This window comes from Myotis yumanensis, unplaced genomic scaffold, assembly GCF_028538775.1.
Source record: "Myotis yumanensis isolate MYYU_CA2020_CCGP unplaced genomic scaffold, mMyoYum1.0.hap1 SCAF_1, whole genome shotgun sequence".
In the NCBI taxonomy this organism is placed as follows: domain Eukaryota; kingdom Metazoa; phylum Chordata; class Mammalia; order Chiroptera; family Vespertilionidae; genus Myotis; species Myotis yumanensis.
Genome location: NW_027223752.1, coordinates 207,109,023 through 207,253,201, shown reverse-complemented (window position 1 = coordinate 207,253,201; position 144,179 = coordinate 207,109,023). Strand labels below are relative to the sequence as shown.

General features: G+C 41.0%; 1 protein-coding gene and 1 non-coding gene across 5 annotated transcripts; both read right to left on the bottom strand.

The window, feature by feature from the left end:
* Positions 1 to 16,692: 16,692 nt before the first annotated feature.
* LOC139000373 (U6 spliceosomal RNA) lies at positions 16,693 to 16,794 on the bottom strand. Its single transcript, XR_011469570.1, has one exon. It is a non-coding gene; the product is annotated as a U6 spliceosomal RNA (small nuclear RNA).
* Positions 16,795 to 54,662: 37,868 nt separating this feature from the next.
* On the bottom strand, positions 54,663 to 96,959 carry KDR (kinase insert domain receptor). 4 transcript variants are annotated; one of them, XM_070396487.1, is made up of 30 exons: positions 96,735 to 96,957; positions 93,115 to 93,208; positions 90,757 to 90,953; positions 87,775 to 87,905; positions 87,369 to 87,537; positions 86,629 to 86,768; positions 85,830 to 86,007; positions 84,106 to 84,220; positions 83,852 to 84,015; positions 82,329 to 82,485; positions 81,287 to 81,410; positions 80,675 to 80,783; positions 79,672 to 79,992; positions 77,420 to 77,566; positions 76,805 to 76,936; positions 74,411 to 74,517; positions 73,851 to 73,986; positions 73,377 to 73,481; positions 71,888 to 72,001; positions 71,236 to 71,324; positions 70,484 to 70,637; positions 68,484 to 68,581; positions 66,126 to 66,248; positions 65,859 to 65,970; positions 65,511 to 65,610; positions 64,997 to 65,102; positions 63,777 to 63,928; positions 58,826 to 58,925; positions 58,237 to 58,322; positions 54,663 to 56,561 (listed from the first exon to the last, which is right to left on the bottom strand). In XM_070396487.1, the coding sequence occupies exons 1-30, from the start codon at positions 96,799 to 96,801 to the stop codon at positions 56,321 to 56,323; spliced, it is 4,068 nt and encodes a 1,355-aa protein (XP_070252588.1). In that variant the 5' UTR covers positions 96,802 to 96,957; the 3' UTR covers positions 54,663 to 56,320. The 4 variants fall into 4 exon arrangements, with proteins under 4 accessions (XP_070252588.1, XP_070252604.1, XP_070252596.1 ...); XM_070396495.1 differs by having other exon boundaries at positions 54,664 to 56,543; positions 96,735 to 96,956; XM_070396503.1 differs by lacking the exon at positions 66,126 to 66,248 and having other exon boundaries at positions 96,735 to 96,959.
* Positions 96,960 to 144,179: the final 47,220 nt, after the last annotated feature.

The following is a 144,179-nucleotide window of genomic DNA, read 5'->3' as shown; positions in this document are numbered from 1 at the left end:
TTAGAATATCACACTCACTTTGTTTTCTTCCTACCTCACTGGCCATGCCTTTTGGATTCTTTTGCTGGTTCTCCTCATCCCTGAAATTTCTGAATGTTCAGTGATCAGTACTTGACCTTTTTCTTTGCTGTCTAGCTTACTCCCTAGGTGATCTCATCCAGTTTATGGCTTTAATCCACCCATGTGCTATGGTTCCAACTTGTTTGTGTCTAGCATTTGCTAAACCCCAGATCTTATGTTCCTACTTGAGTATTTAATAGACATCTCCAAACTATCCTTCTAAAACTGAACCCTTGATAGCTCTTCTTCCACTACTACCAAAAAGGAAGTTCCCCCAGAGATCCAGTCACTCCAGCAAAAATCCATAATTTTGTTCTTGATTTCTCTCTCTTATACTCCACATCTTGTCCATCAGAAAATTCTATAGGCTCTTTATTTAAAAAATATTCAATATTCAATACCATCTCCACCGCTACCCCCCTACTCTAAACAGGTCTCCCTGCTTCTGCCTCTGCCTCCTATCCATTCTCATCCTCATGGCCCATTCTCAACATGCTGGCCACACTAACCCAAGTAAGACATTAGCCAGATCATGTCACTCTGTTCCAAAACCACAGTGGCCTCATTATTATGATTTATGCAGGCCTGCATAATCTGTCCCTCACTTACCCCACTCACACTATCTCCTACGAATCACACCTTTGTTCCCTGTACTCCAGTCACGGGAACTCCTTCAGGTATCCCAGGCATGCTTCCACCTGAGGGCCTTTGTACCTGAACTTCCCTCTTACTGGAAAGCTCTTCCTCCAAATTTCCACAGGGTTCCCTCTTCAGCTTCCTTAAGTATTGACTCAAAAGTCACCTTCTTAGAGAGGTTTACCCTGAAACCCAACACCACTCACTGCTCTTGCTCCCCTTCCTTTTTTCTTTTTTCTTTTGTCATTATCTTTTAAAAAGAATTTATTCTTTTAAAGAGAATTTATTATTATTATTTTTACTTATGTCAGTTAAGGTCTCTTAATGGAACATTCTTACTAAGAATTCTTACTAAGATTCTTAAAAGCCTGTGCCATTGTCAATAAAATTAGTTCATAAATATGAGAATATATATATACTTCATTCCTTTTTTAAATCGAAGTATTAAAATGTTAAATACTTTTAGGTGTACAACATAATTTTATAGTATTTTTTTCTTACCTTTTCCCAGCTTGTTTCACAATACTGTAGTGAGATAATTAAGCAAGCATTCACAACACAGAGTTTAGACTAGAACCTAAATGCATTGATTCAAATCCAGGTTCTTCCTCTAACTGTTTGTATGACTTTGAGCAAGTAATGTAACCTCTCCATGCCTCAGTTTTTTATCTCTGTGAAATGAGGACAATGATCTTCTCTTGTAGGTTTTTCTGAGGATTCAATGCATTACTGTGTAAAATACCTGGGAGTGTTTCTCCTGTATTTGCTATTACTGTTGTGGTCGTGGCAGTGGTCAGCAATCCATTTTCAGTTCACTTGATTTTGGGAGGTAAAACTTAACATCTGGATTTCTTTCCAGTTCCTTAAAACATATACCTTAATTTTATTAATTAATGAGTGTATCATATTTTCCTTTTTTCTCTCTTTGAAGGTACAAGTGAATTAAATTCATTATAGGGAATTTGTGGTACTATCAATAATTTCTTTAACTTTTTTCCTGCACAACCACAATATACAATCACAATGCAGGTGCAACATTGAGCTGAGTGCAATTCAACTCCCAGTTACTGAACTGACCCCATGTGAGGAACAGAAGATGAAGACAAGGTCCTTCCCAGAACCACTATCTATATAAGATCAACATATGCACGATTAACTTCTCAATATCTGCTATGTGCTCTATGATTCTTTTATTTATATCTTGAGATTTCAGTTTTTCTCCATCTCCCAATTATCTCTTTTTTTATAATTTTGAATCCAGGATGCATTAGTTCATTTGAACCCATTTCTTGTTTGAATGTGGGAACACATGACGTTAGTTGTTGACTACTACTGACTACTTAATGAAATTGTTTTTGAAATCCTGCGTATTAACCTTCCACCTTGAGGCCCATGCATAGTTTCTGTATTCATTAAAGATTAACTCACTTCCAGAGTTATTTATGAGTTCTTACCTCAGTCTGAACCTGCTTGGCCTAGTCAAGAGACCTGGGAGATTCCAGAATGATGTCCTCAGCCTTCTGAGACACTGGCTGTCCCGCTTTTCTTCCCTCTCCTAGTCTTCCCCACATGCTATTCTCCCACCTCTCTTTACTCTCTTCTCCAGGAGGTGCAATTGTAGCTGGTCCTTGACCATTTGACTTTGCAGTTACTTTTATAGATGTTTAATCAGGTGTGCAGATCAAGAGATGAAAAATAAAGTGTGGATGTTTTAAAATATTTATTCAGAAAACAAATTCAGCAATATTCAGTTCGGCCTCCTGTCCTTCCCGGGGGCATTGACATCAACATCCTCTGGCCCTACAGCTTAATACCCATGAAATTAATTGTTTTCTTCATGCCTAAAAGTGTCCTCACCCTCTACTCTGGATAAACAGACTCAGAAGTGGTTTATATACTAGGTTGTTTTCCTTCTGAAAGAAGATCCTTAAAGTAACTTCAAAAAACAAACGGCAACTCTAGGGATTTAAAAATAAAAGGAGGCAATGATTATGTTAAAAAGCCTTTCAGTAAGCTACAATGCTATTCATGAGAATCATAAAATAATCTTCCACCGTTTACTAATATTAAAGTGTTTAATAGGAGTTATGAGGAAAGATGCCGATGAGGGTAGTTCCTTGGATCATTTTCCTGAAGGCAATCAAGATAAAGCAAAGTATCTATAGTCTGATATGGGCCACTTTGGGATATAAAGCCCAGGATATTTAACTCTTGTAAGGGACACAAAGATATGAGAAAAGTGTCTCAATGGTTCCTTTCCCTAAAAAATCAACAAGGCTGGCCAAGAGGGAATGGTCCTTCCATGTTGTTTTTTAAATACACTAATACATAAGCTTTACCTTTAGGTGTATTTGTAGTCCAAGGTCAGGGATTGTGGGTCAGCTTTCCAAAATGTACTCAAGGCCTTTGGTCCCAGACCAATAATGATAAAAGGAAGGATCTACACACTTTAAGAATCTGGCTTGGATAAGCTGGTTGACAAATTATAAGAAGCACTAAAACTCATCTCAGGAAGTTTGGAAGACTACTTTTCCCATTAGGGCCATAACCAAGCTATGACCACAAAATTTTTGGTAGACAGAGCCTGATTTTTATCAGACATTTGAATACCCCAATAAAATGGCTACATCATTTAGAAAAGATTAAAGGAATTCACATGATTCTCCAGGCCAAGGACTACTGGTGGGATATGAAGTTCAATCAGTAACCACAATAAGTAAACAAAATAGGAATTTGAGAACACAAACCTTAAAGAGATGAATGAGCTAGAGGAGACCTTCATGGGCAGGAAGAAAAACAGAAGCAATAGTGATCTCCATCCATGGTGCTCAGAAAAACAAAGTTGTGTCAGACAAGATTGAACTATCAGAGGATTTGACTGCATTGTCCAAGGACTGCTTACAAAGGAAGAAAATCATTTGTTTTGTTGAAAAATTGTTTTCTGGGATTTCATCAAAGTGAAAAAGCCCATCACATGCATACCTGAAAAGAAGCTTTAACCAACATTCATTGAAAGGAGGGTCAGGTTTTTGGACTTCAGTGAGGGCTACTGAAACCTTTGCCGAAAGGTGGCACAAAGCTGCTCTGTTTTGGGGGAAAAATGTCTCTGGGTGAGATTCTGACATTAAAGCACAAAAGTACTAATCAATTAAAATAAAGAAAGAAGGAAAACCAGCTGTGTCAAATATTTTTATTCCTTATTTAACCTTTTCAATGACATGTGAGGTTACAAAAAAAAAAAGGAAACTGAAGCTCAGAGAAGCAAAGTAGTTTTATCCATTTTACCTAGCCAGTAAGTTTCTACCCAGGGTTTAGTTCTAGAATGGAGAGTGTCCAGAGTCCCTCCTATTTCCACAACATGCTACCTCCATTTGCGACAATGATCTCTGTGTGGATTACATAGGGAAAGGGCCAAGATAATGCTTTAAAGAGGTAAGCATGAGGCCTTTGTCCTATCTGTGGCTCCTTTAAGATGCAAAATGTATATTGCATTAAGTTACCCCATTAGTTGCAATGCAAAGTCCTAAGTTTGGCATATAAGGCCCTCCATGATTCTCCCCCACTCATTTTCCCACCACATTGTCCTGTTTATACTTCGACTAACTCTAAAACAGCATGGAGAGATGATATACACTGGGGTTCGGGATGTAGACAGTGAATAATAGAGTTATATTTTCCCAAAATAAGAAAGCTAGATCGTGCATACATGATATATCAAAGAAGAAACAAAAGATGGCTTGCTATTTGAAAGGAGTAACAATTTGCGGGGAGGAGAATACAGAACTTCAGCAACTCTTTTAATCGCATCTGTTTTTCTGTGTTCCATGTTCCAACTAGTGAAAGAGTAATCAAAGCAAACAGCTTAGGAATGAAAATAACTTTATTGGGAATGTGTGGACTAAGTGTAACCTGCGTGAAAGGCATGAATAAGCAAATGCCAGTGGAGGCCTGAAATAAGACTGACGGTTTGATAAAGAATCAATGGAGACTTGGAAAAGATGAAAATGACTAACCCTGAAAGACAAAAACAGCCTACTGCAGAACTGGGGAGAGATTTCTATTAACTGAAAGGTGAATGGAAGTATACTGAAAAACAAAACAAAATGATAGTCTTCCTGTGCTTTTCCTCATGAAATAGAGCAGCCCCAGCAACCTGAGAGAAGGTAGCAATGCACATAGATTTCATTCTCTTGCTCAGAGTCACAGACTGACTCTGTCTAAGCAGAATTTAATATGTGGGTGGCTATCTTTTGAGATGGAGAGAGAACTGTTCCTTATCCCACCCCACCTCCAAGTTTCTAATCTATTTAGAGACTATTAATATTCCTAAAACAACATCATGATGATGATGATGATGATGTATGTGTGTGTGTGTGTGTGTGTGTGTGTGTGTGTTGTATAGTAAATGCATTCTTATGAGGACAGTTCTTCATAAATAGAGTAATGAGTAGAATGATAAAGGTGTGAGTCCAAGGTAAGAATTATGGTCCTTTAAATAATAATAAGAAGAGTAAGGGAGAAAAACATTTTTTACAGCACTTTGTATGCTAGTTATGAATCCAAGTATTCTTTACGCATTAATTAGTGTTTAGAACAACCCTGTATGAATTAGAATAGCAAGAGCTACATTGTGGTAAAGATAAAATAACTCAACAATTTATATAGTTAACACAACACAAGTTTATTTCTTGCTCATGCAAAGTTTGATTTAGATAAGCAGAGACTCTCCTCCATCTAGTAACTCAGGGATTCAGGCTCCCTCCATCTTTTTTTAAAAAATATATTTTATTGATTTTTTTAGAGAGGACGGGAGAGGACTAGAGAGTCAGAAACATCGATGAGAGAGAAACATCGATCAGCTGCCTCCTGCACACTCCCCACTGGGGACATGTCTGCAACCAAGGTACATGCCCTTGACCGGAATCAAACCCGGGATCCTTCAGTCGGCAGGCCGATGCTCTATCCACTGAGCCAAACCGGTTAGGCGGCTCCCTCCATCTTATGATACCACCCTAAGGCACTGTGGTAGAGGACAGGGATGCAGAAGGCAAACCAGCTACTAACTGCATTAGCCTTCCACTCCCAATCATCTGGTCACATGGCCCCAGTTACAGCAAGGAAGGCTGGGAAATGTTGAGGAGCTCATGGGTATCCCAGTGAACACTGTCTCTTTCAGTGCTCATGAGGAAGGCCATAGCATAATCTCTGTGATTTTTACAGATGATAAGAAACTGACATAAAGCAAAAATAACTTACCCAAATTCACACTGTTAGTAAGTTGCATATCTGCTATTTTAACCAGATGAAATTATACTATTTTATCTTTCCAAAGTAATAGCAATACCAATGATTTTATGAATGATTTCCACCAGAGAAACAAACGGTGGGTGGAGATAGCAGATCTCTCATGGGACCCCAGAGCCAGGTTACATGAGTACCAGCTGGACACTGGAAAGTAGGCAGTAAAATGTGTAATCACAGTTCTGTAGACCTGAGAAGGGACTCGACCAGCAGGCCAGTGCTCAACAAAAACAGTTGAGGGAAATCCCCACATCCTGCAAACGTAGCATCTAGATATACCGCTCTTACTGAGGATAAGTAGCATGAAAAAATCAACTCGAGACATATGTGGAAAGTATTGAAAATCCAAGGTAAAGGGGATGGGATATTCACAATACAGGAGTCTATGCTCAAGAGCAGGGGTGGGTAAACTTTGTTGTCTGGTCCAGATGGTAAATACTGAAGGCTTTGCAGGCTATACTGCTTCTGTTGCAACTACCCAGTTCTGCCGAGAGGCACGAAAGCAGCCACAGACAAGACATAGATGACAGGGAGTGGCTGTGTCCCAATAAAATTCTATTTACAAAGACAGACTGTGGTCCAGACTTGACCCATGGGCTGCAGTTTGCCAACTCCTGCTTTAAAGAGTAGAAAATTAGGAAATATAAATGATTAATAAACATTTGTTGAAGAATACTCAATTTGGTAGGAATCCAAGAATTATAAATCTAAACAGTGAAGTGATTATTTATCAACAAACTGACAAATATTTTTGAAGGATTTATTGTTAGAAGAGTTTCAGTAGGATGATTTTATATTTCTGATAAGAATGTGAATAGCTTGAATATGACTTAGCTTGAAATTAATTTCTTGTAGAAAATTACATATAGAAAACATATATATGCGTATTATGTTAAGTGAAATAAGTCAGACAGAGAAAGACAAATACTGAATGATATCACTTATATGTGGAATTTAAAAAGCCAAACTCACAGAAACAGCAAGTAGAATGGTGGCTACCCAGTGCTAGGGTTGGGAAGGGGGGATGGGGTATCTGTTGGTCAAAGAATATAAATTTCCAGTTATAAGATAAGTAAGTTCTGGAGATTGGATGTGCATAATAGAGACTATAGCTAACAGTGCTATATTATATACTTGAAAGTTGCTAAGAGAGTAGGACTTAAATATTTTCACCCCAAGAAAAGGTAATTATGTGAGGTGATGAAGATATTAACTAACCTTATTGTGGTAATCGCTTATTTAGCAATATATAGGGCATCAGATAATCATATTATACACCTTAAACTTACACAATGTTATATGACAATTACATCTAAATGAAGCTGTAAAAATATATACATGCATATATGTATGCCAATTTTATGAATATATTTAAAACTGCATAAACTCTCATAATTAGGAAAAATTTACAAAATACAAAAGGAGACTCATGGGCTTTGAATCAGACCTGATTTGAATTCTTTGCTATACACTACCTGGTGATCTTGACCAAATTACTTCATACATCTGATCCTCAATTTCCTTATTTAAAAAAATAACAGATATAATCATATCTACTTCACATGATTTTTAGAGGATTAAATAAGTTCATGTATACATAAAGCATCTATTTCTAGTGTATATTAGGTTCTCAATAAGTATTGGTTACACTTTGAAAAAGGGATACAAACTTGAGATTTCACAGAAAAGGCAGAGAGTTTAAAAAACTGGGAAACGATCATTATAAAAGCTTTGAAAGTTGAAGAGAGGGACAACAGATTTTTTTTTTTTGCATGTGGTGGTGGAGATGGTGGTTAGGGAGAAGAGGTGAGTGGGAGAAGAGAGAGAAGAGACAGAGTGAGAGAGGAGTGGGTGGAGAGACAGAGAAAGAAGAAGGGAGATTGACTCTTGTTTTAGATATTTTGGTGACTGGTGGATTGTGGAAGTTTTTTTTTTAGTCAGGATTCAGGTGGCTGCAAAACAGGTGGTCTAGGGTTGAAAGAACTAGGATGGAGGAAGAAAGTACTATGGCTCCTTTTCTGAACACAGGGACTGAAAGCAAAACTTTCTCTTAGAGGGAAACCAGCAAAGAGGCCCTCAGGGACTAGGGTCCAGGGCCAAATGAGGGCTTAACAACATGAAGCTCAGCCAGCAAGTGCTTGTGCCTGATGAACAGGTGGACCTTACGAGGAAGGTCATGGATCAAATCCCAGACCCTACCTTTGTGAGTTTGTTCCCTGAGTCTCACACTGCAGCAAATCTCCTTGACAAAGCACAGGGGATGCAGAGAAACATTGAGGGAGGTGACGGAGGAGAAAGGGAGATCAGATTAAAGGATTTGGCTCTCACAGTGGGGTCTTCAGGGCAGAATTATCTGCATCCTAGTGCAGGTCACCAAATAGTCTTCCTTAGATGACAAAGCCCCTTACAAGACACCAAAGAGGCACCAATAGCAGTTGGACAACAGTTCCTCAAATATCTCTCATTCTCACCTCCAAGAACAGCACGAAGAGTGCTTTGCAAAATTTCCCTTCTCTTGTTTCTTCCTCGCATTTCCACCACCACCCTACATCCCATGTGTCTGCTCTTTTGGCTGACTCCTTATGTACATCTTTATTTCTCAGCATTGGTGCTCCTTTCTCTGACCTCCCAGAAGGATCAGCTATGGCTTCTAGAATCTTACACTGAGATCTAAGTGACACTCACTGGTCTGCAATGGCATTGTCTGTGTGCCTGTCTGTCTCACCCACTATATTGTGGTGAGCAATTTGAGAACAGAGACGCTATCTCATGGCCATCATTGTCTAGCTCCTAGAACAGTATCCAGCACACTAATGTAGCTGGGCTCTTCTTTTCGTCACTTTTCAGCATGTCTCCTTCACTACCACACTCAACACAGTTCCCTTGGTGCTTTAGGACCCAACTTCTGACACACAGGACAGAGTGATCTCATGAATCATGGCGTGGAAAGCAAAGAGGAGCTGCAAGAAGTGAAGACATGGTACACAGTGGGGACTGATGGACTCAGCTGTGGCCACAGAGACGACCACGACTGCGAAACAGTTGCATGCTTTCCACCTGCTCATCTGCAAGTGACCCTTTGGTTTCACATTCCTGACAATATTGTAAATGTTTGGCCAACTACTGGGCAAATCTGAGTGTAGGAAATCAGTCTATTAACCTCCAACTTGACTTGTTCTCCCTAGAATTTTGAACCTAATTCTGTAGTCTGTACTTGGCAATCAGTCAGCAAATCACTTCGGTAGAACTGAGGCCGTGATACCTTTGTCAGTAAGGCAATCGGAACTGCAACCGCTGTTTATTGAGCATGAACTCTAAGCCATGTCCCAGGTGAAGTGCTTTATATGCATTATTTCACTTAGTCCTCACAATAAACCTCTGAGATGAACATTGTTGGAAACATTATTGCCCCAACTTTAAAAACGAAGAAACTAATGGAGTTTGAGTAACTTGCCCAAAGTCACACATTTAAAAAGTGTTATAAAAAGGATTTGAAACAAGTCTTTTTGCCCTGTCCAAACTGTACTGCCAAGAATCGTGGATATAAGAGACTCACTAGAAATCACTCAACAGAAGTTTAGTTTGGCAAGACCCCAATCTCAAACTATATATTCCATCATGATACAAAGTGACTTATCTGAGAGACCAGGGGTTGGGTTGGACTACTGATAATTATGCTGCCTTTAAGAGACTTAGGTCGTAGTGGTAGCAATCACAGACCTCAAAAGCATGTTGGAAGTTGACCCCAATTAACACCACTGAGCATACTCAGTTTAGCTCTAATATCATGTAACTGCTACAACATCCTTAAAGCTCCGGACTCTGTTTTCCAGGGTCATTGATGACAGCTTTGTTTTCAGAACAAACAACTGGAGTGGGATAAGGATTCCCAGGGGATATTTAGTCGCAGTGTCTATGACCCACACTGTAATCCCTAGAAATAAACACAGTCCACTTGCCAAAAGGTCTGCCCATCATGTTGGTTCAGACAAAGGTACAAGGAACAAAGTGAAGAAGGTTACTGAGTAGAGGAAAATCTCACACCACTAACAAGGCAGCAAGACAGACCTACTTTTCTAAGGGTTTAAGAGTGCCTGAGGTAACTGGATTAGCTCTGACATAGATTCAAACCTTTGGTAGAAGAAAAGCTTATAGCTTAATTTTGCAAGACCCAGCATAGAAACTGGTTGGGCCATAGAGAGATGGGGTCTGAGAAAATTGAATTAGAACTCTTGATATAAGGACTTGAGCAATCCGGGAGGAAAATGCAATGATAAGTAACTGTAGCAGTCGAGTCCCTCCCCTGTGCAGTGTTTCCATTCCAGAGATCAGGAGCTGGAAAAGCAAACCATCACTGATCTGTTCCCTCCAGTAAGTGAACTGACCCTGCACTGCAACAGCTTTGGCTCCTGGTAACTGAAAATAATAAATCCTCTTTATAGACAGTAGTTTTGAGCTGCTACTTTCTTCTTTTTAGAATAATAATAATAAAAAAGGAATGATTGGCTCCTGAAAGGTAAGCTTCAGGAAGAAAGACTGCTCCATCTTCTCTTGTTATTGGTAATTCTACGTTTATCTCACCATCCGTTTTGGTCAGTAGCCACCTTCCCTTTTTTGACCCCAAAGCTATACATGAGCTTGTTTCAATGAGCTCTTCCCAAATATTCTCATTACCCCTATCATTGAACTTACCCTACTAGATTATAATTGTCTATGTGTCTTCACATATGAGAATTCAAGCTTTTGGTCTTATTCATTTTTTTAATGTCAATGTTTAGCACAGTGTCTTACACATGTCAAGTTTTAAGAAAGGTATCTTGAATGAATTCACAAATGGATGAATGGATGGATGAGTAGCCACAGGTCCTCTGAAGATGCTCTGGAAGATACTAGTACATCTGGATTATCTCTCAGAACATTCCAGCTCCTTCTGTGTTCTTCAGATGAATCACTTAACATCACTAGGTTCACTTTTCTTATTTATAAGATGAAAGTAATGCTGCCCATTTCATTAGGTTGTTGTGAAGCTCAAAATAAGTACTTCATGCTGGGTGCCTATCCATGAACCAGACACTGTTCCTTTTTCACTCTCTCTACATTCAGTCTGTCTTTTACTAGAAGACGTTGGCCAGGATTGCACTGGGGCAGCAGCTATGCTGTTTGTAATGTGGTAAAACGATAACTTGCTCCCAATAGCTCACTTGTTTGAGTCTGATGTGTTCAAAAGGTTTTCCCTCGAGATCGGGGAGGAGGAAGGACTATATCAGTTCCTCAATTCAGTTTACCTTACAATATAAATTTTGTATATTAGAATATTTAAGAATAGGACCAAAACTTCCACTTCCCACAATATTGAAGAAAAAGTACTACAAGAACCTCCCTAGCTCACAAAACCTAAAAATTCTTAATAAAAGGTGTTACAATGCTTATCTGAGTTGTCAGGAAAATAAAGAAAATCACAAGAGGCTAAAAAAAAGTACAATAAAGCACAAGTTTTCAGAAGTAACCTTTCTGAAGTAATGGGTCCCATTAATTATCCCTAGTGGTGTAGAGTCATCATTTTAATAGGCATCAAGCAGGGCTCAGCATACAATACCTAGGACCTGAACAAGGTGAGGACAGAAAAAGATCCCTAAATAAGCCAGGACCTAGGAGTTGACATCTTTAATGCAAGAGTAAACCAAAAGAAGAAAATGTATCCCACAAAGGAAAATAGTAAAAAAAAAATCTTTCTTATCTCAACCTTGGCTCTAGGTAGAGTCTACCCTGAAAATTCTTATCCATAAGAGGTCCTCATGAGCATTTAGAGCCAAAATCTAGAATTTACACTACCTATGTGGTCCCAAAATATCTACCTTTAAAATTTAATTTAAAGTGACCCATTATTATCAATGCCTTCCTAGATAAATATAAATTAAACCAAGGTCTCAAATAGTTTCCTTGGGTATTTATAAACTCACTAAAATATGAAAATAAATAACAGAAGAGGAAACAAGTCATTTGATGGAGAATAAGTAGAAATAACAAACAAAATATTATAGCTACAAAAATGGTTGATATTGCCCTAACTGGTTTGGCTCAGTGGATAGAGCGTCAGCCTGTGGACTCAAGGGTCCCGGGTTCGATTCCGGTCAAGGGCATGTACATTGGTTGTGGCCACATCCCCAGTGGGGAGTGTGCAGGAGGCAGCTGGTTGATGTTTCTCTCATCGATGTTTCTAACTCTCTGTCTCTCTCCCTTCCTCTCTGTAAGAAATCAATAAAAAAATATATTTTAAAAAAAATGGTTGATATTGGAATTAGTAATTATAGAATACTAGAGGCACAGTGCATAAAATTCATGCACAGGAGATGGGGGGGTCCCTCAGCTCAGCCTGCACCCTCTCTCAATGCAGGACCACTGGCTCCTAACCACTCACCTTCCTGCCTACCTGATCGCCCCTAGCTTCTCTCCCCTGCTGGCCTGATTGCCTGCCCCCTAACTGCTCTCCCCTGCCAGCCTGATCACCCCTAACTGCCTCTGCCTCAGCCCCTGCCACCATGGCTTTGTTCAGAAGGATGTCCGGAAGACATCTAGTCTAATTAGCATATTACCCTTTTATTAGTATAGATAAAATAAGTAGGTTTGATATACTTAATAAAAAATAGAATATCTGGCCAAAACCGGTTTGGCTCAGTGGATAGAGCGTCGGCCTGCAGACTGAAGGGTCCCGGGTTCGATTCCGGTCAAGGGCATGTACCTGGGTTGCGGGCACATCCCCAGTAAGAGATGTGCAGGAGGCAGCTGATCGATGTTTCTAACTCTCTATCTCTCTCTCTTCCTCTCTGTAAAAAACAATAAAATATATTTAAAAAAAATAGAATATCTGAAGTATAATAAGGTACCAGAAACTATGAAATACGATCAGGTGAGATCAATCAAAGGACTTGTATGCAAGCATATAAGCATAACAAATAGATGCAAGACACTGGGAGTGGGGTGAGGGCATGTGCTGGGGGGGGGGGGTAGGGGAGGCTGGGGGGGTGAAAAAAAGGAGACATATATACTACTATTTGTAATACTTTAAACAATAAAAAAATATGATCAGATGGATTTGAAAAAAAAAAAAATTCCAAGTAAAAAACAAGTAACAAATGAGACTATTGACCCAGAGAATTGATATGGCATTAGATACAATGGAAGAGAGAATTAGTGAACTGGAAGGAAAAAGTTGAGATTTTTGGTCTTTGTTCACTTAAAAAAACACACAAATTAAAAGTAATTTATTATGTAATATTCTGTGCCTATAATGGAATATATGAATTATATATTATCCACTGACCAACTGAAGAATCCAATATTAAGAATGTAACTGAAACTAGCTGGATCCTCCCTAATCCCATTCTACTTTCCTTTCAAACATAACCACTTTCCTGAATTTTTTGTTTATCATATTCTTGCTTTCCAAAAATAGTTAACTACAATGTAGGTATAACCAAATAATATTTGTTCAGCTTTGCTTGTGTTTGTGCTAATATTTATAGTGCTTTTATTAACTGTCTTATACATTTCACCTAATGCACATGTGCAAGAATTTATCTAGAGTACACACACCTAGGAGTGGAACTGTAGGGCCATAGAAATGTAATCTTTACCTGTGCTAGGCACGGCCAAGTTGTTTTCCAAAGAAAGTGTACTATTTTCCAGTCCTAACAGTAATGTATGAGATTGTTTTCTACATTCTCAACATCTGTCATTGTCAAACTTTATAATTTTTTTTGTCCAGTTAGTGCAGGGGTGGGGAACCTTTTATCTGCCAATGGCCTTTTAGATATTTATCACATCATTCTCAGCCCATACAAAATTATCAACTTAAAAATTAGCCTGCTATGTTTGGTCAAACATCTAATTAACTCACCCCTAATGCCTTGGCAGCACCAGACCAAATGATTCCAAGGGCCTTATACAGCCTATGGGCTGGACATTCCCCACCCCTGCTTTAGTGTCTATAAAATGTTCTCATTATGATTTTCATTTGCATTTTCCTGATTACTAACAAAGTTGAGAATCTTTTCATATTGTGTATAGTCATCCACATTTCTTTTTGTGAATTACCTTATCATGTCTTTTGTATATTTTTAAACAGGTTGTATGCATTCTTTATACATTCTGGGTCCTGGTCCTTTGACTTATGTGGTGTCAAGAGTTTCTCCCAGTTTGTGGCTGATATTTTACTCTCTTTATGATATTTTCAGTAAGCATAAATTATTAATTTTAATGAAGTAAATTTTATTTCCTTTTTTATTTATTTGTGTGTGTGTGTGTATCTTTCAGTCTCAGAGAAAGAGTCATTCATTGTAAAAGGAAAATCTTTAAAGTTTTAGAAGAAAATACAGAATATCTTTATGATTTTTAGGTAAGGAAGGATTTCTTAAACAAGACCCAAAAGGGGTTAATCACAAAACGTTGCTATGTTCACGAACTTGTTAAAAGATTTTTAAGATAAGTTCAGCAGCATAAGCTGAGCCATTGTTTTCATTATTTTTTCCTGGAGAAATACACTGCTCTGTGCTGCTGAAGCGGTGGTACCAGAACAAAGGGCTGCTCGCACAGCCTCACAACTGCCTGTGTCCTAATTCTCATCCTTCTCACCCCCAAGGCCACCACCTTCCCAGAAGGGAGGCCCAGGCACCCACAGCAATTTCTTCACCTTTAGTTGTTCTTTGTTATTAGCACTGATGGGGGTCTGTTTCCGCTAATCTTAACTGTAGCAAAATGCTCCAGGATGTCTATTCTTCTGGTTACATATGGAATTTCCTGGACTTCAGTTGATTGCTTGGGATGGGGGCTGATTAGATGCAGCTATTTCTAGGCATCCTTGCCTTTTCTTTCCTGAAAAACCATTGTGTTAGCAACATATTTTTAGGTGGGGCTGCAATATTCACATACATTTTCTTCTCCTTTTCACCATACAATTTCAGATCCTGTTTGCTTCCAGAAAAACAAAACAAAACAAAACAAAAAAAACATTAGCATCGAATGCTACTTTCCACAGTCCTATTCTTTGTAATAAAATTTATGTAGTCCTTTAACTATACTGTTATCACTTTTTAGCATTTTGAGGCCATTTTCCCCCTGTGTGATTTCATGAGACTTCCCTCACACTCCCCATCACCCTCCCCTTTCCCATATATCTATTTGTGGATCATTATTCCCTTCTCCATCAACATCTTCTCAGCATAGCTGAATGCTCCAGGGAGATGGGGCTGGTTGGAGGCTCTGCCATGATAAATGGGTCTCTTTTCACTCCCAGTAATGGGCTGGCTTCCACTCAGAGGAGCTAATTTCTTTGTAGCTACTTGGATAACCTAAGTAGATTAGGTTACCAGTATTGCTGCTTATCTCATTCTAGAATCAATGATCCGATTCACATGATTACTACCTATAAATCTGGGGAAACGATTAAACGGAAGCCCTACTAATTGATTTGTGGGTATTTCCTGAAATGAGTCATTTACAAAACTCTGCCTTAGTACCTAGCCTATTTCTGAGGCAATTATAAGCTAGTGAGTTGCTCATTTGCTGACTGTTTGATGGTAGCAGTTTATTCCTGGTGTAATGTCTGAATCACACCCCAGTTTCTCAGGGCTCTGGCCACTGGTTCTTTCTCATTTCTTTGTCCCGTCCTTCTTTCTGAACACCTCTGAGGTAGATGCCCAATTTGTGACACAGCAGATCCTGAGTTTCCAGCTGTCTGTTGATTTTGATGGCACTGAAGTGTCATGGTCTTTTTTATCCTGGAAGGAAATTGTAAACAGAATCTGCTTCCTTCTGCCTTGCCTACCCACGTCCAACTGACAATGTCAGAGGAAAAGGCCAAAAGAGACGTGTAGGTAGGGGATATACAGAGTGCCCTGCCTCTCCTCCCAAGACCTGTATGCTAATGGGACGCTCCAAAAGATAGTGGCCGCTCTCCAGCTGAGTGTCTCCTGGAGGCTGGAATCCCTATTTTTCCAATCAGATAAGAATGAGGTATTTATAATTTTGTATGTGCCAGGCACTAAATTACAAAATGTTCCTTAAAATCTGAATGGGACAGGAAGTCAGATAATAACTGCTGTCATACACTTGCGCACTTTCTATGAACAAGGTGATTTGTGCTAAGATTTTTGCCTACAGCATCTTATTTAATCTTATAACCATCATGTGTCCTGGGTGTTACCACCTACATGAGAAAACCACAGCTGAGAGAGGTTGGATATATTTCCTAGGTCATTTAACTAATAAGTGAAGAAATTAAATTTAAACATAGACTTAGCTAACTTAATAGGGTGCTTTTAACCATACACCATTCTGCCTCCCTCATCTATATATATAAAAGGTTAATATGCAAAGTGTCTGCACTGACCACTAGGTGGCATGGAATGAAGGAAGGCCCTGGCCAGCAGCTGGCAGCTGGAAGGCCCCTGATCACCGGCCAGGCCTAGGGACTCTACCCATGCACAAATTTTGTGCACCGGGCCTCTAGTTAAAAAAATAAATGATAGGGCAGAATTACATGGTACTAACTAAAAGGAGGTCAGAAAGAGGAGAGTTCATGATGGCCTGGAGTAGTCATGGGCTACAGAGTAGAAGGAGGGGGTCCATGGAGAGAACCTAACCCCATGTTCCTCAAACTTTTTAAAAAATTTGTGGTAAAAAACACATGATAATTTTTAAAATATGGAATGCTTCATGAGTTTGTTATCTTGCACCGAGGCCATGCTAATCTTCTCTGAATCATTCCAATTTTAGTATATGTACTGCACAGGAGATCACTCTCAAACTTTTTAACTTACATGAAGTGAATTTTACATCATGAGCAAGTACTAGTAAACACACACATATATAACTGAAACAAATTTTTACTTTGTAATACTGGCCCTATTCCATGCAGAGCTCTCCATTTTTCTACTATGCTTTATGTCTGTTTTTAAAATAATTCTAGTCATAGTTTATTAAATAGACTTTCTGACCTACAATACTGATCTAGAAACCTCGACAGATGGGGAAATCAAGGCCCAGAGATGAGTTAAGTCCCTAGCCCAGTGTCTTGAAAAGAGTCATCCTAAGTGTCTTTGCTTTATCTCCTATGTGGCCCAGCACACCCATATGGCACCTCAGTGTGGAGCTGGGATAGAATCCAGATTTCCTGACTCCCAGTCCAGGCTTTTTCAGTCAAGGGAAGTTTGTCAAAGAGGAGGGACTCTCCCACGGCAGTTTCTTCAATGGTGTGGGTAGAAGTGGGAGGAAACAGTGAAGCTATGGGAGACTCACACCACACCCAGTGGCCCTTGTTCAAGGTCACAAGGTCACAAAGCTGTCTCATTCCAAAGCCACCCTCTTTCTCTGGTTGTCTAGCCTGGTTGCTCAGTCAAATCACCTGAGAGCGCTCCAACAATACTAATGCCCAGCGGCACTCAGATTGATTTAATCCAATTATTTAAGGCTGGGGTGTTTTCTAAAAGCTGCCCAGTTGGTTTCAGTATGGAGCTATCACCTCAATGCAGTGCAGAAGATGTCCTTTAACACCACTCTTGCTTACTCTTCCAGCCCCAGAAAAAAATGCCCCCTTCCCAATCTCATGGAGCCCTGACTCAAATCACAGCCAAAAGGAACTGCCTTTTCATTATTGTATTCATCCAGCACTCAGATCCTTTCACCCTGTGTTTGACTTCCTGCTCCATGACTTACTCATCTTTGTATCCAAGCATGCAATAAAATTTACAGAATACCCTCTGCTCAGATGGCTCTTCTTCCTCATACCACCCAGACCTCTGAAATCCACTGTGATTCACCTACAACTCCTAATGAGGGTGCTGAAAATTCTCCCCAGGGTCAATGTTACTATCGGACAAGAGGGACACTCTCTCTAGGGGCTGCAGAATCCGAATGGCAATGAGACTGCAGTATCCCTTCTGGTGTGGCTGGGCTTTCTCTCCAATCTTTCCGCTCCAGTTGTCTCCTCCTGGTTTTCAGATTTCAGACAAGGCAGTGTGGCCTGGTGTGCAGTACCCTAGACAGGAAATGGGGAGGACACACTTCCTGACCTGATCACGCTGTCTGCCTGTCATGCCATAGGGCCTCCCTTTTTTGTTTTGTGAGCTAGGAATGACAACATTCCTAACTCAACTGTCACCCTCCGCTCCGTTTCCTCCTGGGGATTATATAAGAACTCTTGTATATGAAAACAAACCTCGTTCAGGTCCTTGAGCTTTTCTGAGGACAGCTTTGTATAAATATAAGATACCTTTTGTTTTTGTTTGTAGCCCAGGGGATTTGCGGAAAGAAGTTGAGAGCCAGTGATGCTCATTTTTATGGGCAGAAAATAGCTGCTGGAAAAACAACGCGATGTGTAGAGCACAATGTTCTGATGGAGCAGGCAGAATTATCTTTCCCAGGCAGCCAGGAACACAAAACACCTGGTGCACACGTTTCCTGCCCCTTCACATATTTTGAAAGAAAGAGACCTTTACCCTGACCTGTCAAGCAATGATCTTCATGAACTTCTGTCCACAGACTGTGACTGTTATCTTGGCTTGCTGCTGTGGATTTAAGTGGTAAACACAGCTGATTCTCACTCATGGGACGTCTTCTCCAGATATCCCTCAGACCTTATCAGATCCACACATGCATCTCTTCTTCCTTAAAATGCAACCATTGGATGTGCTAACAGTCAGGGGCTTCCTGCCAAATTCGTTCAACACCGTGTTGGGTGCCATTGAGATGACCGGGATCTTGATGAGTTGATCCTGACCCTGTAATTGCTTTACATCTTTGAGGGAGAGAAAACAAAATAAATTCACTGAGAACATTTAGAGAATAATGCAAATCTATTCATAATAAGATTCACTTCCTACCTTAAGGGCTCAAAGGTGTTTAAAGGCTCAAGGGTGTTTAAAGAAGGAAATTGATTCAATTTCACTGTTGCACTGGCACATCTTGAGGGAAGATTTTGATAACTAGCAAAGAACTTGTCCTTAAATTCATGAAAACTCCGCAGAAAACTCTGAAAGCACACAGAAAAACACTCTGGAGGAAAATAAAAGTTAAGAGAGGGAAGTAATCTATCGTTCAACTTTTCATAGCATATAGGAAAGCATAACAATGTTGATTTAACTAAATGTTGACCTAACTAAAAATTATGAGATAACTATATTCCGAGGATAAGTTGAAGGAAGAGGAAGGATGCATATGAGGGCTAAGTACAGAAATGCAAAAGAAAGCTAAAGCCTCACATTCCATGCTGGGAAGACAATATATGATGACTAACTCTGAAAAAAAAATCAAGAAGGAGCAATATCAGCATTATTTAGAGACACGAATAAGTACCAACTAGCTAAAAGAGATGAACACGATTGCTCTGATAAACAGGAAATGATGGAGGGCTCTGCTGCTTTCAGTAATAAACCTGATGAAACTATTCAACTCTGAACTATGTGTGTATATACAACTTCAGTGAAACAAAAAGCAAGAAAGTAGAAACAATAAGGAAAGAAATCAGTGTGGGAAAGTTTCATGGAGGAAGAGGAAGACGCAACACAGGGGGAAGGTGGTCAATAATATCGATGAAGTGAACAAAGGAAACGTGAAATGGCCTTTGAAGGACAAAAGCATTGAGGAGGTGGAGGAAGGAGCAAATAGCTATTGCTGAGAAAACCAGATAGCACAGTAGTTTAAGTCCTGACTTTGGAGTAAGGCAGATTGAGCTGGGTATGCCACGCATAGGCAGTGTGATTCTGAGCAAGTTAAGTGACCTCTCTAAGCTTTACTTTCCTCTTATATGATAAGTACTAACAATACCTCCATCATAGATTTGGTGGAGAAGTAACCAAATAAGCATAAACTGGCAAACTCTTAGCACAATGCCAGGAATATAGTAGCTCCTCAATGTTTATTTATTGTTGTTATTATTGGTATCATTATTATCGTCATTATTGAAAACAGGCAGGAATTACTTAGTCTATGTTTGGGGAAAATATATTCTCCCTATAATAAAATAATCCAAAACTTGATATTAAACATTATTTAAGTAAACTTGAGTAGAAAGAACCTGCCCACTATAGCATTATTGTTTTCCTCAAGCTGGGATTTCTTGCTTCTTCCCTTTCTTTCAGTGTCCTTCCCAGCCCCACTAATTCATATCCCCCTGTGCCATAGTGAGCCCCCAATCCCTCTTCTCTCTCCCATTCTTCTTCTGCCTTCTCTTCTCCCGATGACAGCCTGGTGAGTCGTAAGGGGTGGATCTGTGATGGTGGCCTCTCAGGCAATGATGACAGAGTGTGGGGCCTGGGGACGGGGATTCTCTCGGATGCTTCCCAATCCTACCCAGTCATGTATAAACAGCTAATGACCTCTAACACAAGGAGCACCCAGCAGCAGAATTCTGAGTTCCTTTACAATCAGAGTTTTAGTAGTAAGAGTTTAAGGAATTCTTTATTTTTCTTCTGGTGGAGACAGGGATTCACCATAGAGGCCATAACATAGCTAAGCCGTGATGTCACACGTCAATAGGGCTGCCATACACATACCACTGGGTAGTTTGAGCACTGCACACAAATGCCACAGGTAGGCATTTGCTTATCAAGTTATGAGATCCTACTCCTTTCCATAATCCACCCTATGGATGACAGTCATGTTCTCACTGAAATGTCCTTAGTCACATTCTTAGCTTCAGAGGGCTCTCTTGGCTTCAAATTACCTACAGGATAAAACCCAAGATTCTTAGCCTGGCAGATAAAGCTTTTCACATCCATCCCTGCCTTTTTCTCCTCATCTCCTACCATAATAAACTTCTCCCCAGTCCCCACAAACACCATGCCCTTTTAGGACATGACCCTTTCATCCCAATACCTTTCTTACACTTCTTCACTTGGTAAACTCCTGCTCGTTCTACACAAACCAGCTCCGGTGTCATTTCCGAAGTAAAAGCTATCTCCAGCCTTTGGAATCTACAATCCTTTGCTCTAAGATGTTTAGAGCCCAAAAGGCAAGCGCATAGTACATGCATAAGAAATATTTCTTGAATGAACGAATGAGTTCTGACTTTAGTAATAGCACTTATTATGATGTCCTACTTACTTATTAGTTTCCTCTTCAGACTGAGCTTCTCAAAAGGGTAAGGTCAAGGGAGATTGTGTCTTTTAAATCTGTATTCTGAGATCTTAGCACAGTGAGTCATATAGAAGGCTTTATGGCAAAGTTAGACAAATGAATGAATTTTCCAATATATATTTTGGAAAAATTATTTTTTTTCTCACTGTGCATTATTTCTTACATGATTAGATTGCCCTTCTCTGTTAATGTTGGGTTGGGAGGAAGGGGAGTGAAGAGAACAGGGGTCTTTTGTTAGCTTCCCTCTCTAGAATATACCTGGGAGTATGAAGTGGGGTGCTGTCTTAATTTAGAGTCCCTGGAGTCAGAGGCTGGGATGGGGAGTCCTATTCAAGTGCTCACAGGGAGACCTTGTAAGGGAGTGAGGGAAGCAAGACAGGACATGGGAGAAGCAAAGTGAGGATATGGGCTAAACTGAATGCAGGCCTTAGCCCAATCCAATAGAAAGTTCTGGGACAGGATAGTCTCACAGAATTGTCCCATTTTGAGGCAAAGGAATAGGTTTTTATACTCCTGTATTAGTATCATGTTGCAAACCACACACAGAAGTAGGGGACAACCTCCCAGGCATTTCTGAGTGGAGCAGCTCTGGTGGCCAAGAGAAGCCTTAGTCACCAATACACACAGCAGCTGAGTAAGAAGATAACAGACTAGTAAAAGGATCCGAGTAGCACAGCAAAAGCTCCTACCACACCCCTAAACACAAGGATAGAAAGTGTTTACTCCTAGAAGGATTATCCAAGACTTTACTTAAAACCTATCTACTCCTGTTTGATCAACAAGTCTAATCAACATGGCTATCTGGGCTGGTTTCTCACTCTTTAACAGACTCTTAAAGGTAAGCACATCACTTAAGCAAAAAAGAAAAAGGGACTCCAAAAAGCAGAGCATTCTGGAAGCTTGTAGTGTAGATCCCTAGAGGGCAGCAAATTAAGGAAAAGTCTAGAAAAACTGAGGTTTGCAATAAGAAAAAGTTAAATAAGCTATGTCTGGCATTCTATATTTAAGAACACAGGGTGATATGCAACATAATTTTAAAAGATGTCATTCGAAATTTGGAACTCAAGCTATGCAAACAACTACATAGACATCTTATTTTTGCAGAATATCTGCTTCCCCGCCAGCCCTCAATGAGTGAGGTGTTACTGAACTATACCTTGGAGAACATCTGACCTCAGGAGCCTGTTGAAACTGCTTGGACAGTAGCATAACTTCAGACTTGTTTAAACATTCTGACACTTCTGATTATATCACATATAGTATATACACAGTCTGGCATAGAGAGAGCTCTAGCCTGGCATCAGACATATGGAGTTCAAGCTCCTCTACTATCATTAACATCTGGGTAGCCCTAAGCAAGTCATTTATCTTCCCTGAGTCTCAATGTCTTCATCTGTAAAGGGGAAATAATCATATTTATCATGTTATTAATAATATTTATTATAGAATATTACATATTATACCAATGTGATATATTATTATATTAACAATATTATTGTTGTTGTTGTTATTATGATGCTTCATCAGCCTGCTGTGAGGAGCAAATGAGATAACGTTTGTGAAGTTGCTTTGTAAAGGTCAGAAATTAATTAAAATGAAGGTATTGTATTTGGCAAAGCGACCACCCTTTCATCCCTTTCTTCTTTCCGATGAACATTTTGACAGTTTTTCTAAACCCATAAAACTGGTGAGATACACACGGATGCCATTTCCTAAAGGTTTACTCTGCCCCAGCTCACCACCATCTGGCCTCTGAGCTGCCCTCCCGGAGGCTGCCTGCACCATTTCTAGCTCCTATTTCAGATGACTGCCTTTGGAGCCTGGGCTCCTCAGGAAGGACATTGCACAATCAGAAACCCCTGATTGGCGAGGCTGTAACTTTTTTTTCCTGGAGTCCTTTCAGGAATGTGTCACAGGAGGTGGGAGAGATGGCCCATGGAACAGGGAGTACTAGGCACCAGCAACCTGGTAATAAAATGTCTGAGCATTCCTTTTCAAAATCTGATGAAGACATCAATCTTCATTTAAGCCGAAGGGCCAGGGGTCCACAGCACAGGGATTGACTGAGCTGCATCTAAAAGCTGGAGAAACAATGACCAAAATACAGGCCATAGAGCAAGAGGGAGTGTTTTCTAGAACTCGATGACGTCTATTTTCAACAAGTGGTGAATTTGCCAATAGCAATTATCTCTAAGCGCGAGCCAGCCTCAAGCTATGTGCTGTCAGAGGCAGCTTGCTCTGAATGAAGAGCTACTTGACTCTTCATGGCTTTTCCAGTGCCATCCTCAGTGATGTCATCTCGGTAGCTTATAATCAGCCAGGGTGGCAGTATTTACATCATGAAACTCGGCAGGTGCCACAAATAGGGATTTTTTTTCCCACCAGAGAACCAGCTTACCAGCTCTGCCAAGCTTGTATCCAAAGGTCAACAAGATGGGTGGAACCCTAAAATAGCTTTCAGAAGAACAGTTGCTCTTGAATTTCCATGTAAACCACTGGGGGAAAAGAGGTTTATTTGTATATAAATATTAAAAAACCCGTGCTTTCCTATTCCAAATTCACCTTCCTCGTGTAGCCTCTCCTTTCCTTTTGCCTGAATGCTGTGAAGGGCGCTACCGTACTGAGAAAAACCTGAGTCACTGTTACATCCTTGGCATTGTCAACTTGATTGTGTGTTTTTTTCTGGTTGTTTTTTTCCACGAGTGTTTCCCAGACTCCACCAGTACAGAGGATGCCTAAAGAAAGTAATTTCCTGTGGGGAGTATACCCTCAGAGCTTGAGGTTTCATGGGGAAAAGTAGCGGCAAGATGCTGCTCTCTGATTGAAGGAGTTTTGCCAAACAAATTGGATCCAGCTGAAAGTAGCCAACCTTAGTAGGAGAACGTGAATTTCTTCTTCCTTTGCATACCAAACTGTAAGATTAATGAAAAATAAAGGAGAATAAAAATGCAAACATGCACAATTTTCACTTCCATGGACATGTTTTTCTTCTTTTTCTAGTGATGTAATTCCTGCTACATTTATTAGTTAAAATTCTTTTCTATATTTATTTTATTTTATTTTCATCACCATTGATCCCCTCTTCCAAACCCGTCTCCTCCCACAATCACCACCACAGACCTTTATTTTACTAATATTTGTGGCTATCGCTGATGGTTTTCACGACTCTTCATTGGGAAAAAAAAAAAAAAAATCCCCCCAAGCAAATTTTAGTCACATTCTTTATCTTCAGTCTGGATTAAAAACAAGAAACTGCAAACCAAACAATGTCTGTCCCTTGGAAGAAATCTTATTTTAAAAAAATAATAAAAAGAGGGAAACCCCCAGTTCCTGAAATATGGTAGATGCTTTTTAGAGGCCCCTGGAAGCTTGCCTAAATCATGCTGGTGAAATGGAATACATGTTGGTGTTGGAATATGGGCACCTCCTTATTTCTTGCTAGTAATGATCTTCATCTGAAGGAAGGATGCTAGCCTAGGCACCATTCAATGCCACTTATGCAATCTGAGGTCTCAGGGTCAAGTAGCCTTAGACCCTTCCACTCCATATCTTCCTTGAATCTCCCACATATACAGTCTCTTGTCACTGGATGATGAGAGAATGATGGGCTCACTGGAATGAAAAGCCACTTCATTGATGGAGTCAGCATAGCCAGGCAGCTCCTACAAAATCTTCCTGCGTGTGATATCCTACACATACACAAACCTGCTACGTTACTTCCATCAGATGACCAAGACCATCTCAGATTTTTTCAAAGTTTTGCATATTCTCTTGAAATATCATTTACATTATCACCCCAAAATTGAAATACTTATAAATCTAGCAAAATATATACAAAATCTATATAAGAAAAACTATAAAATTCTGATGAACAAAATCAAAGAAAAACTAAATATATATGCCATGTTCATGGATAGGAAGCCTCAATGTTGTTAAGATGTAAGTTCTTCCCAACATGATCTATAGATTCAATGCAATACCAATCAAAATCCCAGCAAGTTATTTTATATATATTAACAAACTAATAATAAAGTTTACATGGTAAGGCAGAAGCCCCAGAAGAGCCAACACAGTATTAAAGGAGAAGAACACAGTTGAAGGACGGATACTACACTTTAAGACTTTAAGACTTTCTATAAAGCAACAGCAATCAAAAGAGTATGGTACTGACAAAAGAAGAGACAAGATCAATGGTACAGAATATAGAACCCAGAAATAGGCCCCAATAAATATAGTGAACTAATCTTTAACAAAGGAGCAAAGCAATATAATGGAGCAAATATAGTCTCTTCAACAACTGGTGCAGGAAAACCAAGACATCCATATGCAAAAAAATTAACCTAGACACAGATCCCACACACTTCACAAAAATTAACTCCAAATGGATCACAGACCTAAATGTAAAATGCAAAACTATAGAACTCCTATATGACAAGGAGAAAACCTCGATGGCCTAAGAAATAGCAATAACTTTTTAGATACAAAACCAAAGGCAAAATTCATGAAAGAAATTGACAAGTTGGACTTCATTAAAATTAAAAACTTCTGCTTTGTGAAGGACAATGTCAAGAGAATGAGAAGACAAGTCACTGATTGGGAGGAAATATTTGCAACAAACACATCTGATAAAAGACTGTTATCCAAAATATATGAAGAACTCTTAAAACTTAACAGTAAGAAAACAAACAACCTAATTAAAAAGTGGGCCAAAGACCTTAACAGATACCTCACCAAAGAATATGTACAGATAGCAAATAAGCATATGAAAGGATGCTATACATTATATGTTTTCGAGGAAATGCAAATTAACATATCAATGATATACCACTACATACCTATTAGAATGTCCAAAATTCAGAACACTGTCAACACCAAGTACTGGCAAGACTGTGGAGTAACAGAAACTCACATGCATTGCTGGTAGGAATTCAAAATGATATGGTAACCTTGGGAAATAGTTTGGCAATTTCGTACGAAATGAAACCTACTCTTGCATTATAATCCAGCAATCATTTACCCAAAGGAGTTGAGATTTTTGTCCACCAAGAAACTTTCTCACAGATATTTATAGTAACTTTATTCATAATTGCCAAAGCTTGGAAGCAAGCAAGATGTCCTTTAGCAGATGAATGAACAAATAAACTGTGGTATATTCTAATAATGAAATATTATTTAGCGCTAAAAAGAAATGAACTATCAGCCATGAAAAGACATGGAGGAAACTTAAATGCGTATTACTAAATGAAAGAAGCCAATCTTAAAAGATTACATATTGTATGACTCCAAGTACATGACATTCTGGAAATGGCAAACCTACAGAGACAGTATAAAGATCAGTGGTTGCGGGGTAAGGGATCAACCGAAGGACTTGTATGCATGCATATTAAGCATAACCAATGGACACAAGACACTGGGGGGTAGGGGAGGCCAGGGGAAGGCCAAGGGGAGAAAAAAAAGGAGACATATGTAATACTCTTTGTAATACTTTAAGCAATAAAACAAAATTTAAAAAAAAAAGATCAGTGGTTGCCTGAGGGACTGGGATTTTTAGGTCAGTGAAAATACTCTAGATGAGACCATAATGATGGATACATGTCATCATGCATTTTCCCAAACCCATAGAATGTACAAGACCAAGAGTGAACCCTAAAGTAAACAATGGACTTTGAGTGATTATGATGTATTCATGTAGGTTTGTCCTTGGTAACAAATGTACCATTTGTGGGTAGGGGCAGAATGTGTATGGGAAATCTCTATATTTTCTTCTCAATTATCATGTAAACTTAAAATGTCTCTAAAATATTATTTATAAGAATTATAAAAATAAGAGAGACATGCAAAACTTTTACTGATGGTGTGCAACAGTTTAATTATTTTGAAGTTGTTTGTTTTAGAACTCTTGAGAAGAGAGCATGTTAGTAACCTAGGCTCCTGTTATCTATTATGCAGTAGCACACTAATCCAAAACCTAGTGGCTTAAAATAATTTATCTCTCACAGTCTGTCAATTGACTGGGCTCATCAGCAGGGTGGTTCTTTTTGGGGTCCCTTATGGGATTGCAGTTAGATAATGACTGGGCTAGTCTGGAATCATCTGAAGGCCAGACTGAACAAGACTCCAAGTTGACCTCTTCCCACTCATGTCTGATTCCACCCAGAATTCCTGTGGTCTCTGTCTCTGGTAGAGTCGCCTGGACATCCTAAAAAAAATGGCAAAAGACTGATTAGACACCTCATAAAATGTATCATTAGTCGTCAGAGAAATGAAATGCAAATTAAAACCACAAGAGATACCATTTCACACTAACTAGAATGGCTGAAATTTAAACGACTGACACCAACACTGGCAAAGACAGAGGTAAATTGGCAAACTACTGCCGGCAGGCCAAAGCCAGCTCACCACCTGTTTTTGTAAATAAAGTTTTATTGGAACACAACCACACTCTCATGTTGTCTATGGCTTTCACAAAACAATAGCAGAGTTGCATAGTTGCAACAGAGACCATATAGCTTGCACAAATCTAAAATATTTATCCTCTGGCCTGTAACAGAAAAAGTTTACCAACCCACAATGTAAAACAACTCTGATGCCTTTATTTAAGAAGTGTAAAATGGTACATCCATTTTGGAAAAACAGTTTGGCAATATCTTATAAAGTTAAAAATATACTTATCTTTGACCCAGCAGTTCCATTCCTAGGTATTTACCCCAAAGAAATAAAAACACATTCACTAGAGGCTTGTACAGAATGTTCATAGTGGCTTTATTTATACTATCTAAAAACCAGACACAGTCCAGGTGTTCATCATTCGGAAAACAGATAAACTGTCATATTCATAAAATGATACTGCTCAGTAATATAAAGGTATGAACTATTGGTGCATGCACCAATATGACTGAATCTTAAAAAATTATGCTGAGTATAAAAAGCCTAACACAAAGAGTATACACTATAGGACTCCATTTATACAAAATTCGAGAGCAGGGAAAACTAATATGGTGGGGAAAAATAAGAACCATGGTTGACTTTGGTGGGAGTGGGGTTAGCAGAGTTTGATTGGGAAGGGCATAAACCAATTTCCTGTGCCTGATGGTGCTCTCCAATATCCTGAGAGAGGTTTGGGTTACACAGATTCATGAATTGTCAAAATCAACAGATATATACTTCAGATGTATTAAGATTTACTTTTCATTTCTATATTTTACATCAAAAGAAAAAACTGAAAATATTGAACTCTACTTGGTGTTATTCAGCATATATATATGTCTGCAATTCTCTTTGCAATGCAATAAAGAAAAGATGAATTAATGGATGGAGAGAGGGATAAGTAGATGAATAGATACATAATAAAGCAAATATAGTTCTGTGTTAATAGAAGACTCTAGGTGGAGGGTGTACAGGTGTTTGCTGTCAAATTTTCTCAACTATCATGTAGTTTAAAATTTTTCATAGTAAAATGCTGGAAATTTTTTAAAAAGCCAAAAACTTATTTAGAAGAGGAGAAAGGGGCAGGCCAGCAGGAAGTGAATAATTAGGGAGTTGCTCCTTCTTTTCTGTGAATCTTGCTTTATAGACAGAAGAAAATGCTTCTGTAAAAACCAACTATTCCATTCCCAGTCGAATGGAATTTTACAGGATATCTATATTAAGTGGCTTTCAAATCCTTCCAGAATAGATCGGAAATGTCCAGGTTCCTGAAGTTGGAGATTTCCTTGCCTGAATTTGCCATGGCCTGTTCATGGCTGGTGGCCCATTTGGGATTGAGGTAGGGAATCCCAAATGCAGCAAACATTTGCTCCCCAAAACACTAAGCCTGAGAAATCTATTGAGAAGATAAGGCCTATCAATGGACATTTCAGAGGATCTTGTTATTCTAATATAGCCAAAAGAATGTTTCCTAATGGCCCTAAAAAGGACACACAGGGGGAAAATTCCCCTGTACCATAAAACCCCATGGAAGTAGGAACATATTTGTCTTGCTCACCATTTTATTTCCAGTACAGAGTCTAGCACAAAGTAAAGCCCTGTTAAATATTTGGTGAACAAACAAATAAATGAAGTAAGATCCTTCCTATTGGAAATCTTAAGGTAACTTTCAAGATAAATGATCCATACATTTCAACTGCCCTCTCTACTCAGCACCAGTGGAAACAACTTCCCAGCGAGGTCTTGATTAAATATATAATTTTATATCTTTGTCTAAGTGGTTAATATGTTTTCCCAGCAAGAGACCAACCAAAACAATAATTGCTACTGCTACTACCATTTATTGAGCAAATGCTATAAGGCTAGGGATGATGTTCAGCGCCTTACTAATTGTTGCCAAGCTTTGCAATAATCCTGAATGGTAAGAATGAGATGAGAAAATCATTGCTTAGCTAAGATAATTTACCAAAGGATATACTGCTAGGAAGACCCAAAGCATTCAAATATAAGCTGCCTGGCTCCAAAACGTATTAAGTATAACACCTAGCACAGCAGAAGGTAAAAGTGTTCTATGCAACACAACACAAAAGTACATTTAGAAAGGCTAGAATCTAATTAGTTTGCTTTCCCCCGTGTGCATATATGGAGAATTGACTGTCGGCAAACATCTACTGTAGACCACGGTGTGTGTGTGTGTGTGTGTGTGTGTGTGTGTGTGTGTGTGTAGTAACTGCCTAAATAATTAAAAGGAGGAAGGAAACACATCCTCTCTGGCCTCTGGCTTCTCTCTTCCTCACCCTTCCTCACTCTGGCAATACAAGCTTATCCAATCAGAAAACTCCACCTACCTCTAGTAGAAACAGTTGCCCCAGCATAGCTAGCTGTTGATTTTTTTGTTGTTGTTTTTAATATCTGTTCTCAGGAGAGGACCACTCCTGGGGTTTGTAGTTTCTTCAAGTCCTTTATGGACACTACAGAGCCGTGTTTCTCTCCCCTCTGAAGGTCTGTCTGAACACTGGGCATGTATAAATGTCCCTGCCCTCTCATGGCCATCCATGAACAAGCACAAGAATAGTACCCATGTGGGACATAGGAGCCATAGACCTGAGGAAGAAGCTCATCCTGCAGAGAATCAGGAAATACCTAAAATGTGTCTTTCATGCGATCCACCACCACCATAAGTGTTCCCCTTCATGTTGAAAACTTCTCTACCCAGCTGGCCTCGTGTTTAGAAGCATCAAACAGACCATCCAACCTAAAGGGGTGGGAGGGGTGAGAGATCAACCAAAGGACTTGTATGCATGCATATAAGCATAACCTATGGACACAGACAGTAAGGGGGAGAGGGCATGTGCTGGGGGGAGAGGGGAATGACTGGGGAGAGGTCAATAGGGAAAAAGGAGACCCATGGAATACTTTAAACAATAAAAAATTAAATAAAAATAAATAAATTAAAAATAAAAGAAATGAATATATACTAATACATGGACCTGAATTACGACAAGTGATTGAATTCTAGGCCATAGTCCAAACGTTACAAGTAGACTCTCATGCTCATACAGTATTATAAATTACAGTTCCATCCCTGGAAACACATATCATTAGATATAAAAATTTGATCAAAATATAAAATTAAATTCTTATATATTTACTTTTTGATAGGAAATATATCATAATCCACAAAATATATAGTTAAAATAACAATTACAAAGTTAATGCTTATCTTAATACCCAAATCCCAAGAGATCCACTTCTGAGAACAATAACATAATTCAAGAAATTGAATATAGTCAGCATCCCAGAAGACACCACATGACACTCTCCAATCACATAGGTTCCTCTGCTTCTTCATTAGAGGTAATCACTATTTAATCTATAGTGATAAAGAGTTATGGTCTTTGTTTTATATTTATATCCATATCCATCTATCTATATCTATATCTATATTAATATCTATATCTATATCTATCTATTTACACATATATCTCAAAACAATATAAATTGGGTTTGCCTATTTTTGAACTTCATATAAATGAACTTTAACTATAAGAATTCTAACCATGGGTATCCTTTTGTTACTTGCATCTGTCTCTCAACATAATATCTATAGCTGTTGCTCAAGTAGTGCTCTAAAACACTGATTTTGAGCTATTTTATAAAGTTCACTTATGAAAATTTCTTCATATATTAGAATAGATGTACAGAACAATTGATATGAATATAAAATAATACTGATTGTAAACTGTAGTTTAAAATTTTAAAAAATTTAAATTAAAAGTAATTCCTATTTTGCTTGAAAGAAAGCTAAAAAATAGTGATTAATGTTTTACTTTACTCATAACAGGTAGATTTTCTTATATAGCATTGTTTTTAAGTATCCTTTCATATAAAAAGTACTTTTGTTTTCTAATTTTAATAGTAATAATATCATGTAGGCATTGTGTAACTAAGCTCATATAAAATACGTAATTTTTCATTGCTTTAATATCTGATAAGACTTTACATTTGTAAAACTAATTTGTGCAAGAAGATTTCAACTATATTTTGAAAGTTCTATTATCTCCAAAAAAGATTTAGTTAATAGGAATTGAGTATTCATGATGCCAAGGCTGTAATTTTACGAGGTATAAGTTGAACTTTTAGAAGTCACTTGCTACAGCCTGGAATGAGAGTCCTAACACCTCAACTCACTGTGTGATCTAGGAAGTCACTTTAACTCTCTGGATGTTACTTTTCTTCATCTGAAAAATGAAAGTTAGATGATCTCTAAGAACTCTTCCAGTAATGTGTTTCTAAAGCATTCAGATTGTTTCCAAAAGTTTATTGTTTACAAAGGATGCTGCAGTAACATCTATGCAAGGATAGCCTTCTCCTACTTTTGTTTAATTTAGATTAATTCCTTAGTATAAATTCCCAGGAACAGGGTTATTAGGCATAAATATTTTTAAGGCTTTCAATAAAACTGACCAAATACATTCTGTAATTGGCTTTCTTAAGGTGTTGTACCACTCATAACAATTGATAAATTGGCAATAGTTATTAAAGCTTTAAAAATGTTCTTAACCTCAAGTCTTCTATTCCATCTCTATAAATAAGTCTCCAAAAGAAAGAAAAGGATGACACAATGATGTTTATCAGATTACTAATTGTAATAAAGAAAACTTGGAAAAGAAACACATTTCAAACAACAGAGACTATTTGTTATGGAATAGAATCTACACTAATAAAAGAGAAACATGGTAATTGGCGTACAACCGCTACCCTTCTGATTGGCTAATCAGCGTATCCTTATGCAAATTAACTGTCAGCCAAGATGGCGGCCGGCAGCCATGCACTGAAGCGAGCAGGGAGGCTTCCTTGCTCCCGTGACTGCAGACTGCAACGTTCCCCGCCTGACTTGCAGGCCTCTGAGCTGGCAGTTTGAAACATTCTAACAAATATAGCCGGCTGGGATCTCAGAGCTGAAGTTATACATTGTTTCGATTATAGAACGGCAAACAAACCAGCAGTGGAAGCCTCAGAGCTAGAGCCAGAGCTAAAGCTGGCCCAGAAGAAAAGAAAAAAAGGAGTGGTTGGGAGCTTCCCGCCAGCCTGAAAGCAGTCAAAACCGCCAGCCTGAAAGCAGCCCTCAGCCCCTCACCCAGACTGGCCAGGCACCCCAGTGGGGACCCCCATCCTGATCCAGGACACCCTTCAGGGAAAACCAGCCGGCCCTCAGGCCTCTATCCTATATAGTAAAAGGGTAATATGCCTCCCAGCACCGGGATCAGCGGAGCAGTGAGGCCTCCTGGCACCAGATCAGCGTGACAGGGGGCAGCGCCCAAACCCCCTGATCGCCCTGCAGCTCTGTGTGTGACAGTGGTGGCGCCCCAACCCCCTGATTGGCCCTGCTCTGTGTGTGACAGGGTAGAGCCATAACCTCCCCATCGGCCCTGCCCTGAGTGTGACAGTGGTGGCGCCCAAACCCCCTGATCCGCCCTGCTCTGTGCGTGACAGGGAGGAGCTCCCCAACCCCCTGATGGGCCCTGCTCTGTGCGTGACAGGGGGGAGTTCCCCAACCCCCTGATGGGCCCTGCTCTGTGCGTGACAGGGGGGGCGCGGGGGGGGGCAGTGCCCCAACCCCCTGATTGGCCCTGCTCTGTGAGTGACAGGGGGCAGCGCCCCAACCCCCTGATCAGCCCTGCTCTGTGAGTGACAGGGGGCAGCGCCCCAACCTCCTGATTGGCCCTGCTCTGTGCGTGACAGGGGGTGGCACCACAACCTCCCCATCGACCCTGCCTTAAGTGTGACAGGGGGCGGTGCCCCAACCCCCCAATCAGCCCTACCCTGAGCGTGACTGAGGGTGGCATCACAACCTCCCAATCCGCCCTGCTCTGTGCATGACGGGGCGGCGCCCCAACTCCCCAATCAGCCCTGCTCTGAGCCTGACCAGGGGCTGCACTTAGGGATTGGGCCTGCCCTCTGCCACCCAAGAGCAGGCCTAAGCCAGCAGGTCGTTATCTCCCGAGGGGTCCCAGACTGCGAGAGGGCACAGGCCGGGCTGAGGGACCCCCCTTCCCCCCCGAGTGCACAAATTTTTGTGCACCGGGCCTCTAGTATTATATAAACATCAAAAGTCAGAATTTAGAAAACTATTTAATAACACGGGGAAATGTTCATAGTATATTTTCAGTGAAAAAGCAGATCTACAAAACACCATGCATATTATAATCCCATTATATCTTTACATATGTATGGACATATATATATATGTAAAGTATATGTACATATACACACTATATATGTGTGTGTTATCAATATTAATATTTGGCTGCTAACTATGTATATGTATATGTGTATATATGTATATCCTAAATATATATGCATATACATATAAATGCAGTATATGTAGATATTCTAAATACATATGTATGTGTGTATATATAGGAAATAAAATTATATTACTTTCTACATGATAAAATTGTTAATATTTGGTTTTAACTATATATATACAGTGGGGCCTTGACTTATGAGTGTCCCGACTAACGAGTTTTTTGAGACACGAGCCCTCTCTTGGCCGATTTTTTGCTTTGAGTTGCGAGCTAAAATTCGGGTTATGAGCCAGCTTCAGATACCCCACTGCTAGCTGGCGCAGCGAACGTCACAGTGAACACCACAACATCAGCCCAGCATCACGTGTCTCACTCGTTCACTTTTTATTTGACAAACGAGTAATTTGAGTTACGAGCTCTGTCACGGAACAAATTAAACTCGTAAGTCAAGGCCCCACTGTATACTATATACATATATATTTAGAATATATATTTATTTATTACTTTTTACCTGATAACATGGTTGTTATTATATATACTAGAGGCCCAGTGCAAGAAATTTGTGCGTGGGGGGGTGGGGGGTGGGGAGTGTCCCTCAGCCCACCCTGCACCCTCTCCAATCTGGGACCCGTTGGGGGATGTCTGACTGCCCATTTAGGCCTGATCCAGTGGATTGGACATCCTTCTCACAATCCAGGACTGCTGGCTCCCAACCACTCACCTCCCTGCCTGATTGTCCCTAACTGCCCTCCCCTGCAGGCCTGATCCACCTCCAACTGCCCTCCCTTTCAGGCCTGGTTCCTCCCAACTGCCCTCCCCCGCTGGCCTGATCACCCACAACTGCCCTCCCCTGCCAGCCATCTTGTGGCGGCCATCTTGTTTCCACATGGGGGAAGCCATCTTGTGTGTTGGAGTGATGGTCAATTTGCATATTACTCTTTTATTAGATAGGATAAAAATTTTTATGCCAGTATATTTATGAAATTACTGTTAGCAAGGAGGCTGTTAAAAATAGTATCTGATTAATATATGTAATACCTAGAATATATATATATATATACTAGTAGCCCATCATGTGATATTGCATGCAATAGGCCACCCACCGCTTCCGTGGGAACTGCAGTGCGCCGCCGGGAGCCGCGCTGCTTCCACGGGAGCCATGTGGCTTCTGTGGGAGGCAGAAGTGAGCCACTGGTGCCCACGGGAGCCAGGAGGGACCCGCACCAATTCCACAGGAGGCGAGAGGGACCCGAGCTGCTTCCATGGGAGACGGGCCCGCTGTCTCCTCTCTGGGCCTGCGCTCGGCCACGGAGGCTGTGACCCAGCCCCCCCGTCCATGTCTGTGTCCGCTCCAGGCCTGGGGACTGGCCCAAGCTGGGGTGCGGCGGCTCATCGGCACCCCCATCTCTGTCTCTGTCTCTGTTCTGGGCCTTACCTGCGCACGCAACCTCCTCCTGTCCGGTCATGAACCATTATGGTGTCCCAGCTTAATTTGCATATTTCCTCTTTTGATATAGATATAGATATAGATATATAAGTATATAGATATATAGATATATATTGATATATATAGATATATATAGATATATAGATATATATAGTTAAAGCCAAATAATATTATTATTAGGTAGAAAGTAATGAGTGATTTTAACACATTGCATGCAGGAAACATATTTATACATTTTACATATTTTATTACTTTTATTTCAATTTCCAGTGAGTTTTCCAGTATTTGTCTGTTTAAAATTTAAGAAAAATAATTCAGTATACATTTTATAGTAAATCACAAAAAGTTTCATTGAAAAAAATATGTAAAACTAAAGTTATCGTAATTTTACTGAACGTTGCCATTTGTGCAAAAAATTAGCAAAAATGGCCCGTGCCACCTGTTAGCGCCTGATAAAAACTACCCGCAAACAATGTGTTAATTTCCTGAACTTAAAAATTTTTGCATAAATAACATATACTGTTGTGATCTGAAAAGAAAAGCAGTGAAAAGAAAAATAAAACCAAATGTGTCATTGCAGGTTACCTCATCACTCACAGTGACTGATACTCTGGTGAGCAATTGAGTTGCCTGCCTCACCCATACTTCATTTCCTTCCTGTCAAACCTTGGTTTCTTCAGCAACATAGTCGTGTGCTTCGTGGCAAAGCCATGGGCTTGGGCCATCCTACCCGCATTTCCAAGGGGGTTCCTGATTGATCCAAGGATTATCCTGCTGGGGTCCAATCCCAGCGGGTCCAGGGGTCCCCAAAGGTGTGGACGGAGTCGGCGAAGAAGGAATGACACGAAGACAGCCTTCAGTTGATCAGCAGCCTAGTCAGGACCTATAGCCAGGATCTCCAGCCAAAGTTCTGGTCGGAGTTCTGGTTAGGAACTGATGAGGATGTGATGTTTATTGTCTTGTTACATCCGTATTTATACCAGCCGATTTTAATCCTGTCAATTTCTATTACAAAGGTTAGGGCGTTTCTTATCTCCATTCCAGGGAGTAAAGATTATGTAGCTTAACTACCCGCCTGGCACTTAATTAAGGGGTTGTATCCCCTCCCTAACCTCAGGGAAAGATCCCCACCTGGGGAAACAACCTTTCTCGGAGAGGTGACCTTGGTTAAAACACATGGCGCTAAAGGGAGCAAACATATTAAGAACAGTATGCTATATATGCCAGGTCCATTGAAACATATGCTGTGCAGATGTTTCTTTCCTGCAGCGACTGTGTCAAGCAGCAAGGATGGACCGGCTTCCGGCATTATCCTATTCTCCTTTCCAGTGATGGATTCAGAAATGGGCCAACTCTGAGCACTGAGCCATCAGGTGAAGTCTGGGGTATGGGCTTCCGGTGATCAGTTGCTTGCTATTGAGAGGTTTGGCCTTTTCTTTCTTCCATCAGTCATCAAGTCCTCGCCAACTGCGGTATCTTGCTTCCTGCATAAAATACTGAAACTGTCCTGAGGTTGGAAAAGCAGAGAGATGGAAACTACCTGGATGCCCAGTGGCGTCACAGAGCTGCTGAAGCCCACTCTCTCTCTCTCCACTTCCTGTCGTGTGAGGTTATTAACCTTCTTACTGTTTAAATCAGTGGTTCTTAACTTTCACTGTGTATCTGAGTTTCTAAGAAGATTTAAAAAACTGACCCCCATGTTATTTTAAGGTAAAGTCAGGCTCTTCAGGAACATACCCATCTGCACGTGTTTTGGCTGATAGAGACACGTTCGTGGCCATTCCCATTGCTGCTTTCCTTAAACCTCCCAGGCAGGCATTTGCTTTAGGGCTTTCTCACAGAGGTTCCTCTTGAGATGGAAGTTCACCATTAGTGATAGCTGTTTCTTGGGAACCTAACAAAACCCACCCAAAGCCTGTTTCATGTGACTTTGCATATTCATAATACGTTAAGGATTGAGGATGTGAATGAACCTCCTCAATCATTTCATAAAAAGCTTATTTTATTGTTTTCAAAAAGAATTTTGTGAAGCATTACCTTTTAACATGACAGTTTCACTGTAAGTTAGTAACTGTTAAGTTTAGGTATGACTACCAAGTGAATACAATGTTTGAATATCTTATGTGTTTGGTTGGTCAATTGTGGAAAGTACAGGGCTCTAGAATCTTCATATATTCCATTTTCATAAATTGCCAGTGAGCTTCAAAGAGTTTGGTTCATGCAAGTATATTTGTAAAATCACCCTCAGCAAGGAGGCTGTTATAAATAGTACCTGGGAAATGAAATCCTCAACACAGACTTCACAAGCACGGTGTCTGAGCAGTGGGTGGGTACATTAGGGGAGGGGGCTTGACACAGGAATCCCATGGGATAAAAGGTGGGAAAAAAATCAGAGGGCCCCAAAGAAGAATGACAACTCTCAAACTGGCCCACCACTCTGTTTCGCCAGGTGTAGGAAGCGAAGTAGTCTGAGGGGGCCCAGCTCTGCACTCTTCATGGAGATGGCTGTACAATGAGCACAAGCTGCTGGCTGCCAATAAAACAGAACAAGCCAGGCCCGCAGGATGGCAGGATCGCTGTGGGAACCGGTCGGGCCCACCCCACTGCTGATGGTTTCCGTGCTATTAAACAGCAAGTGAGTTCATAATTGCAGTGGTTTATCTCAACACTCCCTGCTGCTTTTAGCCCTTAACTCCAATGTGATGTTCATCAGCTCCTGCCGGTAAGCGAGAGGGAGAGCTTTATCAGAAAATGTAAAGATCGCCTTGTGATTATTATTTTGTCTTAGGGCAAGGCTACCCTAAGTGCCCCCACACAGCTGCTGGTGGGATGTTATCTCCTGGGGACTCTGGAAGTGAGTTACCACAGCATTTAGATTTCTGTCCATGCCTGCCCCACTCCACCCACACACACTTTTTAAAAAATGTCATACTGGGCTGTCTTAAATCACACAAAATGGCTATTGATAAGATATGGAGTAAGCTGTGTTTTTATCTCAACATAGCCTTGCTGACCTGGTTACTCTTGACTTCAGTCCCACCTGGTCCTTGCTGGCCACAAAGCCACTTCCTTTCTTGCCATCCGAAGTCTATTGCACAAACTCTGTCATCCGGTGCACTAAATGCTCATGAGAGTCACACTGTGTTCCCTTCAACACTTTCGAGTGCAGGGCCCCAGGAAGACTGTGGAATGAGGACCCCAGCAGGTTGCCAAAGTCAGTAGTGGCCTGGGACTCACTTTTAATTAAGTGCCTGGTGGGAGAATCTCTTATCATTGAAGAGAAGTCATTAAAGCTTCCACTGAGAGTGATTCAGTCTCTAGAAAGTTCCCATCACAAGTCAGTGGGTCAAAGATCCAACCGGCATCTGAAAGAGAGCAGCTACCTCACTAAGCAGGCACATGGCAATGTGCCTCTGCAGTGAATGCAAACTGGAGTCTCAGATCAGACATTTTCCGACTTCAAGTATTTCTGATTGGAAGATGCATAGAGGAGACAAGAAGAGAAAGAGAATGGCAACTCCCACAAACGTAGTATGCCAGCCACTCGCCCTTAAGCATCTTATCCTGCACACTAACTCCAGAGAGGCACACTAACTCCAGAGAGCCTGATTATTGTATTGCTAGCTGGCCAGTTCTAAGGAAAGAGACTCTAGATTTTGCTTTAAAAACCCAAATTTGAACACAGGAGTGCATATGCCTTCTCAAATTAGTGTTTCGTTGGATAAATACTCAGAAGTGGAATTGCTGGGTCTTATAACATAGTCCTATTTTTAATTTTTTGAGATATCTCCATACTGTTTTCCATAGTGGCGGCACCAATTTGCAATCCCACCAACAATGTGCAAGGGTTCCCTTTTCTCCACATCCTCAGCAACACTTGTTGGTTATTTTATATTATTTTATTTTATTCCATTTTATTTCATTTATCCTCACCTGAGGATATTTTTCCACTGATTTTTAAGGATAGTGAAAGAGAGAGGGAAAAACAGAGAGAAACATCAGTGTGAGAGAAACACATCGATTGGTTGCCTCCTGCAAGAGCCCAAACTAGGGCCCAAGCCAGGGAGGAGCCTGCAACCGAGGTATGTGCCCTTGTCCAGAATCAAACCTGGGATCCTTTGGTCCCCAGACTGATGCTCTATCCACTGAGCCAAACAGGCTAGGGCAGTTAATTTATTGATGATAGCCATTCTGACAGGTGTGAGGTGATATCTCATTGTGTATTTAAATTGCATTTCTCCAATGATTAGTGATGTTGAGCATTTTTTCATATGTCTATTGGCCATCTATCTATATGTCCTCTTTGGAGAAATGTCTATTCAGGTTCTCTGACCATTTTTTAAAATTGGATTGTTTGTTTTTTCTTTTGGTAATAAATTATATGAATTTTTTTCATGTTCATTGCAGCATTATTTATAATAGTCACGATATGGAAGCAACCTAAGTGCCCATCAATAGACAATTGCATAAAGAAGATTATATATATATATATATATATATATATATATATTTACACACACATATGAATATTACTCAGCCATAGAAAGAATAAAATCTTGCCATTTGTGACAACATAGATGGATATAGAGGGTATTATGCTAAGTGAAATAAGTCAGACAGAGGAAGACAAATATCATATAATTTCACTTACATGTGGAATCTAAAGAACAAAATAAACGAACAACCAAGACAGACACAGACTCATAGATACATAGAACAAATTGATGGTTGCCAGATGGTAAGGCGGTTGAGGAAGCTGGGTGAAAAAGTTGAAAGGATTAAGAAGTACAAATTGGGCCCTGGCTGGTGTGCCTCAGTTGGTTGAGCGTACTCCCATGCACTGAAAGGTCACTGGTCAACCGATTGATGCTTCACTCTCTCTCTTCCTCTCCCTTCCTCTCTCTCTAAAGTCAATAAAAACATATTTTTTAAATGAAGTACAAATTGGTAATTACAGAATAATCATGAAGATTTACAGTACAGCATAGGGGATATAGTCAGTAATATTGTAATAACTATGTATGGTGCCAGGTAGGTACTAAACTGATTGGGGGATCACTTCATAAATTATATAAATGTCTAACCATTATGTGGTACACCTGAAACTAATATAAAATAATATTAAATTTTAACTCTAATTAAAAAAATCAAAAAGGAAAAAGAAAAACAGCTTAGGTCTCTAAAAAAACACACCCAAATTTTAATTGCAGCAGTTTCCCCAGCATCGCACCCCAACTGTTGTTTTTTTGCCTGAAAAGCCCTGTCTCTGTAAAATTTGAAGACACTCAAAGGCATGATCACAGATGCTGTTCACCGATTGCTTTGTTCTTTCACCAAAAAAGTTCCCAAACAACATGAAGTCAGCTACGACAGAGAAGCCCAAATGAATTTCTGAAGATCCGGCTAGACCAGGCAGACAATGAGAGAGGATACAAAAGAGCATGTTGTTGTAGGCTCTACCAACATATTCATCTACTACACTTTACTTTTGGTTGATCTTTGGAGTCAGGAATGGAAGATTTCTCCACAAGACTTATGGAGAGATGTTTCTAATGAGCCCTAACGTATTTGTGATGAGTTTAAGCTCTTGAATTAGCTTCTGGGATTAAAATCTGGATCCACTACTCATTAACTATAATTTTGTACAAATAAATTAATCTGCCTAAACTTTAGTTTTCTCATCTGTAAACTGGTGATAATAGTACCTAGCTCATAGACATACATTATGAGACATACATTAGATAATAGATATACTAATATAACTGTAGTAAGTACTCTGCCAAGCAAAGGGTAAGCTCTTAATAATTATTGATTATTAGTGTTGCTATTATTATTATTTATATTAATTCAATGAAAGGAATATGGAGGTGCCACTGGCACATAAGGTGAGGGCCATTTAGCAGTGACTTGGCCAGAAATGAGACTTAGAGTCTCCTTCTTTCTGACAGACTCAGCTTCAATGCCTTGCCAGGCATCCACCTGGCAGTTTGGGAGGGCCACTCGGCCTTCACCAACATCACCTGGCAACTTTCCCCAGTGCCAAACCCTGTGTTAGCAGAGAACACTAAGTGAGCCGGTTGCCATATCAAGCCTTGATGTGACTTCTTCAAAGCCTTTCTCAGAGACCACTCTGTTGCCCCCTCAGATGGAGGGAAACAAAAGGCCCACGGGCCTTTGGTCATTTATGGCTGCGGCTTCCCACAAAGGTCCTTCTTCCTGTGGAGCCCAGAGGCTGCTGAAACTACCATAAGCTCAGCCTCTTGATCCATCATCATGGCCCAGCTAATGATCTGGCAGGAAAAGATACCTGCCCTCAGTTCCCCTGGGGCAAATTCACAGTAATTTATGAGCTGGCAGAGCACCCCTTCCTCACGACTTAATATGTTTAGCAGCTAATTACATCTGTGTAGGGATTACACTTTACATTGTGCAGCTCTACGGAAACAAAATCGGGCTTCCCCGGGTCCCCTTAAACGGCGCCTTATCTCTGAGAGGGAGATCCTTATCAGGCCATATGTTAGAGGGCCTGTGCGTTTCCAGATGACCCCGGGAAAGTCTGGGACCTAATCAGTCTGCAGGCTGAAGCAAGCTCCAACCTGATCCAGCCAAGAGGCCAAAGCCAAGGGAGGAGGTGACCCCTGCCTTCCATCCTCCATAAACCTGCCAAAGGCTGAGCCTGCACAGGACGACCCACGTCATCTCCTCCTCCCAGGTGACCAGGACTTCCTGTGTTGACCTCCATGCAGCGTGGAGCTTGAGTGTGCAAATCCCCGGGCATTATGGGGCCCCTTATCCCAAGTCAAAGGGAAGTTTTTGCTTTTTCCAGGACTCTTTCGGTAGTAACACTTGGCTAGCTACAGCCTCCAACTCTGGAGGAAACAAGTAAATGCAATGGCTTCCTTTTGCTCCGATGGCAAAGTAGGCCCCAGCAGGAGAAACAATTTTCTCAAGGCCAGGGAGATTCCCAGCTTCAGCAGACACTAAACACACTCCTTCCCTTGGGTTCTAACAATTCAGTTAAAGATCTTGTCTTAAGGAACTCCTTGGGAGGGGGTAGGGTGGAGGGGGAGAAGGGGTTGTGGGAGAGAGTGCAAAGAACAGGAAATGTTTCCCGGTGTGAGAAGCCTTAGAGCCAGAGGGCCCTGCTGTAGCTTTGCAGCCTGTGACTCACGAAGGAACTTCCCTGCTTAACCCAGCCTGGACTCCAGCTCCTTGGTCCCTGTGTCTCAGAGCCTCTTCCTGTCTCCATTCCGCCCAGACCCCTGAACAAAGCAGAAGTCTGGAGTCCACAGCAAAGACTGAAATGTTGTGTATACATTTGGGCGTCATCTGTGGAAGCAGCTATGTTGAAAACAAAAAAGTAATTTCCCTGCCCTCAGAAGAACTTGGTGAGCATTTAGAAACACCTACTTTAACCATTTGAGACTGAAACCTTGGTTATCACCTCTTGAAAAAAGAAAAGTAAACATAATACATTCCTTTTAATTGGTTCATAATAATAATAGGTAAGGCATTTGTTGAGCGCACTGTCCCAGGCATTGTACTAAGCAATTTACATCCATTAAAGCAATCCTTCAACAACCTTATGAATGTGGAAACTGAGGCTCAGAGAGGTCAAGTAAGTTGCACATGATCACCCAGCTCCAAACATGGATCCAGACATGGTTATGTCTTACTCAAGAGCCTACTTCTCCATCTCTAATATGCTGGGATGAAAGGGAACTTGGAGACTACCTGGTCCAGCTGGTGCTCTGTTTCCTTAGCTCCTTTCAACTTCTTAACTCCTCTCCTACAACCTGACAGAACAATCTTTGCTTACTCTAGGGAAGGAGGAATCCATGGGTCACAAAGACAAGAGAACCTGATTCAGAATCAGATGATCCAGGGTCTGCCACTCTCATGGTTTCTATCTATTGACCTAATTTGCCCTTTGGGAAGACAAAAGAGAACAGTACTTTCCATGGAAGCCTCTTCATTTATTTGGCATATGCCTTAAATCTTCTCTAGCCTATCCCAGTTTCCCAACCATTCTTTCTGTAAGACCATCTGGTCACCCCCCTCCTGGTATGCTGCAGTTTGTCAAGTTATCTCTTAAATGTGGTTACAAGAATGGAGTGACAGAATTCAAGTGGGTCTGACCAACTTGGAAACAATGGGGCATCTTCCTTTCCCTTGATCTCCACATATTTATCTTGTTACAAAGCTTAAAATTTCCCTCACCTCTTTGGAAAATACCCTGAAAACACAGTCAACAAAAGCCCCTGAGTTTTTGTGCTCTTGCTGGTGCATAGGACAGCAGACTAAAATGCCAAAAATCAACTTGCTAAGAGGCAATTGGCTGAAATTCTATTTGCCAAGTGGCCAATTTTATTGTTGCATTCCAGAAATATTGAGTGCCTACTATTGTCAGGCACTGTCTTAGGCACTGGAAATTAAGGGTGAACAAAATAGACAAAAATTCCTGTCTTGATGGAGCTAACATTCTTAGTATAATGGAATTGCTCCAGACACTTCTGAGTTTATTCTTTTGAATGTGATTTTAACAATGCCTCAAATGGCAAATAAGCCTTAATTTTACATTTCTAGCAATTGGTAAGAAAAAAAATCAACATTTCATATTGATGTGATTGGTGTGGAATTTCCATGTTAATGGCAAATATATAATATAATCTTATGCTGAAATTTATGAATTTGAATGAATCATTGACAGTGGTTAAATATATTCATGAGAGATTTCAATCTTTTGAAAAATGAACATTCCATAAAATTCTGCTTGGAAGACAGATGGAGAATCAGTTCATTATAATTACACAGAAAATTTCAATACAAATTGTTGTAAAGTTTATAAATAATTCTTAACAATCCGGTGAGGTTGAAACGGCCCCAGTGAGGTGGGATGGCCCCGGTGAGGTTGAAACGGCCCCGGTGAGGTGGGACGGCCCCGGTGAGGTTGAAACTGCCCCGGTGAGGTCGGGAGGGCCCCGGTGAGGTTGAAACGGCCCCAGTGAGGTTGGGACAGCCCCGGTGAGGCTGAAACGGCCCCGGTGAGGTTGAAACGGCCCCGGTGAGGTTAAAACGGCCCCGGTGAGGTTGGGACGGCCCTGGTGAGGTTGAAACTGCCCCGGTGAGGTGGGACGGCCCCGGTGAGGTTGAAACTGCCCCGGTGAGGTCGGGACAGCCCCGGTGAGGTTGAAACGGCCCCAGTGAGGTTGGGACAGCCCCGGTGAGGCTGAAACGGCCCCGGTGAGGTTGAAACGGCCCCGGTGAGGTTAAAACGGCCCCGGTGAGGTTGGGACGGCCCTGGTGAGGTTGAAACTGCCCCGGTGAGGTGGGACGGCCCCGGTGAGGTTAAAACGGCCCCAGTGAGGTTGAAACTGCCCCAGTGAGGTAGGGACGGCCCCGGTGAGGTTGAAACAGCCCTAGTGAGGCTGAGATGGCCCCGGCGAGATTGGGACTGCTCCAGTGAGGTTGGGACAGATAATGGGGACCAGTATAGACTGATGAACAGGGGTAGATGCAGAGGCAGAGCAACATTGAACAGACTGTCAAACTACAGTGGGAAGCCTGGGGAGGGTTTGCGGGGTGTGGGGGGGGGGGATTAAGAGATCAACCGAAGGACTTATATGCATCCATATAAGATTAACCAATGGTCACAAGACACTGGGGGGGGGGGGGGGGTTAGGGGCCGAGGGAATGTCAAGGGGGGTAAAAAAGGAGACATGTAATACTCTTTTTAATACTTTAAGAAATAAAAATTATTTAATAAATAAATAAATAATTCTTAACAATTTGGGTTTATTGATGAATTTAATGTTATTCATTGGGCAAACTGATCATTTGACAAACTGATTTTTGGCAAATTGGTCATTTCCTAATTGATCTTGGCAAACTGATATTTGTTAGTTAAAAGCCATTGCTAAAGCCATCATGCCCCATCCCAAAATTTGTGCAAGAAATCAAATTAATTTGAGTCAAACTTTGAATCCTGATCAGTGAGCTCTTTATTTCTTTTATTTATTAAGGCATAGTTGACATACAACATTATATGGGTTTCAGGTGTACAACATTTATGTACCTTGAAAAGTGATTACCATGATAATCTATTAACCATCTGTTGCTGTACAAAGTTATTACAATACTATTGACTATATTCCCTGTGCTATACATTCCAACCCTATGAGTTATTTACTTTATAACTGGAAGTTTGTACTTATTCCCCTCCCCCCATTCTCTCATAACCCATCCTCTCTGGCCACCATCAGTTCATTCTCAGTATCTATGAGTCAGTTTCTGTTTTATTTTATTTGATTGTTTTGTTTTGTAGATTTCACATAGAAGTGAAATAATACAGTATTTATCCTTCTCTGTCTGACTTATCTCACTTAGCATAATAACCTCTAGGTTCATCCATACTGTTCCAAATGGCAACATTTCATTCTTTTTTGTGGCTGAGTAATATTCCTCATGTGTGTGTATCACTTTTTCTTTTAATTCTTTATTGTTTAAAGTACTACATATGTCTCCTCTTTCCCCCATTGACCTCTCCCCAGCCATCCCCACCCCTCAGCACATGCCCTCACCCCCGTAGCGTCTGTGTCCAGTGGTTATGCTTATATGCATGCATACAAGTCCTTTTGGTTGATCTCTTTCCCACCTCCTCCCCCGCTTTCCCTCTGAAGTTTGTCTGTCTGTTCACTGCTTCTCTGTCTCTGGATCTACTTTTGTTAATCAGTTTATGTTGTTCATTATATTCCAAAAATGAGTGAAATCATGTGATATTTTTCTTTCTCTGACTGGCTTATTTCGCTTAGCATAATGCTCTCCAGGTTCATCCATGCTGTTGCAAATGGTAAGAGTTCTTTCTTTTGTACAGCAGCTTAGTATTCCATTGTGTAGATGTACCACTATTTTTTAATCCACTCTTCTGCTGATGGGCACTTAGGCTGTTTCCAAATCTCAGCTATTGCAAATTGTTATGCTATGAAAATAGGTGTGTATATGTCCTTTATGATTGGTGTTTCTGATTTCTTGGGATATATTCCTAGAAGTGGGATCACTGGGTCAAATGGGAGTTCTATTTTTTTTTGGGGGGGGGGGGAGTTCTATTTTTAATTTTTTGAGGAAACTCCATACTGTTTTCCACAGTGGCTGCACCAGTCTGCATTCCCACCAGCAGTACAAGAGGTTTCCTTTGTTTCTCCACATCCTCACCAGCACTTGTCGTTTGTCGATTTGTTGATGATAGCCATTCTAACAGATGTGAGATGGTATCTCATTGTCATTTTGATTTGCATCTCTCACATGATTACTGACTTTGAGCATGTTTTCATATGTCTCTTGGCTTTCTGAATGTCCACTTTTGAAAACTGTCTAACTCCTTTGCCCGTTTTTTGATTGGATTATTTATCTTCCTTTTGTTAAGATGTATGAGTTCCCTATAAATTTTGGAGATTAGGCCCTTATGGGATATAACATTGGCAAATGTGTTCTCCCATGCAGTGGGCTTTCTTGTTGTTTTGTTGGTGGCTTCTTTTGCTGTGAAGAAGCTTTTTATTTTGATGTAGTCCCATTTGTTTATTTTCTCCTTAGTTTCCATTGCCCTAGGAGCTATATTGATAAGGATATCACTATGACATATGTCTGATATTTTGCTGCCTATGGATTCTTCTAAGATTTTTATGGTTTCCTGTCTTCTGTTTAAGTCCTTTATCCATTTTGAGTTTATTTTTGTGTATGGTGTAAATTGGTGGTCTAGTTTCATTTTTTTTGCATGTATCTGTCCAATTTTTTCAACACCATTTATTGAGGAGACTGTCTTGACTCCATTGTATGCTGTTGCCTCTTTTGTCAAATATTAATTGAACATAATGACTTGGGTCAATTTCTGGGTTCTTGTTCTGTTCCATTGGTCTATATGTCTGTTCTTGTGCCAGTACTAGACAGTTTTGAGAACAGTGGCTTTGTAATATAGCTTGATATCTGGTATTGTGATTCCTCCAACTTTGTTCTTCTTTCTCAAGATTGCTGAGGCTATTCGGGTTTTTTTTACTCCATATGAATTTTTGGAGCATTTGTTCTAGGTCTGTGAAATATGCCATTGATATTTTAATGGGGATTGCATTAAATCTATAGATTGCTTTGGGTAGTATGGACATTTTAATGATGTTGATTCTACCAATCCATTAACATGGTATATTCTTCCATTTGTTTATGTCTTCCTCTATCTCTTTTTTCAATGTCCTGTAGTTTTCTGAGTACAGGTCTTTTACCTCCTTAGTTAAGTTTATTCCTAGGTATGTTAATTTTTTTGGTGCAATGGTAAATGGAATTTTTGTTTGTTTGTTTGTTTGTTTGTTTCTCTTTCTGTGAGTTCATTATCTATATATATTATAAAGAGCCAGGGGCCATCACATCTGAAACAACCGAACGGATGACCGAACAGGCTGAGTGGGGTGACAAGGCTGGCAGGGGGGCTAGTGAGGGACAACCAAATGACTGAACAGCAGGCTGCATGGGGCTACCAGGCCGGCAGGGGGGTTAGTGAGGGATGACCAAATGACTGAACAGGAGGCTGTGTGGAGCAACCAGGGCAGCAGGGGGGCAGTGAGGGGTGACCAGGCCAGCAGGTGGGTGCAGTTGGGGGTGAGCAGGCTGGTGGGGGGGGGGGGAAGTTGGGGGCAATCAGGCCAGTAAGGGGGGGCAGTTGGGGATGAGAAGGCTGGTGGGGGGCAGTTGGGGGCGAGCAGGCTGGCAGGTAGAGTGGTTAGGGGCGATCAGGCAGGCAGGAAGGTGAGCGGTTAGGAGCCAGCAGTCCTGGATTGCAGGCCCTATCCGAAACCGGCAGTCAGACATCCCTTGAGGGGTCCCAGATTGGAGAGGGTGCAGGCCAGGCTGAGGGACAACCCCCAACCCATGCATGAATTTCATGCACCGGGCCACTAGTTGTTTAATGACATGCTATTTAGCCGCAAAGTGTTTGAATTTGTATGCTTGTTTTTATTGTAATTTTATTTCTAATATTATGCCATTGTGATCTGAGAAGATGCTTGATATGATTTCTCTCTTCTTGAATTTGGAGAGACTTTGCCTGTGTCTCAATATGTGGTCTATTTTTTAAAATGTCCCATGTGCACTTGAGAAGAATGTATATTCTGTAGCTTTGGGGTAAAATGTTCTGAAGATATTGATTAAGTACAACTGATCTAGTGAGTTGTTAAGAAGTTCTGTTTCTTTGCTGATTTTTTGTCTGGAGGATTTATCCAGTGATGTCAATTAGTATTAAAATCTCCTACTATGATTGTATTGCTGTTGATCTCTTCCTTGATATCTTCCAGAAGTTTTTTGTTTTTTAATGTATTTGGATGCTCCTGCATTGGGTGCATATATGTCTACCAGAGTTATATCCTCCTGTTGTATCAATCCCTTTAGTATTATGAAGTGGCCTTCCTTATCTCATCAGGGCCTTCACTTTGAGGTCTATTTTGTCAGATATAGGTATTGCTACCCCAACTTTTTTTCATTTCTATTAGCCTGAAAAATATTTTTCCATCCCTTCACTTTCAGTCTGTGTGAGTCCTTTGTTCTGAGGTGGGTCTCTTGTAGACAGCATACAGATGGGTCATGTTTTCTTATCCATTCAGCCACTCTATGACTTTTGATTGGAGCATTTAGTCCATTTATGTTTAAGGTTATTATTAATAGGTACTTGTTTGTATCCATTTTTATTCTTTATGCCTGTGTTCCTTTTACCCTTTCTATTTCTTCTTTTTGCAACAGTCACTTTAGCATTTTTTGCATTGCTGGCTCGGTAGGGCTGTCAAGCGGGCCAAGGTGGAGTGGGCACTGGTTGCTCTGGGTCACACAGTCTGTGCTCTCCCAGAATGGGGCATACTCTGGGTTGCTCCAGGTTGCCCTGGCAGCAGGTCCCAGGGCTTGGGGTGGAGTGGGTGCCGGGTGGCTCCGGGTCAGACTAACAGCATGATTCTGGGGTCCGGGGTGGTGGTGGGGCACAGGTTTCCCCCTGGCTTGCACTCACTGCGGGGTCTTGGAGCTGGATCCTAGGATGCTGGGTCCCAGAGGGCTGGTGAGAAGGCCTGGTGCAGAAGCTCACTCTGGCGGTGCATGCTCCCTACAGATGTCTGGGCTGTATCACATATTTTTTTATCTAGTTATTTATCTATGGACACAGGTTGCTTGGCTATTGTGAAGATGCTGCAATGAACATAGGGGTGCATATATCTTCAAATTACTGTTTTTGTTGTCTACTGATGGATACCCAGAATTGAGATTGTTGGGTCATATGTAGTTTTATTTTTAGTTTTTTAGAGAAACTCCATACCATTTTCCATAGTGGCTGCACCAATTTGCGACCCTGTGTCATACCATATTCTTCCCAGTCACATGCCATCCAGCACTTTGTGATGCTGAGAATCCTTACACAAGTCTTTAAGCTTAATGGACTAGGGAGAGCAGTAAGTTTCAGCTTAAACTATGCAGTCTTCATATATTATCTCCAATTTAATGAGATAATATCTGAGGAGTGCATAGCTTAATGCCTGGAATATGGTAGATGATCATTGGTTCTCTGTCCTTCAAGCTGCTCAGGTATCAGTGATTATAGAGCTTCTTGCAATGTCTATCACCATGAAATATAGAAACATAATGAAAGTTAAATTCATAATATATATTTATCGAAAAACTCTATTCTGTTGTGATTAAGCCTGTGCTAATATATGTCATCCAAAATTATTACTCATTGACACCTTTTTAAAATGAAAATTATCAACAAATTCTGTAAGATCTGACTCAGAGATGGTTTCTGGCATGGTATCCTCTGGTCTTGCTACTCAGTTAAAGAAGCAATAAGCTGTCCTCCAGTGCAAAAGACCACAAGAATAAAAGCTGAGCAGAACACTGAAGTTCACCGATGAGTATGGGGATAAGAAAAGAATGAGGATCTTTCTCTCTCTTCATGACAGGTCCTCAAGGCAATTTTCCAACCAAATCAGACAGGGGAGGGAGGGAAAGCAAAGCAATAAATCATGATTTATCCATGATGATTGAACTAAAAGAAAATTCATTTCTATTGATTTGAAGTACAGTCTGCTTAAAAGATCCTCAAGGTGGTTTACAGAGGATCGAACTTTGATTTGTGAAAAGGATGTGTTGGAGAAACGTTGCATGGCACATGGTAACATTTTAAAATGACCAAGGAGAAGTCATTATGCAAACCAATCCCTACTAAAGAACTCCTTGTAAAACTAGTGGCAATGATGGAATTTATTCTTTCTGTGCTTTGGATTTGCAGCCACTGGAAAAGTTTCAAATGTAGACTAGTAAGTCAAGGACGACACTATGTTATTTATGATAAAACCAAAGATTCCTTCTGTGTTGCCATACAACATGTGCCAACTTGGGATTCTTCTGGAGCACTATCAGAATCTCATCTTGCTTTACATCTTGCTTTGCCACATAAGGCAAGCCAGACAAAAAGAAGCTAATTTCCTCAACCTTCTGTGAGATGGCTTCTTACTTGCATCCTGACCCTAAAGTGAGATTAAGTGCCGGCATGGTAGAATCTATGTTTTACAATATCTAGAAGGGTTCTTGAACTCAGATCTTTATTCAAGAATGATTGAATAAAGAATGAGTCAATAATGAGAACTATGCTCAATCATTGATAAGATGATAAGAATATGCAGAGTTCTGAAATAAAATTGGCGTTTTTCTTCTCCAGAGTTATGTTGCTAACCCTTAACCCGTGTAGCTAAGGAAATAGTTTTGACCACTGCTTGCTAAGGTGCCTGGCACATAGTAAATGCCTAACAAACACTTGTGAAAACCATCAGTGAGGATCCTTTTATGTATCCTACTCTGGCTTGGTGCACTGTGCTGCCTACATCTTGCTTTAGGGTGCCTATTTTTTAAAAAATATATTTTATTGATTTTTACAGAAAGGAAGGAAGAGGGATAGAGAGTTAGAAACATCGATGAGAGAAACAAGGATCAGCTGCCTCCTGCACACTCCCTACTGGGTATGTGCCCACAATCAAGGTACATGCCCTTGACCGGAATCGAACCTGGGACCCTTGAGTCCGCAGGCCGACGCTCAAACCAGTTAGAGCTAGGGTGCCTATTAATTAACTGAGTTAATATTAGTAAGTTTTTCAAAAGAGTATTTGGCACATTGTAAGCATTTTGTAAGTAAAATTGAACATAAACAAACAACAAACAAACAAAATATTACTCACTTAAAGTTTGCTATTCAGGGCTGAGTCTTTGGTATTTGGTTCTATGGAAGGCCTTGCTTTTCCCAGTATGTGCTGCAGGGTCCTGTCTGCTAATTTTCTTGTTAACCTGGGGGATGAACGTGGGGCGTTTTCAGTCATTGTATATCCAGCTTGAATTCTCTACTTGGCATCTGGATTTTCATTTCCATTTATGTTCTCTCTGTGGCAATGAGTGGAATGTTTTCGATCCCCTTTGTCAGGATAAGTCATTTCAGCTTAAAGAGATCACCCACACAGCACAGCGCCAGGCTCCCATTAAACCTCTCCTCGGAGCAGCAGTTAAGAGGGCTCTTGGTGAGTCATTCCACACCCATATCCTGTGAGCTGCGCAGGGGCCGAGAGTCCAGCCGTGAGAGTACATTCAATACTAAAGAACTCAACCCACTTTCCTGAATTTATTCCCCCAAAATGTTACTTTCTGAAAAAGGGACAGCACACGTAGAGCAAAAAGAATGGGTCGAAACTAGAGCAAAGTCCAGTTTTCTTATTCCCTGCCATTTTCCTTTTGCAATGTATCTAAAAGCTGAGAGTGTCAAACAATAAAGGTAGGAGGGCTCGCTGTCACCAGCTACAGGTAAGTACACTGAGCACAGGTTCTCAAGTACCTGGACTAACTGATGGGTGGGGCCAAAATAAACAACTAAACCATATATTTCTATTCTTTCATTTTTAAACAAACTAACTAACTAAATGAGTGACACTGTTGAATTTAATGCTGCTGTACAGTTTTCTAGCAGTTATATAAAGGCCTTGTGTTGTATTGTGAAGAACGGTACAATTAGAGGTCTTCTCACTAACATTCACTTGATATTAATCACAGTTTACTGTAACACTTGTCTTATCAGTGGTCTTCCTTTTTCTTAGGGAACTTTTTTCCTAACTCAGCATCCTTATCTCTGAGCCAGACCTCTGCTGGGCTTGTATGTCCTACGACTTTCCCTCCAGAATGTCAGGCCAACTTGGCTGTTAAATTTCTTTCTGGGTTGCTCTTCCCAGATTCCTCTACTTCTCTTCATTCAAAATAAAGTAAATTACTCACCTAAGATCATTTTGTAACACCCCCTCCCCTCCAAAAAAGAAAGGGGGCTTAAAATTGCTTTCACAAAGACTGCCTAGATTTTCACTTATGTCTAAGCCCTGACATGGAAGAGATTCATGTAGCAAATGCAATGTTGTAAGAAGAGATGAGAACCCCCGCTTGAGCCCTGCTCACTACACACCCAGGAGGGCATGGCCATGGCTTCTACTGCCATTAAGGGAGAAGAGCATGCAGATGTGGAGAGATGTATGGAAATCACTATTTCAAGGCTTTAGCTTCCTGGCTTTACCTGCATTTTATCATCTTGGTGAACCTTATCTGAGTAAGAGGCAGAAAGAAAGACAAGCTAAAGGAGACAGGGAAATTGGGTTCCGTTAACTACAAAGTTGTGGCTTTGAGATTTTTACTTTTCTTCTTTCCTTTCACTGAAGAGGACAAAAAAAATGTGCATTAATAGGAAAGCCTAGTCCAGGAGTAATGGACTTAAGTAGAACTCTCATTTTCCCTGTTGATGTGGTTGAGGAGAAGGGCTGTTGGGGGTGGAGGTGAAGGTGGAGGTTGTGGAGGAGTAGAACAGTGCAAAGAGAGAAACAGAAGGTGAAGGGACAGAGGAGTTTGAGAGGAGGGAAAGGAACAGAGCAAGTAAAGGGAGAGAGGAGAGAGTATCTAGGGGAGACAGTCCTGGCCTCATCTAAAACACAATTAAAGCTTTGAAAATAGGACCATGCAGGAAACACATACGAAAGTCACAAAGTTCTCTTAACACATGGGGTGAATGAGGAGAAAAAAGGAGCTAAGAACAAGGGGCGTGGAAGACAGAAGAGAGAGGAAGGAGAAGGCCAACCCTCACCTCCTAATCATTCTGCCCGAGGCGCTGGAAGTACTTCTTTATAAAGTGTGAAGTTTTAACTGAATCCAAATTCCTGGCATTGGAAACAGTGCCAGGGTCCGCTCATGAGAAACAAAATCTCTTTTTCCTAAAATGAAGAAAATTCTGTTTTTCTCGGTGGCCTCCTCTATCATAAATAACCTAGGCTCTTCTCCTATTCGCTTACTGGATGACACTGTAATAACGCAAGAGGAGAGGACAGGCCTGACCTACAGTTTCACAACATCTGTCAGAAGACCCCAATCCACTAACCCCAGACAACAGCCCAATCTGTAAGTGCTGTGCCCAGGAACCACACATCCATAGCCACCCTCTTAACCATAAAGTTGTGCAGAATGTCTCAGGGAGATGATAGGGTTGAAAAGTGCTGCAATGTATATTTTCCCAACCCTGGGGGGGTTGGAGGGGAAAGAGGAATCTATAATTATAAAAGCATAATATGCTAATTAGACCGGACAGCCAAACAACCTTCCAGACTGGGCCTCTAGTATTTAATAAATGGTGCTGCCATTGTTGACAACTGCTTTAAGAAAACAAAGCTAGACCCCTATCTCACTCCATATACAAAAATAAATCCCAAATGATTTAAATGTGTAAAAAAATGAAAATTTAGAATTTGGGGTTATTTTAGAATTAGGAAGACCTTCTTTAATAAGATTAAAAAACCTAGAAACCATTTTAGAAAGATAGGCATATTTGACTATATAAACAAGATCTTGTATAAAATCTTGTATCACAAAGAATAGGGATACTCATTGATGTCAATTACTTATTAGATAATTCCACTTACTGAATTCAGGCAAAATCAATCATTGGAAATGACATTATTGGATCTGATGTTCTGACACCATAAGTCTAGAGTAAAATATTATGGAAGACTATCCATATTCCCCATGCTTCCCTGCACTGCTTGGGTCTGGCCACCTATCTCGGGGCCTCTCACCCTCTGATTTTCATGGTTGGCCACAAATACTGTTAGAGAACTCAGCACATATATCTCCCAGTCCATATTTTCAGATTCCCAAAAGTACTTGGAATACAATGAGAGTGCACATGTGCGTGAGTTATCTGTGTCCTGAAGAAGAAGAGGGAGGGTCAGGAAGAAGTATGTGCCCTGAAAATAGTTAGGATAATATTATAACATTGTATGTTTTTACTAAGAATACATTTATTGGTTTATAAAGTATATAAACATTTTATGAAAATATCCTTTATAAGAAGAATAAGGGAATAAGTAAAAATGAAAAACCACCACATAATAATTAGGTCTGATTCCACTTCTTCATTTCAGAAGTGAGAGAAATGATAGATACAGTCAACCTTGCAAATGGATTCCTTCAAGTTTTTCAGTGTCTTTTTTTTAATATATATAAAATGGCATCAATTGCTGAAAGCATTATGACCTTTGTTATGCTACATACAGATACAAAATGTGAATAGTACAAAGTTCCCTATATATAATATAAGGTTTTAATATATTACATTTGTTTCTACATAAACAGACTATAAATATATGTGCCATAGCATGTTAGAGTCACGGTTCCCAGCATCTCACACTATGGTACCAAATGAAAAATACATTTTGTTTTTTAAGAAGGCAACAACAAGGGCAGAAACCAGTAGAAATAGCTTTACATGTTAAAAGTCTACACAATACAATAGGTGTTATAACTTTGGCTATAAAATAATTTTGAAATCTGACTAATAATTATTCAGAGAGTGAACAAACCAAATTAGCGTTGACTAGAGTGTAGAGGCCAAATTACTGAAACACTGACTAGTCGGGGTGAATGGGAGGGGCGGGGGGAGAGAGGAACAGAAGGGTAAACTCCTTTCTGAGGCCTTGACACCACAGCTTGACACTGAACCTGCTGCATTCAGGCTCGGGCGTATCACGTCGGGACAGTATGTGAGTATTCATCCAGAAGAAACTCGAAGCTGGTCTGTACAGTCAGAATTCTTCAACACGACAGGGGGCCTCTTCTGAATGTCCTTCCTTTGTGGTATCTGAATAAAGGATCAGCCTGGGAGACAAGGAGCCAGAGCTGCATCATTTCCTTCCTGGGGCTTGGCCAAGAGACACGTAAGAGTCCGGAAGGAACTCTCATTAGGAGTCGGAAACAGCACAAGGAACTCTCATTTAGCCCAACTGGGGAGAGCACGCAACCTTCTAAAACCAGTAAGTTCATCTGAAGCCTTTACATTCCCTTGCAGACCCCATGCTCACCTCCACCAGAGCCAACACAATGCATTTGCAGGCTCCAGTAGGCTCTCAAAGCAAGCCGACATCTTCCTTTCTATCAGTCCAAACCCCACATGTAAGACTTGGCTCAGGACCCACATCCTAAACAAAGCTTCTCAGATGGCCTCAACCCTAACGGTCTGTCCCATCTTCAACACCAAAAGCACTTCCACTGCCTGGATCAGCTCTTGTTTTACAGAGGTGTCAACTCCCCAGGTATGGCTACTTCTTGGAGGACGAAGCCATTTCTTGAACTTCTCCTCTGTTATAACCTGGGGGAGACCCACAACACGGAGCATCATACATGTTTTTTAAATGAATGAAAAAGAGAATAGGGTCAACACTGGGAGAAGACACAACACATTCTTGGGTCACAGGCATCTTGTCAGGAAATGCCTAAGGGCTGGCTCCCTGCAGTCTGAGGTCCTTTTTTTTAAAAAATGAAAATCAAATGTAGCTACTTCCTGGTGGTGGAAAGAACAACACTTGAAAATCTGAGCAGCACCTCGCATGTGATTTCCAGGAGTAGGGGATTTGGGTGCCTCCTTTTAAACAGGAGGAACGCTCAGTGCGGTCCCGGAGTTGGGCTGGAGAGTCTGGGCTGCACTGCCAGCCTGCGGTCCAATCTCCATCAGCTTTAAAAGTTCCGCCTCCTCGCTGGAGTATGCGGTGGTGTCCGTGTCATCTGAGTGATACCCAGACTGGTAGCCACTGGTCTGGTTGGAGCCTTCAGATGCCACGGACTCCTTGCTTTTGCTGGGCATCAGTCCGCTGTGGAAAAAATGGCAACTGCGTAAGTTGGCAGAGAGAAGGCAGTTCTTTGGCTTCTTCCCCAAACCCCATTACCACCCCCATGTGGGCTGTAATCTCCCTGGAGACACCAGCCCCTATCTCTCCCACTTGTTAATCAACATATCAGGTTTACTCAGACATTGTCTATTTTCAGTACTAGCATGAATTTGTCCTTGCAGATAAGTCCTCTTATTCAGGTCCGAATCTTTCAAGCCTGAGATGAGATGAAAGGCAGTCTCCTGACTTATGCAAAGGCTCCAACCAATGGAGCATTTTTATGGCCTTGTGGAGTGACAGGTTTATATACAATGATAGGAGCCAAAGGGACTCTTTCGTGATATAAAAGGAAATTGGGATGTTCTGAAAGTCCACTTGTGCTTTCCCCACACTGTCAACTAGGGAATTACAAGGCATGTGTATGGTGTCAATAGAGTTCTCGAGCAGCATTAAACTTTAATAACTTGAAGTGTGTGTGTGTGTGTGTGTGTGTGTGTGTGTGTGCAATCAAGTCAGACATGTCAGAAACTGCTTTTTTACTCATCAAAATCACATTCTTTGGAAGGACTGAGGACCTGGATCACTCAGCAGCATGAAGAGAATGTTTTCAATGGTGTAGAATCATGACAGATGATAATTATGTCAAAGCTGAGACGTGTAGGCTATGTTGACCTAAAATGTCAAGATTTACATTTCTCAAGCCATTCTGAGATGTGGGTTTTCCCCTCAATAAGTGCTTTACCAAATTATTCATGTTAAAAGTTGCAAAATGGATTTTATTAACTCCGTGCTCGTATATGGCATAAAAGTGATTTCAAATCACTAGAAATGCAATTTTTTCTTTCAATCCAATCCCAATAAAATAAGTTTAGTGTCTCAAGCAATGGCATGGTAACTGGCACATAGTTATTGCTGAATAAATATATTTTGAATCAGTGAATAAAACATGATTGGCTCTCATAGTTTCTTACCTTGGCCTTAAGGCAAACAAAATAGCACAATTGCACATTTTAATGTGTGTTTTTTTTAACATGAACATCACTCAATAACCCAGGGGTGTTCCCATTTTATACAACAGATTATAAGTAGATAAAAATCTTCTCTATTCTTTCTTAGAATGAACCCACTAGCAAATAAATAACTACTCTGCAGCCTATTATTCTTTTAAATACCGATTTTCATTTATCTGTTAGGCACACCTATGTAAAACAACTACAAGTTCCTAGGGAACTACATGGAGAAAAGGATATTCAAAACAAAAGTTAGTATTTTTCTCGCAATTATGTAGGCAAACTCAGCCAATAATAGTTAAGTATCTTAAACAAATTGATATTATCTTATTTATATGTAATGCTTCTTAAGAACAGATGCACCATTTATATACAGGTTTGAAAATTCTTCAGAGTCCACAAGATTTTAATAATGACCTCTTTGTGATTTAGCCAGTACCAGACAAATCTTCTAAAAATCCTCTAATTTATTTCAAATTCTTTTTTAGACTTATCACTTATTTTAATTGTTTTATTTGTTTAAATTCTTTATTATTTAGGTTGATGCAAATTTTCCCAACCAACAAAGACACAAATCGTGAAAACTCTGCACCTACATTGAAAGTTCTAGACTCCTGCCTACAATGCCTGTTGAAATTTGTCATTTCTATTTGGCTGAACCTTACCTAAACGACGGAGCTAATTTGTTTCTGTCTTCCAAGGTTTTCAGCTCTTCTGATGCAAGAACCATACCACTGTCCGTTTGGTTGTCCTTTTTAAAAGACAATGAGATGCCACAGTTGATTGAGTGTGTACACTGACCTACCACTTACTTAAACCGATTTCTTAACCCGTTTATCAGACAACATGCTCCAATGTTCTGCAGAGGGAGGTAAAGGTGTCATAGCCAGAAACTTTGCAAGCTGAAAGAGGGAGCAACTGCATCCTAGAAGTAGACCCAGACCGGGAAAAGGAGAAGAATTTAGGAAAAAGAAGCTGAGGGGCCCATTTCCATCCCTCTTTTTCAGTGATACTATTTACATTTGACTGTAACTGGGCATGAAGGTGGAATATCTTGAACCTTGAGCCAGGAGCTTTACTTATAGAAAAAGCAAGGAGGCCTAAGTTTCATTTCAGTAGTGACCCCATGACACAGACCCTCAAGGAAAGCCTTATAATGAGCTTCCAAGACTCTCATGCTTAGGCTAATATTTATTTAGCTAATGTTTCGTCCTTTGTATTATTTCTAAGACTATTTTTAAAAGATGTACTTACATCTGGGATTACTTTTACTACTGGTTCTTCCAATGGGATGTCTTCAAATGTTTTTACACTCACAGGCCGGCTCTTTCGCTTACTGTTCTGCAGATACTGACTGTAAAAGAACAAATATTTATATTTTAGTGGTGGTATATTTGGCTACAGATACCATAAGTGATACCTAAATTCATTATCTTTCAACCACAAGTTTAACCGTGACCTTCAAAACATCCTTTGGAAAAGAAAAACAAAACAAAATCTTTCTCTGCTAGCACACATTAAAGGCTTAATTTCCTGTGAAAGTCCATTTAAAAGTATAATCTCACTGAGGGGCCCAGATGAGCCCCTGTTCCTTTGAATTATACTTCTGAGGTCCAGGGCTGGCCTAAAGAGAACAGCAGCAAATTAAGTGATCAACTGCCTTCTGCTTGGCTTCCTCGTTGCATGCAACTGCTCCAGTGAGTTCTCGCTGTATCAGAGAGTGTTTCACAGCTTCCTGGCCATGTTCTAGGAAAATGTTTCTAGATAATGTCTACAGAGCAAACGTCCAATGGAAGATGGGTAAGGGAAACGCCTTGAGATGTCACTATAGGGTGCTGAACCCAGCAGTATCGGAAGATAATCACTTATGTCTACATATAATAGCAGCTTCGTGTGTAGACAGGGGCAGGCTCAGTCTCACTGTCCCCTATTTCCAGCCCTCAGAGTTGCCGGTCTTAGGAAAGGGCAGTGATACAAGAGTCATGAGATATTTTGTCTATTTCAAAGTCTACGCAAACTTGAAAACGTCATAAATATTTCTATGCCTCTGTTGCTTCATCTTTAAAATGTATTGGCATAGCCTTCCCTCCATCAATCAAAAAGATGAATAAGGAGGATGAATGAGGTGGTAAATAATGGTACATGGTAAGTGTTCTTAGAAAGAATGATGGTCTATTAACCAAAGCTTCTTTTCCTCCTTTGTATTCAAAAGGGTGCCAGTTTCCCTCAGGAGCCCAAAGACTGGGACTTGTCAGACAACATCTCCCGTGTCCAGGGGGTGCTCCTTCCCTGCCTTGTGACTTTGGGTGAGTCTGAGCCATCTGGTTAACATCACTGACAGCCTGAGTGGTGAGCCAGGAGAGCCCTTTTCGCAGAGAAGGACAGCAAATTCAGTCTTCACTCTCTTCCTAGCGTGCTTTCCACCATAGGCAACCGTCTGGATGTACTAACTTGTGTTTCCTTATGTTTTCTGTGAATGAGTGGAGTGAGGACTCACTTGGGCCAAAGGAAGAGAATTGAAACCGAGTTTCCCTCTCCTGCCCGAGGAGGCTGGTTCTTCCTCCTACAGAGAGGAGCCAGTGAAGTTCACAGTGACATCCTCACTCAGGAAACTCCACAAGAAACAAGACACGATATACATGGAGACAGAAAAAGCCCCCTTCTCCTAAGTTCAGTCCCAAAAAGTGGCAGTTGCTCAAAACAATTGGAAGCATAGTCAACCATTCATTCACTCGCTCATTCAGGAATCCCGTCATGTGCCAGGCACTGTGCTAAATGCTCCTCAACCATCGTCATGTGGCATCTTCACAAACAGCACCTCTCTCTAGGGTTGAGGAGGGTAAGACCAGAGCCAGTGACACCAATGAGGGGGCAATCCCACTCATCTGGGAGAAAGAAGAGGAGCCTAAAGAAAGGTGACACTTACAGGATTGGGAGAAGCGGACAGATTCAAGAGATATTCAGGATACAGAATCAACTAAAATTGGTGACCTTGGGCAATAACGCCGCTTCCTTAGAAAGGGCAGCTCCTTGACTTCTGAGCCCAGTAACTCCAAAAGTTGATGGCCCTTCACAGTTACAAAGGCATTTTCATGGGTATTGCTGCATTTTCTCCTCCCAAAACTACAGAATAGGTTGTGTGTGTGTGTGTGTGTGTGTGTGTGTGTGTGTGTATTTCCCATGTGGAGAGGCAGCTAAGACTCAGGGAGGAAATGGCTAGAACTGGGATTCACACTTAGGTATTAGACACGAAAGCCCACGTAGGTGGTATGTTTTTGTTGTTGTTGTTGTTGTTGTTGTTGTTTTTGTTGGCTTTTTTTGTTTTGTTTTGTTTTACCCTGCTCTACGTTAACTCCCTTGGAAAAGTACCAGGAAGGAAAAAGAAGAGATCAGTACAAATAATTGATTGTTCAGGTTTTTGTTAAGCACCTAGGATGTGCACAGCACTGCTCTCTCCCATGTGTGGCCAGACTGTGTGATGAGACTTGGTGGGGAGAAGGGGTCTGTGGGGTATAAGATAGACAAAAGATGGAAAAAGGACAGTTTTGCTTCAAGCTGTCTAAAATCAGAGCCAAATTCAGAAACCTCTAGTTAGCAGACTGTCCCAAGCATCAATCTTCAAGGAACATTTAGTCATCACCAGCAATTAACCAAAATGAAGAAGATGCTGTGTGCCAAAACCTTTCTCTGTGAGAGAACTGAAAAGAAATCTTTGATAAGCTGCTTGGAGTGGGATGTGAAACTACCAGGGGAAATGATGGAGCAACCGCAGATGGTCCCCAAACTGCCTTCAAAGAAAGATGAGTGCAATTAATATGTGTTTTCTTGCAAGAAGCATGCAAACCCGGGGCCAGAGCTGATCCGCAGGGGAAACAAGAGACAAAGCTAAGTCTAGCCACCGGTGGTCCTTCCTCCCCACCCTTCCCCCGCACACCTCTCAGCCTCTCTCTAAATAAATGCTGAACACATATTTTTAACCAGGCAGCAAATCATGAGGTTGGCTCCCACAGTGATGCCTCTGTCCAGCTCTACTTATAATGCAATGGAATTGAAAAGTAGAGGGAGGAAGCAAGTGAGAAAGACTCCTCAGCTTTTCTACTTGACTGGAAATTTGGGAGAGGAGGAAACAACTCCGCTGAGAGGTCCCCCGCCTCGGCTCTCTCTCCCCAGGGAAGCAGAAGCACAAAATGAAGTGTGCCGTGTGCAGATGCCTCCACTCCGCCTTTCTTTGAACCCAGATGATTAAAATGTGACCGTGGAGTCTTATTTTTATAAAAGGAGAAAAGGTGGAGGCGGTTGGGAGGGCATGCAGACAAAAGATTCCAATTTCCATTTTATTTTTCAAATTATGGCTGGATAAAAGAGAAACTGAACTGGAAAGGCCAATTCAAAAATCACAGGCAGAAAATAGAAGCCAGGCCTGTGCTTGGAGTGTGATGTCACATTTGTCCACGCTTCTGGGGATAAATGTTAGCAGCCCTGTCTCAGATCCTGCACCGCGTTTGGCACTTCCATTACACAAACATGACTTCATCCACTCTCAGCACCATATGCAAAGCGCCCACGCCAGCCAAGATGCTGCCGACTTGGTCCTCATTCCACCTGGTCACAGACAACCTAAGGAACAGACTTCAGGATCAAATGGCTTTCCGATCAACGAGAAGGCAATAGTGTTGCGGGAATAATTACCACACCAGAAGGCCAGCTGAACTTGAACTAGGACTTTTTTTAAAAACTCGGGAGTGGAACTGTAGGCGTTCATTCCATTGCTCGTTCTCTCTGACAGCCCCTCTTTGGTGAGGGAGAAAGCGGCACTGCGTTCAGTATCAGAGAAACTGGATTCATCCTGGGGATGTGATTTTAAGCAGCTCACGTAAGAACTATAATTTATGGAGTGCTCCCTAAGTGCCAGTGTATTCCCTTGGAAATACGTTATATCGGTAATTCTCAAAACAATCATTTTCAAACACCAGGGATCTGGCCTCAGTCCCAGTGAAGATCTGCCCCAGGGCACACAGCTGCTAAGGGGCTGACCTGGGCGTCCGCATCACTTCTATCTGGAACTTGAATCACAATATTGTATTCCTCCAGGTAATCCCTCTGAGCCTCACGTTCAATATCTACATCAAAAAAGGTAACAGTTTCTACCTTGCCTAACACTGAGAGTTATCAAGTGTGCAAAATCTGAAAACAGAAGGAAAAGCTGTTTGAAAAATGCCAGGAGTCCTTGACAAAAAGGAATGGGCAGTTCACTTGTTGGCCTCTAACCCCTCTGAGCTTTCTTCTCTCTCAACAGAGTTTCCGCTGCCCAGTGCGATTCCATGGCACAATCTGTCCAGGTGCCTCCTCATCTTCTATGTGGCAACCTGGCCAAGGGCTTCAAGGCCTGCGTCCCTCCCTTAGCCACAGCACAACACCAGGGCAGCTTGGGCCCATGCTGTCAGCGGGTCCAGTTGTAGGAGGAAAACACCCAAAGTGGTGCGAGAAGAAACAAAGCAAAGGGAAGTAGTCCCCGGCTTAGTAAAAGGCAATTTTCATATCAGAATGTAGAAAACCATATCAACTTTTTCCTCATGCACAGGTGCTGGGAGACAGAAAAAAGAAAGCTGCCTTCGGAACCCCTTTACAAATCAGGGTGGGACTGCAGTGCACGTGTTTTAAATAAGCCCAGAAGCCTCATTATGCAAATAAAACCCTGAAAATCAGACTTGGGAGGGGTTTCTGACGATGTGCTGTCCGGTCTAATTCAGGGCACATCCCCCTGGCACACTGCATCCTAGCCCCAGAGGCACAAGTGTGTTTTCATATAGGCACAGAACTCCTCCTTCCTGAGTCTTTCCTGAGCCATTTAATTCACATTAATAAAAGAGTACATGGGGATAATTTAAATACAGATGTCTTTGTAAAATTGGTCTCTCTTTCTGGAGATTAACAAACTGTGGCATTCCAGCTATTTGCAGCTGCAGGGCTTACAATTCTGAAAAGGAAGAGCTACGGCAGCAATGTGGGCTACAGATGGGCGGAAACACACCTACCCGGGCCCTCTTCAAGGAGCGCTTCTCTTTCTATTAGCCTCAGGGCTACGGTTTAATGTGGAAGTGGGACGCAGCAGCTTTATGAAATGTCTTCCTTCCACCCCCTCCCCAAGGTGACCTTGAAGCACCCCCCTCCCCCATGAACAGGGGAGGTTGGCCATATATAGTACCTGATTCCTGCTGTGTTGTCATAATGGAATTTGGGGTCACACGCTTCCTCTTCCTCCATACAGGAAACAGGTGAGGTGGGCAGAGAGAGTCCAGAATCCTCTTCCATGCTCAAAGTCTCTGATATCGGAAGGACAATGTAGTCTTTGCCATCCTGAAACAATAAACACAGAGTGCTATTGTTATGGCTGCAGTCCTCCCAGGGCCTTTTCATGAAAAAAAAACAAAGGCCGAGGGAGCTTCTTGGTTATGGGGTCTGTTGCCTTCATGTCGGAAATGTAGACCTTTAAGACAACATTAAAAATGTCTTGTCAAAACAAAAGGGCACTTGAAAGGGATGTGCGCATGAAAGTATACGCAAGGAGCTCATGACTAAGCAGATGGGGAAGGGGGCGCCGAGCACTGTGGCCACAGTGAAGACCAAGCAGGCTGTGGGCACAGATGCAGCAACAGAACACGCAGGGCCCCGCAGAGCTGAGAAATCATTTGTTCACAGAGCCCTACCCACACAGGCCAGGACCTTTAAAGGGCATGCTGTCCAATTTTAGCCTCTACATCCCAAGGCAATGGAAAAACTGATCTCGGTCTAGAGAAAAGCAATAAATGTGCAGGAAAACAGGTCTTCTAAAAGCAAAGGTCGCCCAATTTAACATTATTTCATCAAAAAAAAAAAAAGAAATAAAGGGCAAGATGATACCTTTAAATGTTTGAAAGGGTCATGATAAAGACAGATTTGATCCACTGTCCCCCAGCTGTTCAAAAGAAAAGCAGGAGGAAATTGGCTTCCATTCATTGTAGTAAGAGGTGTTGACTGCAGATCAGCTTTCTAGTGGTAAAGGCTACAAGTCTAAAATCCTCCCATGGAAGTTATGGAGGCCTCGGACTTTTACTGGGGGAAAAATAAAGCTATGTGTGTTTGCCTGCAGAATATATTAAAAATTCCTTGAAATTCCACCCATTGTTGATATTCTTTACATCAACTTTACAAATTTGTTGTTGTTGTTACTTTAGAAGAGCATCTGAAGGCTTAAAAAGATGCACTGGTAGGAATAAGAGTGGTCTGCTCCCAGGATATGAATTAGGACTAGAAGCTGAAAAGAACATAGCTCCTTATTCAGTGGCTGAGAATATAGCATGGTGGCCATGACAAGGTCTAGGCAGTAGAGAAGTCCTAGACACCAAAGTACTCTTTAAAGAAGTTTATTGGATGAAGGTCACAAACCTGCTGAGCATTAGCCTGTAACAGATTTCCCAAATGTTCCACCAGCTCTGAAAACGTGGGTCTCTGATTGGGCTCCCCATGCCAGCAGTCAAGCATGGTCTGGTACCTAGAAAAGCAAAACACTGATGTTATTAACTGCCTCTTTCCTCCTGATCTGATGCTGAAAACAAGCACTTGAATAAGTAAACAGTTACAAAGAGTCTACCAGGAGCCAAGATGCTCAATAGGGATACAAAAGACACTTGGTACTCCCCTACACTTGAAGCATCAGATGTGTACAGAAAGGAAAATTACAGATCAAGATATAATTTTTAAAAAAACTGATTGAATGGTATAGATATCATGCTGTCATTTCGAGAAGAAGGGATAGCTTTGTGCTTGAGATTTTCAAGGAGGGACTACAAGAAAGAAGTAGGACACAAACTGGGCCACGAAGAGGTACATATAATGTCTTCTAGGCAGGGAGATTTTGTGAAAAAAGAAAAAGAATCAAAGGATACTTTTAAAGTCTTACATTTCTGGTGTTGTATAATCAGGGGCCCTCATTCTAGTGCCTTCTTTCAATCGCCTGCAAAATTCCTCATCAATCTTTACTCCAGGATATGGAGAAGCACCTAGAATAAGACAGGAATGGGATGTTTGTTATTTGATGTTCTCTTATAGAAAGCCCCGAACCTGCTTCTTGAACATACTGATCACCTATATATTTTTTTCTTTCTTTTTTTAAGGTTTTACAACACAAAGCTTGCGAGTAAGTTTCACCCAATAAAGGTTGAATATAAGACAGGGAAAGGTGATTGCGGGCCACTGATTTATCATTTTATTTGGAGTCTGGGTGGAAGGACCAAGAGAAGTGACTTACCTAAGGAAAATATTTCCCAGAGCAAGACACCAAAGGACCACACGTCACTCTGAATTGTGTACACTCTGTCAAAAATTGTTTCTGGGGCCATCCATTTCAAAGGGAGGCGTGCCTAAGCGGGTAGAAGACAAGGAATCAGATTCCAACTTAGCAACTTTCTAAAAGGAAAAACACTTCCTTTCCTCCTGAACACAGCTCCTGAAGTTTGCAAAGAGGAGTTTGAATTCTGCAGATTACCAGGTCACTAGGTTCATCTTTGAAACTTACATCTCCTTTTCTGACATAATCAGGGTCTTTGTAAATATCCCGGGCCAAGCCAAAGTCACAGATTTTAACCACGTTCTTCTCCGACAAGAGGATATTCCGTGCCGCCAGGTCCCTGTGGATACACTGCAAAAAGAATCGTGTGTGCTTTAGATTTCAGCACAGCTGATCTTTTCTACATCTGTTGTGACCTCATGCTTTAAAAAAACACACACACACACAAAAAAAACCACCCACATCAGAAAACCAACTGATTAACAAGCACCAGGTTAATATCTTTTATCAACACTTCAGGGGAAAAGTCTGAGGTTCGTTGAGACGCACATCTGCTTATTCCATAAACAGCCCCAGATTTTGGAGTTAAATAATTAAGTTATAGTATGATGAGAGAGTCATAAATAGACTTCTCTTGGACACAATTAAGAATGTGTTTCTGGTCACATCCACACATCCCTTTTGCCCGGCTCCATATACGGTTGAAACATGTTATTCTAAGGGACGCCCCAGAATGGGGTTTCTTTTGAATGAATGCACGGAAACCAGGAACAAGGCGCTCTCACTGGTTTGGTGCCTTTGTTGGTTTCCCCATTCCATATGTAACTGAAGCTGCACTGGCGCTGATAAACAGTTCCCAGTGGGGCTCATCCTGTTTTCAAAGTGTAGGGTTATCATAAAGGCCCACAGAAGCAACGTCAGCTTCTCACTAGCCAGGTTGATCCTCTGGTGCACTGAAAAGGAAAACCAACTCCCCTCGGCTTTCCTTCTAGTCTTGTCCGCTCCCGCTTCTCCCTTCTCTATATCCCCCAACTTCATCTAACTTCCTACTACTGAGCAGCGTTAGCTCCACCTGGTCGATTGGTGAGAGAATCAGAGTCAAGGGGAACATTTTTAAGTGAATAAAAGGCGTAGATGCGAATTCTTAGGCCAGTGCACACGTGTTACTGGCCGCCCTGCACCTCACACCTCACGTCAGTGTAGTTCTTCCCTCTGAATGAGGCATATTTAAAAGCACATCATCTAGCATGCCTGAGCAACAGGAGATTCCAAAAAACAGACAGCCCTCCCTACTTTCTTTCCAACCTAAGAGCTTCCTTTTTCAGCCCAACAACCAAGTGATATTCAATGAATCACTGGGTAGATGCAAGGGAAGCTAAGGGATCTCCCTCCTCCCCATTACCTGCCCAGTCCCTGAAAGGAGCCCTGACTAAATGGCAGGCTCTGGCCTTAAAAAAGGTAATTTTAAAAAATCAGAAGGGCAAAGGGCCTTCGTCTTTGGGAAAATCCTGTAAGATCCCGCTTCTCTGCCTGCTCTGTGGGAGGGAAGACAAGAGCTCCCCGCAGATATAGCTGAGATCCTGGAGCTCCGAAAGCTGTCATGACCTTTACATTTCAGAAAAATAAGTGGATTAGGAAATTTACTCTAATTTAGAAAAAACAAAAAGCAAATAAACAAACCAAAAAACCCAAAACTTAGTCTTTCTTCCCCCAGGAGGCTGTAGCAGCAAATGCATTTTGCCAACCAACAATTTTTCTTGACACTTAATTTGAATTTTTTTTTTAATGTCAAACCACCCATTGTATCTTTTGCCAGAGAGGTGACTTCAGCCAACCTTGCTCCCTCCTTGGTGTTTACAACTTTTGGAATATTTGTAACTTGTCACGTCCCACCTCAGCCTTTGTTTGGCCTACTTTTCTAATTTTAGCTCTTTTAATCTCTCTCATCTGAAGCCTGTCCTTCCTGGTTTCTAATTATACCACTAACAAATACTTCTTGATGGATGGTGATGAATGTAAAATAAATTAAAAATAAACATATCTGCAAGGCTCAGTCCCTCACCTCTTCCAGGTCATTGCTCACATGTCATATACTTATAAAGCTTTCCTTGGCCACTTTTTTTAAAATTGGTGTACACAAACATAGGAACATGTGCACACAGTATGCCACTCCTGCACACTCCATAACCTTCCCTGCTTATTCTTCCCCACAGAACTTACTCCCATCTGACCTACTATGTATTTTACCTGTTGCTATTTACTGTTTGCTCCACCCGTGAGAATGCAAACTCCATGAAGCTAGAAGTTTTGCCTGCTTGCTCAGACAGTATCCTTAGTACTTAGAAGACTGCTTGCCCTTTGGAGATGCTCAATAATCAGAGGCTCAAAAATCACATAAATTAATTTCGTGAAATCTCTATATCCCCTTAAAAAGCAGAAAAAGGGGCCTCCGTAATAGAGTCTCTTAATGATCCCAGGAGTAGTGAATGAATTACAGTCCCTAAAAAACACCAATGCCTGGCACTGGGGGTCTTATTTCCAAATCTATGAACTGAAGAGGCACTGTTTCCCCTTGAGCTGTCTTACCTTCCGAGATGCCAAAAACTCCATGCCCTTGGCCACCTGGAAGCTGTAACAGATGAGGTGCTCCAAGGTCAGGAAGTTCTTGTACAGATCTTCAGAAACTGCCAGAAGGTGCAGGAGACAGAGATCAGTATTTCCACCAGAAGCTATTTGTTTATAAGTTTGTTAGAGTAATAATCTTCATTTTATAACTTGGGAGTTAAATTTTGGGAAATACAAGAAGAAAGAAAATGCCTCTATCTTCTGTAAATTTTCTGAACACCAGTATTATTAGCCTTCATCATACCCTTTAGCAAAAACAGTTTTTCCATTTCAGCCAAACTGAACCAGCAAATCCAGGAGACAGAATAGAGGTGAAATTGGTGCAGATAACAGGGTGAAAGAGGACTTTTTCAAATGTACTGTTCTAAACTGTTGTTTTTTTCATGTACCCGGAGGGGTAAACAATAGTTTCATATCAAGAACTCTAAAAATAAAACAACAATATTCAGGGTCACTGAATCTTTTCTCTCCAGGCTTTGTCCTGGGACAAAGAACAAAGGTCAAATTATAATCTACAACGGATAACTAAAAATACCAGAAATATATTTACTTCTCTCACTTTCAATATGAGAAGGTGCTGTAAACACAATAAACCTGGCCTACAAGGATGCTTTCTTCCTTCAAGGATATGAATGAAAGATGATACGAACGTGAAGAGAAATGACAAATTTACGTAAATTGGTGGTATTTACATCCGTGCAACTGGTACAAATAAACACTAAGACATTAATGGGTGTTTCAACATCTCTTAACTTTCATCAGATAAGATAAGACATGGCTACTTTCCTGGAGACAATTACCAAAGTAAATGAAAAGTCAACTGTAATAACCTTGTAAGTATTAAAAGGGCTTCAAACCATTTTCTCAAATGACTTTTTACACTTAGACCCAGAGAGCTGTCTGTGAATAATTAGTGAAAACCCTTCATTTTCCAAATGAAGAAATGGAGAGAAAATCCTACACTCCTTCTACTCCAACTTACTACCTCAATCCCTTGGGTTTCCAGATCACCGGCTACCATGTTGTGAGAGAGAAGGATAGGGCAGAGATGGCTCCACTCAGGGTGGGTCCGGTTATGTGTGGTCTAGACAACCTTCCCATACTCTTCTAGACCACCTCCCAGCCTCACACTGCCTGCCAGGCTTCTAAGGGAAAGAAGTTGGATTTTAGTACTACCCATGGCCTCAGGTCAAAGGAAATAGTGAGTGTCTCCCACTATTTCATGATTAGATTACTTAGAGCTCACGCTCAAGAGGAGGCAGATGTCGGGAAGCCCTGTCTCTATATCCATGGAGCTCCCTCTGCTCCTTCTGAGGGAAGCGGATATATGATGTATCCTGGAGTCGGAAGAAATCCTGGAAGATCGGCTGGGAACACAGCACCACTCAAAAAGAGCCCTACGTTATCCTAGGAAGCATAATTGGGTAAAGAAAGGTGTATTTACTAAGACTCCTCTGAGGAAGTGTGGATGAAAGGAAGACTTGATAAGCCAGGTAGGGTGGCGTAGAAACAACAGATGCCCCCTACACTGCCTTGGAGAAGGTTGGGTATAACTAACTGAACTTCTGTTGTGCTGGTGAAGTAATCAGTGTGGGGCTGAACTGCTTTGGGCAACAGGGAAGCTGATTAGCCACCAGAGAGAGCCTCCTTTGCCCTTCTAGAACACAGCTCTGAGTCTCTCCTGCCAATATTTTAAGAGCATTGGTTTGACAGCTGCCCACTGCTCAGTTCTCCTGGGGTTTGAGATTTCTCAGGCTAGCCAGGCTTTGTCTTACAGCCTAACCTGCTGCTTATTTAGACGTCCACACTTCACCTTTCGGAGACTAAATGGAGCCAGTCTAGAAATTCAAATATTGGGTAGTGTTGGACTTTTCCCTTGGCAAAATCTCTCGTTACACCCTGTCACCTTGTCTGTTCCTACAAGAGCATGAGTGAAGTGTGGAGAAAGCCATGGCAGGTACCTTCCTCCTCCTCCACATCACTGAGGGATTTCTCCTCAACAAATCCAGAGCTGGCTGAGCTCTGGCTGCTGGTGATACTGTCCAAGCGGCGTTTAGGGTCCATGGTTATTTCCCCAACGTATTCTTTTCCTGGACGGAATCGTGTCCCTTTGGTCTGTTAAAAAAAACACACAAAAAACAACACACGTGAACAAACTCCTCGACTACAAAATGGATCTCTAAAATGTAGTAAGCTTTGGAAACCATTGTAACTATTAAAAAGCAGACCAGAATGACATCAATGTCAAGATTATGAAAATTTTAGACAAGTGGTCTACATAATAGATTTTCTTCCACAAAGTCTAGCTCCTTTTTTTTTTTTTTTTAGCTCACAGAGCTAAATGCCTTATTTCAAGTTTCACTCAGACACACTTCTAATATTAGAGTGCTCTTTACAGAGCGATTTCCACTCACCAGGGTCAAATAGGGGAGAGAGAGACTAATCCAGAGCTGTCCCTATCCGTAACTACGCCCACCTTCTCCCTTCCTCAGGCCCCATCTATAATGGGTCAGTAGATTAAAGTCACAAAAATAAAACATGAGAAGATTAGAGCCCCCAGAAGGTAAAAGAGGAGGTTACAACACGCAAGAGGTAATTCAAGAAGATTCCTCACAAGTTTTTCACAGAATTTTAACAAAAAATTGAATCTGTACCACTCTGAATTTTCCTCCATTTTACAATGTAGCCAGAGTTGAGTTAGGAAATGACATACCTTGTAGGGGACAAATTCATTTCTCTTGCTCCTTAAGTAAGTTGATAGGTTCCCAAACTTGCAGAATTCCACAATCACCATGAGTGGGCCTGTGGACAGCACAGAATGTCAAAAAAGGAAAATATTTCTCACTAAGTGTTTAACATATTTCTGAATCAGAAAACACCAGAGAAATGCTACAACCTTTCACTGGGGACAGGATCATAGGAATTCGCTGGTCAAAATCCCCTTATATTGTAGCTTTGCTTTTTCCAAAAGGCAATTCCACAAGATTGACAAAAATAAAAAATAAAAACCCACCCACTTGCTTTACTATACAATCACCTAAGATGCCTCCATTTTAGGAGAAACTACTGTTAAGGTCCTTTGTTTTTAATTTTTGGGGGAAGTTTATTTTTCTTATCTGAACACCTATTGCACAAGTGGCAAACTGCATTATAGTGATGTGACATTTTTTAATTCATAGGAAGATCCAGAATTATTTATAGTGCCCACTTAACCTCCATGAAATATATTTATAAGTATCTGAAAATCTCGCAAAGTATCCTAAGTTAAGGAAATCAAGGCCATGAGAGTTGAATGGTTTCCCTCAAAGACTAGCAGAGATGCATATGCCCAAATCGTGCAACCAGAACCATCCACAGATACTCACCTCCTGGCTTGGTACAGGCACCTAGAAGATTGACCACATTGAGATGATGGCCAATATGAATGAGGATCTTGAGTTCAGACATGAGGGCTCGGTGTTCACTGTGTGTTGCTCCCTCTACAAATACAGGGGGAAGAGGGAAATCAGAAGTGTGGCCATTACCTTGGGAAGACTGATGAAGCTCTGCAACTTTCCCTCCAGCGATGATACAACTGTAGCCCTATTTGCAAACTAGTGCATTCCCCTGGAAGTCAAGTATAAATTGCATTTTCTAATTCCAAATCAAAATCTTCCTTTAAGTGCACTCAGAATGTTTGATATTTAAAGGAACCCATTGTGGACTCTTTTGCAAAGTGGAGAATACATTTGCAAATGGAATTGTGCCCAGATTTTATTCTTTTGTAAAATTGGATTTCATTTACCAGGTTTACTATGCTTCTTGGGGCCTGATTATTTCGTGCTTCCTCGTAAGGAAGCAATACCATGGATTAAATATCCTCATGTGTTCGGGGCTATGCTCAAGTTCCCGCCAATCTTTGCTGGGCAGGAAACTTAACAAGGGCCAGCTGGCAAGGCCAGTTGGCACACGAAGCTGATGAGGCTAAGAGTGTAAGTTTGATCCAGCACCAACCGGTAGACTTCCCTATAATTCACAGACATGGTCCACACCTCAGGTCCTGATAAGCCACCTCAAAATTACATATCCCCTTGTCCACAAGAGAGAACAGGCAAAAGGGGAGAGATGGCTTTGAAATGCCATCAAGACCTATTGACAGAGGGTAGGTAGCATCATCTCCATCAATAAAAGCACATCACAACTGGAGCAAAGAGTTTTGTATGCATCACCTCCCCAAATTAAAATAGCAAGACCAGACTTCCATTACTAACTACTAGGATTAACAATTATTCACAAAGTTGTTAATTTTTTAAATATCACCCATAATCCTTTTATCCTAGCACACCATCCTTATTTTTTATATTATCTTTTATATGTGAAATATTTAACATATTACAATTCTAGGGAGCATGCTGTTTTTGTACTCTACTATAGTATTTTTATTTATTATATCAAATTTATTTTCATGTTCTGATGGTCTATAATTATCTTACTAAAGCACCATAATAAAGTAAGAAACAATTTTTATGTAACCAAGGTGTTTCTCGCCCTCCCCCCGCCCCCCCGCCCCCCCTAGCCAGGCCACTCACTCATTACAGTTGTGCAAGCTGTGTCTTGCACAAGGACTCTTAGGCAAGGTGGGGAGGGGGCATTGCTGAAACTCATCCCTAACTTTGCCTCCCTGGCCATGTACCCTAGCATGAAGCTATAAAAGAGGAACTTTATTTCTAATTTTCACAAAGGTATATAAGTTGACTGCATGCTTGGCTAGTGGGTCCACCTAACCACAGAGCCGCTGATACAAGCCTTTCCATCATGTGTAAAGACCAGGTGAAACAGATAGAGGGTTTCATCACCATATAATTTTGCTTTTACCTTTCAACATTTTGACGGCCACTGTCTTGCAAGTTGCTGTCTTGTCGATTCCAAAGGCATCCGCTTCAATCACTTGGCCAAAGGCACCACGTCCAAGAGGCTTACCTACAGTCAACAGTGACAGCAACAATAAAACAGATCTGGGCTATTACACCACCCAAGTGATATGCAGAGATTCCAACGAGGTACAGTGACCATACATTCCAGTTTAACATGAACAGTCCAGTTTACTCCTTGTCCTGGCTTAATTATTCAATATTTACCCCCTTCACTCTCTAAATGTCCTGCTTTGGATGATTATAAGGTACTCTACTTCTAAGTGACAAAAAGGGTAATTATTCCAATTCAAGCAATGAAATGAATATTTCTGAATTAGAATCCAACATTTGCAAAGACTAGATTTGTCACCATCTTAAAGAAAGATGAGATGGCTTAATAAATCCAGTATTAAATTAATAGAACTTGAAAGCATACCTAGTTTCAGCCGGTCTCTGGGGAATTCCCATTTGCTGGCATCATAAGGCAGGCGTTCACAGTGTTCATCCAAGGGGAGTTCATCTGGATCCATGACGATGGACAAGTAGCCTGTCTTCAGTTCCCCTCCATTGGCCTGGAAATCATTACTCCTTTAAGTCACACACACTCTGTTGTTTGGCTGTTGTTTAGTTTGCTTGTTATTGTTTTGATAGAAGCCCCATTTCTGATGTTTCATTTTTAAATAACATTCATGGAGTTTGAGAGTAGTCCTATTATAATCCTGTTTCCAGTGTCCCCTCAACTCCCAAATAAGCTCAGAATTAAGTTATTAAATTTTAATTACACTAGACAGTCCAAGCCCTTTTCTCCTCTGGTGGTTTCTATCAATTAAAGCCCAATGGTTCAGCCAAAAGAAAGAGGGCAAGATATTATTGTATTGAAATAAACTGTGCCCATTAGCCAAAACAATGGGAAGAAGCAACTTGGAGAGCCCTAGTCAGCTTTCATTAATCATGAAAACCAACATGCATGGGATGGAAGAGAAACTATTTTGTTACCCGCTTTACAGTCCGTAGAACAATGACAAGAAGTAGCCAGAAGAACATGGCAATCACTGCAGTGCCTACTAGAATAATGACTTCCAAGTTGGTCTTTTCCTGGGCACCTGGAAAGACACAATTGAATGAGCATCAACAGTTGGAAACTCATACCTTTGGATATAAGATGACAACGTTAAACACTAAAGCAAGATCTTAAGCTTACCAACATGGAAGAATCCTGGATAAAGTCACACACCTCTAACTTGGATGGAATTTATCCTATTATTAATGGATAATTTAAAGTTTGTAAAACTTTGCTCATGAAAGCTTCCAACAATAAAATTCTAAAGTAATTAAGGGTAGAAATAGCAATGTCTTCAAAGACAGCCATAGAAAGTGTTTGAAAGAAGAGAAGACTTTGATGGGGAAGAAAAAAAAAAGATCATGTTCTATAGAGAAGAAAAGTACTTCTAATGGGGGAAAGTAAATGTCTGGTTTTACTCTGATAATCTATGTTTTGATCTGTATAGTTTTGAGAAAGACTAACAAGGAACAAACAAAATAGGAACAAACTCATAGAGAACATTTTGATGTTTGCCAGATGGAAGGAGGTTGGTGAAAACGGGTAAAAAGGGAGAAAAGATTAAGACAGACAAATTGTCAGTTATAAAAGCAGTCACAGGATGTAAAGTACAGCCTAGGGAATATAGTCAATAATGTTGTAATAACAAGGAATGGTGTCACTTTATAAGTTATATCAATGTCTAATCACTGTGCTGTATATCTGAAACTAATACAATATTGTATGTAAGCTGTAACTAATATATATATTTAAAGAAAGCTCTCAGGAAAGGAAAGAGAAGAGAAAAAGCTAAAGGTGGGCAAGGAAAGCTACAGAAGCTCATCGCTCCAGAGGACAGCTCTGAGTGGGAGAAATTGAGCCCAGAGGATGCTTTCTGCTAAGAGTGATTAGCAAAGAGGTGATAAGGAAGCAATTATCACTTCGAGCCCCAGTGGCTGAGGGCAGCTTGCATCAAACCGGCCACAAACTGAGTGGCCCAGGCAGCCTCAAGAAGGCAGAAAGACAAGTAATTAATTAGTTAGCAAAATAAGAGTTAACAGTTGAGAGGCAAGCACCAAGGATGCTTGGGAGTAGATTATGTTTTCCTGGTGGATGTACTCAAGTAATTCTCTATTTATACTTAGAGATTTAAAAGCTCATTTATGCACGGTAAAAAGTTCAAAGATTCAATTGTCAACATAAGATTGTGTATTAATATTCCCATAATAACATTTGGGAACTTAGCAGGAAAATTAAACATTTATCTCTTCCTTTCTTAGTATTTTCCTTAGGTGAGAAGTAAATCTAATCCCTGTGCCAATGTTACCTACTTAGCTATTGGTAACCAGCCACACACCGCTAACCAAGGTGAGGCAGAGCAAAGGATAGAAATGGACGTCTCCATTTGTTAGAATTTCCCCCAAACATGAAGCACTCAGGAGGTGACAAAACCACCATGTCACTTGAAATCTCTATTTCATGCACTTGAAGTCTTTACTTGCAAGTGCAATTTATGAAATGGTAATAAGCCTAGAGATTTGAAAACAAGTCAAGGTACTGAGATGCAATACTTGGCAACAGAGATTTGATAGATTAAAGGGACTACAATTTGGACTTTGAGAGACAAGGTAGGATGAGTTCATAAAAATCCATCAGTTCCTCCACCTGTCACCACCCTTTTTTCTTCCCCTTGCATACCATTCCTTCACCCGCATAATATGCTTTCATTGTCCCTCTGATGGTTATTAACAAAAAAAAAGAGGAATACACTTCTGAAGATAAAATAGTCTGCACAAATTACCTTTCCCATCTGAGAAAATGCCAGATTTCACATCATTCTTGCATATACAGACAAGTTTCTTTTCAAGTTCAGATAAGAACCTCAAATTTTTCATTTCAGAAAAGCAATGGTCTATTGTTCACAAATGAATCTTAATTGTTTTTAGTCCAATGAAAACTATGAACATATTTGTGACTATTTGGATAGCATTTATTTTCATGACTAGGCAGTAATTCTAATGATTTTCTCAATAAATATAGAAGTATAATTTCCTAACAATTTCACTGAGCCATGCAAATAAAAAAAGAATCAGGGAAAGGTGGATATTCTGCCTGCCTGGCTAAGAATTTTTCCACCGTGAGAATTGCAGGGACAGAAATGTGATACAAACAAAATGAAAATAACAGTAAGTATGTTGCCTGATTAAAATAATATATACTTATAATAGAAGATTTACAGAGTACAAAGAATATTTAAAAATCAACTATAATCTTCCCATCCAAAGTGTATGAGTATAAGACATAAACTAATTTTTTAAAACCATCTGATGTGTCTATGAAGTTCCACTGACCTTCTATTATGAAAAATGCCTCCACTTTTGCACATCCAAGAACATTGCATGCCTGGCAGGTGTAGAAGCCTTCATCCTCCTTCCTCACCCTTCGGATAGTTAGGTTCCGGTTCCCATCTTTCAGTACGATCCCTAAGAGAGGAAGAAAATTATGGCTTTTATTTATGATGTGGTCTAGTGGAGTTTTTCAGGGAAAAAAATTAAAATATAAATGCTTCCCTTTATCTTGGCTATTATCTAACTCCAAAGAGTCCACAGCATCAACTGCTGACTCATCACACCTGGCTTCCAGAAGAATTCAAGAAGGCTCTGAACACTGTGATTCCGAGTCTATGAAATGAGCCAGACCATGGACACTTAGATGGTTGTTTTTTTCTACCTCAAACAAATTATAAAACACAAGCAAGCCTCCCTGTTCGCTTCAGTGCATGGCTGCCGGCCGCCATCTTGGCTGACAGTTAATTTGCATAAGGATATGCTGATTAGCCAATGGGAAGGGTAGCGGTCGTACGCTAATTAGCATGTTTCTCTTTTATTAGTGTAGATAATATGAATTTTGGACAACATCTCCAGGAAAATTCTGCAGCCAAGGAGAGATAGACATGTTCTATTCACCTGAGTCTTCCACGAGCGTCTCATTATCTTTAAACCAGGAAACCTGTGGAGGGGGATTCCCAGACACTGGGCAGGAAACTTCGATGGTTTCACCAATACTTGTGGTCTGATTCTCCAGGTTTGCTGTCATCATGGGTGCCATGCGCTCTTTGCACACAGAAAGAAATTAGAACATTTAGGTATAACTTTTGAAATGGTTTGAGTATCAGTAAACTGTGTTACCATTTAAACTTAGTAAACAGTACACTGTTGATTTACTAAGCTGAAAACACACAGAGGGTGATGCCAGTACCGTTGGTCACTGAGTAAAGTGAAATGAATCAATAAATCAGGACGGTTCAGACAGGTTACTGCATCTCTTTGAACATTCATATTAGTGATTCAAGCTGGTAATCACTTCACAGGATAAAGGTTGTTGCCTTTATGGATTTTTCCTCTAATCAGACATGGTTTCCCTCCCAGAAAAGTTCTAGCTGGTGACACCCTAAAATCCTGCCATGCTTCTTTTGGAAATTGCAAAGCTTCAGTATAATGCAACAAACAAAGAGTGCCTTGTATTTATTTGGTACAAACTCATTTATACTATTTCTGTTGTTTACTCTCAGTCCTACGATGGGCAGGATAGGAGTATTAGCTATATTTTACAGCTGAAATAACTGTGGTTCAGGGGGTTAAACAACTTGCCCAAGTCTTTATAACTCAGTAAAAAGGTGAACTCATAGAATCTGGTGCACCTAAAAGTCCGGTCCATTGCTATTTCCACTAAAACACAAACAAAACACCAATACCCTAAGGAAAGTCAAAGATTCAAAGAAAAGTAAGGCCATGGGTATTTGTATGCATATACAGAAAAACTTTAGATTTACCCTTTTCCTATAAATGACCAAAGTGCTATGGAAATATCTTATTCAAACCAATTAAATATCGGAAGGAATCTCGCTGAAAGAAACTATTTCAAGATTTAGCAAAATGAGATTACCTCAACAGTGAACTACACTGGGGTTTAAGCCAATTTCCTGACCTCTAGTCAATTTCTAAGAATACGTTTTGGGAAACAAGGTGGGAGTCTTTAGGGAAGCAAACCAGCTCATTGTGAGCACCATTTCCTGGGCGTGGCAAGGCTAGGAACCCCTTTCCCATCTCTTTCTAAATTCTTCCAGTAGCTTAAAACCAGACCAGTTACCAAGGTGAACAGAAAATATGGTGTGTGATGTGTTTTGAAGAGCCCTGGGATGATCTTACCTAAAAAATATCTCTTTTTTTGACACCTAAGACTTAACACTAGCAAAACACCTCCTAATGTCTGTCTAAAGATACCTCTTAAAATATGCCAAGGCCTCTGAAGATATTATTCCTCTAAAACATTGGTATAGATTAGTTTATGTGAGAAGTTGTTGCTCTTTCTAACAATTGAAAAAACACACAACAAAAACCAGAACACATGCATCTTAAAATCTGGGAAGGGACACTAAAGAGAGGAGAAAATGGAGGGAGATGACATGAAGGGAAACTCGCCAAATTTGCCTGATCTCCCCAGAGACAGACATGGCTGCACAGATTTTGTGCAAAGCCTAAGGTTAGATGAGATTTAGAGAGGAGCTTCATGGAGAATTCACAAAGCTATCTGCTCACCAAAATTATTATCTCAGGGACCTTGAACTACTCAGGACCACATGGATGGCACAGAGGTATAGGCATTGAGTGCAGCACCACTCTCACAGGCTCTCACAGATCCTAAACAACCCCACCATTGCACTGTTCATGTAGCAGGTACCTTGCTGAGAACCTAGCATGTGCCACAATGTTCAATGACTGCAGCATAGCAAGGAGTAAAACAGAAAACAATTCCTGTCTTCACAGACACAGAGCCCTCACTGTATATGACTGCCTGTCCACTTGTTCACCACTGTGAACTTCTGGCATCCTCCTAGCTCATACTAGATATTTCATAAATCTTACATAAATGAGTGCCCAAGAATATGGCAGAAGTTTCCCTGGATCAGGCTAATCCTTTGCAGATACTAGTGAGTTATTGCACCTTTAGGGTTGGAAAGAACCAAGATATTTTTTCCTTTTAACCCATCACTTCACCATTATTTGTCGTTTTGCCTCAAGGACTTTCAGTAAATAAGATAAATATGCACCAGTTGACTTTATAAGTTCCTAGAGGGCAGGAGTCTTCACCCAGCTTCTCAAATCACTACATTTAAGGCATTTCAACAGCCTCCAGAAGATCAGAGTTGCCTCCTTACCTAGGACTGTGAGCTGCCTGACCACGCAATGCCTTTTCTTGGTCTTCCTGTCCTGAGCAAAGCAGACATAGTCTCCTTGGTCCTGCAAGGACGCATTCTGGAACTCCATGATCAAAATGTCACTTGTGCCATTAGAAAACATGGTGGCATTCATTTTCCAAAAGGCATCCAAGTTCTTGCAAATAGGTGTGGGCAGAGCCTGTGGGCCAAGTTTGTACCATGTGAGGTTCTCAAATGTAGTTCTGTCTGCGCTGCACCACAAAGACACGCTCTCCTGCTCGGTTGGCTGGGTATCAGGCTTCAGAGTGATTACAGGACCCTCTGAAATGTAAAACCCATGGTTAGAAGATAATGATTCAACTGGGGAGGCCCCCTATGATCTTCCTGTTGCCTTCAGACCTGCTGTACAGCACCAAGATAAGTGAAGCTCTAGCAATCCCATACAAAGTAATACAAGGAGACTAGCCAAAATGGACAAGTCAGGTCCAAAATAATATTATTTTACAAAAATAGGTTATTTGGAAATGTAAATAAAATTTTACAAATATTTATCAAATATCAGCTACAGCTTGGCCATAAAACTCAGATGAACAGACAAAATCAGCAGCATTTAGAGGCCACTGTTCCTATGTCATTACAATTGCCTCCAGAAAACCCAACCTTGTCAACACGTCAGCAGCAAGCCCATTAGTATTGGTTGAACCCCAATAAGCCGAGCACTGTGCTAGACTCTGATGATGGAGACATAAATATGATGCAGGACCTGTGATTATAAGCCTGTGTGAAACCATGATCTCTCCAGTGAAGTTGGATGTACCTAATTCACAGGAGCCTAGGAGCACCTGAGCAGTTCCAATTTATAAACCAGAGCATCAGTTATCAGTCCAAGTCCTCTTCCTAAATGCCATGCTACTCCCAGGAATAGCAAGGGCTACAGAGTATCAGACAGCTTAGCACCCACCTGGCGGGAGATCCAGCCCACCCCTTGGAGAGCAGCACTTACTGGTCACGTGAAAGGAGATGACTCTCTCTCCTCTCCCGGCTTTGTTGACCGCTTCACATTTGTACAAAGCTGACACATTTGCCGACTGGATGACAAGGGTACTTACAGTCTGTGAGAAAAACAAATCCCAGGCCATAAACAATGGAGGCTCTGTTTATGCACATGCATTCAGACTAAAAAACTAAGCCACCCCATAACCACTGTGACCTGCCTACTGCATTCATTCTACTACACTGACCACTCACAAATGCCTGCAAGTATATTACGCTGGCTTAGCTCACACAGTGCACAAAATGGGCTTGGGGAACCTTGTGCTTTAATATAACATATTTTCTCATTTTCATACTTGTAAAACCAGAATCACCTTATAACAGATGCTTAGATTTAATGGCATTTGTGTCTTATCTTACTCTAAGCTATTAATAAGTCAGTGGTGCTTCTAAAAGTCAATGGTGTTTCCAAACTGACTTAATATGCTAGTGTTTTATCATCCGATTTATTTGATTATCATTCTCCAATATTCCTCACATATTATTATACCCTGCTTCCATGCCAGCCTTCCATAAAAAAGAGAGAGAGACATATTTGCAAATTAAAGAACTTCAAACTCACTTTGTTTTTTCCTTCAATTTGGGCAAACTGATTTTTGTTTACTTCAATTTTATTTCCTCCCTGGAAATCCTCCACATTTCTCCACTTTTTACAGGTGTATGGATTTGTCATTAAGACAGCTTGACTGTAAGAGAGATAACAGATCATATAATGATTACATTTTTCTTTAATGCACGTATATAGTAAGGAAAGGAGTCAGACTTGGGCTATTATGTTCTTAGAAGTAACTTTCAATGTACCCTGCCTGGTTACAAGACTTGATGCCAATTAAAAATAGGCCTCAGCAACCAGGGAAGAGGTTCCAGGTAAATCCATTCAGGATACAGGAGGGAAGCAGCTATTCTGGGAACAAACCTCCATTCATAAATTGGATCGACAAGACAATTCAAGTTAATTTAGTTCAAAGGAAACTAAGAAACCATTGGGCTTCTTAGAGTAATCTCTGTGGGACTGTGGCCTTTGTGTAGGAAATGGTCAGCATCTGAGGCAGAATCTAGTAGGGGCCATCTCAAAAACAACAACAGGAAGTGAACTGCTTAGGGTGGTGTAGGTGGCTGTTGTGGTGGGGGTTTTTTGTGTGTGTTTTTTTTCCTAAGGATGTCTGGACTTGTGTTAGAACCTGATAAGCTGGGCCCGAGCCTCTGAGGCTGGCTGCAGCGAGGTCTAATGCTCCCTGACTCCAGCAGCACTTCCTCGAGATGAACCTTCTCCCGGATAAGGAGAGAAGTGGTATTCACCTGTTAATTGGAATAAGGAGAAAAACCAAAGACTGGCAATTAGCAAAGTGAGCAAGAGCCTGCATTTGGAGAGGTATACATCAGGGCTGACCTGTGGAGAAAGAGCTAGCTAATGTCAAGGCAGGATACCCTACAGAAGACTGCTAAAACCCAAGACCGAGAAAGACAGATGGAGATTAAGAGCACCACCTGAGGGCCAGCTTTCTTATTAGAGACAGCCTTCTCGGCTTGGGCTGGAGTCATGGCGGAGCTGGGCTATAAGAAATGCCAGAGGGCAGGAAGAAAGAGAGCGAGGCTCTGCTCACCTGGGGTTGTAGGTGCATTCCTCCTCCAGCTGCCAATACCAGAGGATGTGGCTCAGGGGAGGAACCGCGTAGACCGTGCATGTCAACGTTTGGGTGGTGCCATATTTGTAAGAGTCCACAGGAGAGAGCAAAGATTTCTCACCAATCTGGGGTGGGACTAAAGATAAGAAAAACCACTTCTGAATTGTCAATTGGTGTTACGGTATGAAAAGCTGACGCTTTCAGCAAAAAAAGCCTACATTTTTCAAAGCAGATGATTTTGCCCCCATTTCGTTTTTCAAAGAATATCTAGACTTGGACACAGGAGACATGACTTCTATGGATAGTACTACTACCACTCCTGCTACCACTAATAACAATAACACTTCTTTTTTATACTGATTTTATATAATAGGGTAAATGCTAGAGTAAGTCATGTGTTAAGCAAGTTCATGAATTAATGAGATGGGATTATCCGCTGTCCATTTTTACATCTTTTTTTTTCCTTATTCACTTCCTTCTCCCTTACTTATCAGCTTTCCAACTTCTTTCCACTCCTCAATCTCCTACTCCCAAGTGGCTTCTAAGGGACTTTCTGGAAACTGTTACCTCCCTGAAGCTGATGTCCCTGCCAAGAAATAGAGCCAACCTCAACAGACACATAGGGAGGTGTCAGGATATATAGGGAAGTACCTTAATGTCATAGGAGAAGATCCTGAAGTGTTAATATGCCTGCCAAAGAATTACAACAGAGAAGCATTTCCCATAGACTGTGTTTGGAGCAAGGTATTAATGAATTTACTGGGGAGGGATGCTTTGGTCAAATACGTTTATTAAACCTTGAAAATTCTAAGTCTCTCCCCTTGGAGAATGGCAATATATTTGCATATTAAAAGCCCTGAGAAGTCCTGCAATAAAGTTTTATATCAACTTAGCATCTCCCACACTTACTTGACCATGACACCCCTTTTCCCCCTGACACAGAACATTTATTTACATATTTCAGTTTAAAAAAAAAAGTTCAAATCATCCTTAAATAAAACACTCGATATCTTCCCTTTATAGCCTCAGAGTCAGATCCTGGACTCCTGTTTTAAAAAAATTTTGAAAAGCTTCCACCAGCCAACAGTGTTTTCCTCCCTGAGCATGACTGGCACATCAACTTCAATGTCAAACTGAAAGCTTCCCACAAAATTCAAGAAGAGTCTTACATGTTGGCAATGCCAGGTGCACAAGTCCATGAGACAGGTGCAAAAGTGGTGCAGCTTAGGTTTGTCAACTGTCCCCGCAGGCATTCTCAGCATTTAGCCATTGAGGATACCCTCTACTTTAACCTTGCATTTGACCACTAAGCAGTTCATTTGCAAACATGTCCAGAGCACACTCTCCTATACCTCATTTCAATGCCACTGCTCTGGACTATTTTTATACATAGGAGCTCACTCAGGATGTGAGTGAAGCAGCAGGTGACAAAGGAATAGGAAAACATAACCATATACTTCATAATAAATTCTGGGCAGAAAAGGAAAACTGGATGGACTCACCATTCACAACCAGAGATACCATGTGGCTCTGTTTCTCCTTTGAAATGGGATTGGTGAGGATAACAGTGTAATTTCCTGTATCCTTTTCACTCACTTCCATAATCGTCAATACATGCCCCACTTTGATTGTGTGATTGGACTCAATGGGTCTTCCATTTTTATACCTACGTGGGGGAGGGGGAGAAACAGGAATTATACAATCTCGGATTGACTTTCATGTGGAGCAATGCTTTGCGTTTATTTCCGAGGGTTACCATTTTATTTCTGGCGGAGGGTAACCAAGGTACTTCACAGGGATTCGGACCCGGTCTCCCACCGTGACTTCCACCAGAGACTCCATGCCACTACTAAAAGCGACAAAAGGTTTTTCTGAAAGAAAAAGAAGAGAATTATTCTCATAAATGTCAACTTATTGTAAGAGGTCGTTGGGTTTATTATTTCATTTCAAGTGAAGAGTCAAAGGCCTTGGGGGTCTAAGTTCAGAGACTGCCCATACTATCCTGCTGGAAGTCATATTCCAGCCCCTCCCACACCTCCAAGTTTTGCCTTTGATTCTCTCCCCGCCCTCCCCCCCCGCCCCTCCCCCCCCCCCCCCCCCCCCCCCAATGTACTCTGCAAGCCTACCAATTGCTCAGGTCTCAATTCAAGCAATGTTTCCTCTGTGAAGCTTTCTCTAAGTTCCCCAAGCACCTGGGTGCTCCTTCTCCTCTGCTCCCATCACACCCTATACATACCCCCCCACGTGCCCCAGGACTCAGTCCTCAGACCTCTTCTCTTTATCAACACCTTCCTCTAGTCTCAGGCAAAAGGTCCATTTACATCCTCCTAAATGTTTGTCTCTCGCCCTGACTTTTCTGGTTCCAGATTTATATGTTATATATCTCCTTTTGGATGTTTATGGGCATCTTCAAATGAACGCACCCAACCCTGTTTCCCCTAATCTTACTCCTCCATCAATGAGTGAGTAAAATCACCACTCACTCAGTTGTTCATGAAAAAAACTCAAAGGTCATCTTCCATTCTTTTTCTCTTACGCCCCCACAGCCAATGAATTAATCTGCCTATTGGCTCTAACTTCAAAAATAGATCCAAAATCAGATCACTTCTCACTACTTCTACCTCTGCCACTTTTTTTTAAGCCACCCACCATCTGTCAACTGGATTATTGTGATTAGCCTCCTAACTGGCCTCTCTACTTCCACCCTTACTTCCTTAAAGTATTCCATATAAAAAAAGATAATAATCCTATAAAAACATAAGCCAGAACATGTCTCTCTCCCTGCTTAAAACCCTGCTATGCATTCCCATAATATAAAACCCCAAATCCTTACCAAGGCTTATAATTTGGGTGCCACATAAATTATCATCTAAACTGAGACATTTATGTGAGTGAAAGAGAAATTAACTTATTTGCTTAAAGCCCCACAGAAAGTAATTCAATCCAGATTTTTCCAACTGCAAAGCCCATGCTTACTCAAGTGGGACTCTCAGCCTTGCAATAAAGTGAAAATCTAAAAACTATCTTAGGTAATAACATTCTGCATATTATAGTAATAATAGCACCAACAACAACTACAAGTACTATTTAGTGAGCTTTAATCATCTATTGGCTCATCTCACCATTAAAGTTGAGATTTTGAATCCAAGCTATGCTCTTGGCCTCCAGGTCATGTGGCCTCTCTAGCAAGAGTTCAGAAATCTATAATAATAAAAGTGTAATATGCTAATTAGACCGGACGTCCTTCCGGCGACCTTCCGGATGAAGCTGGGGCTGTGAGGGAAGCTCGGGTCCCAGGTGCCAGAAGGAAGCTGGTGCCAGCAGCTGGGGGAAGGAAGTCCTACTCTTGCACAAATTTCATGCATCAGGCCTCTAGTATTTTCTGAATGATCAAAATAGGGTTCACTAGCTGATCTGAATTTATTTAAATTATGTCACGTTCCAAAGCACAGCATAATTCCAAAGGAGATCTTAGCTTACCATGGACCGTGACAAATGTGCTGTTCCTCTTGGTCATCAGCCCACTGGAAGCCTCACAGGTGTACCACCCTTGGTCACTCCGGGTTACACCATCTATAGTCAAGGTGCTCAAAAATTTCTTCATGTCACTCCCAGACTGGGTTTTTAGGTCCCGGTTCACAAGTTTCTTATGCTGATGCTGTAAAACAGTTTGCTAAGTCCAGGATGACATTACCCAGGAGATTCTAGATACCCAGAACATCAAGTCTTGGCTCTTGGTGGACATTACTTAATGCTGATAATAGAGATTTCAGAACTTTTAATATATGTAGACAACAAATATATTTGGTTTCAGGAGAAATTAAGTGGAACCAAATGAAAAAGGATTTTTAAAACCTCACATAGTGGGAATGAGATGGGTATGAACTGCAGAAACAGGCAAATAGGATCATTGTTTAAGGAGAAGTGTGTCTCATGCCACCTCTTGAAGAGAGAAATTCTCTTAAAGGGAAAAAAGATCAAAGACTTTGCAGAACAGAGAAATAAAGCAACCTGGGCAGATGGGATCATCCAGAGAAAACTAATCTTCAGAGCCTGATTGTAGCAGAGTGGGACAGAGAATTCTTGGCATTGCATCTTCTTTTCCATTAATGTTGTCTGTTCTGCAATTCTCTTAAAGTGTGTGTGTGTGTGTGTGTGTGTGTGTGTGAAGATATTTACATTTTATCTGGCTAGAGAGGTCCCTATCTCTCTCCAGCCAACGATATTGGAGCTGATTAGCAAAGTATTTAGAGAGCTGGCTTTAAATTGTTAGTGTTACCTTCAAAGAAGGGTATTCCCAGTTGAAGTCAATCCCCACATTTAGTTCAGTCCTTGCTGTACAATTTAAAACAAGCTTCTCTCCAACAGACAGCTCGACTTTGTGAGCGGGGCTCAGAACTACATCATAAATCTTTGACCCTGGAGCAAGTAAATTGAAAAAACAGAAAGTGAGAGGGAAAACAAATCTATGAGTTGGCACAAGCTTTCCCCCAAATGATGCAACATTAACATGTGTCACATCATCTTTCCCTGAGGGTTTCACCAATATTTGGGAGCTCTCAGAAAAATGGCCAGTAGAGATTTACAAAGCAAACGTTCGGGGATCTCAAAGATGTTGGAGCCCAGTGGAGAGAAAAGTAGTAAAATTTGAGTAGTCAATGGCCAATGGGGCCAGCTTTAGTAAATTGCTGAACTTTCCATAAAATAGGTATAATTAAAATAATAGATGCCAAGCAATGCTCTGAACATTAAATTTTCCATAAAATATGCTTCAGTTAATAGTATTCTTTTTCATCCTTGGTCTTGGCAAGAAAAGAGAAAACCTTGATTGCACATGGGTTTATTTGATTTTTTTTAAAAAAAGAGTAGATATTAATGAGTTGCCCAATACTGTGTCTTGAGTTAATATATTTTTCAAATCCCTGTCTTTCACTCTATACCTAAATCTCCAGGATGTTAATACAGGAAGCCAATCTTTGTGTGTGACAATAATGATATAGAAAGGAACTGTTCTCTTACCTACAACCACAACTATGTACATAATAGACTGGTAACTTTCATCATTAATTTTTGCTTCACAGAAGACCATGCCTGCATAGCTGATCATGTAGCTGGGAATAGTAAAGCCTTTCTTACTGTCCCAGGAAATTCTATTACCATCAGGAACAAACCTCTTTTCTGGATATCTCTGGGTAGAAAGAGAAATATCAAATATTTAATCAAGTGCTATCCAAAAGCAAAATCATGTAAAATGATCACTAAAAAATTGACAATTTAAGAATACAAATTGGTTTTCTTTATTGTCATTTTGACCCTTCCTATAAGATCTTTAAGTATCATTCTTGATGTTATATTATAAACAAGCTACCCATCTTAGTAGTTTAAAATTATGACAACAGAAGAGAAGACTGAAGATGTAACTTACTGCACAAAGTGACACATTGAGGTTTGAAACGGACCCAAGACATGGAATCACCACAGTTTTGTTTTTGTTCTCCATGATGTACACAACTCCATGTTGGTCGCTAACAGAAGCAATAAATGGAGATCTGTAATCTAAAAGAAAATTTAATTCTGTTTACTTAATGGAATTTACTGGAAAAGTTGGTTATCTTTCAGGTTCTGAGAAGTGAAGGATTGGAATTGACATTTCACACTAGGGGAAGGAATCCACAGGTCGATCTGCTGGTACATATCTGGCTCCAAGGGTATCCTGCAAGAAGGGTGTGTGTGTGTGTGTGTGTGTGTGTATGATTGTGTGTGGAAAACCTGAAAAAAAAATCACAGAATGGAATTGACTACTTTCACAAGGATCATCAATAAGAATAATATATTTTATAGGTTCCACATTTAAATAGATCAATCATTACAATTTTTTCAAAAGGAATGAGTATACTTCTTCATTTTTCATATGCATTTTCATATACACATATACATTTTTTCATATACATTACATTTTTCATATATAAATTTTAAAGTAAATTTCAATCTTTACACTTTACCTACTGAGTTTTATTGATGTTAAAAAAAAATTCATGCTCTCTTTCTTTAGGCAAATAATGTAAATGCCATGAAAATAAATTAGCAGATCCCAAAGGAACTTTAAAATAAGCAAGAAGTAACTAATAATTTTTAAATTGTTTTATATGGGTATTTTAAAATTGTGAAGACTCAGTGTGAGATGCTTTATAAAATAATGTTTAATAGTTATTGTGTCTAGTTTAAGATTCAGCAGTCATTAATATCTTCAATGACAAAAACTTGAAAAGCCACCATAGCAAAGAGTGAGAAGAAAATAAAAGAGATTTTAATGCCATTCAAACATTGTTTGTACAATGTTCATACGCTGGTGAGAAACTCCTCCATTCCTCAGAGATAGAGTGAAATCATGCCTGAACCCTCAGAAAGATAATCATTCAAGCTGCCACGCCGCACACACCTGACTTAGCATTTTCAGAGCTCTTCAAGATGGTTGGTCCAAGGGAAGGAAGAGTTAATTAAACCAAAGGGGACAAAGGCAACTAATTCTCTCAACAGCAGAAATCTGACTTCCTTCCCAGCTGGAAAGCACAGAAAGGCAGCCAATCCAGCCCACCACATGCCATAGCCATTATCTTGCCAGGCCAGGGCCCACTTCCTGGCTCCATCCATTGCTGAAGGGAATGGGGTCAGAAGACTAGGGAAGTAAGGTGGAGACCAGTGGGGACATTAAAGGGCTGTCCAGTATTTTCTTTCCCATTGTTAAGTTTCATGACCACAATCTCGAACAGCTTACCTCGTCAACAGGAAGCCGAATTTGATGATATACAAAAGATGAGCAATATACCAATAAACAGTGCTAGGGCTTGCTACTTCTTAACATTGCCTACCATTCATCCATATGGTAGGAAATGTTATAGAGCTTGCTTACAGAAGCCTTTGGAAACTAAATTAACCCCTTGACGTAAGACTAAAGCTATTCGGTAAATCAATTCTATTTCAGTATCCCATGAAAAAGGAAATAAACAAAAGAAACCCAAACAACCACCCATCCTTTCAAAATAAAATATTTACTGAAACTCATGAAATGCGTTTTCACATGTCTCCAGGTTTCCTGACTCCAGGGAGAAGGAAATAAGGAGATATTATGGGAGAGGTTCATCTTGTAGTCTATTTCCAGACAAGCTGAAAGCAGGAAATCCTCGCAATCTTCTGAGAAAGCCTGGTCTCCCAAGACTGCCGGATCAAAAGGAGCCAGAAATTCTCAAAGATCTGAGCTTTGTCTCTTTCACATTCTGCAGAGAGGAGGCACAGAATTCTACCTTGGGTCATACTTAACCTGGACAAAAAAATAATTCTCAAATACTATACAATCCAGGAGGGACATGTTATTTTGATGTGTTCTCCACTTTTCCATTGCACCGACTAAACTGCATTATCAAAATGCAAGTGGATATATTCTAAATACGTTTTTCAAACTGACAAAATTCTTCTGCTATAAAAGATGCTTCTGGAAAAAAAGTTGAAGCCATCTTCACCTACCTCAAATCCTCTGGTATTTAAAGAGATGTACAAACGTATAAATAAAATGTCTACAAAAGTCATCTACACTGAAAAAAAATTAGTACATCCAAGCAAAATACTATATAATATTTACATTCTTCCAAATTATATGATAAGTATCTCATTAGTTAAGTCAGGTTTTCACAGGGAAATTCAGGTAGTAGAAGAGTTTTGAAATGCAAAGAAAGAATTCATATTATAAATACTGAACACATGTAACATTGTATTTTATCCTGCATGGGTGTTAATTGGCCACCATAGTGTCAATCTAGAATGATGTAGCATATCATCCACCATCTCAGACCACACAAAGGAGAGAAACACTGTCCTCAAAGGCCCTTTGAGGCAGCATCTCCATTTGCACCAAAGTATGGGAATAATTTACTATAAAGTTTAAGAGGGAAAAGTTCCTATGAACAAAAGAGCGCCAGATTCCTTGGCTGTTTCCCTGTGCATTCTTGGGGAAATCTCTTACTGCTGTAGATAACCTATCTCTCCACACAAACCATTCCATAATTCACATTGAATCTTCCTTTTCAAGTATTTCTGATGTGGGTTTTTTTCTCTCAAACATCAGAAGGCTTTTTAAAAATCTCCATAGCCAATTGTGAACACAGATTTCCCTTAGATACAAAGATCAGAACAAAACTAACTGGCGAAAGAGATGTAACCGAGCCCCAAGCTCCAGAACAAATCAATGAGTCTTATGCTCAGAGGAAGCCTTGGAAGAGAAGAATTTTGTATATTCCTGTTGGCCAAGAGCCTTTAGGGCGAGCCTTTTGTTGTACTCTGATTCTTTTTTGCGCCTATTGTGTTTTAGAGCTGGCAAATCAATGTGGGAAATGAACTCCTTTTAACCACTTACCTTGAACGTAGACATAAACAATCGAGGCCACATCAGTGTCCTGGTAGAAGCACTTGTAGGCTCCAGTATCATTTCCGATCACTTTTGGAATTGTGAGCGTCTTACAGAAAAAGCCGTCACTGCAGTCGGTCACCTCTACTCTTTTCTCAGAGCCACTCTGATTGTTGGGCCAGAGCCAGTCCAAGTCCCTCTGTCCCCTGAAAAATTAATTCCAGTAAAGTATTAATGTGAACTGCCACATTATGAAGCTGTTTCTGAATAAAAACAAATCAATAGAAGTTTCGATTCTCAAACTTATATAGACTTCTCAACAGAGTCACACAGACTTCTACCGACAAAGACAGGTTATTTCAACAAATGACAAAAAAAAGCCATAGACTCAGCTTCAGAAATCACTTATAGGGATTCCTGAGTTTTTTATTAATTTACTCATTCAACAAATATTTATTAAGTATGGGCTATTCGTCCAACTGGAGATACAGCTGTGAAAATCAGACAAAAAAATCAGACAAAAATCAATGCCATTATGGAATCTCAGTCACATTGGAGGAGACAGGCAATAAAAAAGTAAGTAAACCTCAATATAGCAGACATTTTAAAAAAAATAAAATGTATTCTGTGCACAGTGGTGGTAAGTACTATGAACAAAATATAGATGATACAAAGAGTTCTGGAGGGAAGAGTCTTGATGAAGTGGGCTCTTTGAATATCAGAAGAAACAGTATTCTAGGCAGAGGGCACACAAATGTAAAGGCCTTGGAGTGGGTACATATCTGGAGTGTTAAGGGAATAATAAGGAAGCCAGAATGGCCAGATAAGAGGGAGCGAGCAGGAGAGTAAGAAGTGAGGTTAGGGAGGGGTCAACTGTCTAAGAGCCTCGCAGGACCTGTAAGGAGTACATTAAGATATAGATTACTTTTTTAAAAACATGTTTTTATTGATGTCAGAGAGAGGAAGGGAGAGGGAGAGGGAGCTAGAAACATCAATGATGAGAGAGAATCATTGGTCGGCTGTCTCCTGCACACCCTCTAATGGAGATGGAGCCTGCAACCGGGGCATGTGCCCTGATTGGGAATCAAACTGTGACCTCCTGGCTCATAGGTCAACACTCAACCACTGAGCCACAGCAGCCGGGCAAAACATAGATTACTTTTATCGCAGCATTTCTCTACAAAGTTCCAAGGAGGATAGTCAATGTCAAGAAGACGGTTACATACTGATCCTTGTTTCAAAGAACTTGAAATTTCATGAAGTTGCAGTTACATTCATGGAACTTCATAGCTTTCTCAGAACATAAGAAATGTTTATTAGGAGCTTTAAAAAAGAGTATGAATTTTTTGAGGATTTTAAATATTCTTTGTTGCTGAGGGTAAGAGGCAAATCTAGTGAGAAATGTGTATTGAAATAGCAAAGCTAGAGAAATAGCACCTGTTAATGTAATTTTTCCGCCCAGGCATCGATGACCTACCCTTGATAACGGACTAGGGTATGCTTTACACTCTGCAATTTAAAATAGATCTGTGTCACTGTGTTGAACACTTGGTATTCAGCAATCATAAACAATGGCAATAAGTTGCCCAAGGTTGTTGGTGGACCTCCAGCACTCTTCTCAGAGGGCAACATTGCCTCTACCCATTATTCTGCCAAAACACACTGTTCTTGACAAGCTTCTGCATAATCACTACACTGAACCCCAGGGTCTTCTCCTTCTCCTCCTGGGTTAGTGGCTAAAAGGCAAAAATTAAAGGCCTCTTCTTCTTGTCATAGAGGCCTGTTTTCCTAGTTAACAAAACTCTATAATAGTATGGCTTCTTGCTAGCAAGTGAGAAGAGAGGCATTCCAGAATATTGAGCCAGAGTATGAAGTTCATTACCTATGCAGAGTAGGTACTCAGTAATATTAATGGCTGAATATTAAATTGCAACCACAGTCAGAATTTTATCATGACATAAAGTTCTTGAAAAGAGTTAAACAGATGCCCAAGAGCCACTCACAAGCTGTGTTATAAATATGGCCCAAAACTTCTTCAACCCTATCCCTTAAGGGTAAGTCCTCAACTTCATTTATTCATTCAATATTTATTGAGTGTCTACTATATAATGCCTGGTTCTATACTAGTTATTGGGGGGAATGTGTTGGCAGAGGGCAATAGAAAATATGCCAGCAAAATAATGAAGAATTTTTGGGAGAAAACCTTTCTCATTTTTTCATTATTATGTCATTTCTTAGAAACCTCACTACTTATAAACAATTACTATAAATCTATTACAATTATGCTGTATGGAAATTATTTTTTGCTCAATAATGAGTTACTTAATACAGGAAATACTTATCTACATATCTAAAATCAATCCTTACCTGCAAGTAATCTGAAGAGTTGTATTAGCCATAATTGTAAGGATGTCTTTTTGAATGCTGAGCCTGGGTGGGTCAAGAGAAACACTAGGCAAACCTAGAGACAAATTAAATTAATGAATGTAGTTGCCACTGAGTCAGACCCAATAGGAAACACCTTCCATAAACAATGCATACTCCATAACTTTAAAAGACCTCCTCAGCAATTCATTAAACTGTGAATTTACTTTTCACCATTCCCAGTAAAAGTTCACAAGCTGTGTCATAACAGGAAGAATGGGCAGATGGTCATAAACCAACACAACAGTTCTGCAATTCATAGAGCTAGGGTGGAGTTCCTGTTTTCCTGCATTGCCAACTTCAAGGTCTTACAAAAGGATATGGGGCATTGAAACCCAATGAACCTTCATCTGGTGATCTCACTCCCTGAGGGAAGGACCCACTGACATTTCTTATAAAACATAGGATGCACACATTCAACTAAATTGCTGATTAACAAATACTGCTTAGAGAGATTTCTATATGGTTCATCTGTACCCTGAAGGGGGTAGGAATATCCATGACCTTGTCTCACTTTCCTTTATCAGTTTTCTGATAACTAAACTGCCAAAGTTGAAAGACTACATTAAAACCAGTTGAGAGAAACTGAGTAAAATGTCACATAATATGCCTATTAATATACTTTTCCTCAGAGAATAGGACTAGAAAAAGTGTAATGTTAATGAATTGCAATTGGGGAATCTCAACTTAACAATCAAAGTTCTGAGTTCCTCCTGAAACCGAGTTTGGAACACAAGAAATCTGACTTTACTTAAAAATACCATAGGACATATTCCTCACCATGGGTTAGGTTACTCCACAGCAAGAAAACTGAGTTCTCTGTCAACTAAATGCAAACAGCTACCAGATTTTCAAAGAGTATCAGAAAAAAAAAGACTGACCATGATGCTATGGTCTTAACTAATACCCAGATCTTCAAAACACCACCTTAACAAGAGATCAATGCTGGATAAGCACCCAAGCTTAATATGATTGTTAACTCACATCAACTAAGTACAAATGACCTCTAGGCCTAAACTGGCATTGACCTCGTTGGGCAAATAAGAGGGTATAAGCAAATATGAGAGAGTATGAGCAAACAGAGTATGAGCAAATATTCAGTGCAAATATCCAATGCATTGAATCTATGGATCCCAATGTGAATAGCTGCAGGCAAAATGAGCAACTGATCACACATGTTCTCACACTCACCCAAATGTGCAAAATAGGTTGCTGACATAACTGTAGATTTGTTGACAAGTAACATACTTAAAAATAATTTTAAAAAGCTTTAAAAATCTGAAAATCAACTTATATCAACAAATCTTATAAACTACTTGGCATTGGTACCAGCTTGTGTTTCAGACAATGCTTGTTGAACTTTACGTTGTGTCAGAATGTCCCTGGGCCTACAAATCTGTATTTTAATAAGCACATGAGGTGACTCAATCATACACGATCTATGGGTCACTCTTGGACAACTGTTGGTCTTGGATGGTCATGTTCAGTTAATTCGCACAGCACTTGACACTATGAAAGACAAACAATAAAGCAAAATGTTTAAAAGTAAAAGAAAAGCCTTCTAATCATGGAGTCCCACTTTGTCTAAGAAGGAAAATGAAAACAATTTACCTGGATAAATAAACACTAGGTTGAGAAACATATCAAAAACAGTAACAATATAATTTGCACAATTATCCAAATGGGAAAGAACCCGTTATTTAGGCGCATGCATATGAGAGAAAACATACTGGTAGTAAAGACTAAGCTCTGCTCATCCCACCACCAAAATGAGAGATTCTTGAAGATCTTCATTAATTATTTCAACAGATTATCTCACATGCTAGATGTACTTCCCTGTGTTAAAAACATTTTTAAAGTATTTTTCATGGGAAGCCAAAACAACACTATCCTTTCTTAGGGACACATCAACAACAACAACAAAAAACTATGCAACAAGGCTATCCGTAATGATAACTTTCAACTCATATCTGTAGACCAACACTCAATTTTTTTCTCTATTAAGCTTCATTCATCTTCATTGGCAAGTTTGAGTTCTACTCTTCAGAAAGTTCTAAAGACATAACTATAAGCAGTACATATGCTACTGCTCAATAAAAAGCCCTTCTATGTTCAAATCCCATAACCAAAATTAATTAATTTGTGCACTGTTACCCTTCCAAAGACAGGAAGGAAAAACAACAGTGCCTCTGTCTCTAGAACTTGATGGCACCAATTATAGTCCAATCCAATTAAGCAAGTCACACACTCTGAAAGGGCAACCTCATCATTGTATTCAGGGCAACCCGATTACCAGTTGACTACTGCTACGCTATGAAACACCCCAGGCTTAAAAGGAACTCACTTCTTTGTGAGATACAGAACAAACCACATGTTCCAGACCTTCATTCTCTCCCAATAAAGGGGGAGAGGGAGGGCTTGTCATGGACATATGAGTGTCCATGGTGGAGCTGGCCCTGATGAACCAAATCATTTAAAAAAATCAATAACTATAGACAAATGATCTTGTTACTTTATATGTCTTTAAAAAAAAAACACCCGAGTCTTTTCTTTTTATATAAGGAATTTTTTCCTGAATTATTTGATATCTCTCTTCCCCCCCCCCCCCCCCCCCCACCTTTCTCCACCCTGTCCCCTTTCTCACCCTCCAAAGAGTGCAAATCTGGAAATCAGTAAACTGTGGCTACAGAAAACAGATAGGGGCAAGGGGTGGGGAGAGAAAGAAAGAAAGAAAAAAGGCAAGAGAATTTATTGCATCAAGGGTATATGTTCCTAATCTGGAAGGAGCTAAATATTTGGTGGCAAGGAGAGCGAGAGGTGTGCTTAATCTAGGTACCAAGTCCCCTAGAGTCAGTTTTCAGAACGTGAACTGATGACCATGCGCTTACCGCAAGGACCAAAGCGCTTAAAAGATCTGAAATTGTTTTTCATAGGAAGGTGACTGTTACTTGGAGACACTTTGGGAAGCTGTCAAAGTCCGGAGTCCAAGCCCCAATTTCCCCCCTTCTCTCTGCGAGGAAAACGGCGTCCTGCACTAAGACGGGAAAAATGCTACCCCCCTCCCCCCCGCCCGCCCATCTCATACAGTGAGTGTGTGAGCGAGTTCGAGCTAAAAGGGAAGAGCAGCCCCCGTCACCGCTTGACTCTTTCAGAGGCAGAGCTGAGTGCAAGGTGCTCCCTGCAAGGCCTCTTCCCCGCGCGGGAGCAAGGATGGTGCGAGCAGGGGCCCTCCTTCCACCTCTTTCCCCGCCTGCGCCTGCGGGAGCATCTCCTGCCGGCCAGCCTCGGGCGCCTTCCCACCCCGCCTCCCTCCAGCCGAGGCCCCTGTCCGAGACCAGAGTCGTGGAAAAGGAACCGGGCTCAGGAGCCCACCAACTTGCTAGGGAACCTTGGGCCAGTCGCTGAGCCTCGTTGGTCAGTGAAGGAACACAAAGCGTCCGGTCACTTTCAACTCTTCAGCTCTAAGGTCCCAGGGAAGTCTGGCCTCCGCGTCCTCTCCGCATCCCCATCTCCCCGCCCGCACCCGGCCTCTCAGCCTCCCTCCTGGGGAGCGGGCTCCTTACCCACAAAGGCAGCCCGAGTCTCCACGCAGAGCCACAGAGCGACGGCCAGCAGCGCCTTGCTCTCCATCCCGCACCCCGCGCCGGGCGCAGTGCCCAGAATTGGGGCGCCGGTCCTGTCTCCCCCGGCCCGCCCCGCCAAGAGGGCGTGGAGGTGGACCGCGCGCTGCAGCGCAGGACCCCGGGGTGCGCAGGGCGAGGGTGCCTCGGCTCCGGCCTAAGCTGCAGGGTCGTCCGCGGGCGCCAGTAGCAGAGGATGTCCCGGCTGCGGAACAACTCCGGACTTTCTGCAGCGCGCGGGTGCTGTGCGCGCTGGCAGAGGAAACCCGAAGATGCACCGCCTGCGCTCCGGGGTCCCGGGACCTAGTGCAGAGAGAGAGCCTGTGGCAGAAACTCTAGAGCGCGGGGGCGGGGCGAGGCGGGGCGGGACCGGGGCAGGGCTCCCCCCATCCTGTGCCGGCCCCGCCCCTCAGCCCGGTACCCCGCCTGGGTCCCGAGCTCCCAACGCCCATTACATCTCCCGATCTCTCACTTGGCCCGGAACCCCGCCTGGCCAGAGTCCCCCGACGTCTCAGCCGTAACAACCCAGTTTCTGGCAGAAATAAAATGTGGCCGCTGACAGGTTCTGAGCCACTCGGAGGTTCGGTCGGCTGCCGGACCGCCGAGGTGCTGGGGAGCAGTACTGGGAGCTCAGAGAGAGGCACTGCGCCCTCAGGATGCGCGCCAAAGTTTGGGAAGGTCCTCCGTGCCACGCAAGCCTCAGTGGCTGGGAGACAGGTTGGGGATCAGCAGCAGGTTAAAGCAACTGGGGAGAGCCGGGTCCTCAGCTGAAACGCAGGATCGCCAACTGGCTGGGGCTCCGGGGATCGCCAACTGGCCTGGACTCCAGCCGGTATGGTGTGCTGCTCGGCCAGCACAGCTGTAGTTTACAAATCTGAATCTGAAATAGTCACAATATGCCCTTCCCCAGTTCTCCAAAGTTCCCGGTATTTTCTCTTCTACCTGGCGGCTTCATGTGTTTTTAAGTTACCTGTCAAGCACCCAAACGCATTTAAATTTGAGACACATTCCCCCCCCCCCCCCCCCCCCCCACCGCCCTATCTGGCTTTCGCCAAAAAACTACCTCAGGCCTCCAGAGAGCTGGAGGTACCCAGGGCTTTGGCACACCCACCGCGGGAGTGGGAGTGAGGGTCACCCGACCGGCCAGTGGGGCTCTCGGTGTTCCCCACAGGGGCCCCTAGCCTGACTCCTCTTGGGCCTTAGGCCAGGCCCCTTTACAGAGCACAGCTTCCAGCCAAGATACCCTGGAGAAGCAGTGAAGCCGAAGCTCCCAGACCCTGGGCACCCAGAACTCTGCACCAAACCTCACAACTCGCTCCACATATGTGGGCTCTTTGTGGAGCTTGGGAGGACTCTGATTTCTTTCTGAACACATTTATTTCTTCTTTTCCCTCCATTTCTCCCCACATGGGGCGGGGGGGGGGGGGGGGGGGGGGGCGGGGTGGTGGCGGGGGGATGATATCAGATATCTCCTAACAGCATTCAATGGGGATCTTCCAGATTCCTGTCTCCTACTTCTCAGGTGCTTTTCAATGACAACTTAAAGGACCATCCTTGAGGAAGATGAAGAGGGAAAAATTACTTCTACATCTAGTCCAAACCCTTCCTCCTGAAATACACAATTCATGTAAACTGCTGCTTTTGTTATACTACCAGTATTTTAAAGAATTTTTTCTGTACTTACTCCAGGTTAACAATTGAAATACCTTTTTTAAAATATATTTTTATTGATTTCAGAGAGGGAGGGAGAAATAGAAACATCAGTGATGAGAGAGAATCATTGATTGGCTGCCTCCTGCACGCTCCTACTGGGGATCAAGCCCATAACCCGGGCATGTGACCGTGACCAGAATCGAACCCAGGACCCTTCAGTCCGCAGGCCAACGCTCTATTCACTGAGCCAAATCGGCTAGGCAGTGGTCAGCAAACTCATTAGTCAACAGAGCCAAATATCAACAGCACAATGATTGAAATTTCTTTTGAGAGCCAAATTTTTTAAACTTAAAGTATATAGGTAGGTACATTGTTATTAACTTAATTAGGGTACTCCTAAGGCTTAGGAAGAGCCACACTCAAGTGGCCAAAGAGCCGCATGTGGCTCGCCAGCCGCAGTTTGCCGACCATGGGGCCGCTAGGGCAACAATTGAAATACTTTAATTTGAAATATAATGCATGTATTTGGTTTAAAAATATTTTAATGTGAAATGGGTTTTTTTTAATTTTATTTTATTGCTTAAAGTATTACAAAGAGTAGTACATATGTTTCCTTTTTTTCCCCATTGACCATCCCCGGCCTCCCCTACCCCCACTACCTTGCATCCATTGGTTATGCTTATATGCAGCATACAAGTCCTTTGGTTGATCTCTTACCCACCCCCAACCCTCCCCAGCCTTCCCGCTGTAGTTCGACAGTCTGTTCGATGCTGCTCTGCCTCTGTATCTATTATTGTTCATCAGTTTATAATGGTCTTTATTATCCATAAGTGAGAAGCCCTTCCTTTGGCAGAGGCAAGCATTTCTACCTTCCTTTTTTCCCCAAGCAAATTCTATGCACGTGTCAGTATAGTTATATCACCCTCCTCCATCCACCAAGAGTAGCCTGGGTATTAATACTGTTTGAGCGTTGGCTTTTTCACTTTAAATATAACTTGGAGATCATTCTACATCAACCCTCAGGGATCCATCTTGTTCTTTTTCATAGTGCCATGGTGCCCCATCATATACATGGACTAATATTTAACCTAGGAGTTATTCGTTAAAGGCAGGAGTATCTCTAGAGAAACTCCTTGCTTCCTGCTAGTAAACTTAGCAAAGAAAACAGGATGGGCTCTGGCAAAGTTGGATAAGGGGGAGGAGATGAAACATGAGTTGCAGAAGGCAATTTTTCCCCATCTCTATCTCCAAACAGTTCTTCTCTCTCTGCCTTATTTACAATGCATGACACTTCCTTTTCCACATCTCACTTAAGAAGATAGTGTCTCCTCTGAATGCAAACCAGAACCTGCAGGCCATGGTAATAGCCCCCTTTAGAAGTCTTGGAAGGAAATGATGCGCCTTTGATGGCCGCAAGACCAGAATTTGGCAGGGTCTCAGTGAAATCAGTCTACCACATTCCCTCCCACACAGCACTCAGAAATGCCTTGCATTCATGAAAGATGGCAAAGTATGTTATTTACTGTTTTTGAATGTCTATTCCATGTGCAGCACCCTTCCATTATTGGGCACCACTGCAAAGGAGTGGTCTTATGAGTTAATTGGTCAGTACAGGTACGACACCCACCTATCAAAGTGCCCATAAATGGTATTCAGACACATTTGTGGCCAAACAACAAAGAATAGTGCTAGGTTCACAGACTCCGGGGCTACACTGTCTGGGCTTGACTCTCAGATTTACCCCTTACTATCCATGTGGCCTTGAGTAACTTATTAGTTAAGTATTTTTTAAATGATAATAGATAGTATCTTTTTGTAGGGTTTTGCAGCAATTAAATGATGTAAGGCACTTAGACGGGGACCTAACATCTGGTAAGCACAGATGCCCAGCACATAGTAAGCATCCCACCCCCATTAGGAAGTATTCTGCAAAAGTTAGGCATTACAATGCGCGGTCTCCATCATGCTGCCATGATCCAAACTGCAAATAAGGCTCATTCATTCAACAGTCTTTGAGCACCTCCTATGTGCTAGGCACTAGGACTAAAGTTACCACGGTGAAAACAATGAGAGCATAAATGAGCAGTCTTCACAGTAGCTCCACTCAGGACAAATTTAACTTCATCACAACTACTGTATCTCCAGCTACTTCTTTGGGTTTTATGCATGCAATATACATTGTTCATATCACCAAAGCAAACTGCATAAATTACAGTCTGTGTAATTTGGTTCCATCACTAGTATTTTGTATTTCATGTCTTAAAAAGTAAATATGAAGATGAGCAAAAGGTTAATTGTGGAAGGTGAATGATGGGTACATAGGATTCATTTGCTATCCTCTCTACTTTTACATGTTTTTCCATGACAAAAAAGTTTTGTGTTTTAAGAAAGTCTAACCAAAGTGTTGCCACTGACTTTTCCATTGTCAGTGTCTTGGCGCTACCTCTGCGAAATGGTCAAAGCAGAGAGGCGGGTGGATGGAAACTTGCACTTTTGACTTGGTATATTTCTAAAACATTTTGTTAAAGCAAGAAAGTGTTACTTTTACAAATAAAAAGTCCAAATCAATATCAACTCTGTCTTCTAGTGGCTGTTATATTTTCAGATAGTGCCATTTGTTGATTACATTTTTGCATGACACTTTCTCCTTTCTTGTGTTTATTCACTTAATTTGTTTCCAATGTTTACCAGAAGCTGTGACTACCTTGCCAGAGGTGGACTAGATTTCATAGCTGGTGTGTACTCATGACTATCATGCGTTAAGAGATTATGAGCATACTCTTTCTCCCTCATTATCCTATTTCCTTACACACCCACGTTTGCTTTACTCTCTATGTGACATATTTTTAACTTAAAATGTATTTGTATGTTCAAGGTAAAGAAGGCTATGTCACCAAAAAGCCAGGCTTGCCTTTAACGTATCTATCAGAATTTGGTTTCATTCTTTTTTTTTTTTTTTTTTTTAAGCCTCACCCGAGGATATTTTTCCATTGATTTTAGGGAGAGTGGAAGAGAGAGGAAAGACAGAGAAATATCAATGTGAGAAAAACATATTGATTGGTTCCTCCTGCAAGAGCCCCAACAAGGGCCCAGGCCGGGGAGGAGCCTGCAAAGAGGTAGGTATCCTTGACCAGAATCTAACCCAGGACCCTGTGGTCCACAGACCAATGCTCTATCCACTGAGCCAAACCGGCTAAGGCTTTGGTTTTATTCTTAAAGTCTTACATTCTAATAAATATAACCCCCTGCCAAAAAATAATTAAATTAAAATAAGACAAACTCCCCATCCTTTTTGTGAAACAGATGAGACAGAGCTTCATTACTTCTACCTGCAAAGGAAAATCTCAGTTACTATAGGTATGTATGCCTTTATGCCCTCCCAAGCTCTCCCACATAGTTTCTTGTTATATCTTACATACGGATAAATAGAACAAGTTTTAAATGTGGAAAGCATGCAGGAAATTTAAATAATTCACACAGCACCTGAAAAGAGTGTCAGAAAATAATGAAAGTAGCCACCACTCATTGAGCAGGCACTGTTCTGAATGCTTCACTTCTTCCTCTATTCTATAGCATCCTGTGAGGGTAAAAGAGAGTAAGGACAAGAAATTACTCTTAATTTAAATAAATGTTCCTTTGTCTTCCTAAAAGTCGTACCAAAAAAAAAAGTTGTTTTATCTGTTTTAAAACAATATATAGTTTTCTCACCATTAGTTAATGACATGATATTAATCAAGACACTCTTTGCTTTTTAAAATAAGAAGAAGAAGTAGATTTTCTGTGCCAGGTACTTTCCTTGGGTTACCTTATTTTAATGTTCACAGCGACTCAATGAAGAAGATATTATAATTATTCTCATGAGGGGTGGGTGGGACAAGAGGAGATTTAGAAAGTGGTGGAATCAGGATTTAACAGCAGAGAGGTACAAAACATCCAAGACAAATCCTTCCTTGTGGAGAACTGATCTTTTTCAAGGGATGAGGCTGAGTGAATTGATGCCACTGGCTTCCTCAGCCTCCCCGTGATAATCACTTCCGTTTTCCTGGGTGGATGGAGGGCCAAGTCACTTAGGAGGATCTCTCCGGGACAAATGTAGGCCATTAGTTCTCCCCTCCCCCCACCCCAAGAATCCAACGCAATTAGACCCTCACCTTCTACCCCACGCCAGAACCACTGATCTTAAAGCCATGGCTGTAATACACGTAATCATTTGTGCATTGAGGGATTTCTTTTCTGCCATGGATTTTTTTTGTCCTTTATTCTCCTGAAAAACTTGTATTCATTCTTCAATTACTAGTTCAATGCCCTTCCCAAGTGATATATTTTAGTTATTTATTCAGCTATCTTCTTCAGTTGATACTCTTTAAGAAGAAAGAAACAGAGATTAAATCTTACCTGTGTGGAAAGTTGGGTTTAGAAGATGGTTGTTAAGTTACAGTAAGAGTGGTGAAATGCTTGCTGATGATACTTATTTAGCAAAACGTATTTTGTACACTATAGACTTATCATGATATGTCTAATTAAATAGACCTATTGTCAAAGATACTGTAGGGATAAAAATATATGTGCTATCTATGTATCATGTACTTTACATAATCATTTTCAAATTGACATTTAAATAATAGTCATACATTTAATAAATACATCCATAACTGTACTAAATTTATACTTGCTACTAGAAAAATTAATAGGGGCTATTTTGTTATTCACAGAACAGGGAAATTACTTTCCTCTTTCTATATACACAAAACACTTATATGATAGATGATAGACAATACTATAGTCATATGTTTATATAAATGATTCTCCCTCAAAAGTAGTAATTAGATCAAAATTATTTTTGTGTACTCAGTGCCTAACACAATCTCTGTACATACTTGCCTCTCAATGTTTTGATGAATTTCAAACACTTTTTGTCATTTCCCTTTCTTCTGCTCTTTCCTTCTTCTTCACTCTCCCCCACCCCTCACCCCAAATCACATGCCTCTTGGGTATCCATCACAATTATCTTTACAGAGAGCAACTTGTTGGAATAAATAGAACCATACAACAGCAATATAGACACAAACAGAGTGGAGAAGTTCTTAATATATTAAGCAGTGGTGATGGGAGTTTTGTTTTTGATTTTGAGTAATGAAGAAAAAAGAAAAAGACCATTTATACGATTTGCATGTACTGTATAATAAATGTATGACTTGAGTGAACTTCACATCTGTGCCTTTTGCAGATTGTAACCATTTCTAATGAATTAATACCATCTCCCCTCTTAAAAGCTTATCAAAATTTCCAGAACCAAATAATGAAAAAATAAAAATGCTCTTTTTTCCAATCAAGTCGTTACAAGTCACTCATCCCTCACAGAAGGATATGTATACACTTCCATCCCGGTTGTATTAGTTTGCAGTGTCGTCCACATTTTTCCAGAATAAAGGTAGTGTGTTCTAGTAATATTACTTCACCAGCATTGCTAGTCAATGACAACGGAAAACTTTTATGTCTTTTGTATATAAATTTAGTCTCCAGAGTTTCCAAAACATTGGTGAGTAGACCCCTGAGGCACAAATATAAACTCTCTCTGGGAGTGTTTCTGAATGTTCATTTCTAATACTTCACTACCTTGGTGCACATAATAAAGCCAAATGAAACAACTCACTAAGGAACACCTCACACAGAGAGAAATTTATAAATAAAATACAAAAATACAACATCAGATCTAACTGACAATCATCCAAAAATTGGTCAGGCTGGTTATAGGCAGATGAAAAGCCAGAAGGGAGTCATTTCATGCATTTGACCACATAATATAAATAGAAGTTCCAGATGTGGAGAAAATGAGTCCAGTAACAAAGCAACACATCGAAAATATTAAACAATAAAATTGGTCTTTGGATTGTATACAAAAAACACGTTTCCTTATCATAAGAAGCCTTGTCCCTGCTTCTCCCAAAAGCTACTTAGTTGTCTGTTACTTTTACCTTTCCTTTATCAGAAAATTTCTTGAAAGAGAAGTCATCCCTCACCTTTTATCCAAAAGTACAATAACTTCTTCTCTGCCCAGGGTCTCCATAACATCCACCCCATTGTCCAACCCCACTTGAAGTTCGGTCTCTGCTTGACAGTACAGCCTATCTATCCAGAGAATGCACTTCAGTGGCTCAACCCTAGACATAGGGAATCTCTAAATCCATTCTTGGTCATCAACCCTTGTCTTCTTCCATGGCTTTCTCAGGGATCTCATTCCCCTTTGTGTCTTCAACTATCTTCTTTGTTGGTATAACTTGCAGAATTGTGCTTTCCAGTTCTGATTTCCTACCTTAGCTCCAGACTCTAATCTCCAGCCCTTCCTGGACATCTCCATGTGTATGTTCCACCAATCTCTTATGTTCATAGTGTCCAAAACTGAACTCTGTCTCTTCCTTCCTACACTGGCTCCTTCATCCTTCTCAAGCAGAGTTCTTCTAGATTAGTGGTTCTCAATCTTCCTAATGCCCCGATCCTTTAATACAGTTCCTCATGTTGTGGTGACCCCCAACTAGAAAATTGGTTGCTACTTCATAACTGTAATTTTACTACTGTTATGAATCGTAATGTAAATATCTGATATGCAGATATTTTCATTGTTACAAATTGAACATAATTAAAGCATAGTGATTAATCACAAAAACAATATGTAATTATATATGTGTTTTTCCGATGTTTTTAGGCGACTCCTGTGAAAGGGTCGTTCGACCCCCAAAGGGGTCGCGACCCACAGGTTGAGAACCGCTGTGCTAGATAGTTAAGCTCCATACCTTGCAGTGTTATTCCCCTGCCTTTTCCCTTCATTTCATATCCAATCTTGCATACATTATTTACATCTCTCACATCCATTCCCTATTTTCATTTACTAGTCTGCCCCGATTCGTGACCATGTTGCCTTTGTCCTAGAATATTCCAGTCCATCCATCACTCTGCTGCCAAAGTTATCTTTCTGAAACACAAGGTTCATATATTTTTTATCTTTGACAATTGGCATTTGCACACAGCATAAAGCCCCAAATCCTAAGGCCAGTGTTCAAAGGCTTTCTTCTTTGCCCATTTCCTGTTTTTCCAGCTTACCTTCCAGTATTCCATATACAAACTCGACATTCCAGCCGTATAGGGTCCACTGTCCACTGACAGAAAATACTTTATACTCTCTTGTCTCAGGCTTATGCTCAATGTGCTCTTCTTGTTCAGGATGTACTTTGTCCCACTATCTGCCTATAGGAGGCTGGCCTTCCTTTAAAACCAGGCCCCAGGATGTACCCTCCCTCTCTATCACTCCTGCCCTGCCCATCTGAATTACTCTCTCACTGATAAATAGTCAGGATTCCTTGGGTTCTAAGCAACTGAAAAACCAACTCAAGCTGGCTTAAATGTGTAAGATCGTGTTGCTGTAAGTTATGGGCTGGCCTCAGCTAGTGTTGTCAGAGTATCATTGTGTCATCCTGCTATTTTTCTCTGTGATTTTCTCAACTCGGCCCTCAGGCTCTCCTCATAGTACAAAACAAATGGCCGTGCATCCTCATACCACACTGTCCTCAGAAAAAGAAAAATTTTTGCCAGAAGCTCTTGAGGAATAATGAGGAAGATTCTTTGTCTTCAGCACACATTTTTTATCTCATTTGCTCATTCCTATGTCAATTACCTGGGGGCAGTGTCTTAGTCTGTTCCAGCTGCTATCATAAGATACTACAGACTGGGTGACTGATAATCAACAGAAATGTATTTATCACATTTCTGGAGCTTAGGATCAGGGTGCCAGCGATCAGGCTCGGGCCCTCTTCTGCAGACTTCTGTATCCTCACATGGCGGGAGGGACTAGGAAGCTCTGTGGGGTCTCTTTTATAAAAGCACTAACCCCATTCATGGGGCCTTTTGCCCTCATGACCTAATCCTTTTCCAAAGGCTCCACCTCCCAAGACCATCACCTTTGATTTCAACATATGAATTTGATGGGGACACAAACATTAAGACCATATAGCAGGTAGGAATGATGCCAATAGGTTAAGACTAATCAGAGTCCACTTCTGAAACTAAGAGTGTGGTGGATAACATCAAAACCCATCATTACAATGAGGAAGGCACTATTTCTCAAAGAAAAATCTGAAGGTTTTTGTAGAAAATAAGGGAAACCAGATGTTACAGAGACAACCAACTGATGACCACTATATTCCTCACACTCCAACAACCCATTATCCCATATCTGTTGTGGTGTATATGATAACCTGCTTTACATCAGATTTATTTGGATACATATGTCTCTCTTCCTATATCATGAAATAAAGAGCAGGTTTAGTATAGTTTTCATAATTGTTTTTTCTAAACTTCCAGTTAATTGAAGATAAGTTTGTGGGGTTTTTTATTGTTATTCTTCCTTTGACATACTTCCCCTTCGTCCACTGGTATTACCATCACAATAACTAACATTTATTGAGTTACCATGTGTCCAACACTGTTGTAAGCATTTTACATGTGCTGACTCCCTTAATCTTCACCACCAATCTATAAAGTAGGTACTATTATTATCCTCACATTTAATAGATGTAGAAACTAAGGCTCAAAGAATTTAAGTAACTTGGCCAATACCCTGTAGCTTGCATGGGGTGGAGCCAGAATTTGAGCCAAAGCTGAATGAATCCAAAGCTACACTCTAGATCAGACTCGTATGCTGGTTCATCTCTCAATAAAATGCACTTCCTGGTAAAAACAGTCTCTAAAAAGCTACTTCTTGTCTTTCAGCCCTCTCATTCAGAGCATCACTCAATCTTGCCAATTCTTCCTAACATCTGTTCTTTCTAGTTTGCTCTTATATTAAATCAACCATCCAAGTTCTGACCATCTCTTGGCTAGACTTCTAGAATCTTATGTTTGAGAATTAGCCAATCTCATATCTTCGGCCAAAACTATCCTCCTATCCCCAATACTCTTCTTCCTGACCTGATCTCCAATGTCAAATGTTTAATGTCTTTCAGCTCATAATCATAAGAGAATAAAACCATGAGGAACAAATGTTGGGTCATATGTGGAGTTGTTCCTGGCACTAATTCTTATGGAACAGTGTGTCAATTGACTCCTTCATGCTGTTCTTCCTGAGACGGAACCCCTAGAACTGTAGAGGCTTCAAGAGATTATACAAGCCAGTCTCGCGTCTTCAGTCAACAAGTCGTTAGCCACTAAAGACAGATCTTGATTATTTGCATCTTGAAAAATTATGGAAAAGATTCTCCACAACCACACTTGGCAACATAGAATTTCTTCTGTCATATGACTGTGACAGAGTCTTCCCAAAGTGTCAACACTAAAAGGTTTTGCCCCACACTCTGTGCCCAGAAACCTCCTTCAGTGCCAGAGGTCTGCTCCTTTAGCACAAGTGGTAAATTGCCGAGCAATCCCTATTCATTCAGCAAATTATTTATTTTCTTTTTAATAGCAAAGTGATTATGACATACCTATGAAAGGGGGGAATGGGAGATATCTGTAATACTATCAACAATAAAAATATATTTTAAAATAATAAAATAAAATACAATTCTTATGTGAAAAAAAATAAAAATATTAGCCATGAACTGGATGTACTGTACTGTTCTTGTTTTTTATTAGAATTTATTAGACATTTATTACTTTAAAATTTATTTATTAATTTTAAACCAGTAGTTCTCAATCCTGGCTACACATTAGAATCTCCTGAGTCTGGGGAGTTTTGAAAAACTACTGGCACCATCCTACATCAATTAAGTCTGAATCTCTGGGAGGAAAACCTGACCAATGAATTGTGTGTGTGTGTGTGTGTGTGTGTGTGTGTGTGTCCTAACATGATTCTAATCACATTAAACTCTTGTTAAACTCTCGTGCATGAGAATAAAAAAGATCCTTCCAAAACTTGGAAATAAAAACATTCATTATAGCTCCAGGACTATTTTATCCATTGTGTACTATACTCACTGTGAGCTTTCTAATGAATACTACAAATATGTGGGAAATTTTAAAAGTAACTCATAAGAACAAAATAATTTATTCTTAGCAAACTCAAAATTATTAAAAACAATTTTAAGTAATATTCAACAAAAATATTTTTAATATGAGATGTGAATGCATTTTAATAAACTTGTCATGATTCAGGGTGAATCTTCCAAAAGAGCACTTACAATATGAAAAAGTCTTATAGCCAAAAGGGGGTAGGGGGTAGGGGGTAGGGGGTGAAGGCAGGTTGAAGAGGATAATGCAGGGGTGAATGGAAATAGAAGGAGTCTTGAGCTTGGGTGGTGATCACACAATACAATATACAGATGCTGCATCATAGAATTGTACCCTGAAACTTATATAATTTTATTAACCAATGTCGCCCCGATCAATTCAATAAAATTTCAAAAAAAATAAATAAAATAAACAGGTCTTATAGCATCTCGAGTATTTCAAATTACATTTCAATATTTATAGTATGAAATGTTCCTATCTACTGCTGAAGAAAAGTCAGGGAGATAAAAGAATCTGAAGTCCACAGTTTGGTAACAACAATTCATTTTGACAAAAAGATTTACAGCTTCCCAGGTCTTAGCCTCAAACAGAAGATAAGCTTTTATGTTTATTAAAGCAACTCCCCCCCCCCACTTTTTTTTTTTAGTTATGCTTTTTGTTAAATGCAATTCTGAATAAAAAAACTGCTTGGGGGAGGTTGAGAGGGAAGAAGACACAAAAATTGAGTTTCAAGAAAGATGAAGCGTTTAAATCAGTTTCTTTGATCTAGAAACACTGCTGAAATCAATGTAGTATATGATGTTGTCTTTCTCCCTTCCTAGCTTCCAAAGTAAAAGCCAAATTCCAATGAATTGGAGTAACATGTAGAGCTGGCTCTTATATCCAGTTACAAGAATTATTCACGGTCTAAAATGAGGACCCCAGAACTACAACCATCCTTAAAATTATCTATGAGCCTGTGTTTCTAAAAGTTTAAAAGTATCTGCAGGAGTGTGCTTGTGTACAGAAAATAGACTAAAAACATCCACATCAGAATTTAACAGTGTTTATTTCTTAGTGAGAAAAATATGGCTGACTTAAACTTTCTGCAAGAGTCAAATAATACTTTTTATACATATATGCAGAGAAGAAAATTCTTGAAGGACACACATGAAACTTAAAAAATAATTATCCCTGAGGATCAGGATTGGGATGGGAGGGTAAAATTTTGTTTATTACTCTACTCATGTTTTTGAGTATTTTTATTAAAAATTTATATTTTAAATATTAATAAACATGTGACAATAAATTTTTAATTTTTAGAAAGCTTTTAAAGACCATACTCAACACCTCATTTGCCCAGGTGGGTAAAAGAAGTTGAACAGCAGTGCTTGGCCTTCTGTCTCCTGCTCAGAGAGCTTGGAGTAATTCTCTTGTAATACTCCCTGCTTCCTCATGTGTTTCATGGTAGTGCCAAAACAGGATCTTGACCTCAGAGAAGTCATAAGTTTTCAATAATAATTCATTTTAAAAGCTAAAACGTACTAAGCTCCTGCTGTACAAAATTTTTCCTTATATATCATCTCCTTTTCTCTTCAAAACAATTCTATGAGGCTCATAAAATTTAAGCACCTTTGACAACCCACACCACTAAGAAATGGAGGAGCCAGGATAAAATCTAAATTTTCTTGCTTCGCAAATCAATGTCCTTAAATGGAAAGAAATTAATATTGTGAAGCAATCAGGAACATTGAACAATAACTGAATACCAGTCTAAGATGGTAATATTTATGCTGACAAAATTCTTTTTTAATTTTTTATTTATTGATTTTAGGGAGAGAGAGAGAAAGAGAAAAAACATAGGTTTGTTGTTCCACTTATCTATGCATTCATTGGTTGCTTCTTGTAAGTGCCCTGACCAGAGAGCAGACCTACAACCTTGGTAGGTATATTGGAGTAACATACCAACCAACCGAGCTACTCAGGGCTGACATAATTCTCTTAAAAACTTTGTAGTTCCCCTACAACTCTTCTTGATATTCACTCTATTAGTCAAAATCCACATCCACAAATCTTTTTGAGATAAGTTGGGCTTCTGCTGAGACTGATGGAAAATAATAGCCTTGAAGTTGCTTAGGAGCCAAATTGTTTGACTAAATAAGCTCTGAGACAACATCTTAGATCCTCTGCTAAAATTTCTGCCTCCAGTGTCCAATATTTTCCTTTACAACCATATTCAAATTTCATCAATATTCTCTTCTTTATATAATTTCTCCCACACATACATATTTTAATGGCTTACTAAAATTTGATGTGGAGAAGTTTTGATATACAGGGTTTGGTCCATATATTTTTTTTATTTTACATTGATTGACTGTATTTTTTATTGATGCCTGTTCAATTCTTCAGCATAGGTCCCTTCTTCATAATAAGATCTTTAATAGTTATTCCCATGACTTAAAAGGGGGAAAAATCCTTCAAAAAATATAGAGAATTTACATTAGCTTACATGGATAGATACTCTTATATATACTGGGGTTTTTAAAATTAGATTCCTATGGAATAAAATCTGTGGTATTTAGTTTCAAATGCAGTGCCCTAATGGTATTTTCTTTTTCCCAGACTTCCATATTTGTTTGAAAAGGAAGTACAGTAATAGGGAGGTGGGAACTTTGGTAGCCATAGTAACGATATTAGTAATAGTAGTAAGACAGTAGTAGTGATATATAACTTATGTGCTACATACTGTGACTTTCCTAGAACATTCACTCTTCTCAATAACCCTATGAGACGCATACACTTATTATGCCCATTTTACAGATAAGGAAACTGAAGCACAAAGAAATTTAGTAATTTTCCTGAAGAGACACAGCTTTTGCACTAAATCCCATCTAATGGCCTCCTTGGGTAAAATTAATACACAAATGTAACAAAATTCTTCTAGGAAGAAGATGTATATAATATTCAATTTTTGTGTAGAGTTACCTAGTTCTTCAGAGCCCCAAATATTTTTTGAGGCGCTTAACAAATTTCAGTAAGATGGTTAAAAACAGTAGGAAATTAAAAATTCTTTCTTCTATGCCTGTTAAAATAAATTTAATAGCTGTTCTTCTGAACTGGTAAAATATTAAGTAAAAAGTGCTCTTTCAGCAATTGGGATTCATAAAGGGGTCAACAGGCTTCGTTAGAGTGGAGCATGCACCACACACACACACACACACACACACACATACACACACACACACACAGAGAGACACGTACACACATACACACCCTCGTTTAATTTCATGTATAAACAAACATTACCTATACCCTTGGGAATTATTTTTCGCTATCTTTAAGCCAAACTGGTTTCGCTTGGCAGACTGCAACCCCTACAGGTGGCACCTATTCTCAGTGAAGTGTTTCCTTTTCCCAGAACTCAGACATTGGCATCACGCACCTCCTCACCATTATTGACATCTGTTTCTACTTATGTGCCAGCTAAGAACACCTGACCTGTGAAAGGAAACAAAACAAAGGTTCATGGTCATTGTCTACCAAAACGTCTTGTTTTGGTCCACTCAGACCCTGGAAACACAGATTGAGAAACTCAAATTGGATGCCAAGTGTTGGTCTACCTTAGGAAGGGGCAATGGAAAAAATATTTCCCTTATTCATCTGTTGCTGCTGAGCAGAAGATAAGGTAGGACTCTAGAATCTAGAGAAATCAACTCATGAAGTAACTAAGTATTCATGACCATTTCTGAAGCATTGCACATTGCTGCAGAGAAGCTACAAGAGACATAGAGAGGTCTAAAGCTTGCGTGGAATTCGCAGCTCAGAATATGTACATTAGAAAATAAATATGTAAGGCTAAATACATAGCATGTCAAATCTACTGGACAGGCAATACGTATTATAGGCATTTTTTAGAAGGAGCGAAAACCAAGGGCTGGGCTGAGAGAAAAACCTCAGTGGTGGTGAGACTTAAAGAAGGAAAAAGTAACTTAATCTGTGGCAAATGAAATCACTTTCTTTTAAATAGTATACCAGGATGAAAATTACCAAATCACAACTCTCGTAAGAGCTGAACTTCATGACATTTAAGAAAATTCTTGTCCATATTTCCTAAAGATACTTCTGTTCTGCTTCTCTTCTTTTCCTATAGTCAGCTTTCAATTATCTGTAGCAGCTGAGGATAGAGACCAAAGAGGATAAATATAGGGAGATGTCATACCCTTTATTTTTGCCTTCAGGCTCTGTTTTCAGTTTTCAAAACTTTCACTAGAGTTGTAACAAACACCAAAATATAGTGATTTGAAGATATACATGCACAAGTCTACAAAGGTGCCTATAACAATGATATTCATTGCAATATTACTAGTATATGATTAAAAAGGTTTTTAAAATGGAAACAACCTTAATATGTACTAATAGGGAAAAGTTAAATTTATTGTTAATGGAAAAGGGCAAACTGCCAAGGAGGTATCTCTCGTGTGACCCCATTTAATTTTTTTTTTTAAAAAGGACATCTGTACCTAATAAATACACCTCATGCACAAACCAATGCCAAGAGACAACGTTAGAAAGTGTAAGAATGTTAATTGGCAACTGACTTTTATTTTTTATCTTATTATTTTCTGTGTTGGTGGAGATATAAAAAATATATTACATTTATAATTTTAAAAGTTAATTTCATTAATATACATGTATATGTGTATATATGTAACATGTACATATTTAGATTCTCTGCTTTACAAAAAATGACCTAGAGACATCCACTCAGCGTGCAGAAGAATATTAACAAAAAGCCATAAAAATCAAACATTAGGCATGAAGAATGGTCATTACATGCAGATTTTTAAATTTAAGAGGACTGGTCATTGCCCCCCAGAAAACAAAATTTTCCTCTAGCAAAAGATGGATGAATATTTTGACTTTTTGGTGCTAATAAATAGTCCAAAGACTCAGAAGCTTGAATTTTAAAGCTGATACAACACAAGGCTCATGGAAATGATCATAAATTGTGATAGGCTAAAAGGTTTATGAAGTGAAGAACATGTTGATATGATGCCCTGTTGGCTGATGACATTCTGTGACAGCTGCCATCCTTGAGCAAGATTGAGGAGTTCTAGATGTCCAAGTGGCCTTTCTTCCCCTTTGCCTGCTGGAGCCCAAAGCAGAACAGCCAGATGGCCATGAACTCTGTGTTTGGGACCTGAAGATAAGTAGGAGAGGCTCCACACGTTCTGCTGATGCAACAGTTCAGGGAAAGTTAGTTGACGCAGCCCTTTGCCTTCCGTTTGGCTTGAATGAAATCAGGAAAAGTGGGTTAGACTCAGTACTTTCTCTTCTCTCCTCGGGGTCCACATGTTTCCTGACCCTTGACCTTTTTTTCTGTCACCTGCCCATGAGCTTAGCTGACAATGACTTCCTGCCCATCTCTATGTCCTGGACCCATCATTGTGCTTCATCATTCTGCCCAGGTCTTCTTCTTCAGATGACTCATTTCATGTCCACCATTGTCTGGCCACACCATTGCTTAACCATACTGGCAAGTTGGTTTTATCGTTTGAGGGAAATGGAAACTTTTAAAATGGAGAGTTGGAGTGAGTCTCTATAAAAACCACTACCTGCCCTAGCCTGTTTGGCTCAGTGGATAGAGCACTGGCTTGCGGGCCAGTCCCAGGTTAGATTCCGGTCAAGGGCACGTACCTCAGTTGCAGGCTATCCCTGGCCCGGCCCAGACGGACCCTGGTTGGGGCATGTGCAGGAGACAATAAATCCATGTGTTTCTCTCATGTGGATATTTCTCTCTGTCTTTCCCTCTCTCTTCCATTCTCTCTGAAAATCAATGGAAAAATATCCTCTGGTGAGGATTAAAAAAAACACACACACACAACTAACTAACTGACATAGTTAAACATAACCCCAAGGAAATTAGTTTGATCTCTATAATTTTTAAGGAGAGTACAGTGGCGAAATCGTTAAGGCTGATGATTGAAACATCTGTTCAACACTGGTTGCTCAGTCCTCTCTTTCCTTTTAAATAAAGGCATAGAAATTTGGGGAGCTGCATATACATAAATGGGTTAGCACCTTGTGTCCGTCTGTCTGGTGATATCCTACAGGAAGCAACCATGTGTTATAATCGACACAATCCCAAATCTTAATACAGTGGAATGGACACTGAATCAAAAGTCAGAAAATCTGATTTCAGTACCAATTCTGCCACTGACATAATCAGGGCAGAATAGAGATCTACACTCAGGCTATAACACGAATGTCCTGGAATGAGGAAAACCCCTTTGCACTGGAAAATCAGAACCTATTACATCAACTGTCAATTGTGCTACTCTCTGAAAAACGTAATGTGTTTTCAGAAATTATATGTCAAAGATATAAATGAGAAACTGGGTTTAATTTTCTTCATGATGAACTGAGAACTTTAGTGTCACAGAAGAGATAGAAGAGAGAGATGATAGATAGATAGATTGGTAGGCAATAGATAGATAGATAGATAGATAGATAAAAATAAATGTTAAAATAATTAATCTTTCAAAATATTCTAAATTAAAACCCAGAAATAATGAATGAACACTCATCAATAGGCTCAATAAATTATAAAATATCCAAATCATTGAGAATTATACAGGCATTTCAAATAATGAAATTAAGGTATTCTGGTTGATTTGGAGGGAATTCCATAAGAAACATGCAGAATCCTATATAATAAAGATGTAATATGCAAATGATTGTTACACCATGAAGCATAACAACTGACCGAGTAATGACTGGATCACGGATCAGCAGAAGGGTGGGGTAGCGAGCTACAAATGGGCAGCAGAGAGCTACAGGAGGGGGCAGGGCAGCGAGCTACTGGTGAGCTACTGGTGCATGGATTCATGCGCAGGGCTACTAGTATAGCATAACATGATCCCATTTTTGTAAAATAGTGACAAAAATTCCATTTGTGTGTGTGTGTCTGTAAAAATATTATCATAGAGAAAATATGGGAGAATAGTTTTTAAGTTGTAAGTATTAATTACTTCATGGAGGGAATAAAGATAATGTGGGAGGGAAAAAGTAGATAAGCACGAAAAAAGGAAAATCCAAAGTTTATGCTAAAAATAGCATGTTAGTAATCATACTAATGAAAACTAATGTATATGAGTTTATGTGTAAAGAAATTTGAAATATTTAAAATTTTAAAAGATAAAGAAATAAAATTAAGTAAAATAATCAGAATCCAAATTCTTATCTCCCTCTAATTAGCTTTTTAAATTTTGGTCAAGTCATTTAACTGTCCTGGTACAGTTATTAGAGATGAACTAAACATCTCTAATAATTTTCACGGTTCCACTAAGTTCTAAATTTCTATGGTTGTAGTCACTTTGGAAAACAGTCTGGCAATTCCTCAAAAGGCTAAGCATAAAGTTGCTATATTACTCAGCAATTCCGCTCCTAAGTATATACCCGAGAGAAATGAAAGTGTATGCCCATATAAAAACTTGTACAAGAATGTTAATAACAGCATTACTCATAATAGCCAAAGTGTAGAAACATCCCAAATGCCTATCAACTAATGAATCATCCTATCTAATAAAAGAGAAACATGGTAATTAGCTGTACCTCCGCTAGCCTTCCCATTGGCTAATCAGGGCGATATGCAAATTAACTGCCAGCCAAGATGGTGGCCGGCAGCCAGGCAGCTTGAAGCGAACATGAGGCTTGCTTGCTTCAGTGACAGAGGACTCCAACGTTCCCCGCCTGCCACTGCCGGCCTCTGAGCTTGCAGTTTGAAACATTGTTACAAATATAGAAGCTAAATAAAACCCCAGAAACCTGCTTTCAGCCAGCCCAGCCTCAGAGCTGGAGTTGAAACAGTGTTTCGATTATAGAACCCAAACAAACCAGATACCTGCTTTCAGCAGCCGAGGCCTAAGAGCTGGAGCCAAGCCTCAGAGCTAAATCTGGCCCAGAATAAAAAAAAAAAAAAAAGAAAAAAAGGAGCGGTTGGGAGCTTCAGTCACCCGCCAGCCTGAAAACAGCCCTCAGCCCCTCACCCAGACTGGCCAGGCACCCCAGTGGGGACCCCCACCCTGATCCAGGACACCCTTCAGGGCAAACCAGCCGGCCCCCACCCGTGCACCAGGCCTCTATCCTATATAGTAAAAGGGTAATATGCCTCCCAGCACCAGGATCAGCGGAGCCGCGAGGCCTCCCGGCACCGGGATCAGCGTGACAGGGGGCAGCGCCCAAATCCCCTGATCACCCTGCGGCTCTGTGTGTGACAGGGTGCGGCGCCCCAACCCCCCCCCCCCATCGGCCCTGCCCTGAGTGTGACAGTGGTGGCGCCCCAACCCCCTGATCCGCCTTCCTCTGTGTGTGACAGGGGGCAGTGCCCCAACTCCCCTATCGGCCCTACTCTGTGAGTGACCGGGGGGAGCTCCTCAACCCCCTGATGGGCCCTGCTCTGTGCATGACAGGGTATGGAGCCCCAACCCCCCTGATGGGCCCTGCTCTGTGAGTGACAGGGGGCAGCGCCCCAACCCCCTGATTGGCCCTGCTCTGTGCGTGACAGGGGGCGGTGCCCCAACCCCCCAATCGGCCCTACCCTAAGCGTGACTAGGGGTGGCATCGCAACCTCCCCATCCGCCCTGCTCTGTGCATGACAGGGGGCGGCGCCCCAACTCCCCAATCGGCCCTGCTCTGAGCCTGACCAGGGACTGCACCTAGGGATTGGGCCTGCCCTCTGCCACCTGGGAGCAGGCCTAAGCCAGCCGGTCGTTATCTCCTGAGAGGTCCCAGACTGCAAGAGGGCACAGGCCGGGCTGAGAGACCCCCCCCCTCCACCCCCCCGAGTGCACAAATTTTTGTTCACTGGGCCTCTAGTCTATATATATAAAAGCCTGATAGCTATGACGCACACTGACCACCAGAGGGCAGACGCTCAACACACAGGCATGGAAACATGGAACAGACTGATGAATCTCAGAGGGAAGTGGGGAGGAGGGAGGGTGGGAAGAGATTAACCAAAGATCTTATATGCATACTAGAGGCCCTGTGCACAGATTCATGTACCGGTGGGGTCTCTTGGCATGACCTGCAGGGATCGGGCCGAATCCATGCACAGGCCTCCAACATCCCCCGAGGGGTCCCAGATTGTGAGAGGGTGCAGGTCAGGCTGAGGGACCCCACCGGTGCACGAATCCATGCACTGAACCTCTAATATATAATAAAACCCTAATATGCAAATCAACAAAATGGCAGAATGACCAGCAGAACAACCAGTCGCTATGATGCGCACTGACCACCAGGGTGCAGACGCTCAATGCAGGAGCTGCCCCCTGGTTGTCAGTGCACTCCCACAAGGGGAGCACTGTTCAGCCAGAAGCCAGGCTCATGGCTAACGAGCACAGCGGCAGTGGTGGGAGCCTCTCCAGCCTCCACTGCAGGTGGGCAGTAAGGCGCAAGGGATCCTGGACTGTGAGAGCCCCGGACTGCCAGAGGGATGTCTGAAGGCCGGCATAGGCCCAATCTCTTGGGGGATCTGGCCTAAGCTGGCAGGTGGACATCCCCTGAGGGGTCCCAGACTGCGAGAGGGTGCAGGCCAGGCTGAGGGACCCTCCCCTCCCAGTGCACAAATTTTATGCACCGGACCTCTAGTGGATAAATAAAAAGCAGTATATTCATACAATCAAATATCATTCAACAATAAGAAGAAAGTACTGACAAGTGTGCCACAGCAAACGTCGAAAGCATTATGCTAAGTGAAAGAAGACAGTCACAAAGGACCATATGTTGTATGACTCCATTTATATAAAATGTCCTCACAGAGACAGAAAATAGATTGATGGTTGCCGAGGGCTAGGGAATGGGGGGATGATGAGGTTAGGGTGTAGGATGATGGTTAAAGAGTATAGATTTCTTTGGGGAGAGATAAAAATGTTCTAAAATTGATGGTGGTAATACTTGCATATATCTATGGATATATTAAAAACCATTGCAACCCAGCTGGTTTGGCTCAGTGGCTGAGTGTCAAGCTATGAACCAGGAGGTCACAGTTCAATTTCTGGTCAGGGCATATGCCCAGGTTGTAGGCTCAATCCCAGTATGGGGCATGCAGGAGGCAGCCAATCGATGATTCTCTCTCGTCATTGATGTTTCTATCTCTCCCTCCCTCTCCCTTCTTTTCTGAAATCAACAAAATTAAAAAACCACTGCATTTTACACTTTAGATGGTTGAATTTTATGGTATATAAATCATATGTCAATAAAGTTGTTTAAAAATTCTGTGCTCAAAAATAAGTTTTCTAATGTAAAAGAGCAAGTAACTCCTTTCATTTCTTGAGATTTTTTTTCTAATATTGGATGTTAGAATTTTTCTCCTAGAAAAGTAAAACTCCTAACTTCTTACCAGAAATTTTTACTCATTTTTAATACCGTTTTTTGTGCTCATACCAATCTAAAAATGGTATATAATTTTCACTCTACATAAATGCTCACCAACCTTAAATGGACCCTAGCAATCCTACTATTTTTCTTTCCCATTCTCCAGGAAACCTTCCCCAAACCATCTTCACTTCCTTTTATCCCTTTACTCCAACATTAGGGAGAAAAGAAAAGCCATCATTTGGAATATCTTATCTCCCTTTATTTATCATGTTAACTTACCTACATCTGTTTCTGTCTTATTTTTGTTTCTTCTCATCTAAAAATAATCTGTTCTTCTTTGCTTTGGAACACATCCTCTGCCACCTTCTTAGGACCCTCATACTAACAATAATCATTACTCCTGCAGATGTTTCACCCCAATGCCCACACTGTTTCATTGATATTCAGCCTGGTTCCTGGAGGCACTCAAGTGTATGAAGCATGTCTCATGTTAATAGTGTGGTATATATCTGTCATTCTGTAATATAAACATACTTACCATATTTAAAGCTCCTAATATTGTGTTTTACAAAATTAAAGGGATCCATTTGGAATTTAACTGTTTATATATAGCATAAATGAGGTAATGATCTAATTTTATTGCCCAGGTATTAATCCTGATTCCACTACTTATTAGCTGTGAGTTGGGTTTTCAACTCTCCCTGAGTTTCTGTTTATTGCAAATTGGGATAATAATTATTTCTATCTCAAAGGCCTGTTATGAGAATTGAATTCATATATGGAAAGCTCTTAGAATAGTATCTGGTGCACAGTAAATGCTCACTATATGCTAGATGTTAACTGATCTAGTCGAGAAGTCCTACCAACATTTATTAAATAATTTTTCGATTGAAAATGCCTCTTTTAGCAATATAAAGTCAGCACATATACCTGATCTGTTCTAGACTCTTGTGTTCCATTGATCTATATATAAATACTATATTGTCTATTATTAGTTCTGCCGCAAATTTTAAAATCTGGTGGTACAAATGCCTCTCCCTAATCTTTTCCAAAAATTTCTTGGCAATTTCCCATAATATTCATCTACACAAACTTCTAGATAATCTTATACCATAATATTCATCAATATAAACTTTAAATAATCCTATATAATAAAAGACTAATATGCAAATTGTCCCCTCAGGAGTTTGACCAGGAGACCAGGAGCTCGATCGCTCACTATGACACTGACCACCAGGGGGGCGGCACAGAACAGGGCAGGTCACCAGCGGAGGCAGCAGGGCACTGAGGGAGCGAGGGAAGGAAGAGGTGGGGAGGCCGGGAGGTGGGGAACCTGATCGGCCTTGATTGCCTGCTGGCCAGGCCTAGGGACCCTACCTGTGCAAGAATTTTGTGCACCCGGCCTCTAGTTTTAAAATAATTTTGGATGGAGGAACAGAACTAAGACACCAGCTCCAACCTCTCTGGAAGTGAACTAGTACCAAACTAATACAAAACTAGTACCAAAAGTGGAGATCAAGTCTCTCATGATTCACTTGAAGGTACTCACAACTTTTGGAATGAAGATGCAAACTCCATAAGCTGTTGGGTGAGTGAAGAGTTATCTAATTCATTCATTCATTCATTCATTCAATCATTCATTCACTCAGACAAGTTCCACTATTTCATTATGCATTGCTCCATCATCAAAATCTAAAAGATTATATCTGCAAGAGGACACACAGGCAAAACAAGTCCCTCACTGAAAGGCAATTATTGCACCAAATTGTCCTTAATATGGAGAAGCATTAGTTTCCCCACCACTCCACCCATGGGACATAACATAAGGATTCTTATGTGTTTACTTTAAACTGTGTTTGGCATGTATGCTTTCTAGGATACAATACTTTATCTGGATTTGCAAAATCATTTCCTGTCATTCCAAGATCAAGCACCAACTTGACTGTAAACATGTACTCTTCTGTCCGCCTGAGCAGCTTAGAGGGCACCAATTCAGGTTTCCCTTCCGATCGTGACCAGGAAGAGGCCCAATAAATATTTCAAACATAAAAGGATTGTTATAACAAAGGGGTCTTAAATTCCTCCTGGGTTATCTGAACAGCTTTCCGTTTCATTTTGTTTTGACCTCTACCCCCACCCCTGAAACTGGAAGAATTTTTTTTACTCGGGATGAAACAGAAGTTTATGCACAGATGGGCTGAGATTAGAAAAGAAAATGAACCACAGCAGCAACAAAAAGTGGGAATCTCATAAGTGAAGACATAGATAGTAAGCGGGAGAGAAAGTTATGTCAGAAAAACAATCTGACCGCAGGCCAGCCTTGGTAATCCCCATTCAGGATGCATCTCTTGATGTCAGGCAATTCCTGCCTCAGTGATTGCTCCATGTACTTGGGTTATAAACACAAAGCCATCAGAGCATGTATTACACACACCTTACTGTCACATGGCAAATGGTGCCTGGCTTCCAAGATAAGCTTTATGGAGAGAGAAGAGGAAGGGACAAGTGAAGTAGGTGAGAGGCCCAGGAAAAAAACACTTCCCTTAATCCTTTGATGTCACCAAAAGTGATCAGTGATGAAAGAAGCATCATTCTTAACCCCTGCCGCTTCCATACACTGTAAACAGAGGCTAACCATCATCCAAGATGGCTCTCTGGAAGGAGACGGTTTTCTATGAGCCTCAAACCAAAACTCAAAGTAAATGACAACGGGTGTGTTGGCTGGGCATCACTGCCAGACAGTTCCTCAGCTTTATTTCTTCAAAGTCAATCACGCTGAGCATCAATTGAAAATATCTCCAAGAGACTTTATTCTTTTAATCTTACACAGATTAAATAAGAGAAGTGATAACCCCCTAGAAATTGTTACGGAAGCCTGATAACTAAGGTAATTTATGAGAGGTTTAAATTCACCAAAAAGTACAAATTGATAATGGACTGTTTAGCTAAATTAGGGATAACAGTACCTGGTCCGATAGAAACAAATTATAGTACAACAAAAGCATCTGGACATTATGCAATGACTATGAACTCAGCTCTGGAAAGACACTGGGTGGAGGAACATAAAAATGAGCCACACAATCTCACCACTGTAAAGACTGTTTTTCTTGTTAGAATGGTATGTAGGCAATAAATTTAAGTAATAAGAGATAGTACATGATTATACTATTAAAACTAAGCAGAGACCATACCTGCAATTGGACTTCCAATAAGGGAGAAAATGGCTCTTTGGATTAATTGTAATGAGATTATAATGTAGAATCAAGCTACAGGGTCAGATCTTTAAATTATAAATTACTCTACTTAAAATATATTTCTTTTTCTTGAAATGCAACTTTGGGCTTTTTCTTCCTTCAACTCATTCATATAGTTGTTTGGAGAAGTATTTTTCTCTCTTTAGAATTCTTAAGTTTATGTACATACTAGGGGCCCAGTGCACAAATTTGTGCACCTTGAAAGGAACTGTGGGCCTCAAGGCTGCTATGGGCACAGGGGTGGGTCTCAGCCTCTGGTCTCCTGTCTGCAGGCAGCTCTGCTCCCGCTGCGCTGCTCCCATGCGCTTATGGCACCGCCCACTCTATCACCCCTCAGGAGCAGGGGGTGGTGGAGAAGCCCTGAGGGGTGATCAGGGCCAGCAGCTGCTGCTCACACCTGCTGACGGCACCAAGCAATCAGGGCAAGTACTGGTGGCAGGTGCAAGCAGTGGCTCCAGTGCTGGCAGCGGGTGTGAGCACCGGGTGGGAACATGGTGCATGGGAGCAAAGTATTTTCAGTAACCACCAGAGGCTCATCCCGATGACAGTGACTGGCACCCCACCTTGGTCTGATGCCCCCACTCACCTGCTCCACCATCCTGCCGTGGCCGATGCCTACCATGTTCAGTGCTCTGCCACCTGCTGCCTATACCCACCATGGTGGTCACTGCACGTCATAGTGACTGGTTGTTCGATTGGTTGTTCTGCCATTTGGTCTATTTGCATATTAGCCTTTTTATTATGTAGGATTTAATCTATCTAACTTTTTTCAACTATTTGAAAATAATCTGACCTGAAATAAATTAAATAATAAAATTATATTCCCCCCACAAAGTTAGTCTTACCTTGAACTATGAAACCCCACATTAAACCATTTAATAGAGTTTAATTACAGTTCTAAAGAATGAATTAGGTATAGGAAATAACACAAAAACAAAGTCAGTTAACAATTATTCCTTATAACACAGATGTTTTCCATAGTAAAAAAAAGAAAAAAAAAAAACCAGGAAGCTCAACAGGCAATCATGGAGAAAATGAAGTGGACAGTTGAAGAAAATGTGTCAATAATATATCCCCAAACCTCCCAAAAGCCATTGACATAATCATGTAGGAAGTTCATGCTATTCAGCCCAGCTGTCCACACTGATCAAGTCATAGAGACAGCTGCTTACAATGAATCATTCAATACATAGTTATCAAATTAAGCTAAATATCCAACTCTCCATTTCAAGCAGTTATACCTTAAATCATGGGAAGAATCAGGCAGCATATAGAGCAATGAATTTTAAATTCATTTATTAATAGCTAATGATTATACAATACTTGCTCATAAAGAACTTTCTTTCACTTAAAGAAATTGCCTCTTTTGCCTCAAAACAGAATTCTAGGATGTAGCTAAGATGTTACTGTAATCCTCACATTAAAAGAAAAAAGGAGTGACAGAGAAGTTAGATGATTATACCCTCCTGAGGCCACCCCACAACTGAGCCCCACTCTCTGACACCTCCCACGCTGGCTGAGTTGCAAACACAGCCTCAGGTTTCACACCCTGTGCATGTGTGACTATTGAGTGAAGACTCTTAATCCATCAGAGGTGCATATACTACATGAATTGTTTTTACTTTTCAAATAACTGCTACCAGTTGCTTTGTGGACAACCTCCCGCCCCCTTTTCCAGCTGGAAAGCACCTCCCTTAATCACCTCTCAGCCTGATTCCATCACTCCCATGCCTTTTTGGTTAATAAAGCAGCCTCGTTTCAGCTGGCTCCCTTCCTTCCTGGAGCAGGCAGTCCAGGGTGGCCCTGGACTTGGACTTGGATGCAGAAGGGAGTTGGGGTGGGGTATCCCTGGTGATGCATGGCGAGATGGAGGTCCCCTCCCATGAGCCTTCAGGGCTGTGGGTTGCTGTGATCATGCCTGGACAAGCCTTGCCACAGCCTGGCTCAGCCCCTTCCCACCCCCAGCCACACCTGACCTCAGTGTCACTTCGGGCTGGGGCCCTCGCTGGATGGAACCTCCCCCTTGCTCCTCACTCGAGCAGTCCCTTCACTCCCTTTCTCCCTAGGCTCCTGTATGCTCTCCAGGAATTTGCATGTCCATGCATGCACACACGCATGCTTCCAGCCTGGGTAGAAGGCATTAGTTTTGCCTTCTTTCAAATACGCACAAAGTTCAAAGGAAATCTTTTGGAGACTAAATTTCACTCCCTTGGCTTGGTGCCCCCTGCCCAGGTCCCCTTCCCCCACCGTCCATTGACCCTGAGGGTCCTGGCTGCGTGTTCCCACGCCAGCCTGGTTACCCACATCTGCATTGCTTCTGAACTCAATGCCGACCTTTACCCCTACGCACCTGCACTACCAGGTCATCTACAAGAGGAGAAGAGATCTCAGGAAATGCCCCCACGCCACCATATGCTGGCATGTGTGAACATGACCTTGGCTTGAAGTAGAGGTGTTCGCCATCCCCATTTCTTATTTTAGCTTTGTTTCTAGGCCTAGCAATATGCGTTGCACAAAAGAGACTCTCAGCAGATTATTTTTTTTAATCTACCCAACTGTTTCCTAAGTCAGTTTTGTAAAACCTGCTTTTAAAGAACTTGACATAATTGCATTCATTTTGTATATTCTACATTTTTGTGCCTTTCACTGTAGATTTGAAGTGGTCCTTATAATAGTGAGTAAACTTTCCCAACTTTTTAAGTTAAAAAATAATTGCACTGGGTGTTATTAAAGGTAGCATAATGCAAACCACAAGCTCCAGGGAATGTATACAGTCTTACTCAAATGACAAGTCACAAGAGCTGTGAAAACTGTACTGCAACAATAGTATTGTAACCTTTCACTCCTGGAGTCGTTACTGTGTGCCGGGCTCTGCTTTAAATGTTTCAGGAATGTTAGCTCAGTTACACGTGTTAACTCATGTAATCCTCCTCAGAATCTGGTGGGATAGGCAACCTTAAACCTTCATTTTACAGATGAGAACACGGAGGTCAATGGCTCATGGCTGGAAAGAGAAAGATTTGACTCTAGATTTGTACCACTCTCTTTTTCTAAAATATATGTTTATTGATTCCAGATAGGAAGGGAAAGGAAGAGAGAGATAGAAACATCCATGATGAGAGAGAATCATTGATCAGTTGCCTCCTGCATGCTCCACACTGGGGGTGGAGCCTGCAACCCAGGTATGTGCCCTGACCAGGAATCGAACCGTGACCTCCTGCTTCATAGGTTGATGCTCAACCACTGAGCCACACTGGCCGGGCAGGGTTTGCATCATTCTTAACCGCTATGCGGTGTTGTCTCTCTGGCTGCTTCTGGAAAATGCAAAAACAGTGTCTTACATGGGTTTCTGTCAGCTCTGGTGATAGACTTCCCAGCCTGTAAGAGAGCTGTACACTTTTCCACAACTGCTGTGGGGGAGCTTTGAGAGCATCGTCTCATTTACCTCAAGCTCTGCCATCCCCAACCCCACACTAGTCAGATGTAGAAACTGCAGCCACTGTTTAAAAATGTGGACGCTCCATGTCCACGATATTAATTCTTTGGCTGAGGTCATGACATTAGTAAGTCTCAGGCCAGGCCACAAACCCAGAACAGCCTGACACCAGAGTCCATGCTCTAAATCATGGCACTGGGTTATGTTCAAAGCGAACTAAATTAGGTTGAAACACAACCCCAAATCCAGCCACCTGGCACAAATCCCTGATGCTATTCTCAAGTCAGAGGTTGCAGACTGATGTCTTCTGGGTTCCCAGCTGCACTGAAGCATTGAACATCCAGCAGCACAGGGCCCACGCTGCACGTGCACATGCCTTCAAATTGGGGTGAACAGTAGCAGCTCCCTTTAATCATGCAAGTAAGAGCTCAGGCTCCAGCCCGGCCACTTCTCTCAACTCTGCCAGCTGCCTGGCCCCAGAGGACATTTAAGTTTTCAATCCTGAATCTAGGGATGCTCAGGCCAGTGCTGAGTCTCATCTGACCATTGCAAACTGGTCAGAATATGAAATAAATTCTTGCCAATAGAGCATGGTTTTCCTACAATGTTACGCTAGACATTTGGAGGTGGGAAATTCCAGTGTCAATGCCCTCTTGGCATTAGGCCAACTCTATAATCCCACAATGAGGGTCTAAAATATAGCTCTTAGTAACGGATGGGTGGCACTGATTGCTCTCTGGGGAAAATGATCCCTCTAACATAAAGCTAAAGTCAACCTCCATTTGCATTTGTGGTCTGAGCAGACCCATTTCTCTCTGTGTGGATGGTCACCACACATGTACATAAGCCTTCCAAGCCTTCTCTCTTCCTCGGGACCCGGAGGGTAAGGACAATCCGTAAGGACAGTGTGATACATGTGTTAATGTGGGGAGATGCTCATCTGAAAAGAGAAACTTGGCTTCTACAGAGCCTCAGATAAGAAATAAGATGTAGAGCAAAGACAAAAGAGGGAGAAGGGACACCTAGTCTTTGCAAAACAGAGATACACTGGACCCAATAAGATTGGACAGACAGGCGATTTGCACATGGATGTCAGCTATCTGAACACCATGTGGTTTGTCAGAAACACATTGGGAGAAAAAAGAAAGAATAACATGACTTCTCATCCTGACATATTTTGGAAACCAGCCAATAGGAAAATAGTCTCATCACTGAGATTTATTTTTTCCAATAGGAAAATAGTCTCATCACTGAGATTTATTTTTTCTTTAATATTAACACCATGAAAATTAACAGAATATTCTGACATTATATTTATCTAGGCTAAAAATGTACATATTGATAAATTCTTCATTTGGGGGCGTAAATTCAATTTTAAATTATTGGAGATTTTAGAAGCTCACACCCACTTGAACAACAACAACAACAGCAAAAAGACTTTATTTGTTCCTATAACAAACATCCAAGTAGTCTGGCTTCAAGTATGGCTGGATCCAGATCCTCACGCGGTGTCATCAGAAATTATCCATCCCTGGCCCTGCTTTCCTTTGTGTTGGCTTCCTTCTCTGGCAGGCTCTCCTTCTGTGGTAGCAAGACGTCCTCCAGCAGTTCTAGGTATACGCTGTGCCAGTTTAGCAATCCAGCCGAAAGAAATTATCTCTCTCCCGACAATTGGAGCAAGAGGCTCAGGATTGTCTCTGTTTGATCTGGTGTCGGTCAAGGGCCCACCCAGAACTAGTGACTATGCCCAGAAGGATGTGGTGTTCTCTTTGGTTGAAGTTGAGTCCACAATACAGCCAGGGAGTAGTGCCATCTCTATTTAAACAGCAAAATACGTTTCACAGAGACGGAGTTCTCCAAAACAAAGAGATGGACTCTGTGTGTAGCAGAAGGGCCCTGGGAAGGCCAGACCACAGATGGTCCCTGTGGCATTTTTCACTCAGCGCTTTGGGGAGATTTCATTAATTCCTTTTCCTCCTGGTCCTTTTTCAGTATTGTGTTCCTTAGCTTCTGGGTTCAACCCACAAATATACCAGAAAAGTAAAAATTATTATTTTCATTGGATCACTGCACCAAATACAATAAAATGGGGGCCAATATATCAACACAGGAACTTCTTTCATGAGATTTCCTGGCTAGTTTTACAGGCCCAATAGTCATCTCTAGGTAATATTAAGCATTAAAATGTTATTCACCCCAACGCCCACATATTAGTTCTGAGGCTCCCACATTACTGATATCAAGCCAACTCTTAATTATTAAAGGACATAGAATATGGAAAACCATGGATAAAACCCAAAGTCTTGTTTTAGCCAACAGATTCAGCCTCTTTCCCAGATAAACCTTCACCCCAGCTGCAGGGAGCAGCCACACTAACTAATTTGACTTTCACATCTGGTGGAACTGCTCTCCCACACATACCTAGATAGGTCATACACTCCTCGGCACACTTCACAGTGTCTGATTAATTCATATCAACTTACCCCAAACGCAGAAGGAGAGCATTTTATCATTTCGGCAAAAAGATTCAATTAACCAAAAACTCAAAAAGCCAATGGTGAAAATCAAGTACAAAAGTTGACACTTTAAACGGAATTCCTTCCTGCCTTACCCCCATTTCCAGGTTAGCCAAGGCTTCGGGCCATTTTTCCTACCGTCTGCATAACAAAACCCTCTTTCTCCTGTACCCTGCATTATCCTGTAAGTTTCTGTAATGACCTAAGTATAAACAGATCGCCAAGGAGAGGCTGTAGATGAGGAATGGAAAATGGTTGAAGATAGAACCTTGAAGGCAGGAGGATATGGAGGAGCCAGCTGAGTAAACAGACAAGTGGTCAGAGAAGCAGGGAGGGACAAAGAGAGGGTTTACAATGGAGGCTGACTTAGAAAGGGCTGGCCAGTGGTGTCAGGCTCAGTGGTCAGTTTTATTTGATGTTTAGGCTTTCTCACCGCCTCCACTCCACCTACCAAATAGCCTAGTTTAACTCACTAGAAGCCTTCTCCACACTCGCCCCTGGAAATTTTCGTGTGGACTTACATTGAATCCAGTTTGCTTGCTAAGGAACCGTCCAGTCTTGGTGGTGGTTTGCGCTCCTGCCACCACTGTCTGCTAACATCAGTTCAGGCCTCCTGTGTGCCAGGCACAGTGCCAAACACTGGGCATGAATTACATGGTTCAATCTTCACAATAACTCAGAAAAGTACACCTTTGTTATCTCCACTTTCCAGGTGAGAAAATTCGGCTTAAAATGGTAAAATAATTTGCCCAAAGTTAACCCATTAGTAAGTAGCAGAGCAATGACATGTCTCAAAAATGGAGGAGAGGAAGAAGAAGCCTAGAAAATCCACACATGGCCTGACCGATTGTTCCCTGATCAATCAGGGAACAGCCTGTGTTTGCATTTTTAAATAAAGCAATGATTCTCTTTTTAGCATGCCTACTAGTAGACCATTGATAAAAGCGTATAGACTGTATTCTTTAATGGAAGGCATGTTAAAAATTATGAATAATTAAAACTATACAAATCAGTGTTCAAGACCAACATACTCTAGTAACATTGAGCTCCAAAGAAATATTTGTTTTTTTTCCAGAAGCACAGATCCCTCTCTTAACTGAGAGAGAGCAGAGGCCCTATGACAGTGATTGGCTTGGTGGTTTAGGCTTAAATTCTGGCTCCCAAGATAAATGGAAGAAAACAAAAGACCTTTGCAATTACATCACTAAAAGTAGCACACTATGGAATTCACGCGGGATGTGCAGCCAGACCAGGGTCCTGGTTAGCTGTGGGATTCAAGACCAATCTTTTAACCTCTGTGGGTTAGGAGGATGATCCTAAAACATAGGCACTAGTTACCACAGAGGTTAAATCTGATGGTGAATGTGAAAATACAGTTGGCACCGAGCAGATGCTCAAAAAGGAAATGTAATTGAAATTTTCAATACACCTATTCTGTGACCCGGCAATCCCAATTCTAGCAGATAACCTCTCGGAAAGAAAAGCACTGCATACAGACGTATGCATAAGAATGTCCAGTAAGCACCGAAATAATAAAGTAGAAAATAATGGAAATGGCTGACCTGACTGTGGTCCATCCTTGGCTCAGTGGCTGTAAATGTGAGCAGTGGAGCCTAACGGCACAGGTAACAGAGTCAAATTCAGCTGGTTGGCATCCTGGCTGCAGTAATGCTGTATGATCCTGGGCATTGCTTACCCTCCCGAGGCCTCAGTCTCTACCCTCTGTAAAATGGGAATGATAAGAGGCTTACCTCATAGGTCAAGGTGAGGAGGAAAGTGAGTTAATACTTGTAAAGGATTAGAAGAATAAATAGGGCATACTAAACTTTGCTAATTTTTCAAAGGAAGAATTCTAGGGGCTGATGTGGAAAATCTAAATAGCCAAATGCATCCCATATTGTTTAAGAAAGGAAGTCTACATATAATTGCACAGTTAGGAAAATAAATAGAGGAATATATACACATTGCTTAGGGTGTTACCTCTGGGGCTGAGGAACATACTCTTCTGATATAATTCGTCCAAGGGGTGGGATTCTGAATAATTTTTTTTAAATTTCTCATCTTTATAATTTATTTCAAAAAAATAAAAAAACATTCATTGGGAAGAGACTTCCTCCTTTCCTAGGAACCCCTGCAAAACAGATGCTGTGGTGCCTGGTCCTAAAGGGTCTGAGGAGATAAGAGGAGGGACTCCTGGAAGGTTTTCCAACATTTCACAAGCCTGGCAGAAATCGTGCATTTGCTGGTCACAAGGCTGCTTAGCATCGCTGAAGCACCCTGTGCTCCTGCTCCTGCCGGAATGGCATTAATTCCGTGTGATTAACTCTGATATCCTAAGGCCGATACGACATTCAGAAGGGCAGTTTTCTTTTTTACACGTTATGATGAATTGGCATTAAAGAGAGAAAACAACTCCGCTTAACAGATGCTGTTAGTCATACAAAGGCTTTCAAAACGCAGAAGTCAGTGGCTTAAGAGACTGAAGACCAACCAGCCAATAAACATTGTCTGCTGGTGGAGCTACCATTTTTACGCATTAAAAAACCTCTGGGATCTTTCCTTTATTGAAGTGAGCAAAGGCTGTCCCTCTCGGCTGTTTCTGCCTGATACTAAGAACTTTTTAAAGGCTTCCAGTCAGATAGCAGTTTTTGCCAATTAACAACTTGATGGTCTCCGGGTCCAAATAACCTTGCCATGATTCTCCTGTATTCTCACCAGACAGGGAGTAGCAAATAATGTGCTTCGGCTGACTGGCGGCTCTTTCCAGCTCTCACAAGCTACCTCTGGCCCTTCTGTCTGCAGAGGCCCATGGCCTCCGCCTCTGCCAGTGAAGCCCGCCGTGTCTGAAAGGTTAGTCATCACATCAGAGCCACTCTTCCAGGAAACGGCTATTGTTCCTGCATTTCCTGATCACTTACTTCCTGTCTTTTTTTTCCAAAAGGAAAAGAGTAAAGACTATTCTAAAAATCACAGTGGATTCTGCTCTATCTCACAGTTGTAGTTTGTTGTATTATAATAATTTGCTCAATTTGGGGCCATCTCAATACACCGTGACCTGCCTAATAACCTAATCAATGTGCCCCCGAGCCATGGGGCAATTTCCACAGGAGTCCCAGTACGATTGTCGTCTTGTTTTCATGTAAAAAGTCTATGTGACTTACAATTTATTGTGCTCCTAGATGTCAAAGAAAGCTTGTCGGGGTCTCCACTTTACCAGGACTACCCCATGGCCCATTTGATGAAGAAGATGCTTAGGACAGAGAGGGTCAGCACCCTAGCTGGACAGGATGTGGCAGGCACATGACAACTGGAAATGCCTCCTTTCTGTTCCTGCCCTGCCCCCCAACTCACACAAAGATAACTTGGTCAGACAACCTGGCTGCCCAGAAGTGACTGAGTCACCAGGAGGAGGAAGATGAGTGGGAGTTCAGAAAACTAAGAACCTAGGTTTAAATCTTGGCGCACACACACACACACACACACACACACACACTTTTAAGGGCTTCCTGCATACTAGGCATCATGCTACCAGTAAGTATTTATATACATTATCTTGATTTATTTTGACCTCTCTCATAGGGTAGGTACTTTTATTTTCCCCATTTTACAAATTAATGGACTTGTTCAAGTTCACACAGCTGGTAAAGTAGTTCATTCACACTTGTCTGACAGCAACACTGCACCATTCACCCCTCTGCTTGCTAGCTATGGGACTTCAGTGAGCCCCTAACCATGCTGAACCTGTGTCCTCCTCTGTAAAGTGGGAATAATAAAACCTATAAAATCTGCTTCCATACCCTGTTGAGAATTAAATGAATATAAAGTATATAAAGTATTTACTGCACATATTTCTCCTCCTTATCTAAGCTTTGGTTTGAGTCTAGGTAAAATGCATATACAAGTGGGTTATTATAAGGATTAAATGAGAGAACACATAAATGCTTTGGAAAACATGATTTGCTACAGGAAATTCATTATTCTTATTCTCAGATATATTTTAAAGCATTATATGACCAGGTAGTTTAAACTAAGTATATAGTTTGGCAATTATCAAATGAACAAAGATAAAAATGTTTGCTATTACATTGTATAGGGAGTTAAGAGAAATGTGCTTGCTCAGACATTGCTTATGGCTATGTAAATGGTCACGTTCTCTAAGGAGATAAACTTGACATTTATCAAAATTGAAAATTTGCTGAAAATGTAAATAAATATTCTTAGATCTAGTTTTTTCCAACTGCGTAAATGTGAAATATACGAGGCCATTTATTAAGCATCATCTGTAGAAATTGAGAAAAAAATGCAATCAACCTAAAGCTTCAATAAAAGGGCCTGGTTATATAAATGGACTTTCATACAGCAGAACCAAAAGTGATTCTTTTAAATCTCTTTATGTAGTGATGTGAAATAATTTCCAAGACACATTGCTAAGTGGAAAAAGAAAGGTCCAGAACAAAGTTTATATTATGCTACTATACATGGCTGTGTGCAAGAACACACACACACACACACACAGACATATATGTGTATACTTATTTCTGTATAGTCCACCACTGTTCAATAGAAACATAATGCAAGTTGCAAATGTGAGCCATATATGTAACTAAACTTTTAGTAGCTACAAAAAAAGTCAAAAGAAACATGTAAAATGCATTTTAGAATATAAAAAATATCACTTCAACAGGCCATCAATATAAAAATTATGTCAGAGCTATTTTACATGCTTTCTTTCACAAGTCATATAAGACAGGGTGTGTGTTTTACATTTATAGCACATCTCAGTTTGGACTAACTGCATTTCAGGTGCTTGATGCCGCTATGCACACAATAGCACACATGGCGGGCAGCTACCTCACCGGACATCAGCTGTATAGTTATCTCCACAGGAAATTGGTAGTTGTCTCTGCAAAGAAGAACTAATCTTTCTGGGGATGTGGGTAAAAGGAAGAATTACTTTTCACTCTATGCCTTTTGTGCTTTCATAATTTCTTGTCTTGTGCATGTATCATCTTTTCAGAATAAAATAATTGTTACAGATTCTTTACAGTAACTTCTTATTCACTCTGGCAGGCGACAAATAGGGACAGATGATTCATACAATGTGAAGAGAATCATCAGCAACGAATGACTCTTTCCTACTCCTTTTACTCTTGTCATTGTTTTTTAAAGAATCTGTCTCGGAGAAGTGACTGTAGAGCATTGGTTTGCCACTGAGAGAATGGAGTTAGGCTGGGAAATATTTCTAAACTATGGAAATCAGTCAAATTAGAAATGTGTGTTTTTTTTAACTGAGTTACAGCTGAGGAAGTGGAATATACAGTGATCCTACCTGGTGGGGATCCTCTCAAACATTCCACCGTGAGCTCAGAGAAGCCTCTGGCAGGACACAGAGCAGGAAACCACGGGGCACACGAAGGCAAAGACAGGAAGAAGGGAGCAGGAAGGACAGGTGAAGAAAGATGAGGTTTCCACAAACAGGAAACAACCACATGGCCTCTCTACCTCTTAAATCCTATGTGGAGACAAGCCAGCGCCCCTGCTCCCTGGTAAATAAATACTCAACTGAACTAAAGTGAGATAAATTATCTTCCTTTCATTCCTTCACTGGGGGCAAGGTGGGGCTTCTGGGAAGAGGGGAGAGAAGCAGGGTAGATGGTTTGGCGGAAGGGAGGAGGACATTGCATGTGTCAGGGAGAAAATTTCACAGAAGTCGGGGGACAGCTGATACGTCAACTGATGTTTCTTTTTTTTCAGATTTAACTCCTTGGAATTAACCATTATTCAAAGTGTGTATACATTTTGGGGGACACCTTATAGAGATTTAAGAGAATACACAAATAACTTTGTTAGGCCAGCAAATTTCCATCAGTGTGCCGTAAGAACTTTTAAAACAGGGGAGACCAAGATGGCGGCGTAGGTAAACACCGGAGACCGCTGCCGCAAACAACCATTTCAAAAATACAACTAAAAGACTGAACGGACATCACCCAGAACCACAGGAAGGCTGGCTGAAGAGAGACTCTACAACTAGAAGGAAAGAGAACAGCAAATCGAGGCTCAGAGGCGGCGCAGTGTGGAAAATACAAAGGTACCGAGGTGCGCGTGCAAAGCGGGCTGGTGGCTGAGGGCGCAGTTGTCGTTTTCTGTCGGGAGTGAGTCTCAGACTCTGGGCTCCAGATCCGGGCGAGTCTCTAGGGACCCAGACTCAAACGGGAGAAGCGGGATTATCCAGCATCAGTTGGAACCTGAGGGCAGCTTTCTCTCCGAGGTTTGCAGTGGCTGCCGGGGTTCTGAGAAGCAGAGCCTCTGGGAACGGGACTGAGCGTCGCCATAACTGCTCCCTCCGCCCGCCCTGTTGAGCCCGCCCCGCCCAAACCCTGCGCACAGCCATTTGCCGATCGCCTCAGGCAAAGGCTGGATTAGCGCCTCCCCAGAAGGCAGACGTTTTCCATACAGCTGATTCCTATAGCCAGGTGGCCTGGGGGTCAAATCCCTCTAGTGTTAACTACAACAATTAAGGCTTGGCTAGAACAAGACTGCGCACAGAGACCACAAGGGGGTGCACCAAGAAAGCATAAAAGATGCGGAGACAAAAAAACATGACAGAAATGGAGGATATGGAGCTAAGAATCGCAATTTTGAGGGCTTGCCATAAATTTGTGCAGAGCCTCACGAAAACTAATGAGACCCTCGATGCTACGATAAAGAAATTAGAAAGTAAGCATACACGGACTGAAATAAAGAATATTATACCCAATAGCAGACCAGAGGAGTACAATAATCAAACCAAAGATTCGACAAAAAACACCCAATTGGAAAAGCAAAATGAAAAAAGAATCCGAAAGTGTGAAGATAGTGTAAGGAGCCTCTGGGACAGCTTCAAGCGCACTAATATCAGAGTCATTGGAGTGCCAGAAGATGAGAGACAGCAAGATATTGAAAACCTATTTCAAGAAATAATGGCAGAAAACTTCCCCCACCTGGTGAAAGAAATGGACTTACAGGTCCAAGAAGCACAGAGAACCCCAAACAAAAGGAATCCAAAGAGGACCACACCAAGACACATCATCATTAAAATGCCAAGAGCAAAAGACAAAGAGAAAATCTTAAAAGCAGCAAGAGAAAGAGGCTCAATTACCTACAAGGGAATACCCATACGACTGTCAGCTGATTTCTCAACAGAAACTTTGCAGGCCAGAAGGGAATGGCAAGAAATATTCAAAGTGCTGAATACCAAGAACCTACAACCAAGATTACTTTATCCAGCAAAGCTATCATTCAGAATTGAAGGTCAGATAAAGAGCTTCACAGATAAGGAAAAGCTAAAGGAGTTCATCACCGCCAAACCAGTATTATATGAAATGCTGAAAGGTATCCTTTAAGAAGAGGAAGAAGAAGAAAAAGGTAAAGATACAAATTATGAACAACAAACATGCATCTATCAACAAATGAATCTAAGAATCAAGTGAATAAATAACCTGATGTACAGAATGAACTGGTGATTATAATAGAATCAGGGACATAGAAAGGGAATAGACTGACTATTCTTGGGGGGGAAAGGGGTGTGGGAGATGCGGGAAGTGACTGGACAAAAATCATGCACCTATGGATGAACACAGTGGGTGGGTAGTGAGGGTGGAGGGTGGGGTGGGAGCTGGAAGGAGGGGAGTTATGGGGGGAAAAAAGAGGAACAAATGTAATAATCTGAACAATAAAGATTTAATTTAAAAAAAAAAAAAAAAAAAAGAACTTTTAAAACATGCAATACCTGACTATTTAGTCAGGGACCCTGACCTCTCTCCCCTTAGATTGTCATATATATATGGTTGCCCACAGCTTCTCCAGAGTCTGATGTGTTTGAGGGCCTTTCCAGAGAGATTACCATTAGGCCAGCAAATTTCAGGTTACCGCTGACAAGCAGGAACAAGGCCCCAGCCCTCAGACTCCCTAAAATGACTCTGGCCGCTTTGAAAACATATTCCTCTCAGAAGTTTCAACCCAGAGTGGGCAACCCAATCCCCACCAGCCAGGAAGAGGCTAGATGGCTGAGGAATCCAAGACTGAGAATGACTGGAAGAGGTACTGTCCAACAGAACATTTTACAGTTACGCAGTTGTTCTAAATATCCAATATGGTAGCCATGAGCCCTGGTGTCTAGGCATCACTTGAACTGTGGCTAGTGACAATGAAGGATTGAATTTTTTTCAATTTTAGCTGCAATTTTTATTGTGAAAACTAAAAACCAGTATAACACTGCTTGCTTCTCACCTCTCCCCTCATTCCCCTTTTCTCTCCTGCCTACTTCTCTTCCCATCACTCCTCAGGGTTGGAAAAAGATGGGATTTTTTTTAGTACCCATGTTACATGGCAGTGCCACAAACCTAGCAACCAGTCTATCTCATTCCTAGTTGGGAAAACAAGAACTTTTTCTCAGTGTATTTTAGGGGGAAACTAAGGAATTTAGAAAATCCCTCCTCAGAACAATAGCTGTCTTCCTGCAGAATGCAATTAGTTTTCGTCATTGGGAGGGACTATTACTTGAACCTTTGCCTTTGCATTCTATATGTAAGATTTCTAATCTCCGCACCCTCCCTCCTGTTTTCCCACCCCACCCACCAGAGCAGATGGATGCCCTGCACCCAACAAGGCCAATGTCATCACCTCAGAAAGAGTAACCTGAGAAAGCACATAAACAAGTTCCAAATCATTATACAATGAGGGGGAACGGTTCACTTTTACATTTTTTGTTAGCATTGTTGGCTTAGACTAATCAGAAGCCACCACCTTTAGAGGAAGTCATTCCTAAGGTCACTTTTTTGTATGAATTGAACAGGGGGTCAATTGGATGTTAAAGGTTGATATTCAAAATCTCTACCATACCACTAGCTCTGTGACATTGAGCAAGTTACTTCTCTTTGCCAGTTACCTCATCCATTGAATGGAAATAATAGTAATGCTACCGTGCATCATTGTGAAAATTAAACAAAATTGTATGTGTAAATCAAAATGTCTACTACACAGCAGCCACTCCAGAAATATGCCATGATAATACTACAACAAAAAAAGAGTAAGAACAACACTAAACAGAAGAAATCTTCAAACAGAGAGTAATCATAATAGCATAATTCTTGCTTTTTGGCCCAGGATTATGGCTTAAAATGGTTATAAGTGCAACCATTGAATAATATAATTTCATTAAATCTCAAAATGTAGTAGAATCACTGGGATGACAAACCCTTACAGATCACTAACTCAACACTCCATCAAACCTCAGTATCTCCTGACAGCAGTGACCAGCCATTCTGCAACCTCGATATCTCCAGAGAAGGGGACTCATTACTTTCAAAGGCGACTGACCTTTTTCTTTTGAGTACTGATGTTCTCATTCTCTTCCTTACATTGTGTTACTTTCTCTCATCACAATGTTTTCTCGTTGATTCTTTTTTAAAGCCACAATAACTCAAAAAATGTAATGTGAAGTATGTTTGTAAAGTAAAACATTAAAGATCCCGCACTCCACTCCACCAAGTTCTACTCTCCAGAGGTAACTCTTCTTTTTTTTTTTTTTTTTTTTTTTTTTTTAAATATATTTTATTGATTTTTTACAGCGAGGAAGGGAGAAAGATAGAGAGCTAGAAACATCGATGAGAGAGAAACATCGACCAGCTGCCTCCTGCACGTCTCCCACTGGGGATGTGCCCGCAACCCAGGTACATGCCCTTGACCGGATTCGAACCTGGGACCTTTCAGTCCGCAGGCCGACGCTCTATCCACTGAGCCAAACCGGTTTCGGCAGAGGGGTAACTCTTCTTACCAGTGGTTTTTCCATTCTACTTATTCAGACATCTTCCATGTCTGCATATTTATATGTGTGCATCTTTACATAAATGGAATCAGGCTCTAAATATACTTCTGCACCAGCTTTTAAACAATGTAATAGTGTGTGGACATAGCCTCATATCCTGACAGAAGGACTGATACCTCTGCATGGACAGGCCGTGATGCATTTAAGAGGTGTCTCATCAGCGGGCCTCTCACTGGCCTGTAGGTGGACTTCTGGTGCCACTTGGAAGAGTCTTGATGGTTTTAAAACATTTAAAGTCAGCTATCACGCGAGAGGTTTCTTTAAGCTTAACATCCCACGGTCCTAATGTTGTTCCTCAGATGCCGTAGTTCTAAGTGGCTGGAGATGTGCTGGAGCTCCTCTGGGTCCCAGAAGCCAACAGCGTGTCCAGGGCAGCTGCTGGAGCCAGCGCAGAGGCCAGGAGGCCAGGCCCAACTTTCTGCTGGAGAGCGTAGGAGACCACAGTACTCATGAGCCAGGCAGCCAGTTTTCCTCATCATTCATAGTTCAGTGACCATATAATTTATCTTAAACCCGACACTTTTAAGAGTGGAAAGTTCACTAACTGGATGGAATATGGAGAAACCAGGACTATTCAAGGCGTAATAGAGTTTTTCAGATGAAAGTTGAAGTCAGTTAAAATGTGAAGGCTTTTCTTGTTTACACCAACTGCTTTTAAGCCAAGCTCCAAAGCTACAGTTTATTCATTAGAGGCAGACTGGCCCCCAATGGGGATAGGGTAGGATTGATTTTTAAAAATCTTTATCAGATAGAGCAGACATGAGGGACTAACTACTTTTATGGATGAAGAAGTAGGACTAGAGAGGTAAAGGGATTTGTTTAAGGTCACTCAATTAGTGACATATTTTTTAAGGAAAAAAAAATATATGGGGCCTGGCCAGTGTGGCTCAACAGTTGAATGTCGACCTATAAACCAGGAGGTCATGGTTCGATTCCCCATCAGGGCACATGCCCGGGTTGTGGCCTGTTCTCCAGTGAGGGGCGTGCAGTGAGCAATTGATTGATGATTCTCTCTCATCGTTGATGTTTCTATCTCTCTCTTTCTCTCCTTTCCTCTCTGAATTCAATAAAAAATATATTTAAATATATATATATGGGGAAATGAAACCAAAATTATTTTTTAAATTTTTCAATTACAGTTTATATTCAATATTACTTTGTGTTAGTTTCAGATATGCAGCACAGTGGTTAGATGGTCATATACTTTATAAAGTGGTCCTCTCAATATTTCAAGTACCCACCTGGGCCCATACATAGTTATTACAATATTATTGACTATATTCCCTATGCTGCACTTTACATCCCCAGTATTTTGTGACTACCAATTTGTACTCCTTAATTCCTTCACCGTTTTCACCCAGTCTCTCAGTCCCCCTCCCCTCTGGCAACCATCAGTCTGTTCTCTGTATCTATGAGTCTGTTTCTATTTTGCTTGTTCATTTATTTTGCTCTTTAGATTCCACATATAAATGATATCATATAGCATTTGCCTTTCTCTGTTTGACTTATTTCACTTAGTATAATACCCTCTAGGTCTATCCATGCTGTCACAAATGGTAATACTTCATTCTTTTTTTATAGCAAAGTAACATTCCATTGTATATATGTATCACCACTTTTTTATCTACTCATCTATTGATGGGCACTTGGATTGCTTCCAGATCTTGGCTACAATGAACAAAGGGGTGCATATATTCTTTTGAATTTGTGTTTTGGGTTTCTTCAGATATATACCTGGAAGTGGGATCCTTAGATCACAAGGCAGTTCCATTTTTAATATTTTTGAAGAACCTCCATAATGTTGTCCAGTGTCTGCACCAATCTGCATTCCCACCAACAGTGCACGAGTGTGGAACCACAATTCTAGCCAGCAACTATTATACGAGGATTTTTTAAAAACAGTTTTATTCAGTTAATATTAATGAACATCTACTACATGCCAGTCACTGTGTTATGTGCTTGGGAGGCAAACAGTTCAAATCCATTGACTCGTGGAACCTACCAACAAACCACCAGAGTCAACATTCTTTTTTAAATATATTTTTGTTGATTTCAGAGAGGAAGGGAGAGGGAGAGAGAGATAGAAACATCAACGATGAGAGAGAATCGTTGATTGGCTGCCTCCTGCATGCCCCACACTGGGGATTGAACCTGCAATCTGGGCATGTGCCCTGACTGGGAATCGAACTGTCACCTCCTGGCTCATAGGTCGATGCTCAACCACTGAGCCACGCCAGCTAGGCCAGAGTCAACATTCTTATCCCATTTTTGGATATATGGAGACACATAGGAGGAAGATATAGCAGATCCTTAATTAATGTTATTTTTTTCAATGTCCTTTCATTAATTCTTGTTTATATCAATTAGCCTATGGTAAAACTGGTTTCCTTATATGCCGTTTCACTTAAAGTTGCAGAACCTATCAATGGCATTAAGTGAGGACTTGCTGTCTATGCATAGGAAGAAATGGGGGCTTCGAAGAGTGAAATATTTTCCCAAAGTCATATAACGAATAAGAGGGAAAGCAGGATTCTGTCTCTCTGCCTCAATCCCAGGAATCACACCACAGCCTGTTTCTCCCTAGCGTAGAGTGGAGCGTTGGGAAGCCTTTCTTTCATGCTGTTCTCTTGGAGGTAAGTTAAACTATAAGGGCACCTTCCACGCATGGCTCCCAGGCTGAGGGCCATCGGAGCAAACAGGCAGACTGACTACTCAGGTTTCCTTTCCTTGGTGTTTTCTTATCTGTCTCCCACCAATGGCTTAGCCTCTATGGGTTACTGGGGTCAGGAAGTGGCATACGACCTCTGTTTTTATTCTCTGTGTGGAAATTTTCTAATTATAGGTCACACCAAGAGTTTCCATTCTCCCCCATGGCACTTCACCTTGTTTATGTAACTTAATAAGCCAAGATTTAGAGCCTTTTTTTTTTTTTTTAAGACTTAAACCATGAAGCTTTTAATGAGGAATCAAACTCATTCCCTTATCTTTCTGATTAGTGAATAGCCTATGTCTGTTATCTGCTTAGTCTGTAGCTGAAATTACGGGGCTCCTCTCTGGTTGGGATTTTATAGTCTGATTGTGCCTTAAACTTCCTGTGTACGACATCAGGGAAAGTAGAGCCACCACCACCACCACAAAATAGATTCAAGTCCTGTCCTTTAAAACCCCAGCCCACACAGAACAAAGAGATGATAATTACAATATTAAGAAACAAGAGTTATGGTTCAAGATAGATATGCATCTGATACAATGATGGTATCCATTTAGAGCATAAAGGGGAGGAAGATTTTAGACAATTGTTATGCTTTTGAGAACACAAGGTAAGGACCAACACTTAAAACAGCTTTATTCTAATCATGTGGCTATTTCTTTGCTAACTTAACTGCCTGAAGGGAAATTCTGAAAATTACGCCATCTGAGTCTAGAATCAACTGGAAATGCATTCAATGATAATAACTCTTACGTAAAACCTGAACATTAGCAATAAATCACTCCTATAGAACAAAATGGAAAAGAAGATCCCACGTTTACAAGGCAAAAAAAACACATTTTTTTTAAAAGTCAGAAAACAGCTCTGCAGGAGAGATTCTGTTCTCTCTCTGCCTGTGGTGTGTAAACAGGAATCTGTTTTTGCAGAACCTCTCAACAATGGAGGCCAAAAAAGGAAATGTGAAAGGTGGGATTTGGGTAAAAGACCCTGACCCTGAAGATCTGCACTAATATTAACTGTTATAAAATTAACTTTTTGATGATCCCCTAGGGGCTGCAGAATACACCTAAATGAAGGGAAACCGATTCATGGAGCAGGCTGCCAAGTAGGATCAAGGAAGGTGCTTGCTACTCAGGAAGCAAACAGCACCAAAGCAGGAGTGCAGGGCCCAGCGAGCAGAGTTGACTGACCACAGGGAAGTCAGGGATGTGGCACCCGTAGCAGCCTCACCACCAAAACTTCTCTTACCCACCTGCCTCCTCGATGTGGGGAAGCATAAATGAGGCACCATTGGTATGTACCTAGCACACAGCCTGGCACAAACTCAGTGCCACCACCATCATGGTTATTGCTGTTGTTTGGGAATTGCCATGCAATGTTCATTTAGGAGCTATTCAAAACCAAACATTTCCCGGCCGTTAGGTTTCTTGGCCAATTTTGTTTTAACCCATGTCCCATTTTGAAAAATAGGGGGTTGGGGGGGCAGGGTATCTTACCCTGGTGTCTCAGTTAGATTTTAGTTTGTTCCCCTATATGGGAATAATCCCAGGAATCCCTAAAGAGTCTACCTTCTGTGTTCACCAGCCAGGAAGAATTTGTTAAGCTTTACTTTTTTGTTGGTTATATTAAGAAAAGGGTACAAATTTTCTATGGTTCAGTATAATATAGAATATTTCATGTACACAGTATTATACTGCTTTGTATATTACTTATATATTATGATATTGATATGTTTTCTCCCCGGCATACAAGCTACTTTCTCCTCTCTCCAACCCCTCACCAAGCCCTTCATTAAAATCACTGCTTTAGAGCTTAGTCTAGGAGAACTATTTCATCTTCGATACTATTGTAGGGTGGTTTTCTAAAGAAGTGGAACTTCAGGAACCTATTGAAATCCTGTGAACTGAAGTGAGAAAATATTCAGGAACATAAGGCTAATATGGAGAAAAAATGGAGGAAGAGAAAGCTTAGATTGTTTATATAGACAAGTAAAAAATAAATACTATGGTCTTTAGCTCTCAACAAAGTGAAAGTGGTCACCTGAGCTATCATAACAGTAACACTAAATGAATCCAAGTATCTTCTAATGTGATCACCAAGTCCACCATCAGCCCACATAGTGCTTTTAGGCAAATTAGGAAGAGGAACCCATTCTTCAAGGCACTTTAGTTTCATCTTCTGAAAAAAAATCATGGTAATATATTGATTTCATTTTTAAGAAAAATAAGCTGGACTCCCATGTACTTAAATGGTGCCATGTAAAGTTGTCCGAGTCTACAGTGTCTATGATGTGAATGATGCTCCATAGAAAGTCCTCAGTCCAGTCTATAAATCAAGCTCAATGACACTCACCTTCCCTGGGAATCATTTGTTGATGCCTATCACCCAAACCAGGAGGAGCAGAGTCTGTTTTAAGCATTGCTTCATCTAGCTCAATCCTTGGCACCTACTATAGTCTCATCAGATATCAGTTGAATGAATGAATGAATGGTCCTCCTTTAACACAAGATTCTGCTGCAAAAGTAAAAAATAAATATGGCTAATGTTTACTGAGCACCTTCTATGCATCGGGCCCTGTGCTAAGCTTATATGTGCATCCTCAGGAAAAGCTTATGAAGTGGGTACTGTTACTTTCCACGCCTCCAGGGGCTTAAAGAGCTTAACTAACTTAGTAAAGTCATTACACTGATGAGTCATAAACCACATCACCACCGCAATCACGTTCCTAACCACTACACTGACAAGTCAGCCTGTAGTCTGCATCGCTCCCAGAGGCTGCTACACCCATGGTAAACACAAAGATGTCCATTGTGTGGCCAGTCCCAGGGAAAGAAGGCACCAGAGGCTCCACTTCCTTTTCTGTCTATAGAAAAAAAGTTATCCTCTTTATGCAACTCGGGCCAGTAATGAGGTCACACAGCATTCCTGGTCCTGGCCTGCATGCCCAGGACTCACCTTTGAAATCTTGAAATCGGCAGCAATTCATTCAGCTACAGAATGATAGGCCCTTGGGTGGGTCACCTAGACTGAAAGCACATTAGGAAATGTCCTGGCCACTAGATGGCACCGAAGCTCAAATGTCACAGAACTACTTGGACATTTTTCCTGCCATATTATTTTGGTTATTGTTAAGAAAATAATAACAATAATCATAATAACATCATTATAAACACTTACTATGTGCCAAGTACCCTTCCGAGGTCTCTACAAACCTTATTTCATCTAACTTCACAACAACTCTTTAGGGTAGATCCTTACTCTCTCCATTTTACAGATGGAGAACCTGACCTTTAGAAAGGTAAGTATATCGACCAAGGTCACATGGGTAGTAAGAGGCAGAGCAGGATTTTAACCTAGGCCACCTGACTCTCCACAGCCTCATTCTGTTAACTGCTCCACTGTTGTGTTTCCTCCTACCCTACCATCGTCCTTACACTTAGCTGCTGAGCACAGGTTCATATAACCTCAGATTGTTTTTGAAACTCTTTTTAGAAAATCCTCTTACAAGGTCGTGAAAGAATAACTCCATTTGGGTCACATCAGCAAGTCAAGCACAAGCCAAGATTCAGATGTGCTGGAACTCTTGCCTCAGGGCA

What these genes read in the sequence shown, in the direction of transcription:
- KDR (XM_070396487.1), bottom strand. Translation starts at nt 96,801, where the DNA reads ATGGAGAGCAAGGCGCTGCTGGCCGTCGCTCTGTGGCTCTGCGTGGAG. An exon ending in TTCTACGGACTGTAAAGCGG is followed by an intron (nt 73,987 to 74,410) that starts GTAACAAAATAG and finishes AATGATTTCCAG; the next exon opens with GCCAATGGAGGGGAACTGAA. An exon ending in GGCCGTCAAAATGTTGAAAG is followed by an intron (nt 72,002 to 73,376) that starts GTAAAAGCAAAA and finishes CTGTATTTGTAG; the next exon opens with AGGGAGCAACACACAGTGAA.